The sequence below is a fragment of the Juglans regia genome, chromosome 8 (genome assembly GCF_001411555.2).
Source record: "Juglans regia cultivar Chandler chromosome 8, Walnut 2.0, whole genome shotgun sequence".
NCBI lineage: Eukaryota > Viridiplantae > Streptophyta > Magnoliopsida > Fagales > Juglandaceae > Juglans > Juglans regia.
In genome coordinates this window covers 9,368,932-9,513,110 of record NC_049908.1, presented here as the reverse complement: position 1 = coordinate 9,513,110, position 144,179 = coordinate 9,368,932, and the positions used below count along the sequence as shown (strand labels likewise).

The following is a 144,179-nucleotide window of genomic DNA, read 5'->3' as shown; positions in this document are numbered from 1 at the left end:
TGGTTGGTCAAAGAGTTCATCTGAAATCTGCCACAAACCAGAGAACCTTAGGATAGTAATGATAATTTAAAATGGATAAGTTTTGTGCATCATTTAGAAAAAAAGTACGACATATTAATAAAAAATAAATTTTTTATATGAATATTAATTTTATCAATTTTTTTAAAAAAAGAATATCCGGCATCTGCATGTATTTATAAACACTTATTTTGTCTTTATAATATAATAAAAGGAAGAGTGAGATTATGGATACGTATTATTTCCATATAAATAATAAAAAAAAGGTACATGATGCAAAAGAACGATACGATGGATATGAGAGAAACAAATATATAAAGAAAGAGAAATGATATTTATAGTGATAAAATCTGTAAATTTCATGTTTTTTTTTTAAAAAAGTGAATAAATCTAAAACCTATATAAAAAATTTATTTTTTTAATGATGTACTTTATTTTTTTCAAAGAGAATAATATGCAAGGATTGCATACTTCAACACCGTATCTAGTATTAATTATAATGAAATTGTAAATTCGGAATGAAAATTTCAAAATATAAATGGTAAATACATATGCATGCATGCATGCATGTACTTTGTGCAAGTTATGCATTTAAATGAAGTAGAAAGCGTGTGAAGGAGGATAATCCACGATGCAGTTGGTTGGCTTGGGAGCTAGGCAGCTAAACAGAGCTGTTCAATGCACATGGCGGACACGATTCAATATGACTACTAAATTCACATCATTCTCTTTGTCTCTGCCAAGATTTGAGTCGTCTACTTGGCCCAGAAGGCTTAGCCCGCGGGTTGGCTGGATGACAAAATGCTTTTAATTACCTGGTGATGGAGTGGACATGCAACTTTACAAAAAAATGAAGGGAAAATGATCCATTTTGGATGGAACAATTTGGTCAACTTGTTTTGTCTTCATTTGAGCATAATACTTATTTTCGATGCAAGCATAGATCAAATCAAAGATCCCAAAAAGAAGGTGCAGAAGATGCTTTGAATTTATCTCTAATTGAGGTATGATGAAAGCAGAGAAAGACATCCATTTTTAGCATTGGAGGAGGTTTTATGGGAAGCTCAAACCACTCAACCTCTTAACTTGGACTTTGCCGTCCAATCAACACTGCAATTAATCCCTCCATATTTAGAATCTTGATGATCTTATGGTGGAGATAATCTTCTCTTGACTCAATATGTATTGAATAATATTACATGAAGTCGTGGAATGTATAAACATGATGCAGTCACTTTAAAAAAGAATAAAATCTTTTATTAAAAAATTATTTTTTTTTATATAGATCTCATATTTATTTATTTTTTTTAAATAATTATACGATATTTGTATACTCACGATTATAATTATCACTTCTCTTGAGAATTTATCAAAACTTAAAATTTTAAGTGAAATAGAGATAAGCTAAGAATTCTACTGATTATGTTATATGTCTCAGTTCACATGTTGGGACTTAGATACAGTTTTCCTCCTCTCGAAACAGTAAGCCACAGTATCTAGTGGGTCCAAGGTAATTATGTGATACTGACGTGGGAAAAATTTGGAATTTTGATCCGTATTTCCTGGCCATGACAGTGAGATATTCATCTGAAATTCCCGTGTGACCCGCATTGCAGTCTGCACCAAAATGTTTACCTTACCTTTTCTCTCAACACCTTTTGCTTATTATATATTTGGACCTTCCCTCTCTTCTCTGTGCCCACACATTGATACCAGTAAGCACATCAAAAAGGTTATGATGCTGTAGTTGGTGATCAACCTACCAAGTGCTTTCTTGTGTATCAAGTTTAATAATTGATATCGCTTGCCTTTTATTTCTTTAAAAAGGCTTTGAATCATGCTCCTAGGCGTATCTGTTAAATCCTTAAATTCATTTACCCAAGCTCCCATGCGATTTAGGCCATCTGCTTGATTGCCGTTTTTTTGTGATTCTTCTTGAGTCAGATACCACTCAGTACTTGCTGCAAAGCTTGCTTTTGTTGTACCTCCTTTGTGTTTTTTAGTCCTTGATGCCATTCTATTCCTTAGAAGCCATTAGAGAGGGATCAAGAGCACAGTTTTAACTGAATCGTACAAAGATAGAACCATGGAAGAAACATTTGTGCCATTTCGAGGAATCAAGAATGACCTTAGAGGAAGATTAATGTGTTACAAACAAGATTGGACGGGTGGATTTAGAGCAGGCTTCAGGTGAAACTCACTTCTCTGTGAATGTTGTTCAGTTGCAAAGCTAACATCTTTGTGACTTATTGACCAAATTTTATTGCTCTCAGGATTCTGGCTCCCACCACATACATATTTTTCGCTTCAGCAATACCGGTCATTTCATTTGGTGAACAACTGGAGCGAAACACTGGTATTGGACATAAACTTCAAAAGTCCCTTTAGATCTATGTGATAGAATATTCTTTAAATTTAGTAGATACAAAACAATTCTCCAAAGTCTACACTTTCCTTTTGAACTTTTAGCCGTTCAAGCTTAATTAGCACTTTGATTTTTTATTAGACAACAGAACTGGGAAAAATGGAAGAGTTGAAAAGAAAATAATAGGTCGTGATATAATAAGTATTAAGGCCAAATGAAAGCCCTTTAGAAGTGTCATTCATGATATTCTCCACCTCGTACTTGCAGAGGGAGTTCTGACGGCAGTTCAAACCTTAGCTTCCACTGCCCTTTGCGGGATTTTACACTCTATCATTGGAGGTCAACCTTTGTTGATTTTAGGTGTTGCAGAACCCACTGTGATTATGTACACATTCTTGTTTAATTTTGCTAAAGAGAGACCGGACTTGGGTCGAAATCTGTTTCTGGCATGGACTGGATGGTGAGAAATTTCCTCTATTTTTTCAAGTAATCACAGTGACACACTGTTCACGTCCTTGACATGGACTTCGAGTATCACTTTGAATTCTATGTTTCAAGCTCTCGTTATATAATTGACAGAAATTGTCTGATCTTTTGATATTGTAGGATATGTGTCTGGACAGCATTCTTGCTGTTCTTATTGTCTATTTTAGGAGCTTGCTCCATTATCAATAGGTTCACCCGTGTGGCTGGAGAATTATTTGGTCTGCTAATAGCAATGCTTTTCATGCAGCAAGCTGTAAAAGTAAGAATTCTGTAATTCTATTTTTGTCTTTTCACTTCTTGTTCGGTTGTTTAGGGAATTCATAAAATGTTGGTACATACTAGTTCAACTAGTTTACAGTTAGATATAAGCAGTATTGGCTTCTGACAGGCCATAATCCTGAAAAGAATGGATTTATTTTGAGAACTTGATTTATTTTCTTTTGTTGATTTGATTTTCCAGGGACTGGTAGAAGAGTTTCGCATCCCAAAGAGAGAAAATTCAAACTTAACTGAGTTCATACCTTCATGGAGATTTGCAAATGGCATGTTTGCTTTGGTTCTATCATTTGGCCTTCTGATAACTGCATTAAGAAGCCGGAAGGCAAGGTCATGGCGGTATGGGGCTGGTAAGCATGATTCTTTCAACATAAGCTAAATAGAGGCTTCTGTGAGCATTAGACTTGATGAGTTTTGGTAAATGCAACAATATATTCTACATTTAAAAGATTTCTGAATTAATTTGAAAGGTTGGATTCGAAGCCTAATTGCCGACTATGGTGTACCGCTTATGGTGCTGGTCTGGACAGCTGTTTCTTACATACCAGCCAGCAGTGTTCCGAAAGGGATCCCACGGCGCCTCTTCAGCCCAAATCCATGGTCACCTGGTGCATATGATAATTGGACAGTCATTAAGGCATGCATGCCTCAAAATTTCCTGATTAAAACACAAGTTCTTGTATTTGTCTTGGACGTAGAACATTGAGTTGAAGTTTTACATTTAAAAACTGACAGGATATGCTGAATGTTCCTGTTGTCTACATAATTGGAGCTTTCATTCCTGCAACAATGATTGCGGTGCTTTATTATTTTGACCATAGCGTAGCATCTCAACTTGCTCAACAGAAGGAGTTCAATCTGAGAAAGCCATCTTCTTACCATTATGACTTACTTCTGTTGGGGTTTCTGGTATTCACTGTCTTCTTTCTGTCTTCTTCCTTCTATGCCATCCCCGTTCTTATATATTTCCATTCTTGATGGCAGACTTTATTGTGTGGTCTTATTGGAATTCCTCCAGCAAATGGAGTTATCCCACAATCTCCAATGCATACAAAGAGTTTGGCTACTCTCAAGCACCAGGTAGTCTAGCCATAAAGTTCATCTAGTATATTATGCTGTTGTTAAGAAAATAATATAAATAATTAAATTTACCTCTTTCTATTAGCTTAACTTTTTGGAATAAGTAATGATTTCATATGGTATTAGAGCCTATATACTTTACCCCTTTTAAGTTGGGTCTACTCATTGAGGGAGAGTGTACCTTACACGTGAGGAAGAGTGTTAAGAATATAATACAAATAATTAAATCTATCTCTTCCTATTAGCCTAACCTTTTGGGACAACTGATGATTTCAAAGCCGTAGATATTGGACTTTTTTTTTCTTTTTATTTTTTTATTTTTTGTGCTTATTTATACTTTTTGTTTAAAAATATTTGCTTGCCATGCAGTTGCTTCGCAATAGGCTGGTTGCTACAGCTCGCAGAAGTATTAGAAGAAATGCTAGCTTAGGACAGCTGTACGGACATATGCAAGAAACCTATCAACAAATGCAGACCCCTTTGATCTACCAGGAGGCCTCAATTCGGGTACGTAGGGTTGCTACACAGGTTGGTTCTTAAGTTTTATGATAGATTGCTCTTCTGCTTTCCTGCAAAGGCTGCAAAATCATATTTTTAGAAATGCTAAGGACGAAATCCAGGGAACAAATGATTACCAGGCTCATAAGCCACCAAGACTGGGAACAGTATCTAAAATATGACCAAGCATTCTCAGATAACAAAAAATGATTTCAAAGTAAGGAGACTCGTAGGCCAGAGGAATCCTGGGTACATGATTTAGTAATCTTCTAATGAAGCATGCACTGATAATTAGTACATGTGGACTAAGGAATTATTTTTGAGCAGGGACTAAAGGATTTAAAAGAATCAACTATTCAAGCAGCTACATGTATGGGACATATGGATGCCCCGGTTGATGAAACAGTGTTTGATATTGAGAAGGAAATCGATGATCTTCTGCCTGTTGAGGTGAAGGAACAGCGTCTCAGTAACTTTCTTCAATCTATAATTGTTGGAGGATGTGTTGCTGCCATGCCCTTCCTCAAAATGATTCCAACCTCAGTTCTATGGGGCTACTTTGCATTCATGGCAATTGAAAGTTTACCTGGGAATCAATTCTGGGAAAGAATCTTACTGCTCTTCACGGCACCTAGCAGAAGATACAAGTAGCAACTACAATCCTTTTCTTTAGAATATCAATGTTTCCCTTTCTTTTTAGGACTTAACATATTTTACTCATTTCCTGCAGAGTCCTAGAGGAATACCATGCAACTTTTGTGGAAACAGTGCCTTTTAAGACAATAGCAACATTCACCATTTTCCAAACAACCTATTTGCTTATATGTTTTGGACTTACATGGATTCCAATTGCCGGACTTATGTTTCCATTAATGATCATGCTTTTGGTTCCTGTAAGACAGTACTTTTTGCCCAAGTTTTTCAAAGGGGCTCATCTTCAAGACTTGGATGCTGCAGAGTATGAAGAGGCACCAGCTTTGTCATTTAACCTTGCAGCAGTAGGAGCTCACCTCAACCCCTCTGCACATTCATTCTTACTTTACATCTTTCATATATAAATGAGTTCTTATAACCCTCATGCATGCTTGAACTTTTCCACACATTCAACAGGAAGCAGAGATTGCTGCTGGAGCTTCCTTTACAGATGAAGGAGAGATTTTCGATGAAGTTATCACGAGAAGCCGGGGTGAGTTCAGGCATGTGAGTAGTCCTAAGATCACAAGCTCCACGGCAACCCCAGCAAATGACCCTAAAAGCCTTCAAAGCCCGCGCCCCACATACAGTCCTCGGCTCAGTGAGCTAAGAGGGGAGCTAAGTCCTCGTGCTAGTAGTAGAGGACCACAAAGTCCAAGGACTGGAGAAGTAAGATTGTCCAATCTAGGAAAGAGTCCTCCTGAAACAGCATCAAAATAGGGAGAAAAACAGACTAGTGTAAACTAGTAATCCTTTGTAAGTTTAGCTGCTTGTTCGTTTACATATTCCAGTCCTGATTTGTTTTTTTTTTTTTTTTTTTTTTTTGCCTGGAGCACTGTAAAGTCTGCCTTCTTTCTGCTCCTCTACTTCAAGAAGAGATATATATTAGTGCATGTTGTTGTATGACAGTGTATTTATTTTTTCCATTGCATCTTACTAAACAAATTAGCTGTTCATAAAACGGGTTTGCCATACCCATCCCCCTTTCTCTCTCTCACCCACACCCTCACACAAATTGGCATATGCCTTCCATTGTGCAACTGAGCTTGCTTAACATATAATTTAAATAATTAAATTTATCTCTTTAGTTAATTTAAACTTTTGGAATAAATAGTAATTTAACAGATGCATGACCGACGTGGGTCAAAAAAAACAACCGACGCAGGGTTTCTACTTTCCTTAACCACATGAAAGTTGGCAAATAAAACTGCAATGTGATAAAGATCTTTGCAATTGATCAACTTGTTTAATGGAGTGTTTTGTCTAAGATTCAACACCCTCCACATCACAGCCGCCCTAGTCCAACACAGAATCATGAAAAGGGGAAACTGCACTTGATGAATACACTGTAAGAAAACAATAAAAGGGATGCTTTTGGAACAGTTCTGAAAGAAAAGCAAAGGACATAAATTTTCCCAGAAAGAACTTATAAGTGAATTGAACTGGAGACGAGGGTCCTACGTACATCCTCAATTGCAGTGGTGTCGTTTTCATAGCATTGACTAGATGGTATTCATTCCCCATGCCTCTCCATTACTGAAGTTTGGTCCCTTTCTAATGATTTCAGGATCTCTGTGTTTTTGTCCGATTCAAGTGGAGAACCACAAAACAAAAAAGCTCAATATGTTTTGTTTGTGTCCAAAAAGAAAGTAGCTTGACGACATCCATGAGAAGAAACCAGAATTTCATGATTTGATTGAAGATGGGACATAGAAGTTGACCGCCAACCAGCTATGATTTTCATGTGATCAGTAAATGGTGAACCACCCTTAAATCTGATATCAAAGGAAGTCCCAAGAGCAACATCAGCCGCAGATAGTGCATCCCAGAAATGGCATTTACCACGCCGTGACGTTGATATAAAGAGAAGATTGATTGACACCGATCTGCATGGATGATGTTGACAGATCTACAATCTATGTATGCCGATGGTTATCCGATGGTTAATGCTGCACATACAGAATTTCCTCTACGTTTGTGCCCACAAAATTCTGCATGAAATTTAACAATGAAAAAGGACGAAAATACCAAAATGGAAGAACCGTTTTCTTTCTCTTGAATATCTTCATACACCAAGCGATCATCATCAGTATATACCGCGCCAAAGTGAAAGACTAAGATCATCCAATTTCTTAATTCTGTTCTTCAGTTCTGCAGTGTTTCTTCATTCTTGAGAGGACAAGGACTGGGCCGGAGACATTACTGAATTGTTTCTCAATTGCACCATCCTTTTATTTATTTATTTTCCTTTTTCGTTCCTCTGCTTGGCGCATAAAAATTATTGATTACGCACGTTCCGGATGTTTCTGACCAAAAGTGGAAAGAAAAAGGAAATGCTCTGATCTTCTTCAAGCTTCTTCATCAATGGCTGGCACTCTTTTTGCTTTCATTCCTCCGTGATTGACCTTCTGATCTTCATCATGGGCTCTTCATGTTGATCAATGTACAAACTGCATGCTTACTGCTACAGAAACTATTCTAAAAGAATTCGTTGAGTTGCCAACGGAAAACAGGTTAACTGGGAACTGTAATCTTTTATCTATATATATCTACGTATAATTTTTTCCTTTCTTTCTATTGAATTATGCCATCCAATATCTTTACAAAAACATCCGTACAATATTACATTAATTTAAAATAATCTGAAAGCTCATTTCAATAAATATTAACAAATCGAAGAATGTCATCATGCTCGGGAAACTCTACGATAATATAAATAAAAATAAAATTAACCATTATTTTTGCAAATCGCAAGAATGCACGACTCGTTAATATAATTTTGAGTAATATACAAGTCGTCTCAAATAGACAAGCCTAACCTTTTGTAAAAAATAAGTCTTATTAATAAAGAATAATTTTTTTCACATTTTTTTAAGATAAGATCTATTTTTTTATAAAAACTTGTATAAAAATTATCTATTTGAGATTTATACCGATCATTACTCATAATGTTTATGTGGTAAAAGTTTTCTGATCGTTCTTAATTACATTAATTTTAATGGTTTTATATTTTAACCATTTACATTTTATGTAACATGAATTATTTAATGAAAAATGATATTATAGTTATAGAATGTGTAACTCTGGTACATTTTTTAAAATAAGTGGATAAATCTGGAACACACATAAAAAAAATTATTTTTTAATTATAAATTTCAATTTTTTTCAAAATGAGTATGTGAATTTTGCATACATTATAATTGTATCTAATATTATTCTTATTTATTGTTAATTATTTATTACAAAAATGATTTTTTTTACAAAATAAATCAATTTTCGTAGCAAATTATTATTCTAATGGTAAATACTCCTTTTTTTTTCTAAGTAACACGATACATCAATAAACGTGATTAACAATAAAAAAAAAATAACGATGAGAAATAATATTTTCTTTTACAAAAACATGACCCTACGTATGTTATAGAATTAGAATTTAACCAATTAATCAACGCCGCGTCGTTATGCTTCAATGTCCAAAAGCCCAATGGCTCCTAAATCCTAATGTTAGGCATGCCGCATGGCGCCAGCCTGACGTAGGGAGTGATCCGAACTGATTCTGAAGGGTAATTTTACCAAAACGCCCTTGTATTTTTTTTTTTTTGAAAGAATCATTCCATAATAGGAAAAACAAAGTACAGAGGGCTCCAGTTTAATACAAAACATTAAGAAGAAATCTAAAAACTATAAGCTACATGCTATGGCCATGAAAGGGAGGGTCTTTGCCGCTGTGGAATTCTAGAATACTTGGAGGATCCAGATGAGAGGTAAGCTTCCGTATGCTTGATTGGAGGCTAACCATTGCGCAAGGTTATGTGCACATAGATTTTATGATCGATGTATTTTTTTCTCACCATTCTTGAAAATTACGAATTAAAAATTGGATGTCTCTTGTGATAGAAAGCATTGTCCAATCTGTTGCTACTTTTTCTTTTGTAATTTTTTGGATTACCATATTGGAATCTCCTTCAATGATGACATTTTTAATGTTTCTTTGTTCTGCCATTAGTGTTGTTGTAGCTTCAGCCACATTTGGGTTTATGTTGTGTTTGTGGTCGGTCTGAGCAAAGATCGGCACACTATTTTCATTTCCGCATATGGCAGCAATAGTGCTACTATTTTTTCTAGCTGCCACATCAAAAGATAGAGAAAAAAAAAACTATCTGGTGGAGGTTGCCCTTTTTTTTCTTGTTCATAGATTTTTTCATTTCATGAATTCCTACATTCTTTGAAAATGTTGAGGACATTTGACACAAAGCAGTGTGGAGTTGGACATGGAGAGTTGTGGATGACTTGATTCCTAAGAAACCAGATGTTGTCCATTGCAAGAGTAGCAAAAAGTTGAAAGGAGTGGACCTCTTCCTCTGGTATGCGAAGACTAGTGTATGGATTAAGAATGATGGATATCCAATTATGGATGAGTTGACTTGCAAAGTTCATGATAGTTAATGGCCAACTAGAATTCCTCCACAAAACCTTTAAACATATGTAGTTTAAATGAGGAAGGTTTTCTTCTTTTGCATTACAAAGAGGATAGAGAACGTGATCTTCTTCTAAAGGTATAACTCTTTTGAGCAGGCCTCTAGTGGAGAGTATGTTATGAGCTACTTTCCAAAGGAAAAATTTAAGCCTGTCTTGCATTTTGAGTTTCCAAAGAGATTTTCAATTATTTTCATTGAGTTTCCAAAGAGATTTTCAATTATTTTCATTGTAGATCAGAGGAGTGGAATAATGAATACTACTCAGAGCTGCATAAGCTAATTTAACAGAAAAGGAACCCGAGGAGTGCTAAATCCACTTGATCTTATCATTTTCCGTGCAGAAATTATAAGTAGAAAGATGAATTTTTTGGATAGCTTCATCAGAATTAGTGGTGAAGAGTGCTTGAAGGAGAAGGGTGTTCCATCTTCTAGGCTCTTCAAGAGTAAGCTCGGCCACCTTCAGATTATGATCTTGGTTCTAAACATTAGGACTAGATTGAGGCTTTAGCAAGTGAAGGCCAGGAATCCAAGGATCTATCAAAACTCTAGTAGAAGCACTATTATTAATCTAGAAGCAAAAGCTCTCTTTTAAAAAATCTCTTTGCTTCAGAAGACCTTTCAAAAATAGGGAGTCAATAGGTTTGCTACAAACTTCGAGGAAAGAAGAGTTTTTTAAGTATTTGTTTTTTTATAAAAATTTTCTAGAGACTTGGTGTGTCATTGAGGAGATACCAAGCAAATTTTGAGATAAGAGCTTTGTTGAATAGATAAGTTTTTCTAAGGCCTAGACCTCCTAAGAATTTTGGTGTACAAATTGTTTTCCATGATGTGGGAGTGAATTTCTGAAGATTATTATTCTCAATATCCCACTAGAATCTACAAAAGGATGTATCCAAAAGCTTAGTGGTTTTCACATGTATTTGGAAAGTGGTCATGATGTAAGAGGGGATATAACTAGTTACTGCTCTAATGAGGGTCGTTTTCCCTGCCTAGGAAAGAACTTTTTCTTTCCACCCTTGAAGTCTATTATTGACTTTGTCCAAAACTTTTTGAAACAAGTTTTTCTTCAAGTCACCTATATACAAAGGTAAACCAAGGTACCTAAGTTTTGTGGGTGCAACTTTAAAGTTTGGAAAGCTTCTGATGTCATTTCTTCTGCTGATTGGAGTGTTTCTACTGAGGTGGATGGAGGATTTTTCAAGATTGATTTTCTACCCAGACCAAGAGGTGTATGTATCCAGGCAATTTGCGAAAGCTCAAGCATTACTAGAAGAGGTTGTCTCGAAGAGGATACGATCATCAGTAAAGAGGAGGTGAGAAAGGGAGGGACCACTTCTAGAGAATTTTATACCTTTAATCTCATTATTTAGCTCAGCTTTAGTGATTAGCCTAGAAAGAACTTCACTAGCCAAAATGAACAAGAATGGAGAAATGGAATCACCTTGTCTGATTCCTCTAAAAGGGTGAAAAAAACCATGAGGGGGAGCCATTGATGATTATGGAATTTGTGATAGAAGTAATACATTCCTTAATCTAGTTAATCCAACTTTTTTTGAAACCAAAAGTTTTGAATATGGCTAGGAGGAAAGGTCATTCCACATAATCAAAAACTTTCTCCATATCAATCTTGATGGCCATTTGACCCTTTTGCCCTCTTTTTTTCTCAAACAGTGAAAGGCTTCTTGAGCCAAGATTGTAATTTCTTGAATAAGTCTGTCTAGGACAAAAGTAGTTTGGAATGGAGAGATGATTTTTGGGAGAATGTTCTTCAATCCAAGAGTTTTGCTATGATCTTGTAGCAGACATTGGAGAGACTTATGGGCCTAAATTGGTTTACAACGTTAGAGTTTTTAGATTTTGGAATCAATGCAATGTTTGTATGGTTCCATTCTTTGAGAAGTTTTCCTTGAGTAAAAATCTTCTTGATGTCAGCTAAGATATCCTACTTGATAATGTCTCAGTAGTGTTTATAGAAGAGGCCAATAAAAACATCAGGGCCAGGAGCTTTTGTGGATGAAGTCTGGTTTAAAGTGTTCAGAATTGCTTCATCAGAGGAAATTTTACAGAGGAAGTCATTTTTAGTATTTGAAATCTTGGTTGGGAAAAGAGATTCAAGATCCTCGGGGATATCCGAATTGGAAGAGGTGAAAACAATTTTGAAATGATCTTCAAAATTTTGCTTAATAGAAACTAGATCAGAGGTCCATTGCCTAGGACCAATTTGAAGATAAACAATACAATTTTTCCTTCTTCTAAGGGATGTAGAAGCATGAAAAAATTTTGTATTAAGATCCGCGGTTGTCTGCCAAGTAACTCTCAATTTTTGTTCTTCCCTTCTTAGCTGCTCATCAAGATTCTTTTTCAAACACTCCTCCAACAAGGAGGTGTTTTGATTGGGAGGTTGAGATTGAATATCAATGAGAGTACTATTGAGCTGTTTTATGGTCGACTGGTTATGCCCAAAAAAATTACATTCCACTTTTTTAAAGTCACTTTTGTTGCTTTCAATGTTTTTGTAAAAATGAAGGCAAGGGTAACAAAAAAGGTGGAGTTCCATGTAGATTTCACAACTTCCATACTAGACAGATCCCTAGTCCAAAATTGCTCGAATTTGAAAGATTTAGGAGAATTGTGCACATTTGTAGTGTCAAGCATCAAAGGTGTGTGATCAAAGATTGTTCTAGTAAGGATTTTCAAAGAGGCATTGGGGAACAGATTATTCCACTGAAGGTTAATGACCCCTTTATACAGTCTTTCTCTAATACTAAAAGAACCATGTCTTCTATTAGACCAAGTGAATTTAGTTCCCGAGTACCCTAGATCTATCAAGCCATTCTTATCCATGTAGAGTTGCAAGCCTGAAGGGGTGGATGAACTAGGAAAAGGTCTACCCCCAAATTTTTCAGATTGGTTTCGGACTATATTAAAATCTCCTATAGCTAACATTGGACCTGGATATGCAGCAGTGAGTGACTCAAGGAGGCACCAGACTTCTTTCTTTTTTGTGGGTTGAGCAAGGCAGTATGCCAGATTTAGCAACCAAAGAGTGTGTTGGGGGTCAGAGTAGACTAACAGAGATATAACTTTACTAGAGACATGGACAAGGTCTATGTCCAGACCAAGATGCCACAAAAACAAGAGTCCTCCCCACCTACCAGAAGGGGAAAAATGTACAAGCTGAGAAAAACCTAGTCTATGCACAGCCGCATCAGTATTTACATGCATAATAAAAGTCTCAGGGAGGAAAATCGCATCTGGATTGTGATTCTTGATGCAGGCCTTTAAGAATCTAATTGCACGAGACCGGCCTATGCCTCGGCAATTCCAAGCCATCAGCTTCATAGATCTGATGGTGGTAGTTTGGACCCTACCACATCGGTCATTGGATTAAGGGGAAATAAAGTCATTGCTTGAGAGTGAATCTCATTACCTGACTCAGTTGGATTCAGGCACTTGTAAGGAGAGAATTTGCTCTTTCTTGTGCTTTTCCTAGTACTCTCATTTGTCTTTCCGAAGGTCTTTGCTAATTGGTCCAAAGGTGACTCCTCATCGATAACAAATTGCTGCTTCTTACCTTTAAAGATTTCCATGAGACCACTGTTTGGATCTTCATCTCTTACAACAGGGGCTATAATGATAGTTGAGCTAAGTGAACACATTCTTGATATTTTTGTTGTGCTCTATTTCCAGATGTAGTCGATTTCCTCTTCTTTGTGTAGACATTTTCAAAAAGGGGGTATTCTGAGCATTCGTGACTGGGGTAGGGTTTTCATTCTGGTATGGCTTCTTGATTAAGATGGGTTGGGCTTATTGGGAGCTTTGTTGAGACTGAATCCAAATAGAAAGGGTTAAGGGCGATACAGGCCCTACCCAATGGGCTGACTAATAAAGAGACACTATGACTCTGCATTTCAAATGGGGTTTTCTAGATAGGATGTTCTACTTTGGGCCTTGAGAGCTTTGGAAATAGGCTATAATTTGTTTAAAGACAGAGGCCTTTGGGGACAATTCAAACTTTTCATCAATGCTTTGGCAGGTGATGGGAGGAATTAAATGAAATGTTTCCATTTGAGTGAATGGCTGCGAGGTATCTGGGTTAGGATGGGAATTAGAGTAGTCTGCCCTTGACAAGTGTGTCATATTGATTGGTTGGCCAGAGGAGAAGGATAGGTTGATTGGATTGTGTGGGTCAATTGCTTTTTGAATGGGAGGCAGCAAATGTTGATTTGTTGTCTCAAGATTTTGACTCCCATTTAATTCCTCTGTTGTGTACGGCTTGAGCCTTGGATCTTCTCCATGAGTAATCGAGATCTGCATGCACCCTCCATATTTTTGCATGGTTGGTTTTTTCGAAGAAGATGAATATGTATGTATTGAACAGTAGAGTTGCTACTTCCCACTGAGGTTTTCACTGAATTGGAGTTGAAGGAAAGGCTTTTTAATTCCTCATTAGCTTCATAGATGATCTTCCCATTTCCTTTGATATTTAGTGAGACAGGGGTCCTCTAATTCGTCTAACGGTCACTGATTCTGTCCACAGCAAAAGTCATGTCTCGACGTGTTCGTCCACGCCAAAATCCTCATACCCCCGCTCAAGCACATTTCCACAATCCTCGGGCACAAGAGCTTTACACTCAAAACTTCTCTCACCGTTCGCTTATTGTTGAGCGTAAAGTCTCCCTTGGTGAGCTTATTGAGACTTCTATTCCTCGTATTTTTTAGTCTCGCCAATGGCAAGCCTTGACCACTGGTCATCCCACTCCTTCTGAGGAGATGGTTAGGGAGTTTTACTCCAATATTTATGTCATTTCTGATGATGGCTCTTTCGATGTTAGTCTCTGGAATATCGTCTTCCAGGTGACTCCGAGCATGTTAGCAAACTTGCTAAATGCCCCGCGTGTGTCAAATCATGTGTATCCCTATACATGGACATCTCCTCCCACTCCGCCAGTCATTGCTCAATGTCTGTATGATACGCCTACTAGTTGGGATGGTAAGTCACCACTTCTAACTGTGAGATTTTCACCTAAATATCTCATTCTAAGTAGGATTGTCCTTACAAATCTTTATCCTACTGGTCATCAGAGTGATGTGGGTCTTGACCGCGCCAATCTTTTGTATGCACTAATCAACAATGTCTCCATGGATCTGGGGAGTCATCTGTGCCAGATTTTGCTTGAGGCTTTTAATTCTCCTAAAACACGAACTGGTTTGCATTTTGCCTACATCATCACTCTATTAGCCATCTCCCAGTCAGTTGCGTTTCTTCCTCATGAGCCTAGAATTTCTCTTAAGGCTCCTATTGGTCATAGGACCATGCAACTGAGTCGTGCTCACATTGTCCCTCACCCTTTGAATGTTGAGCATCCTCTACCACCCTCATCTCAGCCATCCAGCTCTCAGCCATCCAACTCTCAGCCTCATAGCTCGGCACCATCTACATCGGCACCTGGTTTGACCGAGCCCAGCCTTCAGCAGGTCCTTGAGTACCTTGCTCACCTTGAAACCCGGTTTGATAGCCTTGAGGCTAAAGTTGAGAGCCTGCAGCAGCTTGTGACTCAACGCTTCAACAATATAGATGAGCGCCTTGATGATGATGGTGGCAGTCAGAGTGATGCTGATACTTGAGACCCTTGGCTTGTCGTGACAAAAAGGGGGAGTATATATTCAGGGGGAGTGGTATAGATGTAGGGGGAGTAGCAAGAAAGTTGTAGGGGCAGTTTTTGTTTTGTTAGTAACACATTGTTTTATGGGGGAGCAGCTTTTGTTTTTATATCACATGTTACTCGTGCTGCTATTATTTGTCTTATTGAACTCAATGTATGATTAATTTCTTAATGAAAAGTCTTTTATGAAATCTGTGCTACATACATTATTTATGCTTATGAGATTATTTCTTGCATATTTTTGTTGGTACGTCTAACCGTTTGCTAAGTGTTTGCAGAAATATCTCAACATGTTCAAAACTATACCTGAATCATGGGAATCATGTTTGGGGTGTGTCAGGATTAAGTCCTATGTATAGGTTAAAGGTTTTGTCACAGAAATGCCAAAGGGGGAGATTGTTAAGGGAAATTTTAGTTGATTGGCACATTCTTGTGAAAACCTGTGTAAAATTGAGTTGTAACAAGTGTTGAAGCAGTGTAACATGAAAAAGATTGAAGTGTGCTCAACACGGCTCGACTGGCGCTCGACTGGCGCTCGAGCGGAACCTTTTAGAGAGGTTCGCTCGATTTGCGCATGATTCAGCGCTCGAGCGGAACCCATCCAAAGAGCTTCACTCAATGTGTGCTTGACGTGGCGCTCGAGCATAACTCTTCCAGAGAGGTTCGCTTGATGTGCGCTCGACTTAGCGCTCGAGCTAAACCCATCCAAAGAAGTTCGCTCGATGTGCGCTCGACGTAGCGCTTGAGCATAACTCTTCTAGAGAGGTTCACTCGTTGTGCGCTCGACTCAGCGCTCGAGCTAAACTCTTCCAGAGACGTGTGCTCGATTTGCGCTCGACACCTCACTCGAGCCAATGTTCAAGACAACTTAAAATTCAGGATTTTGAGCGCCGTGATTTGTTGGGACTATATATAGAACATCTTATTTCTGTTCTATGGTGTGGAGAAACAGAGCAAAAACCATAAGTGTTTCAAGAGCCATAGAGAGAAATCTTTCCTCACCTTGTGAATCTCTCTTGGACAAACACATCTCCAACACACCACACTCAAGATCAAATCTTATTCAAAGTCCATTGATGTGGACGTGTTGATTGGCCAAAAGGTTTCATGAGCTGCTATTGCTGGAGAGATCGAGAGGTTCTTGTGGGATGCTATAGAAAGGTCAGAGTTCCAACACTACATGCGTGTAGAGATCGAGTGGGTCATTCGTGATGTTGCAAGCCAAGTTTAGAAACTACAAAGGTTTTGTGAGTGTCTCTATATTGGTTGTAACAAACTTTTTCTATGGTGGATTTTAGGTGGGGCCTTATATCCGGAGTGGTTTTAGAATTTGAAGACGTTCGTCATTTGAGTTTCCACTTCGTGACCAAATCTCTGTGTTGATTATTTGTATGATTTGTTTCATCTTTTGATTGCTTACTTGTCAATATATTTTATTAAACCAGAAAAATTGAACTGCACCTATTCACCCCCCTCTAGGTGTTGTATTGGTTAAAACCACTGCTTTTTCAAGATGGATTGAGAGTATTTTTGTAGGGGATGGTTCGAAAATCTTTTATTGTTCTAAAATCATTAGGGTAGTTTACTACCCTATTACTACCCATTTACTACTTATTTAAAGTTTTTTTTATTTTTTTTATCATTTTTTAAAGTATTTTTTTAACATCCTTAGTCATTAAGAGTAAATTTTAAAAAAATATATAATTTTACTAATAGTCACTTCCTTAATCATTAAGTAAAATAAAAAATTTCAAAAAAAATAAAAACAAAAAGAGTAGTAAATAGATAGTAAGAAGGTAATAATCCTATCATCCAGTTACATAGGATGTAATCTTATAGTCAATCACTCTTCGTATCGTGATTATTTTGTTTTGTAATCGGGCTTTTTTTTTTAACGCATCTTGTTGTTGACTAATAAAAAGCTTAATATGGGATAATATAAGAGGAACGAGGACCACTAAAATCACACGTGGATTTTATATGATGTTTACGGGCATACTTACATTAACACTATGAACCTATAACCTGCCTAATGGGCAGACTGGTTATTTATGTGAGATTTTATAAATATATTTAAATATAAACTATACATAACACTATTACAACTATTCAAAATTAATAATTATAATAATTGGTCAATATATAAACACATAAAAAGTGGATAAAAATATATATATATATATTTAAAATGAAGCATGCGTATATTTTATTTTAAGCTTTGAGTGAATAAGCAAATATGTGATAGAAGTTGTTACTATACACAACCACTTTATAACAATTTAATATTTATCTACTTCTATTATAAAAACGTTTATCTGTATATAAGCAATTATTTGTGTTCGATGCCTATATTACATTTTTATCCTTGAACTTTATGATGGGTTAGGTTGTATTTGGGATGAAACATTCGCATCCTTATGATGAGCGTTTGCTTTGCTTTGCCAAATGATATCTCTATGAGTGCGGACTTAAAACTATGTGATTATCACTACCCATTACAAGAAAAATGAATATTTGTAACGAATTATTTGCGATGAAAATGACTATTTACCACCAAAACAGACTTATTTTTCGCAGGAAATAATTATTTTCGCAGAAAATAACTGGCCACAAATAAATAATTTTCTTGTAGTGACAATAATGGCATGGGCGGAGTGCCCACCATGTTGATTGTGAGCACTTGTTACTCGCCCAATGCGAGATGTTGGTGCTCCCAAAAATGGGTTGCAACATGTGATCATAACCAAGCAATAGTATGTAAGATGGAGAAGACCTGCCAGTGAACAAAAATAACTTGGTTTGCAGTGCAGCAGAGTTAAATGTGATGACAAATTGACAAACCTTAGAATAATGCCGAAGAAGAGAAAATTGAGATTACATTGGCGATAGACGCATAGACCCCATAGATAACATATGTGAGTTTGGGTTTGTATTCGATCAAGAATAAAGTTGTAAGTTTTTCATATTATGGAATGGAATTATAAATTTTGCATGAATTATGTAAAGTTGTAAGTTTTGACATGAATTATAATACCATCTAAATTTGTTGTCTATTTTCACAATCCTGAATAAGCACGAGACCAATAATTCCTACAATATCAAATTATTATTAGTTATTATAAAAAAAATTTAAACTTAAAAAAAAGAATTGTAATATATTAAATTGAAAATACAAAATCAATACCTTTGTCTCAGTAGTCCATTCAATTCCTTTAATTTTAGTTATTTTTTTCTATTATGGAATGGAAGTTTTAAATTAGATACCACTTGTTGTTGTAGTTTTAAGGTTTTGACTTCTATTCGCGAGACATTCTGCAATTTAATTCATTCAAAATAAGTTAATAGATTAACTTATTGTTGCATTTGTTGATGGATAGATTAAACTCATTTGAAAAGAATTTATATAATCTCAAGTACATATACAATACTAATATTAATTTATTATGAAGATTTTTGGTTTCATGAATATAAATGTTACATCTAAATGTTTTTATTATTGTTAAGGTAACTACCACTACTGACAGTTTAGGATTATTGCTATAAAAATCATCATTAATTTGCATTGTGATAGACTTCCATAAATTTTTTGGTATAAATTTGTTCCTAAAATTTATCATACGTGAATTAGGCATTTTTATATGTAATGTTATTAAATTGTAAATTTATCTATTATGATACAACGTGAAATAAATTATACTCTTAGTGATTGAATTGTCCATAGCATAACGGGATAGCCCTTTGAATCCCTCTTCTCTATGGCTCCAACAGATTCTAATCTTCTAATTACTTCTGATAATAAACCCAAGACATAACATGTTTAAATTTAGATAAAAGTTAAACTTAAATTTTATATATGAGATGATACGGTTTTATTACATAGAAAATAAAGTACCAGTCAAGTATGTAGTGTCATAGCAACGTGTCGCTATAATTTCACAAGTACGTGTAATTTTGATTTTAGAACTTTGTTACTCATCATCTTCACACTCCACATACCACACATTTTTTTTTATTTTTTTTTAGTTTTTTAAAATTCCTTTTAGTTTTATTCTTATTAAACTAATCAAATTCTTCTACTAATCATTACTACAAATTTGATAACAGGAAGAGGTAAAAAAAAAAGGGGGTGGTAGATGAATAGAATTTTTCCTGATTTTATGCCATAATATTTTTGAGAGATGCGGAGGATGCCATTTCCTCAAAATTCAGAATATCCAAAAAGCACAAGCCTATCAACAGTTTTGAACCACGAATATGGTACCATAAAGAGAGAACGATAAGGCATAAAAATATTTAAAGATACGAACACATTGGGGGCATCCAGCTCAAAGTCAAACTCTTGTAAAAATCTGGGACTAAACATAAATCAAAACCAGGCATTTGTCAAATTTAACGATGGTCTACTAATGACACGAAGGTCCAGGCTATGATCTTCAACTTTAAGTTCAGCAATTACAAATAACCCAAACAAAGTTTTGATAAACGAGAAAGCCAACCAGCTCTACATGGCAAGGGAGCAGCTACCAAGATCCCTCTGCACCCACGGTTGGGTTCTCGAATGCAGCAAATCCCCAGAATGTCTTCAATGCATATGGCTGAGAGATAGTTACACCTTCTTCTGTGATCTTCGCAATCTGCAATTCCAATTCAGGTCTATTAGTAATAATTAAAAGAATGCTATCAAGTTAAATTACAATGTGAAAATCTTTTTTTTTTCTCTTGTAATATTTTTTTTATTGGTAAGAAAGTTAAACAAATATAGCAGATCTAGAAGCCATAACCACATTCATATCAAGTGCACGTGCCATTCGAGCTAAAGTTCATTGGCCAAAATTTGGTAATGATACACCTGCAATTCTTTTACAACTATTTTACAACCATTTTCAATCAACCATTGCAGCCGTGCAACTTCATTAAAAATGAATTTCAATTTAACATGATTACCCTCCATTTAATATAGAATTGTAAAATAGTGTAAGTTAATCATTTTCCTACCAGAAAACGTGTGAAAAAAAGATAGTTGGTAGATAGTGTCCATAATCAATTCCATTGAACACTTGGCCATAAGATGCCAGATTAGATTGGCTGTCTTTCCCTAATAAGAACCTAAAGAAACACCATTAACCTTGAGCACCAAAACCACTCTAGATGGAGAGTAGAAATGCGCAACGGTGTAGAAAGATATAAAATACCAAATATGGGAACTGAAGCATCCAATTTGTACATATTGTCAGCCATCCTTGTACAATGCATAGATAGATGATGGGACTGAAGCATCCCATCCGACTCGTACATGACCATGGCTTTGTCTGGTATTTCCCTTTCCTCCATATTACCCACTTCAGAAGCCCCACCCTCTCTTAGATCCTTTCCAGGGTTCAATACATCTCCTATTTTCAAAGAAGACGCATTCTGGGGTGATACCATGGTGTTCTCCATTCGGAGCTCCCGGGCGACATTTTCTGGTACAAAAACAGATATGGCGTCATAAGTTTTTGTCACCAGCACCAGTTTGTTGGCCAAGACACTCACCACCAGCTTGCCTTCTTCCGTCAGTGATTTTTGGGTAGTTCCCGGCCAGAGTAACATTGGCTCCAATGACTTATTGGCAGCACCAGAAGAAGACCCAACTTCGAAGCTCGAGTGGCCCGCAGTTTTAACCTGCCAGTTCTGGGTCAGATGGCCCTCAGAGCTATGGGCTTGTATCTTCCCTTTCTCAGCCCACGAGCTTTGGGTCCAACTGAAGCCCACAATCGAGCCCGTGGACCATTTCTTGCCAGCAGCTTCCTTCACTTTTTTTGCCTAACTCAAGCCCAGGCCCATATCTTGGCCCATTTCCTGGCTTACCCAACATATTAAACCGCTGACCTTCTCTCTCAGGTCTATCAATTCTTCTTTAAAGTTGAATCCTCATTGATATTAAAAATACAAGAAGGATTTTGGTAGAATGACAATCTTAGAGGCAGTTTTAACAAGAAGGAAAAAAAAGGTACATTCAAATTCTTGCTTAGCATTTTAATAAGGATGGATATTTTTTTTAAGAAAACGCATACAAAATAAGATTTAGAGAATACAAACATCAAGAGTAGTTGCAGAATTTGGTCCAACAATTAGATCAAAAATTAAATGTTTTCCACTAATATAATTGTAAAGCTATTACTTATTTTTCTGAGGGTCTTAAAAATTATGAGTTATTGGAATCTTGGACACAAAATCCATATACTCACTAGGTGAAAAGGAAATCATGACAAATGATGTAAGGAAACAACAAACCTGAAGCTTGTTGACAGCAGACCGGTCACGATATAGCAGTACACGCATACATTTCTCCAGTAACTTGACACCATCTTCAAAACTCAAGTTCTCGTGCCACTCATCACGAAGAATAGGCCGGGCAAGATGATTCCCAAACCCAGTTGCTACATGATTATCCTCAAAATTTACACCTATCATGCTAACCTGAACCAAAAATTACAGTAATAATTGCAGAGAAATATTCGTAGATGCAGATAGTTAGCAACAGAGCATCAAACAAAATGGCAAATTAGGATTACCATGCCAAGGTACTTCTGCCCATTTTTCACTCCACCAAGAATAAGTGAGTTCCACAGTGGATTAAACTTGTTCCTCCTATTATACATCATACGGGTTAAATAGCTGTGCACCTCTTTAGGCCCCAGAGAATTACCATCATCCCACATGTTGTCATACAGACTGCAAACACCACGCACAAAATTCACAATCCCTTAGCCAGGAGAAAGAAATACAAACCCCCTCCAAGGGGACCCATAAACCAAGTTCCTTGCCCCATGACATCAACATAAAAACAAAAACAAATGTAAATTAGGCGCAAAGTTCCAGCTCCTCCATCTCTCCCAAAACAACCAGCACTTACATAAGCTCATCGAGAGAACGTAAAATCTCCTGAAAATCACTTATTTCCCCACTTGCACCAAGAATAGAATGTTTTCCTGTAGGCTTCAATCGCTCCACACTCTTGTATCGCAGGGTAGATCCATAGGAGCCTGCCAATTAATCCACCAAGAAACAAATGTATTCTTTTTATTTTATATAAGTAAGATAAGATTTTATTAATAACTAACAAGGGTTAAACCCTGGTACACATAAAGTATAGAAGATATCCCCAAGAAAAAAATATATTCATAAATAAGTTTTCCATCACATATTAACAAAAAAGAGTAGTAGTAAGCCTTGATATATAGGTGGTAAGTGACATACCAAAACAATTCCTTCCAAAGTGGTTCCAAAAAGGGATTCAACTTAGTTGTGGAGCTAAAAAGACGATAATAAGAGACTTCATGGAAGCATGCAATTTTTTTTTTTTTTATAGGTAAAGGGAGCATGTAGCGTGTTAATATGGTTTTGTATACTTTATAATAATGAATCGGTATTCATAATCATGCCCTTCTGGATACCTTACTCTAATCCAAAAAAAAACCAGTATTAGCATAACTGAATAATGAATATCATCTTAAATATCTCGAGCGCAGTTTTACAGTTCCAAGAGGGAGACAAGTAACTGGACTCAGTAAAGTTTTTCAGAAATCTAAAGACGTATCTACACACGCACACGCACGCATATATATATAGCTACATATATGCACCAGAGAACGAGTGCGGGCACATACACATACACATACATACACATAATCATATGCATATGCATAAACATATACACATGTTAGAAATAACCCATATTGTCAGTTAACAAGCCATTGTTTTAACAGCAGCAAACTCGATGGTTCATGATGAAGAAAACATTAATTTTAACGAAATTAAATTAAAATTCTAATTAAGGACGATGAGTTTAGCAACCTCCCATATCAGCCGCCATAAGAATTCCATCTTTGTATTTGATAGCAACAACGGACGAGCCAGTAACATATGGGTACCTAAACCAATCCAAAAATAATTAAATAAATAACTCGGTCTGCATTGTAATATTTGCACGTAGATTTACACTTTAACCTAGTATTCAAAGCACTCAAGACTTCTAGAGACTGCCAAAACCCAAACAATCCTAACCTTAAATCCATATGAACCAATAGATACATGTATGGAACAGAGAGAGGGCATACAGAGTTCTTTCCGAAGCGGATTCAGAGCCCACTAGGTTATGCTGCTTGGCTTGGTTTGAATCCATCGTCAGCTGCGTAAATAACAAATAAGGGCACTCAGTGAGAGAGATCTGACTTCTGAGCCAAGTTTGAGATTTTTCGGGTCGGAAAATGGGGGAGACGGACGGAGAGAGACGAGAGTAAGATAGTGAGAGAGACGTGAATAACAAGTCACCATTCTTGTTCGGCAAGTTGGATTGTTTGCTTGGTCGTGGGCAACTCATAGGTTGGGTTGGTTCCTCGTGGACCATTGAAGCCCACATTCCCGGCACTATAGTTTGTATGTTTAACAAGGACAAGAATTACACTTTCAACGTCAAATATTCAAAATGTCATCATTCTTAATTAACTATAAAAATCACAAAGACTCTTATATATAAATGAGAAATGTTATAAAGAAATTTTATATCGTATACTTTCACCTAATTAATATGTGATTTATTACTTTTATTATTCAGTCTTGTTGCTTAAATAGAAGTGTGTGGTGGAAACATTCCAAATAGAATTTATCTATGTAAATAGTTTTTAGAATAATTTTATTTGAAAATCTTTAAACCACATGGATGGATATTTATAACCATAATGTTTAATTTATCATTTTAGTAAATCACATTTTAGCAACAAAAATACTCAGATGGAAACCTATAAATGATTTAGATGCATATCAAGAAAAATTATAAATAAAAAAGCAATATTTTTCGGGTTTGATGTGGATTAGGAAATTTCATAAACAATTTTATTTTCAAGTTGATACGTAGATCACAACATCTACATCAATTAAATAGTAAAATATAATTTATAAAATTTAAAATTTATCTTTTAAATCAAATTATAACACTTTACCAAACATCGACTTGAAAATAAAATTTTGAGTAATGATATAATCATAAGTTGTATAAACATCAAACACTCCTTTTAAAAATGAGTTAGATCTATTATTAAAAGTTTACGTATTTTTTATATTCATCTCATATTTACTATATTTTTCAAAAGAAATAGATGCCGCTTACTCACATATTGCAAATATCATTTCCTTAAAAAAATTTCACAAATAATGTGAGATCTCAATTTTTGCTTGTGTTTTAAATCCTTATTTCTTTTTTTTTAGTTAAATAGTGTTATTTTATTTGTGTTATTTTAATTATACTCTTAGTATTTTATTTTTAAAGTGTGTTATTTTATTGTTATTTATTTTGGTATGTTGGGTTTTTGTTATTATTATTTTTATATGTGTTATTATTTTGGTGTAGCTTTATTTGTATCTTATTTTATTTATTTGTTGGCTTTTTTTATTGGTTAGTCTTGCTGGGCCGTGTGTGGTGTGTGTGTGTGTTTTAATATTAAACCCAGCCCAAGTGAAACACAACCCAGGTTTGAGGTCCCAGCCCGTGTGTGTGTTGAGAGTGTAGCCCAGCCGTGCGACCCAGCGAGCCCGTGCGCCCGAAGCCCAGCCTAAAGAGCCCGGCCCGTGCGCTTTGAACCCAACCCCTCCCACAAACCTAAACGGCGTCGTTTTGCGGAGTAGGGTTTCATCACTTTCGCCCCTTGCGCCGCACGCCCCTTTCCTCTCCTTCATTTTCTTCTTCTTTCTTCTTTCTTCTTTCTTCTTCTTTCGGCAACACGCAGCAGCTTGCCGTGGGCCACCTCCACCTTCCCACGGCAGCTCCGTGTCGCTCGGTGGCAGCCCGAGTGCCAGCTGTCTGACTCCTACCCCATGCGGCCACCACCTCCTTCTGCAAGCTCCTCGGTGGCATTGTGCATGGCTTCCGTGCAAGATCGTCTCCACTGCCACGCACGGCTAGCGGCTGTTACTTGCTTCTCCCACCATGCGACACGCGTACCTTGCGAACCTCCTTCCGTGGGCTATTTATAGGCCACGGCTCCTTCAAGCTAAATGCTTCCGAGATCACCATCTTCTCTTTCTCTCTTAGCCTTTCTGCATTTTTGGTGTTTGGTAAATTTTTCTGTGTTTGGGTTTGTGAGACTGTGAGCTTTTGTGTTTCGGCCGAGCTAATTGTTGTCTCAAAAATCTTGGATTCTTGCTCGGGTTCATAGTAGATTATTGGGTTGTAAATGGTGAGTTTTGGGTGTTAGATCCGAGTGTTGGGAAGTTGTTGGCGTGCTTGGTGATTGTTCTAAATTGTGGAATTTTGTTGGATAATTGCCGTGAATCAAAACCCAAGTTTTGAGGCACTATTTTACTGTGTACCACCATTGTGCCGCCATATTGAGCAACGACTTTTCGAGCGATCTTTCATATTTATTCTCATTTCATTGTGTGTATGTAATTTTTCAATTTTATAAATAAGCTGTTGTAATTATATTTTGTAAACTGTTATCTTTGTTGTAAATATTGATTGTGTTGAAATTGTTGGAAATTGGGCCTTGGGTCGGATTGGAGGACGGGATTACTCGTGTAACTGTGAAACTGTATTTCGGCGTTATTTGATAATTTGTAAATGAATTATTTAAATGCGTATTCCAATAAACTATTGAAAATCATATTTATCGTTTTATTAAATTGTGCGGTGATGTCACGATGTCTATTGGAAATTGATACGGTTGCGTGGGTGCGTGTGTTTCACGACCCCAAGTCGAGATGAGGCAGTATCTCGGTGGAGCTCATTTGGTCACTCGGGAGTGTAACAGACTGAAGTGACATCTCCTGAGTTGTCGCAGGGCGACGACGGGAACGGACGAGACGATAACTCTCTCGTACCGATTCCGTGACCTTTGGCTGGCAAGATTAGAGAATGCTTGGCCATGTACGCGCTAAGCGTGGAACTGGACATCGCTTGTTACGAAGTCTCATGCACGGACGTTACCCGTGATGTGATGAAGAGAGCTATGTAGTGTGGACGGTCCATAGGGAAGACTGTGGCGCACATGCTTAATAAAATACTGGTTATGATTGGACCAAAATGGAATTTTGGCGTGAGTGGTTTAAAAATGGTATTTTGGAAAAAAGAACATGTACTGTTATTTTATGTGAATTACGTCCGTATGGGGACGCATGATTTTTATATATCTCTTGGATGTTATTTTGATCAATTACTTGCTGAGATGTCATAATCTCATCGTGGTGTTTTACCATACAGTTCCGTTTTATGTTGTCGTAGAGTCTGACGCAGAGCCCGAGTTTGAACCTGAGGGGCCGACTCCGCCAGAAGTATAAGTTGATGATTTGTTGTTCAGCGTTTTGAGATTTGTTTTCCTTCTGATATTTCATGTCTTTAATTTATCTGTCGGATGATTTTATAATTCTTGTAAAGTTATTTTTACTGTTTTGAACAAATTCTGGTACTTAATAAAGAAAGACATTTTATTTCTCCACTGTGAATATTTTTTGTACACTTAATGCATGTTGTACACACTCTGAGCACTGGTCGATGGGGTGCGTGATCTGTGTGATCATCATCCTGATGTCACGAAATCCACTAAAATAAAACGCAGGGGTCGAGGGCGCCACAAATAATTTGTTGCCTACAAGTTAACACCTTCTTTGGCAATCATCTTTAACAACATTAATCCATCGGTCTGCTTAACTAAGAAATTCAAGAATCAGTGTTTCAAATATCATACTGTACTGGTTGGTATGGTCAAAATATACCATACCGACTACTGGTCTAGTACAAGTATTGTATATGTTTCATACCGACTCAAATATCGGTCAATATCAGCCTATATTTTAGCATGTAACGGCTTATATTTCGACTCGTACCATCTGATATTTTGGCATTTATTTTTTCAAACTACAAACTACCCACAATTTAAATATTATTTATAATTTATATATACGTATTTATATATAATTTATTCATATATATACATGGCCGGCTCAAGGGGTAGGCAACTAAGGCCACCGCCTAAGGCCCCCCACCTTGAAAAGGCCCCTAAAAGGGGAAAAAAATAAATTATTGTGACTCTAAAAAAAAATTATAAAAAAAATATTGATTAGCATAAAAGATGAAAATTTTTTGCCTAAAATAAAATCAATCTTAAATGGTAAAATTTGGTAAAAAATAAAAAATAAAACCAGTAAATATAGAAGTTTTACTAAAAAAAATCTTATTCAAAATATATAAAAATTTCAGACATTAGTAAAATTGAAATAGAAATAGCGAACTGATGATATATTACTCTTGAATATTTTATAAAATATGATGTTTATTTTGATATTGATGGCCATATTTGTTTTCATAATGAAGTATTAAAAAATATATATATATACAAATAATGGATAATACTTTATTTACAGAAAAATTAGATTTTCTTTCAAATTGTTATAGTATTTATAGATATTTATTTTGCATTTCAGAAAATTTTAATAAAATTTTATTATTTAATATTTAAATATTTTTATCATTTTTAAATTAAAATATCATGTAATTAATGGTCGCCTCAAGCCACAAAATACATTGAGCCGTCTCTGTATATATATATATATATATAAACTAATATTTTGTAATATAATATTTATATATAATTTATTTATATATTGATTATCTAAACTTAACCGTACGGTATCCAAACCCTAATTTTAATTACACAAACACGATTATAATCTACAAACTCCCAACACTTTTTTTTTTTTTTTTCCTTTCCGTTCTTCGGTTTTTTCTGAATACATATAAAAGGGCCATGCTAAAGTACTTAAAGGGCGAGTCTGAGGTCTAGACCGCCATCTTCTTCTCCTTCTTTCATGTCCTTGTCTCTGTTGCATTGACGAGGATAGACCAGAGGCGCCAGAGGATGATCAGGCTTTCTGAACTCAACCTCCTTATCAAAATCCTCTCGCTCGAACTTTGGAACCCAGTAATTACAACCGGATTGCTCTTCACCGTCGATCCTCTTCATTCTCTTGTTCTTGTTCTCCTCGATCTCCCACCGCATCGATTCCTTCCTTTTGTGATAATTACGTGCCTCTCTAAAGCTTCGAATCAGCTCAAAAAACTTCTCCATTTTCACGTCGTCTTCTTCTTCCTGCTTATTGTCCCCAATCCTCAAGCTCTTGCCGTCTTCCATGGACGATCTTTATTTTTTCTTTTAAACCAAACAGAGCAAAAGCACGAAAAGTCAGCTTCAGCAATTGAAACGAGGCTTGTTCGATTTGCCTTTCCCAGTTCTTCAACGGGTTATAAATAACAGAGGCGCTGGGAAATAGAAAGACAAACGTACCCATCTGGTCTCGGGTGGGTGTGAGGAGGGATGATGGGGCATAAAGGTAAATAGGAGATGAGGACGACGTGGGGAATGACGTCATCATGAATACGTACTTGGGAGCATAGGGAGATTACGTAAAACAGGGAAAGAGAATAATATTACCGAGGGAAGGAGCGAATAATAAGGCTGTTGTGGGATGTGGGTGACGTACAAAGGGTGACGTGGGGTTACGGTTTCTTGCTGGTCCCAACGCGCTGCTCAATTCGTCACGATTTTGACCACTACCGTGATGCTTTCTAGACTTTTGTCACCGGCCCCTCCTAGGACGACTTATTGCACGCCACATAAATAAAAAATAAATGTTTTCGAATCTGCTGACTTTGGGGTATTTATTTTATAATAAAAATAATATTTATTTTTTATAGAATTTGATTTATTTTATAAATTTATGTTAATTAAAAATTTATTTTTATTACTAAAATTTTTTAAAAATTATAATCTATATAAGTTGACCCATGTAAGATTTCTATAAGCTCTTTGAAAATAATAAAATTTATTTGAAAAGTTTATTTTTTAGAGATTTTATTTTTTTTAATCAAACTAAGAATCCATATGTGTTTTAATATTTTAATTAAACACCATAAAATTAAATTTTACACCGTATCCCAACCGGACATGTCTTTAAAAAATAAGATTAAGGCTAAAAAATACAACGTAAAAGATGAATGGGTGGAACTCAAATTTCTGGTCATTGATGGGAATGGGCGAATGGCAGAGAGAGAGAGAGAGAGAGAGAGAGAGAGAGAGGTGGGATGAAATGAGACTTGTTTGGATAACGTCATGCTGACAACACGGATCTTATTGGATTCACGCGAATTGAGATTTCTTGATTTAAGTAGTTTCTATAACTTAAAAAGATCACAAATGTTTTGGGTACTCAATTCGGATTCAAAAAGTGTCCGTGAATTCCTATTTCTTTTAATTAATGATTAAAAACATATTTTTTAATAATATTGTGAATTTTTTATTTTTTAAAAAATATTTATAATGATTAAAAAAATACATAAAATAAATAAAAAAATAAAACATCACGTTTGGGATACAATTTCAAGCTACTTCTTTAGTAACCGTAGCATTGCTCCAAAGAGATATAAATACAATTGGTTGATTAGTTTGTAATCAAACATGTGTATGGGTTAGTCAAGCATGGATTAATGAATACTTCTATTCTAAAACTTTTGTACCATTGACTATCTACGTATAATTTGATTTAAAAAATAAATTTTAAAATTTAAGGAATTAAAATTATATAGATATAATTTATAGATTAGGCTCTAGTACTGAGCTCCAACTCCGATCAAGAGCGAATTCTAATCTAATCGAAACTTCGAAGTCAGAATCGAAACTCTAGTCGAAGTCGTCTTATTCAAGCTAAAACCCTTTGTGACTTGATCCATTCAATATTCGACGCAAAAAATCCAACATGCATCTCAACTAAAAATCAATCCAAGCTCGATTTCAGAAGTCAGAGTTTAGAAGTTGAAGCTGACTTCAGCTCCAACTCCGACTCCAACTCTGACTCTAACTATTTTTTTTTTCAAAAGAACCCCGACTCCGATTCCAAATTCCAAACTATTTAACTCTGTCGAAGTCGAAGCTGGAACAAACGTCAGCTAAAGTCAGAGCTGGCAGAAGTTTTGCACAGCCCTAGTCAAACATCTATACTGGGTTGGTCAAGCATGGACTAAAGAATAATTCTATTCTAAAAGCTTTACACCATACACCATCCGTATCACATAATTTGTTCAGAAGATAAATTTTAAAATTTGAATTTCACAAATCAGGTTATGCCACATGTATGATGTGTGGTGTAGAGGTTTTAGAATAGTAATATTTCCGACTAAAATAACATTTTGCTACATTGATCCAACAGATTTGTTTGCTATGCTAGTTTCAGCTATGAATGCTCTTAGGCTTTGTTTGACGAGTAAAGTAGTCTCATTACTACTCACTATTATTAACAAATTATTCATTAATTTATTATTATTATTTATTGTATTTTCTCTACTATTTACATATCATTTGAGATCATCTCAGAATCTAAACATAGCCTTAATAGACCCTACTTTTAAGATGTGCGAGTACACATACTCTTTTTTGAAAAAATAGGGTCTGTTATGATAAAAATATTTTTTTTTATACAGATTTTAAATTTATCTAGTTTCTTTGAATAAAATGCATAAAATTTGTATACAGTGGGATTGCAAATATCGTTTCTCTTTAATCCAAATAAGTTTTACCTTATTTTATTCGAATTAACGGGAAAAAGTAGTAAAATTTGTTCCCATATATTTAATTTGGTTCATTATTCTATTGAATGATTTTAATATTTTTCATATAATGTACGAGGAAATGAGTGAGAACCATATATCTCTTTTAAAAATGATAGCTTGATTGAATTTGAAGATGATGGGACTTCTAACTACTGTCCCCCACCACTTGGACTAGGGTACGTAAGAAGGCCATTATTTATGCTGCATCAACGGCCACAACATATGAGGAGTACTAGAAAATCAAGCAGGATATATGTTCATGGATTGAGTGGAAAGGAACAACACAGCGCATTATTGAAAGCATAATTATTTATATAATTTTAGAGTACGTAAATCATATATATATATATATGAATAAATATAGATAGAAGTTACTATTAGAAGCATCCATTTTATAAATATGAAATGACATCATGTAGACCACACATCTCTTCAAGTGAGTATTGAGAACAATCAACTAGAAGCAACTACGCAATAAGTATAAAGTGTGTACTGCTATAGTGACTTATATCTAACATTACTATATATATTTTTTAAATTTAAAAAAAATATAATACCACATAAAAAAAATATTTAATATTACTGATCAGATTGAAACAAATACTTTAATGAATTAGTGATAATTAAGGTGCAAAAAGGGAATTAACATGTGGGGGCAAAGGCATGCATTAATGGTACTCATCACTTGAAAGAGCAACAGAAAGAGAACAGTCTTTGCCCGGCCAGCTTGTGTTTGAAGTTTGAAGTTTGAAGTTTGAAGTTTGAACCACAAATCGAGTTTGATTTTGTCCTGTATGTGCATGTGTAAGTAATATCACCAGTACTACTGTGATAGTCCTTACCCGAGCGTGTATGTATCACTACTCTTTTAAAAATAATTCGATTTTTAAGGTTAAGGACCAAAGGTGTTATCTTTTTCTCCTTTCCACATGTGAAACCAATGGTTGATGCAACGTGATGAGTCTAAAGGAAACGTAGCTACTAGCCTTTCACCTTGAAATGACAAGATTGGTATAATTTAAAGAAAAAGTTGATCTCATTTGCGCAAAAAAGAACTGAAAATTAATTGACGTGATATGTGCGTACGTGCATGCTGCGTGGTGGCCTGGAATACTAGCCATGAGTGATCGATGAGTTCATTTATTTCAAATTTTTTAAGGTCTCTAATTTCAAGAATTGCCGTCACTTTTAATTTCTAACGTTTTGTTAAAGAATTGAAAATTTTTCTAACTATTTTCAAACTATAATAAACCTTATCCAGAGCTGTCAAACTGTTTATAATATTAGTAAAACGAGTCTACATAATAGAAATAAATTCATCATTATTCATTTTAAATATTTTATATTCATGAGTAACAATATAAATTTTTGATTCCTTGACTTGATTTGCAAAGTTCCTTCATAAGTTCCTTCCAAATTATCCAAAAAAATTTTACCGTCTTGCAAGTCATTATTCTATTAAACTTATTCCAATCGAAAGCATTATATAGGAAATTTATAACCGTTGAATTCAATGTTAGAATTCCCTTGTTTTCAAGATCAAAATCTTCTTCTTCTTTTTTGACCTTTACTCTATCAAGAATTTTTGTTGGGATATAAAGTCCATTTACAACGCATTTTCAAATTTCTCGACCTTGAGGTTGAAAGAATATTTTCATTCTACTTTTCTAAAATGTGTAATTGTCTCCATAAAATAGTGGAGGCCGACTACTAGATTGACCTTTATCAAAGGTAGCTGTAATATTAATCATGAGATCTTAACTCAAAAGATAGTGAATCTTATAAAAGAGTCATTACTCTGATACCAATATTGTTACCTAGATTACTAACAAAAGAGGGAGTGAATTGTCATATTTAAAAATTGATAATTATAAACTAAATACATAATATAAAATATGAATAAAATATGAAACAGTCCTAAATATAAAAAGCAAGGGTAAGAAAGAAGCAAACTTATTATTTTAATAAGATTCAGCCTCATTACCTACGTCCTCACCTCAAGCTACACCTTGAGTATTTCCAAATTCACTATTCAACCTCTTTTAGGTGGATATAGAAATATATTACACATTTGAGTAGTACCGTTATAAAGATTCTGTGCAAAATACCCTCTATACTTACGATCACCTTACACATTATGATTCAACTATTCCTTATGTAGAATACCTTCTACATGCTAGGATCAAGAGGGGGAGTGAATTGGGTTGTATTTACCTATTAGAATCAAGCGCTTACCAATAGGCCAAAAGCAACTGTTGTTAACAGAGGCGCAACTTTATTTCGTTATACATTTTGGCAATGGAAAGCCCCACATTTATATGTGCTGCGGGCGGGCATGAGGAGCTTCATGCACACAAGGTGCACCGGCTGGTTGGGCTATCAAGCACCGATAAACTCCCATGCATAAGCCTAGCGAGTTCCTAAGGGAGATCGCTGAATCCCATAGTCCAACAAAGTGGTATATATATACACCCTGGATTATTAGGTAATTTGATCATACTATAATTTTTGGAAATTGCTATGTACTTGCCTCCTAGTTTTGTCCTCTAGGTTTGACCGTTTGTATATTTTAATCTTTTTTAATAATTAAGAAAGTGACTATTAAATTTATGTATTTTTTTAAATATTTTAAAAATATTTAAAAGTAAAAAAATACAATTGTACTAGGGGCACCTCACGCTCAGTGTATATGCTAGCAGCACAGTAGCATGATCCATAATTTTCTCAAAATAAAAATAAAATAAATTGGTCGACTTCGTTAGTTTTGTATCCAATTACTTCCCATCATCTTCAACTCCTATAAGAGAAATTTTATTTATAGTCCCTACTTAAGGATAGTATGTGCAAACCTTTTATTAAATGAGAAAAATATCATTTTAAGAGGGATAGTTTTGTATTAATTTTAAAAAATTTTTAAAAAAAATTGTCTAAACTTACATTATAATTTTCAAAAAGAGACTGTACCTAGTATTACTCCTCCTATAATATTGGTCAATTTACCTAAAGGTAATTAATTACATGCAAGCAATGAAGGCCGTTCTTCGTAGTAAATTAAGATGCTACTAATATTCCAACTCATCTCAACTCATCATTACAATTTTTTCAAATTCCAACACAAAATATAATAAACAATTCAACTTTTTCAAATTTCAAAATAATAATAATAATAATAAATAATATTCTAACAATATTTTATTATCTTAACTCAACTTAACTCAACTCAACTCAACTCACTTCAACATCCAAACGCAACCAAAGTCTTCATGAAGGGACCACATGAGCCAATTAGCTTACTTGGTCACGTGAAACGTCGCCTAGGATTATTGCTTTCTTAATTTCCACCACCAATTAACCCAATCGTGTTTCGACCCCAAATGAAATCTTGGGACCCTCTCGGAGTATCGAACATCACTTTAATTTAAATACATCACAAGTGCTTGCTTGCTTGCTTCTCATGTGAATCATAATCATGCGAACTGCCTCGTTTGTTTTACAGATGAAAAGTGATGATGGATTAAGATTAAAGTTAAAAATTGAATAAAATATCGTTAGAACATATTTTTTTAATATTAATTTATTTTGAAATTTGAAAAAAATGAATTGTTTATTTTATTTTGTATGAAAATTTAAGAAAATTGTAATGATTAAATGGAATGAAATGAAGTGAGTTAAGAGGAATTGTGAAAACAAACGAGGCTGAAACTATCATGAACATTGTCACTGCAAAAGGCTAATTTCCCTGCGTAAATTGAGTTTCGGCTTATATCTAGTAGTACTGAGATCAGTAAAAAAATTAATAGACAAGATTCATTATTTATTAGACTTAGGCCTCAAACTTCGATTTAACTGAAATTTGTTTTGTTCAATCTAATTTTAACTGAGTCTAATATAAAAACACTCAAATCTTAAATCACTAAACCCATCTCAACTCAAAACCTATTTACACGTAGAACCCATAACTATTTTCAACTTAATACCTCTTTACACTAAGACTCATAACTTTTTTTAACTTTTCATAAATACATATAAACTCATCTTAACATTCAAACACATCTAAATTCATCTTAGGTGAGCTCCACAAAACTCACTCTATATTCTCAACTCACTACTATTTATAAAGAATTCAACTCATCTCATCTCAACATCCAAACAGTGTCTTAATTCATTTCTTCCCTTCATTTACTTAACGTGATCACATATTTAGCGAAAAAAATAATAATAATTGGATGCAAGTCAAACAGTTAGCATAAAATGAGCATAATTAACTATTAAAACTTCAGATATTACACTGTTTTTTTGCATTTATCATGATTTCTAGCTGCTAAGAACTCAGTTCCTAATTAAAGTGATAGCTAGAATGGCACAGCTAGCTTGCTACTTAGCTTTAAATTTCCCTGGATCTCAAGATCTTCCATGATTATACATAGATCTAGCTAATTAACAACTTCACTAACATATATAAACAGAAGCTAGGGTTTTATCTGATCTTCTTTGCATGAGTACTTGTGGGAAGTACACACTAAAGTGAGAGCTTTAGGTCTAGTAAACCTTCTTCTTCTTCTTTTTCTTTTTCCTGATCAGTCTCTTGAATTTGAGAAGAACCCAGAACTGTTTTGAACTGAGCTCCGGCCACCTTTTCCATGAAGTCTTCGGGTTCGAAGGACGGCTTCCAAACTTCAGTGACGATCTTGATCTTCTTCTCTTCCTCAATGACTTTATTCATCTTAGATCTCTTGTTGTCTATCGATCCCTTTATTACATCTGGGCCATTCGATCTCACATGCTGATCACGAGCCTCTCGGATATTCCTGATGAGCGCAAAAAACTTTTCCATTTTTTGTTCGTCATCTTCCTCAACGTCGTCATCATGATGAAGGCAGTTTTTTCTCTTTTTGCTTGCATCCTCCATGTGATACTTGTGCAAGAAGAAGACAAAGAAGAGAGAAATATACCCGAGACTCGAGAGAGAATGAAGTTTCTAGGTTGCTTCAGGGCTACTTCTCGTGGAAACGCTCAATTTATATAGAGGAATGCTATACAACCTCTCATCCTCTATACATTATATTTTTTTTAAATTTTAAAATTTTTTAATAATTTTTTTTAAATTTTTTTTGAATTTATTTTTTTAAATTAATTTAATTTTTCTATTCATTATTTATATATTAAATATTTGATAAAAAAATTAAAAAAAATATAATATGTAAAAATTATGTAAATAGAAAAAATGATGGGAAGAAAGACAAGGGAAAAATCCATCAGGTCTGAACTGGGGTGGAAATTCATGGACAGATTTATCAGGTCTTCACTCTTCTTCCACCGGCCATCTGCTGTAGTTCCCATATTTCCTTTCGTTAAGTGATCTAATTTTTCTATCTAGGCTGACACTGCATTTCTCTTACCGTTCTTTCGTTATTCCTGTACAGTATATCTCATTGTTGTTCATCGGAATATTGGTGGTCATATCTGTTCGGGCGTTAGGAGACAGAATGGACACACTTTAGTATTTTAATCATAACTTTCTGCTCAAACTTCAGATTGATACTATTCTTGATGTGTTGGAAAGCTATCTTAAAGGATACAAAGTTGTCTCGAATAAGGATTTTCAAACTCAAAATCCTGACGAGTTGGCCAACTCGTAGGATAAAACACTTTATTTCACCGATTATATTCCATGAGCCCTACGAGTGAAATCGGTCGGAAAATATTTTTTCCCACAAATTTCATTGTTTTTTCAAAATTATGTAAATAGAAAAAAGTTGTGTAAATTTTTTGATTTATATATAATAGGTTTATGGTCGTTGGTCAATGGGTGGAATCATTTATTGTATGTATAGCTATCATGTGAACCACTTAAGTACTACGTCTGAGAGTACGTGAATTTATTGAATTACCCTCGTAGGTCTACAGCGAAATTACCTATATATAATTGTAAAACTATTACTTATTTTTCTGAGGGTCTTAAAAATTACGAGTAATTGGAAACTTGGACACGAAATCCATATACTCACTAGGTGAAAAGGAAATCATGATAAATGATGCAAGGAAACAACAAACCTGAAGCTTGTTGACAGCAGACCGATCACGATATAGCAGTACACGCATACATTTCTCCAGTAACTTGACACCATCTTCAAAACTCAAGTTCTCGTGCCACTCATCACGAAGAATAGGCCGGGCAAGATGATTCCCAAACCCAGTTGCTACATGATTATCCTCAAAATTTACACCTATCATGCTAACCTGAACCAAAAATTACAGTAATAATTGCAGAGAAATATTCGTAGATGCAGATAGTTAGCAACAGAGCATCAAACAAAATGGCAAATTAGGATTACCATGCCCATTTTTCACTCCAGCAAGAATAAGTGAGTTCCACAGTGGATTAAACTTGAATAGCTGTGCACCTCTTTAGGCCCCAGAGAATTACCATCATCCCACATGTTGTCATACAGGCTGCAAACACCACGCACAAAATTCACAACCCCTTAGCCAGGAGAAAGAAATACAAACCCCCTCCAAGGGGACCCATAAACCAAGTTCCTTGCCCCATGACATCAACATAAAAACAAAAACAAATGTAAATTAGGCGCAAAGTTCCAGCTCCTCCATCTCTCCCAAAACAACCAGCACTTACATAAGCTCATCCAGAGAACGTAAAATCTCCTGAAAATCACTTATTTCCCCACTTGCACCAAGAATAGAATGTTTTCCTGTAGGCTTCAATCGCTCCACACTCTTGTATCGCAGGGTAGATCCATAGGAGCCTGCCAATTAATCCACCAAGAAACAAATGTATTCTTTTTATTTTATATAAGTAAGATAAGATTTATTAATAACTAACGAGGGTTAAACCCTGGTACACATAAAGTATACAAGATATCCCCAAGAAAAAAATATATTCATAAATAAGTTTTCCATCACATATTAACAAAAAAGAGTAGTAGTAAGCCTTGATATATAGGTGGTAAGTGACATACCAAAACAATTCCTTCCAAAGTGGTTCCAAATAGGGATTCAACTTAGTTGTGGAGCTAAAAAGATGATAATAAGAGACTTCATGGAAGCATGCAATTTTTATTTTTTTTTTTATAGGTAAAGGGAGCATGTAGCGTGTTAATATGGTTTTGTATACTTTATAATAATGAATCGGTATTCATAATCATGCCCTTCTGGATACCTTACTCTAATCCAAAAAAAAACCAGTATTAGCATAACTGAATAATGAATATCATCTTAAATATCTCGAGCGCAGTTTTACAGTTCCAAGAGGGAGACAAGTAACTGGACTCAGTAAAGTTTTTCAGAAATCTAAAGACGTATCTACACACGCACACGCACGCATATATATATAGCTACATATATGCACCAGAGAACGAGTGCGGGCACATACACATACACATACATATACATACACATAATCATATGCATATGCATAAACATATACACATGTTAGAAATAACCCATATTGTCAGTTAACAAGCCATTGTTTTAACAGCAGCAAACTCGATGGTTCATGATGAAGAAAACATTAATTTTAACGAAATTAAATTAAAATTCTAATTAAGGACGATGAGTTTAGCAACCTCCCATATCAGCCGCCATAAGAATTCCATCTTTGTATTTGATAGCAACAACGGACGAGCCAGTAACATATGGGTACCTAAACCAATCCAAAAATAATTAAATAAATAACTCGGTCTGCATTGTAATATTTGCACGTAGATTTACACTTTAACCTAGTATTCAAAGCACTCAAGACTTCTAGAGACTGCCAAAACCCAAACAATCCTAACCTTAAATCCATATGAACCAATAGATACATGTATGGAACAGAGAGAGGGCATACAGAGTTCTTTCCGAAGCGGATTCAGAGCCCACTAGGTTATGCTGCTTGGCTTGGTTTGAATCCATCGTCAGCTGCGTAAATAACAAATAAGGGCATTCAGTGAGAGAGATCTGACTTCTGAGCCAAGTTTGAGATTTTTCGGGTCGGAAAATGGGGGAGACGGACGGAGAGAGACGAGAGACGAGAATAACAAGTCACCATTCTTGTTCGGCAAGTTGTATTGCTTGCTTGGTCGTTGTATTGCTTGCTTGGTCGTGGGCAACTCTTGGGTTGGGTCGGTTCCTCGTGGACCATTGAGGCCCACATTCCCGGCAATATAGTTTTGTATGTTTAACAAGGACAAGAATTACACTTTTAACGTCAAATATTCAAGATGTCATCATTCTTAACTAACTATAAAAATCACAAAGACTCTTATATATAAATGAGAAATGTTATAAAGAAATTTTATATCATATACTTTCATCTGATCAATATGTGATTTATCATTTTTATTATTCTATCTTATTGCTTAAATAGAAGTGTGTGGTGGAAACAATCCAAATAGAATTTATCTATATAAATAGTTTTTAGAATAATTTTATTTGAAAATCTTTAAACCACGTGGATGGATATTTATAACCATAAGGTTTAATTTATCATTTTAGTAAATCACATTTTAGCGACAAAAATACTCAGATGGGAACCTATAAATGATTTAGATTCATATCAAGAAAAATTATAAATAAAAAGGCAATATTTTTCGGGTTTGTCGTGGATTAGGAAATTTCATAAACTATTCTATTTTCAAGTTGACATGTAGATCACAACATCTACATGAATTAAATAGTAAAATATAATTTATAAAATTTAAAATTTAAATTTTATCTTTTAAATCAAATTATAACAATTTACCAAATATGGACTTGAAAATAAAATTTTGAGTAATGATATAATCATAAGTTGTATAAACATCAAACACTCATTTTAAAAATGAGTTAGATCTATTATTAAAAGTCTATATATTTTTTATATGCATCTCATATTTACTATATTTTTTTCAAAATAAATAGATGACGCTTACTCACATATTGCAAATATCATTTCCTTAAAAAAATTTCACAAATAATTTGTTGCCTACAAGTTAACGCCTTATTTGGCAATCATCTTTAACAACATTAATCCATCGGTCTACTTAACTAAGAAATTCAAGAATCAGTGTTTCAAATACCATACTGTACTGGTTGGTATGGTCGAAATATGTCGTACCGGCCATTGGTCTAGTACAAGTATTGTATATGTTTCGTACCGACTCAAATACCAGTCAATATCAACCTATATTTCAGCATGTAACGACTTGTATTTCGACTTATACCATCCGATATTTTGACCTTTATTTTTATTTTTTTCAAACTACAAACTACCCACAATTTAGACGTTATTTATAATTTTTATATATTATAATTTATTCATATATATAAACTAATATTTTGTAATGTAATATTTATATATAATTTATTTATATATTGATTATCTCGAAACGATTGACAGATACCAATTTCAAAATATTTCATTTAAATGACTTAACCGTACGGTATCCAAACCCTAATTTTAATTACACAAACACGATTGTAATCAACAAACTCCCAACACTTTTTTTTTTTTTTTCCTTTCCGTTCTTCGGTTTTTTCTGAATACATATAAAAGGGCCATGCTACAGTACTTAAAGGGCGAGTCTGAGGTCTAGACCGCCATCTTCTTCTCCTTCTTTCATGTCCTTGTCTTTGTTGCATTGACGAGGATAGACCAGAGGCGCCAGAGGATGATCAGGCTTTCTGAACTCAACCTCCTTATCAAAATCCTCTCGCTCGAACTTTGGAACCCAGTAATTACAACCGGATTGCTCTTCACCGTCGATCCTCTTCATTCTCTTGTTCTTGTTCTCCTCGATCTCCCACCGCATCGATTCCTTCCTTTTGTGATAATTACGTGCCTCTCTAAAGCTTCGAATCAGCTCAAAAAACTTCTCCATTTTCACGTCGTCTTCTTCTTCCTGCTTATTGTCCCCAATCCTCAAGCTCTTGCCGTCTTCCATGGACGATCTTTATTTTTTCTTTTAAACCAAACAGAGCAAAAGCACGAAAAGTCAGCTTCAGCAATTGAAACGAGGCTTGTTCGATTTGCCTTTCCCAGTTCTTCAACGGGTTATAAATAACAGAGGCGCTGGGAAATAGAAAGACAAACGTACCCATCTGGTCTCGGGTGGGTGTGAGGAGGGATGATGGGGCATAAAGGTAAATAGGAGATGAGGACGACGTGGGGAATGACGTCATCATGAATACGTACTTGGGAGCATAGGGAGATTACGTAAAACAGGGAAAGAGAATAATATTACCGAGGGAAGGAGCGAATAATAAGGCTGTTGTGGGATGTGGGTGACGTACAAAGGGTGACGTGGGGTTACGGTTTCTTGCTGGTCCCAACGCGCTGCTCAATTCGTCACGATTTTGACCACTACCGTGATGCTTTCTAGACTTTTGTCACCGGCCCCTCCTAGGACGACTTATTGCACGCCACATAAATAAAAAATAAATGTTTTCGAATCTGCTGACTTTGGGGTATTTATTTTATAATAAAAATAATATTTATTTTTTATAGAATTTGATTTATTTTATAAATTTATGTTAATTAAAAATTTATTTTTATTACTAAAATTTTTTAAAAATTATAATCTATATAAGTTGACCCATGTAAGATTTCTATAAGCTCTTTGAAAATAATAAAATTTATTTGAAAAGTTTATTTTTTAGAGATTTTATTTTTTTTAATCAAACTAAGAATCCATATGTGTTTTAATATTTTAATTAAACACCATAAAATTAAATTTTACACCGTATCCCAACCGGACATGTCTTAAAAAAATAAGATTAAGGCTAAAAAATACAACGTAAAAGATGAATGGGTGGAACTCAAATTTCTGGTCATTGATGGGAATGGGCGAATGGCAGAGAGAGAGAGAGAGAGAGAGAGAGAGAGAGAGGTGGGATGAAATGAGACTTGTTTGGATAACGTCATGCTGACAACACGGATCTTATTGGATTCACGCGAATTGAGATTTCTTGATTTAAGTAGTTTCTATAACTTAAAAAGATCACAAATGTTTTGGGTCCTCAATTCGGATTCAGAAAGTGTCCGTGAATTCCTATTTTTTTTAATTAATGATTAAAAACATATTTTTTAATAATATTGTGAATTTTTTATTTTTTAAAAAATATTTATAATAATTAAAAAAATACATAAAATAAATAAAAAAAATAAAACATCACGTTTGGGATACAATTTCAAGCTACTTCTTTAGTAACCGTAGCATTGCTCCAAAGAGATATAAATACAATTGGTAGATTAGTTTGTAATCAAACATGTGTATGGGTTAGTCAAGCATGGATTAATGAATACTTCTATTCTAAAACTTTTGTACCACTGACTATCTACGTATAATTTGATTTAAAAAATAAATTTTAAAATTTAAGGAATTAAAATTATATAGATATAATTTATAGATTAGGCTCTAGTACTGAGTTCCAACTCCGATCAAGAGCGAATTCTAATCTAATCGAAACTTCGAAGTCAGAATCGAAACTCTAGTCGAAGTCGTCTTATTCAAGCTAAAACCCTTTGTGACTTGATCCATTCAATCTTCGATGCAAAAAATCCAACATGCATCTCAACTGAAAATCGATCCAAGCTCGATTTCAGAAGTCGGAGTTTAGAAGTTGAAGCTGACTTCGGCTCCAACTCCGACTCCAACTCTGACTCTAACTATTTTTTTTTTCAAAAGAACCCCAACTCCGATTCCAAATTCCAAACTATTTAACTCTGTCGAAGTCGAAGCTGGAACAAACGTCAGCTAAAGTCAGAGCTGGCAGAAGTTTTGCACAGCCCTAGTCAAACATCTATACTGGGTTGGTCAAGCATGGACTAAAGAATAATTCTATTCTAAAAGCTTTACACCATACACCATCCGTATCACATAATTTGTTCAGAAGATAAATTTTAAAATTTGAATTTCACAAATCAGGTTATGCCACATGTATGATGTGTGGTGTAGAGGTTTTAGAATAGTAATATTTCCGACTAAAATAACATTTTGCTACATTGATCCAACAGATTTGTTTGCTATGCTAGTTTCAGCTATGAATGCTCTTAGGCTTTGTTTGACGAGTGAAGTAGTCTCATTACTACTCACTATTATTAACAAATTATTCATTAATTTATTATTATTATTTATTATATTTTCTCTACTATTTACATATCATTTGAGATCATCTCAGAATCTAAACATAGCCTTAATAGACCCTACTTTTAAGATGTGCGAGTACACATACTCTTTTTTGAAAAAATAGGGTCTGTTATGATAAAAATATTTTTTTTTTATACAGATTTCAAATTTATCTAGTTTCTTTGAATAAAATGCATAAAATTTGTATACAGTGGGATTGCAAATATCGTTTCTCTTTAATCCAAATAAGTTTTACCTTATTTTATTCGAATTAACGGGAAAAAGTAGTAAAATTTGTTCCCATATATTTAATTTGGTTCATTATTCTATTGAATGATTTTAATATTTTTCATATAATGTACGAGGAAATGAGTGAGAACCATATATCTCTTTTAAAAATGATAGCTTGATTGAATTTGAAGATGATGGGACTTCTAACTACTGTCCCCCACCACTTAGACTAGGGTACGTAAAAAGGCCATTATTTATGCTGCATCAACGGCCACAACATATGAGGAGTACTAGAAAATCAAGCAGGATATATGTTCATGGATTGAGTGGAAAGAAACAACACAGCGCATTATTGAAAGCAGAATTATTTATACAATTTTAGAGTACGTAAATCATATATATATATATATATATGAATAAATATAGATATAAGTTATTATTAGAAGTATCCATTTTGCATATATGATATGACATCATGTAGATCACACACAGTGGTGGAACAAGAAATTTGTTTCAGGGGGGCCAAGCAAAGCTAAACCTATAATAAAATATTTTTTGTTGTATTTCTATACAATTTTTTTTGAAGTATAGAATAATTTGATAGTAGGATCTAAAATAAAAATAAAATACGCTTAATTTAACCTATGTATTAAAAAAGTATATGATATGTCAATAACAATATATCATTGAAATAACATAAAGACAGTCGTACAAATATATCAAACAAAAGAAATACAAAATGTCTAAAATTGTAACTTGCGTTCTTTTAAAGAAACAAAATCATCAAGTATTGAATCTAAATCAAAATTCTTAGCTATTTCTCTTTCAATATAGACAACTAAATTATTTGCTAGAAACTCATCTTCAATTTTGTTGCGAAGTCTTGTTTTAACAATCTTCATAGCTGAAAATGCTCGTTCACTGGTCGCTGTAGATACTGGAAGAGTCAAAACAAGACGAATCAATCTATCAATAAGATGGTATGTTTTTGATTTCTCTGTCTCTACCAATCTTCGACATAAATCTGCAATGGATGACAGACTCTGAAACTTCGGATTAGTAAGCACATCAACTTCAAAATGCTTCAATTGAAACCTTAAATTAATTTTCTCGTTCTCAGAAAAATCAAGAGGATAATACTTTTCTGCAAGACAACAGATATCATCAATATTAAAGGATCTATATGCATTCTTTGGATCCAAAGCTGAGCTAAGGGCTAAAAGCTTTGTTGCTCCTTCACCAAACCTACTGTCAAGCTCTTGCATTTGAAAATCTATAGTAGCATTAAATATTTCAAAATGATAATGATGTTCTATCGTAATGTGATCTCGTTGATGACGACCACGGCCTTGTACATAACGAGAGCTCAATTCTGGAATGTCAATATCAAATTTCTTGGAGAAAGAGACAGCATTCTCAAGTAGATTTTCCCAACCTTCATTTCTCAATTTTTGAATGAGTCCTTTTGTAGTAGAAACCATATTCATGGCATTCAAAATGTCTTGAGATTTTTGCTGCAAAACTTGAGTAAGAACATCAGTAATACCCCTGATTTCCTTCATTAAATGTAAAATAAATATAAATTGGAATGATGTAATCATTTTATAAGCAGCATTTGCATCCCCGCGTTGAGAGTAAGTGGATCCTTCTTTTATTATGTTTTCAAGCACCGAGCAAGTGGCTCCAAACATTTGTAGTAGACTGCAAATAGAATAAAAATGAGAACCCCAACGAGAATCACATGCTCGTTTGACAGTGCCAATTTGGTTAGCTCCTTTTCCACTTTCAAGTTCATCAATAGCTATTATATGTGCAATTTGTGTTGCCTGAGCAGCTTGCAGGTCATCATGACGTTTACATGAAACGACCACCACATTAATAATGAAATTCAAATTTGAGAAAAACTCATGAACAAAAACTACCTCTCTAGATGCAGCAACTAATGCTAACTGTAATCGGTGAGCAAAACAATGTATATAGTACGCACTTGGGCAATCTTTAAGAAATAATGATTGCAATCCTTTCCATTCACCACACATATTACTAGCACCATCATACCCTTGCCCACGAATATTTTGAATATCAAGACAATGATGAGAAAGAACAACAGATATTTCATTCTTTAGAGTCAATGCCGATGTATCTTTAACATGTACAAGATCAAAAAATCGTTCTTGTATAAAACCATCATCATCAACAAATCTCAAGATTATAGCCATTTGCTCCCTCTTAGACTCATCTCGTGCCTCATCAACAATAATACAAAATTTAGAATTTCCAACATCTTCACGAATTTTATTTCTCACTTTCTTTGCAAGAACTTCCAAAATCTCTTTTTGAATTTTGGGTGAAGTATACTTTGAAGATTTAGGAGCATTTTCTAAAACAAGTTTTCCAACCTTGTCATTATACGAAGCCAAGAGTTTAAGCATCTCAAGAAAATTACCTCGATTTTTTGAATCAGGAGTCTCATCATGACCTCTAAAGGCACATCCTTGAAATGCAAGCCATCGAACAATATCAGTAGATGCTTTTACTCGGAGTCGATTGTTGAGAATTTGCTCGGAGCTTTGTGTATTCATTACTTTATCAATATGTTGTGATTGTTTTAATAAATCCTCACCAGCTTTCACAGCATTATTATGACAAGAGCAAGGATCCTCCCCAATATGATTAAAAAATGCACAATGTTTTCCATCATTAATCTTCTTCCAATTTCTAAATCCAATGGCAGTAAATACATCCCATCCAGAACGTTGAGATGCTTTCATTGTAAAAAGATAACAAGGTAAACAATATGCAGCATCTTTTGATGGAGAATACTCTAGCCAAGATGCAAATTGTACAAACCAAGAAGCTTGAAAGCGGCGAGGATGCTTTTTAGAACCAGAAAATGGATATTTAGAGAGATGTATCTGATATGGACCCATTTTCAAGTAAGCTCTTCTTATTTCATCACGTTGATTGACTGGATAGTCCCACATAGGAGGACGTAATCCTGGATATCGTTGTAGAGAAAATATATCAATCTCTTTAGAATAAAGAGTTGACGATGTAAAATGAATATCTTCAGACTCCACAATTGGAGAGTTAAGATCAGGATTTTCCTCAAGTTCAATCCTTGGAATTTTAGAAGAATTTTCTGGAGTATCAACTTCTTTTCTTTTGAAGAATGAGTCGATAGTTCTTAATTTAGACATAATTCATGAACCTAAATTTAAAATCAAATTGAAACATATAAAATAAAGTTAGATATATAAATAAATTCAATTACTCGTGAAACATGAATTTAAAATTAATCTTTAAGCACAAAATAAATAATCATTCAATAGACACAATTAATTATATATAAGCCAAATTAAGTAGTAATCAATCTATTTCAAAAAGAAAAAAAAAAATTAAACAAAAATATAACTGCATGATGCATAAATACATGAAAAAAGAGGAAAAGTAAAAAAAAAAAAATTTAAAAACACTGCATCAAATTTAATACATTCAATATAATTATATATATATGAATGAACAGAAAAATCGAAAAAAGACAAAAAAAAATTGGAAAAAAACAAACCGTATAGCAGACGATGCACTGACGAGTCGACGCACTGGCAAAAAACTTTAAATTGCTTCAAAGTTCAAAGTGCATCCCTTGCTGCTTGCAGTTGCAACTTGCAAAGTGTGAACACGTACGTGATGTACCCGTAACTCCTAAGCCTCAAGAGTTCAAAACTAGCCTTTGGTTAATTGGCTGTTTGGCAGATATGTAGACAAGATAAAGGTTGAAACTTGAGAAGAGAACTGCAGTCTGCAGTGTAGAGCGGCAGTGAAGGGACGCTTCGTATTCTTTTTAATTTTTAGTGAGAGTAGAAACGTGTGATTAGGTTATTAGATCATTTTATTTTATGTGAGATATATTTTATTTATTTTATTTTTAAATTAGATTAATTTTTTTAAAATCAAATTTATAAGTAATTAATTTATAAAATTAAAATAATTTTATAGAAGTGGTCAAGATAAATTTTTAGAGGGGCCAACATAAAATAAAATTAAAATAATCTTATTAAACTATAAAAAATTAATATATATTAATTTTTATTTCAAACATTTGGGAGGGCCGTGGCCCCTGCCCCTTAATAAGTCCGTCACTGATCACACATCTCTTCAAGTGAGTGTTGAGAATAATCAACTAGAAGCAGCCACGCAGTTAGTATAAAGTGTGCACTATTATAATGATTTATCTCTAATATTACTATATATATATTTTTTTTTTAAAAAAAAGAAAAATATAATATCACATAAAAAAAATATTTAATATTACTGATCAGATTGAAATGAATACTTTAATGAAGTGATAATTAAGGTGCAAAAAGGGAATTAAAATGTGGGGGCAAAGGCATTAATGGTACTCATCACTTGAAAGAGCAGCAGAAAGAGAACAGTCTTTGCCCAGCCAGCTTGTGTTTTAAGTTTGAAGTTTGAACCACAAATCGAGTTTGATTTTGTCACGTGTAATATCACCAATACTACTCTTTTAAAAATAATTCGATTTTTAAGGTTAAGGACCAAAGGTGTTATCTTTTTCTCCTTTCCACATGTGAAACCAATGGTTGATGCAACGTGATGAGTCTAAAGGAAACGTAGCTACTAGCCTTTCACCTTGAAATGACAAGATTGGTATAATTTAAAGAAAAAGTTGATCTCATTTGCGCAAAAAAGAACTGAAAATTAATTGACGTGATATGTGCGTACGTGCATGCTGCGTAGTGGCCTGGAATACTAGCCATGAGTGATCGATGGGCGATGGGTTGTGCGCGCTTCTTGTTTTTTCATAAAATGCATTGTTTTATTAATTTATTAAGTTTTGTGCAGAGGTAATTTAAAAGATCATGTATAATTTTGAGGATTATTATTTTTTCTCTTCACTTGTTAATTTTGAATTAGTGGTACTACTGCATCAAACTGTGAAAGAATTTTAGTATTTAACGCGAGTACTTGGGCTTATATATATTCAATGGGTTTTATGAAGTCCTCTTCTCATGAAGTCAATGTGTACTCATGGGTGGTAAGTGATCAGATGAGCTTATTTATTTCAAATTTTTTAAGGTCTCTAATATTTTAAGAATCGCCGTCACTTTTGATTCCTAACGTTTTAGTTGAGAGTTTAAAATTTTTCTAACTATCTCCAAACTAGAATAAACGTTGCCAAGAGTTGCCAAACTGTTTATAATATTAGTAAAACGAGTGTACATAATAGAAATAAATTCATCATTATTCATTTTAAACATTTCATATTCATGAGTAAGAATATAAATTTTTGATTCCTTGACTTGATTTGCGAAGTTCCTCCATAAGTTACTTCCAAGTTATCCAAAAAAATTTTTACCGTCTTGCAAGTCATTATTCTATTAAACTTATTCCAATCGAAAGCATTATATAAAACATTTATAACCGTTGAATTCAACGTTAGAATTCCCTTGTTTTCACGATCAAAATCTTCTTCTTCTTTTTTGACTTTTACTCCATCAACAATTTCTGTTGGGATATAAGGTCCATTTACAATGCATTTTCAAATTTCTCGACCTTGAGGTTGAAAGAATATTTTCATTCTACTTTTCTAGAATGTGTAATTGTCTCTACAAAATAATGGAGGCCGACTACTAGATTGTTCTTTACCAAAGGAAGCTGTAATATTAGCCATAAGATCTTAACTCAAAAGATAGTGAATCTTATAAAAGAGTCATTACTCTGATACCAATATTGTTACCCAGATGACTAACACAAGAGGGAGTGAATTGTGTGATATTTAAAAATTGATAATTATAAACTAAATACATAATATAAAATATGAACAAAATACGAAACAGTAGTAAATATAAAAAGTAAGGGTAAGAAAGAAGCAAACTTATTATTTTAACAAGATTCAGCCTCATTACCTATGTCCTCACCTCAAGCTACACCTTGAGGATTTTCAAATTCACTATTCAACCTCTTTTAGGTGGATATAGAAATATATTACACATTTGAGTAGTACCGTTACAAAGATTCTGTGCAAAATACCCTCTATACTTACAATCACCTTATACATTATGATTCAACTATTCCTTATGTAGAATACCTTCTACATGCTAAGATCAAGAGGGGGAGTGAATTGGGTTGTATTTACCTATTAGGATCAAACGCTTACCAATAGGCCAAAAGCAATTGTTGTTAACAGAGTCTCAACTTTATTTCGTTATACATTTTGGCAATGCAAAGCCCCACATTTATACGTGCTGCGGGCGAGCATGAGGAGCTTCATGCACACAAAGTGCACCAGCGGGTTGGGCTATCAAGCACCGACAGACTCTCATGCATAAGCCTAGCGAGTTCCTATGAGAGATCGCTGGATCTCATAGTCCAACAAAGTGGTATATATATACACCCTGAATTATTAGGTAATTTGATACTACAGTTTTTGGAAATTGCTATGTACTTGCCTCCTAGTTTTGTCCTCTGGGTTTGACCGTTTGTATATTTTAATTTTATTTAATAATTAAAGGAAAAAAATACAAATGTACTAGGGGCACCTCACGCTCAGTGTATATGCTAGCAGCATAGTAGCATGATCCATAATTTTCTCAAAATAAAAATAAAATAAATTGATCAACTTCGTTAGTTTTGTATCCAATTACTTCCCATCCTCTTCAACTCCTATAAGAGAAATTCTATTTACAATCTCTACTTAAAGATTGTATGTGCAAACCCTCTATTAAATAAGAAAAAATATCATTTTAAGAGTGATAGTTTTGTATTAATTTAAAAAAAATTTAAAAATAAAATTATCTAGACTTGCATTGTAGACTCTAAATGAGAACTGTACCTAGCATAGCTCCTCCTATAATATTGGTCAATTTACCGAAAGGTAATTAATTACATACAAGCAATGAAGGCCGTTCTTCGTAGTAAATTAAGATGTTACTAATTAAATCGAATAAAAGACAAAGTCTTCATGAAGGGACCACATGAGCCAATTAGCTTACTTGGTCACGTGAAATGTCGCCTAGGATGATTGCTTTCTTAATTTCCACCTCCAATTAACCCAATCGTGTTTCGACCCCAAATGAAATCTTGGGACCCTCTCGGAGTATCGAACATCACTTTAATTTAAATACATCACAAGTGCTTGCTTGCTTGCTAGCTTCTCATGTGAATCATAATCATGCGAACTGCCTCGTTTGTTTTACATATGAAAGTGATGATGGATTGAGATTAAAGTTAAAAGTTGAATAAAATATCGTTAGAAGATATTTTTTTAATATTATTTTGTTTTGAAATTTGAAAAAAATGAATTGTTTATTTTATTTTGTGTAAAAATTTAAGAAAGTTATAATGATTAAATGAGATGAAATGAAATGAGTTGAGAGGAATTGTGAAAACAAATAAGACTGAAACTATCATAAATATTGTCATCGCGAAAGGCTAATTTCCCTGTGTAAATTGAGTTTCGGCTTATATCCAGTAGTATTGAGATCTATAAAAAAAAAATGAATAGACAAGATTCATTATTTATTAGACTTAGGCCTCGTTTGGAACTTGGATTTAATTGAAATTAACTTAATTCAGTCTACTTTTAAACCGAATCTAATATAAAAACAATCAAATTTCAAATCACTAAACTCATCTCAACTCAAAATCTATTTACACATGAGACTCACAAACTTTTTCAACTCAACACATTTTTACTCGTGAGACTCACAACCTTTTTCAACTTTTCATAAATACATTTAAACTTATCTTAGCATTCAAACACATCTAAATTCATTTTAGGTGGATTCCACAAAATTCACTCTACATTCTCAACTCACTACTATTTATAAAAAAACTCAATTCATCTTAACTCCTCTCATCATCTAAACAGTGCCTTAATTCATTTCTTTCATTCATTTACTTAACGTGACATATTTAGCGGAAAAAAAAAAAAAATTGGATGTAAGTCAAACAGTTAGTACAAAATGAGCATAATTAACCATTAAAACTTCAGATATTGCACTGTTTTTTTGCATTTATCATGATTTCTAGCTGCTAAGAACTCAGTTCCTAATTAAAGTGATAGCTAGAATGGCACAGCTAGCTTGCTACTTAGCTTTTAATTTCCCTGGATCTCAAGATCTCCCATGATTATACATAGATCTAGCTAATTAACAACTTCACTAACATATATAAACAGAAGCTAGGGTTTTATCTGATCTTCTTTGCATGAGTACATGTGGGAAGTACACACTAAAGTGAGAGCTTTAGGTCTAGTAAACCTTCTTCTTCTTCTTTTTCTTTTTCCTGATCAGTCTCTTGAATTTGAGAAGAACCCAGAACTGTTTTGAACTGAGCTCCGGCCACCTTTTCCATGAAGTCTTCGGGTTCGAAGGACGGCTTCCAAACTTCAGTTACGATCTTGATCTTCTTCTCTTCCTCGATGACTTTATTCATCTTTGATCTCTTGTTGTCTATCGATCCTTTTATTACATCTGGGCCATTCGATCTCACACGCTGATCACGAGCCTCTCGGATATTCCTGATGAGCGCAAAAAACTTTTCCATTTTTTGTTCGTCATCTTCCTCAACGTCGTCATCATGATGAAGGCAGTTTTTTCTCTTTTTGCTTGCATCCTCCATGTGATACTTTGTGCAAGAAGAAGACAAAGAAGAGAGAAATATACCCGAGACTCGAGAGAGAACGCAGTTTCTAGGTTGCTTCAGCGCTACTTCTCGTGGAAACGCTCAATTTATATATATAATAGGTTTATGGTCATTGGTCAATGGGTCATAGGTGGAATCATTTATTGTATGTATAGCTATCATGTGAACCACTTAAGTACTACGTCTGAGAGTACGTGAATTTATTGAATTACCCTCGTAGGTCTAACACCTAAATTACCTATATATAAAAAAAAGTAAAATACTCTAACCATAAAAAAGCGAGAGATATTATTTATCATCTCCATAACATAAACTAACATATAATTTATTATTTTTATGATTTTATTTAAATACATATTTATACATTATTATATATTTAGATAGAATAATAAAAATAATAAAACACATATTGATATGTAATATTTGTTGGAGATGATAAGTAAAATTTTTTTAAAAAAATTTTATAAAAATAAATTTATAAATTGATATAATTTATATGATATATTAGTTTATAAAATTATTTTTATTATAAATTAAATCTAATAATCTCATAAAGCTTCTTCCATTTATGAATTTATTTGTATATAATTACTTTAGGTGGAGCATTGACTATATTTGACTGCATCTGGGTCAAAGAACATGGCAATTAATTGGTCATTTGGGTTCTGCAATAAAGGATGAAAAATTCTACTTATCTTTATACTATATATTAAACATAATTTTTTTATTTTTTATTTCTTATTAAATATATCATATATAGATGATGAATAGAATAAATTAATTATTTTAAGAAGAATAAAATTAAATAAATTAAATAAATAAAATATAATATATAATATATAGAGATTATAAATAACAAAACTCAATAATTTATATGCTTGGACCTACAATGTGACGCACACTCGGGACACCAGATGGAGTAATAATTTCTTTTTCTTTTTTCTTTTTAATCATCGCACTCTTCTCAATTTCAAGATTGAAATATAATAAATTTATAACTTTTTTAAAAAGTTATTTTTAAATCTAAATAAAGGTAGTAATCTCAGGTTATTTTTAATTAAATAACAGTTAAATTGATTGATTATAAAAAAAAAAAAGGTGGTAAAAAAGTTGTAAATACATAATTATATGTAGAAAATTAAGATTTTTCATTTAAATCTTAGACTTTATGTTGTAAATCTTAGAAAATTCTTAAGATTTTTCATTTTTCATGATTCGGAAAGATAGACACATTATATTAGACTTTATTACGTTTAAATGATCTTATTGTCTATTAAAATTTTGGTGATCATCCGAAGACGATAGATAATGGACGCAAAAGGTCTTAGAAATAGAAAATTAGGTTAAGGTCTCATTTTGAATTGGGATTGAATTGAGATCAATTTAGTTCAGTCTAATTTTAAGTTAGTCTAATATTCAAATACTTAACTCTCAAATCATAAACTCATCTCAACTTAAAATCTTTTTACACGTGAAACTCATAACTTTTTTTATCTCAACATCTCTTTATATGCGGGACTCACAATATTTTTTAATTTATCATAAATATATCTAAACTTAACTGGTTAATTTAGATTCAGAAATGAGATGAGGTAGTTTTAGATAAAAATTAAAAAAAATATTGGTAGAATATTATTTTTTAATATTATTATTATTTTGAGATTTAAAAAAGTTGAATTGTTTATTATGCTTTGTGTGAAAATTTGAAAAAAATTATAATAATGATATGATATGAGATGAAATGAAATATTTTTTAATCTAAACGGGATCTTAACATCCAAATATATCTAAACTTATCTTAAGTGAGTTTTACAAAATTGATTCTATTATTTTAATTCATTATTATTTATAAAAAATTTAATTTATCTCAACTCAATTTAACAATCAAACAAGGACTTAAGAAAAAAAAAAAAAAGTAGTTTATAAACATCATGTCTCTGTCTTTGAACCTTTTGGCGGAAGATCGAGAGAATGGTAGAGAGGATTCGATGCTCCTCCCAGCACTACAGATCAGAAGAGAGATCTGCAGAGAGGCGAGAGATCACAGTTCACTCTTGTTTTTTGGCAGATCAGAACAAGAAATTAAAGACTCTTTCGTTTCTTTTCTAAAGCCTAAAGAAATAAAAATAAGAAAGTTAAATGCATGCATCCGAGATTTCAGGCTTTATTAAATACTTTTAATTGATATTTATTTATTTTTTTTTTTTTTCCTCCACATTTTTGTCCCGAGTACTACACCTACAACATGATGATGTAGCAGACTAGACATGAGGACTACTGGATGCATGACAACTCAAGAAGTACTAACAATATTCAATTAATTAATGGGAAGAAGAATTAAAGAGCACTAAAAAGTTAAGGCTAGTACGTATCGATCTTTATAGAATTCGATTATTCGATGGTATATATGTTGTTTTTTAGGCCCGTAAATTAAAGGGTTTAACAGTACCATGATGATGTTATGTATAATGGAGACATCAATTGCTGGAGGACTGTGTTCGATCCATTACGGTGCATGTGGTTCGATTCTGTTTATTGGCATCCCACTCATGACTTGGATCACGTACAATATCTTTTGTTATTTCCACTACTTGAGGTGATTATTACGACACGAAGAAACAACGATTCCCAACTACAGATATATACATATACAGGAGCTAAAAATTGATAAGGACATTCCATCGAGGATATATATATATATGTATATATATATATTTTTTGACATGATTGAGCGAATGAGAACACCATCTCAACTAATTTCAGATGTGTAATGAGTTTTTTAAAATGTATCTCGAATAATTTAAACTAAAAATTTTTGACCAGTCTGATATCAAAATTGTTTACACCTAATTTACAATACAATTTATCTTTTGTGATAGAGGAAGCCGTACAAAAAATTACCAAAACGTCACTAAAGATATTTGGTGACGGTTTGAAACCATCACCACGACCGTCATCTAATGTGCGTCATATGAAACAATTGGTGACGGTTTACTGTTGAACCGTAACTAAAAATATTTTTAGTGACGGTTGGAGGTGTTCCGTTTGGTTGAACGTTTGAACGATCCTTTTTTTTTTTGTGACCGTTGAGATCTGTCATAGAAAATAACGTTTGGACATCTAATTGAGCGTTCGAACGGCAACCCGACCGATTAACTTTCGAATGAAGAAGTTGACGTTCGTTGATTATAGTTCGAACGTATCATATTTACGTTTGAATGTTTATGCGTCTGAACGTTAATTACAATAAACGTTGGAATTTCCATTCGAACGTTAACGGACCAATGTTCAAACGTAACGGATTTGACGTTCGGACTTTATTTCAAATGTAAACGAATGAGCGTTCAAATGCAAGTAGTACGTTTGGAGGTTTGTTTGAACGTTAATCGTTTAATCATTCGAATGTTTTGTTGAAGTAAAAGGTTTAAAAATGAACGGTAATTCCCGCCGTCCTTTCTAAAATCATTTTAAAAAAAGTCTCACCACAAGGACGGACATTACAACTGACTACAGGTCATCACAGTGACCTCAGGTATGATTGGGCTCTTATTCTTTATGCCCTGATCAATGATGTCTCCATTGATTTCGAGAGTCATCTGTGCCGAGTCATCATTGAGACATTCCGGTCCAACAAAGCCCATACTCGGCTATCATTTCCTTATCTCATCACCCGAATCGCCTTGGCTCACTATGTCTCATTTCTTCCTCATGAGCCTAGAATTTCACTCAAGGCTCTCATTAGTCGGAAGACCATTCACATCAACCATGCTCACCTTACCCCTCAACCTTTAGACATTGAGCATCCTTCGGCACCGGTACTGCATCTCAGTCGTCGAGCTCTCGGCCTTCAAGCTCTGCACCATCCACCCCGGCACCTCAGGGCGCAACCCCATCGAGCAAGCCCAGTCTACAGATGGTGTTGGAATATTTGATCTGCCTTGATGCTCATCTTGATGGCTTCAAACAGAATGTCACCCAACACTTCAACGACATTGAAGCGCTCCTCTGTAATGAGGATGATGGTAGCCAATCAGATGGTGGTAATTGAACTCCTTGCCTTTAGTGACAAAAATGAGGAGTATTATGTAGGGGAGAAATGTGTTGGCGGGAGCACATATGAGTTAGGGGGAGCACATATGTAGGGAGAGTGATGATATATAGGTAGGGAGCACAAGTGAAAGAATATTTGCTTTGTAAAACATAATTTTTTATCCACTATTATATTGCATACTTCATTAAAAATCAATGTCATATTTTCTTAATGAAGAATTTTTTATAAAAATTGTGCTTGTCTTGTATATACTTGCATTTTTACTTTTAACTTTGATAGCAGATATTGATTACATATATGAGAATATTTCATGCATTTTTATTTTGGTATGCTTACCTTTTTGTCAAGAATACGCCAACACACTTATTTTTACATTAACAATCTCTCCCCTTGGCATGAAAACCTTTGTAAAATTGTGTTGTAACAAGTGTTGAAGTGTGTAAAATAAAAAGGCTTGAGCAGAACATGTGCGTACTTGATGCTTATGGTTATTATTTATTTGATGTTTATTTAGACATGCGCTAATTAGTTACTGGTACTTTGGATGAGCATTCTATAATGGTTATTTCATTGAAAGTTTTATGCTTGCAGATGATTATAGTTAATTGTTTAGTCTCTAACATTTCACAATCATTTATGCACTGATGCCATTGAACTTTCACATACATTTCCTTATTAGTACAATGTATTTTCCATTTTGTTAACGCACCCTAAAGGTTGCTTATTCAAAATGGCCGATGATGACTTTTCGGACGAGGATGCCCCATGGCTAGAAGATGGGGACGATGATGCGATGTCTGATACATATATTTATGTTTATATATTTATATAAATATATAAAAATATTTATGTTTATATATATAAATATATATACATATATAAATATATATATTTGATGTGCAATAATTTAATATTAAAGTTAGAAAATATAACATTAAAGAAGACTGAGAATTGAAATTAAAAAACCATAGAAATATTAAATAATATTGTTCCTTATATATATTAAAATAAAATACAAAATATGATAGAATTTTGTAAATAACACTCAGACGATAGTGTTGTTTGCGAAATTCATACTTCGTATCTCCTCAATCAAAGGTATCAACCTTATCTTTGAGGATACCTACACAATGGGTTATCTCGGCGACAAACGCCTCTACAGCCTCAAGCGATCAATCGATCTTACAATCGATATGCGCAGTCAGCTGTGAAATCACCGCATCAACCCAAGCATGCCGCTCATCTCCCGCAAATGTACTTGTCGGCTGCTGACTACTACTCCCTATACCTGGCTCAGGCTGCGTTGGAGGAACTAGATCCTTTACAGGGGTGGCTGACGTCCCCTCGCCTGTCCAATGCTACGTCGATGTGTGGTCATGTCTAGGGGGCTCATCTAATCTTTCACCAGCTCCTCCAACTAGGTTGGCACTCTCCGAACAAGTAATAGCCGGCTGATCAGGACATCGTATGAGAGATTGTCCGTGGAGACGATACTCGCCTCGTAACGGATCCTCTCAAAGATGTGCAGTGGCAAATCTGTGGGATCTTCATGTGCCCTCGTATAAAAAATTGTGCCCGAAACCAACTACATGTGGTTTTATATGCGACATGATCCACATTTGTTGTAACAATAAGGTGCAACATGCGGAAAAAAATGTAACAAATGGTTTTGGTTGAAGGCGTTCTTCCTCTCGATCTGCGTGCGGTCTCTCTCGGTGAGGATGTAGAAATTCTCGTCTCAGTCATCATCCCAAGCCTCGAGGCCAGTATTCTCGGCCTTTAACCGGTCTGCATCTCTGGTTGATGCTGGCTCAAATGAGCAAGTAGATGATGCAGAAGTACCTACATCATCATCGGGTGTACCTTGTGCAGATGTAGAGGTGTGAACCATGCGTAGAGAGTCAGCCATAGTCGATGTCTCAACTCCTAGACGAATCTCGAGGTGCTAGGCGAGGACATCTGATGCAATCTTAATGGAAATACCCCGTACAATCACGGTATGAGAGGATGGGTCCTGAGGTATGTCACACATCCCCATATAGAACTCTTGAACCATTGAGGGGTATACCTTCCCCGTCAATGTGCAGATGTTTCTCCAGCCTCTATTGACGAAGACATCTCTGAGGTTCGTTTGCTCCCATTTGAGTTCGTCGAATTAATTGATCAGGACCTCTCGCTCTACCTTAACAGTACGAGCCCCGATACAAGTAGTGTCCTGAGTGGCTCATTCCCTCTCTCATTTCCTGGTATGTAAAAGATGAGTCATAGCTTAAAAATAGAAAATAAAATAAAAATATTTACATTGATGCATTTTTCGTGTTAATTTTAAGCTGCTCTACATTAACATTCGAACATTGTTACATAAATGATCGAACGTTCAGATAAAATGTTCGGACGAGTATCATTTACCTTCGCACGTAAAACACATACGTGCGAACGTATAACATACAAGTTCAAACGTAAATAATAAATAAATTTAAATGACGTACGTTGTTTATGTTATACGTTCGAACGTAAGGGTTTTACGTGCGAACGTAAAAGATACACGTCTGAATGTTGAAGCATAAATAAATTTTAAAAGTAGTACATTTGGACGTTATAATTAAACATTTGAACGTAAATGTTACAAAAAGTAAAGTCCGAATGTAAAAAAATATACGTTCAAACGTATAAGACATAACGGCTATGTAATTGAAACGTCATACGTTCAAACGGCTTGGTGAAACGTTCGAACGTTACAACACAGAATGGCTGAGCCGACTCAGCCATTATTGAAATCTCGAAAATCAAGTTATAAGGTTCTAAATGCCGAAATGCCACCAAAGAAATGAAGTATACACTTCAAGAAACTTTTCTGCAGTGACTATTTGGTCAATGACAACTCGTGGTAGTTGGAAAATGAAGTTGAAAATCTGGCCACACTTGGCCCGTTTTAAACAAAATCGAACCAAATCTCAAATAAAATACATGTTAGAGGTTAAATGATGGATGTCTACCTTTTACTGACGGTTGTGGCAGGGGTTGACGGTGGCGGCTATGGAGGAGTGGCAGCGTGCAAATGGGAATGAGTACAAAACGGTAAAAATGACATTTTGCCGTTCGGTTTTTGGCTTATATACACGAAACATTCATTCGAACGTTTGTCGATTAATTTTTCAAAATATTGACTATAATATATTATATTATTAATATATGTTATATATTATAATGTATACTATAACATATAGCATACTATATCTAATATTATATTATAATATATATAGTATATTATTGTATATATATATATAGTGTATTATATATATAATGTATTATATAGTATATTATATATATACTGTACTGTATATGTAGTATAATATATATATATAATATTATATTATATATTATAATATAATATATAATATATACTATATATAGGATTTATTATAAACTAATGAAAACAACATTAGAACCATAACATCTTATTACTAGCCCAAAATGATATACTTTATTATTAGAATTTAGTACATAAAATTCAAGTATTCAAATTCCTAAACATATTAATTGGAATCAAATTACTCTCCCTAATGAATGCCAATTAGAAAATATTACTCTATTTCGTAAGATAGAAAATAATTCTAAAGAAGATCTTGAATACATAGATCTAAAAAAGGACGGAACAATCCAAATTGCCTTTCAACCTTTTAGAAGATCTTTATCATATTATTCTTCTCCAGCACCTTCTAGTTATCATACACCCAGATGATCTGTTATAACATAAATTTCTCAAAATAAATCTCAAAATTTTGACAACAAATTCCAAAATCTAGACACACAGATACAGAGAATTATTCCTAGAAATATTATTGATACATCAGTATATTATAACAAATAATATCTTAAACAAGATTATATGAAAGAAGAAAATAGTCACAAAAAATTAATATTTTTCTCGACTTTTACAAAAATAGAAAGAGATTATATTTAAGAAAAATATTACGATTACTTAAAAGGAATACTTATTAATATACATTTCTTTACAAGGTTTGAAATTTATAAATCAAATCAATTATCAACTATAAATAGGACTACTAATCAATTGATTAAAGAAGAAAATAATCAAATTGTTTATGAAGAATATCCTTCTTTTGAAGCCATTAAATTCAATCAAAGAAATACCCAATCTAGTACATCTGATGGATTCTCAAGATATGTTCGATTTGGAATTAACAAATTATGACCATAGATGATGTGATTCCAGAAAATTATTAATTTCTCAGTTAATCAGCATGATAGATGGAAGTTGTCAGAAATATTATCTTTTCAGAAGAATAAGGACAAAGAACTTCGTCTATATATATAGATATATTATATATATACTATATATCTATACTATACTATATGCATAATACTATGTATATTCTATATCTATATATAATATAGTACTATATAACATATACTATATAGTACCATATATATATAGTGTATTATATATATATAAGTTATGTATATATATCACATACAATATAGCACCACCCACGTCGAACACTTATTGTTATATCATATATTATTGTCACAGGCCGGCCAACTGGCCAACTAAAAGGCTGGTGGGATTATTACATTTCAAATATCGCATTTCTTTCTCAAGATTACTCACCCTGGCATCCACCTCTCATAATCCTGAAAATGAACATTTTTTTCTAACATATTCACAAGTGATTGGAGATTATGCCCAAATATACACATAGAGTGTAAAAGAATTTAAAAGTAATAAAGAATATATCGAACAAGATTATATAAAAGAAGAAAATAGTCACAAAATGTTAGTATTTTTCTCAACTTTTCAAAAATAAAAAGAGATTATTGAAGAGAAATATTATGAGTATTTAGAAAAAATACATATATAACTATTATATTAATAAATACTAACTATTGAATAAAGTGCTAAAGTAACGTTCGAACGTAAATTTTTTGCATTCAAATGTTAATAATATATCCCCATCGATTTCCTCATATATGTGATGATCTCTCCACTTTCGAACGTGAGTGGAGATATATGAGAAGAAGTCGATTTAAATTCGAACGTACAACTATAATACGTTCGAACACAAGAAGAAAAATGAGGGAAAACTCCCGCTCGATTTCATCACCTCTGTGATGATCTTAAACTTTCGGACGTTAAAATTTTACATTCGAACGTTCGTCGATGAAATTTACTGCTAATTTATAAACGTTTGAACGTCAAATTTCCTAAATTTTGAACGTGAAAATAAAAATACAGAAAATTTTCCACTAGATTTCGGGCTCTATCATAACTCAATATGCTCGAACGTGAATAACCAACGTCCGAATGTTATCTGTAGAAAATTTACCTGAATTTTTTAACGTTCGAACGTACAACTAAAACGTTCGAACGTTACATCTAAAAATTTAGTTTTTGAAAGATTACACGCAGGGGAAGCAGCATACTCATTTCTGCTGCTTTTCCCGTGAGCGCTCATATACCCAGAGAGAGAGAGACGATGAGAGTAAGAACGTTGTGGGTTAGAGTGAGAGAGAGTTGAGTGAGAGAGGGTTGTGGGTTAGAGTGAGAGAGGGTCGTGGGTTAGAGTGAGAGAGAGTTGAGTGAGAGAGGGTTAATTAATATTTTGAAACTCTAGGTCCAATTATTTTGGTAAGGAAAAATTATTTTTCTTTTGTATTTTTTTGCAATTTAATGATATTTTTCTTGTATTATATATATATATATATATATATATATATGCTTATAATAAGCTAGTGTTGTATGTTTTTGAAGAAATAGTTGTTTTGGTAAGTTGGAATTTTTTGATTTGTAAAAAGATATTGTGAGTGCTTGGTATATTTCTAAACTTTACCAATATGTTTATACATTTTGTTGTGATTTTAGAAAATATGTTTATACATGTTGTGATTTTATGCTTACTCTTAAAATATTATGATTATTTTTTGTGAGTTAATATGTGTAGAAATATTGTTGTGGGAATATTGTGTATATAGTATGATATGGATTTGAAATATTGTGATTATTATTTGTCAATTTTTATTGAATATGTTTATATGGTCAGAAATATTTTGTGTTTAGTTTGTGAATTTATGTAAAGTTTTTGAAATAATATTTTTTGGTGTTTTTTGAATTTATGAGTGCTAGGTATATTTATAAAGTTTAACAATATGTTTATACATATTGTTGTTATTTTATGCATGCTTACTCATGAAAGATTGTAATTATTATTTGTGAATTTTGTGAATAGTTTGTGAGTTTATGGTGTTCATTGATGAATTAATATATAGAAATATTGTTGTGAAAATATTGTAAATATGTTGTGATATGGATTTCAAATATTGTGGTTATTGTTTGTCAATTTTTATTGAATATGTTTATATGGTTAGAAATATATTGTGTTTAGTTTGTGGATTTATGTGAATTTTTTGATATAATATTTTTTGGTATTCTTAGAATTTGTTCTTTAACAAGAAAATTATAACTTCATGAACTTAATTTAAGTAAAGATTAAAAACATTTAATATACATTTAATATGAGAATTATTATTTAATATTTAATAAGTATATGTAATATATTTATACTAATTTTGTTAGAATATGATTATTATTCAAATTATAAGTATAGTATAAAACTTAATTTTTTTTAAAAAAAAAGGGAAAAAAAATATAACTTAACTATATATAAAGTATAATATATATATATAATAACTATAATTAATAATTACTTATTAAATACTTTTACCATTGTGAGGTTCCAAACCATTATATATATATATATATATAAAGAAAGTAAAATACTCTTTAAGAAAAAAGTCTTCAACTTACCAAATAAGTAGAGAGTTAGAATAAATAAATATACTTATTTAAAATAAACTAGAGAGTGAATAAATAATGATGAAATAAATGCTTATATAGAAATTATATACTTATTGTCTATATAAATAAATCATTCACTCAATTAAGTATAACAATTAAAATTAAAATTTAGGAATGATAATAATTAAAATTATATAATAACCTTTAATTATTTACATAACAACAATTGTAATAACAATTATATAATAACAATTAAAATTACATAGGTATCAATTAACAATGTTATAAGATATATAATTACAATTAAAATTATAATTTAGGAATAATAATAGTAAGTGATTGACTAAATTTTAGTCTAATTGCTTAACTGTCATAGTCTCTCTAACCTTGAGAGTTGTCAAGGTCGGAGAGTCTATAACAGTTAAATAATTAGACTAAAATTTAATCGTCATTTCTTCAAGATCATTCTCACTCGTTATCTACTCATGATAGGAAACTTGTAAACATATTCTTCCATCTCTCTCTAGTTTTACAATATAATATACAATATGTCAATATTGTTTGTAGTATTTTTTATAGATATGGTGTAACATTGCATAAATAACTTTAGACCCGTTTGGGAATTAGTGTACATGTATATGTCCACTAATTCCTAATTGTCCAATGTGGACAATTTGATATTATATTATCTGTATTGTCCAATGTGGACCCGTTTAATATGAAGTTTCGATATCTTCCTCAACTGTTCTTCGGGTACACTGTTCATAGGGTTACAATCCCTCAGAATATGTATACATGGAAAACTATGAGGAGGTGCTACCGAAATTTCTACTAACATGGAAAATAATAGAGTGATGAGATTTGTACAAAATGGATAATATAATTTCGAATGAAATAAGGCAAACTACCTTATCAAAAAAGCAATGAGAATTGAAGCATGACATGTATGTAAGTTTTCTATGTACGTGTTATTAATAGATAGATTTTTTAGAAATGGACAAAAGTTGGATGTGTCTGGGCAATAGACTTGGAAAGGATTACGTACCCTATGTGCGTGGAGTAAGAACCTTCATTGATTTTGCACAGGCCTTTGCTGATAGTCATGGTTACATTAAGTGTTCATGTCAAGGGTGTAAAAATTTGTTTGCGATAGAGTTAGATGAAGTTGAAAGTCATATATTTGTGAACAGTATGGATCCGAGGTATACTCGATGGGTACTGCATGGTGAGCCGTATGAACAGTCAACAGATGTATTGGTCAATCACCCAAATTATTTACGGCACATGGATGATGATTATGAGCAGGATAAGATGAAAGAGATGTTGGGTGTCATTGGAGCTGAGATGTTTATGGATAAGGTTGACGACAATGCCTCAAGTGACCGAGGGACTGTTTATAAAAATTTTGTTTCAATGTGGGAAGATGCAAAGCACGAGCTTTATCCACGTTGTACAAAACATTCCAAAATGTCATTTATTATGCGGTTGTTTCACATTAAGTCATTATGTGAGATGTCGATGAAAGCAATAAACTTGGTATTGAACTTATATAATGAGGAGTTTCCCGAAGGATCTGCATTACCAAAGAACTTTTATAAAGTGAAACAACTGAGAAAATGATTAGGATTTGAGTACAAGTTCATACATGCGTGCAACAATAATTGTGTTTTGTTCTGGAAGGAGAACGAGGAGAAACAAGCATGTCCTATATGCGGAGAGTCGAGGTGGAAAGATAAGAAAAACGTGCCGGTAAAGGTGTTACAATATTTTCTCTTGAGACCTAGGTTGCAAAGACTATATATGTGTAAGAAAATAACTCACAATATGAGGTAGCATGAGGAGAAAAGAGTTAAGGATAACGCATATATGAGGCATCCAGCTGACTCATTTGTGTGACAATCTTTCGATAATCAATACCCAGAATTTGGGATGGAAGCTTGGAACGTGAGCCTGAGACTCACAACCGATAGATTCAACACTTTTGGGGATATGAGGGTTATAGCACTTGGCCCGTAGTGTTGATTCCGTACAATCTTCCACCATGGAGGTGCATGAAGGTGCAATACTTTTTGTTAACTTTACTTATCCCAGCTCGAGATCACTTGGGAATGACATTGACGTATTCATGCAGCTGTTGATTGAAGAGCTGAAAGAGTTATGAGAAATAGGCGTAAGAACTTATGATGCATCCATGTCGACATATTTTCAGATGCATGTTGTGGTAATAAGGATGATAAATGACTTTCAGGCATATGAGAATCTTTTTTGCTGGAGTACGAAATGGAAGTTAGCATGTTCAACGTGTGCTCATGGCAAGATGAAGTTAGATGATTGAGATGTTGGAATAGACTACGCAATCCCCTTTCCAGCAGATGAAGTTAGATGATTGGAGAAAATGTTGTGATCTTTTCGCATATCCAAATTATCAAGTATTTTACATTTATATTTTTTAATTATTTATATTCATTTTTGTTCTATATATTATATATATATTACAATTAACATTCTTAATTAATTTTGTAACACTTGAGTTCTACAAATGCACATAATAGATCCGCTCTGACTGTCCACCATCATGCCGGTTCAAGGTCATTCGACTGTCTTGCTGAAAAAATAGTAATTAAAAAATTATAGAATTCATTTATTTTTCTGGTATTCTTTTATTTAAGTACTAACATTATCTTTTTAAAATTGCTAATATCATTGTTAGAAACGTGATGATTCTGAAAACTTTTTTTCATTCATGTCTATGTTGCTGCTCACACTAATGAGTGTCGTGAGTGGATAGATCCTGTCACTGCAAATAATTATCTAAGTAGTGTTACTTTTGTTAAATAAATTATGTAACATGTGAATACTTTATTTTTTATTTCTATTTCTTTTAATACTTTACTTATTAACGATCATTACCTTTCAAATTGCAGGAAAAAATGATAGAGATACAGTCAGCTTTTGGAGAATCCCTTCCTAATGACATATACATATTCATGCAAGTGCTCGGGCCGCAGTCTAGTGTGGCAAAAGGTTTGGGACGATCTTTCAAGCATAGATGTTCATCCTCCTCAACCTCATAGACTTCACAAATTAATAATCTTACCAAAGATTTATAAGCTACATGACGTGAGAATGAATATATGAGGTCGAGACAGCAAGAGTTAGAGTCTCTCTTAGAACGATAGTCTCATTTAGAGATGCGTTTACAGGACCAACACAGAGACCAGGATGAAAGAATATGCAATGAAGTCCAAGAGCAAGTGTAGCGGGAGATGATGGTGTAAATGAAGGGTGTTATGTTATTGCAACATAATCGCGGTAGGCGAGAAAAAAAGAAGAAATAAATTTTATCAGGGTATATCTAATTTTGAAATTTTATAAGACAGTGTTAGTTATTATTTGATGGTATGTAATATGATACAATTGTTATGTTTTTAAATTTCATGAAATTTGTATTTCTGATCTGTACGTTCGAATATAAATAAAAAACATTCGTATATTGGTTCATATTTAAACCAACGTTCGAACGTGAAAATACAAAATTATATAATAACATTTGAACGTAGGTCTCAACGTTCGAATGATTAAACGATTAATATTCGAACGTATCACTTGCATTTGAACGCTCATTCATTTACATTCGAAATAACATCCGAAGGTTAAACCCGTTACGTTTGAACATTGGTCCGTTAACGATCGAACGAAAATTTGAACATTTATTGTAATTAACGTTCGGACGCATAAACGTTCGAACGTAAATATGATACGTCTGAACTATAATCAACGAACGTCAACTTCTGTCATTTGAACGTCAATCAGTCGGGTTGCCATTCGAATGTTCAATTGGACGTCTGAAAGTTACCTTCTATGATAGATCTCAACCGTTACAAAAAAGGAGAACGTTCGAACGTTCGAACGTTCAACCAAACGGAACACCTGCAACCGTCACTAAAAATATTTTTAGAAATGGTTCAACCGTAAATCGTCACTAATTGTTTTCTGTGATGCACATTAGGTGACAGTCGTAGTGACGGTTTCAAACCGTCACCAATTATTTTCTGTGATGCACATTAGGTGATAGTCGTAGTGACGGTTTCAAACCGTCACCAAATATCTTTAGTGACATTTTGGTAATTTCTTATGACGGTTTCCTCTGTCACAAAAGACAAATTGTGTTGTATTGTATACATATACAGAAGCTAAAAATTGATTAGGACATTCCATCCATAAAGAGGATATTTTTTTTTATTAGCATGATTGAGCATCTGAGAATCTGAGAACATCATCTCAATTAATCCCAATGCACACAAACTCTTAACAAGAAGTTTTATATAAGTGCTCGAATAATTCAAAGTGAAAATTCCTAACGCAAAATTGTTTGCTTCTAAGAAGATTTGAATCTTAGACCTTTAGAAAGAGCATACGACCAAGATTAAGCTATACATATTTACAAGTACTTGAGCCAACCCGTAGGACCGGAGTTATATATCCATAGAGAGAGGACATGATTATGATAATGTGCGACTACTGCAAATTAGCATAATGTAGAGCTAGTAATTGCTAGTCTAGATCAAGAGATGTGAGTTGTGCACGGGGAGTTGTTCTGCGCGCACAATTTGAACGTTGCGTGAAAATCTCGTAAAAACTCGGGCCTATGGATGTATCAATTCTCATAAATTCATTGGATTTCTGTGGGTATGTTCAAAGTATTGGTACAATATTTAAATTGATCTATGATGTGGGCCACAAGATTCTTATGCAGAAGCATTTCATGATTCATGATCTCATGTTGCCGGCCATTATGATTAAAAAAATAAAATAAAATCCTATTCACACAAAAAAATTGTATGTTCTATTAATCGTGAACGGTGCCTTTTACATTCGAATCCATTAATTCCTTTTGAGAATACCTAGCTAGCTCGATCGAAGCCGTATTTAATCAAACTATTTAATGATGTAAATAATTAAGGAGATTATATATATATATATATATATATATATATTCTATTCTACATCTCCTTAATTGCTGTCATGTAAATACAAATCCTGCATGATGCTCGACCTACATGATATAATTTAATATCAGATATATAGTACAGTATTAATACAATTTCTTTTATTTATTCTCTCTTTTCGGTTTTATCATTAATTAATTAAGCAATTAGCAGATTTCATAAATTTTCTCAGCTAAATTTTTCTCAGAAGTTGGAATTATTTCTTATATATCCAAGCATAACCTAAATCATCAGGATATAGCTAGATAGATAGATTCATGATAAAACTTCAACAACTGTAACTAATTGTCAGCTAAAATGAAAAGTCGATCGCTTATAACTTTGTGTATGGTGCGTAATGATTCTGCAAGGAAAATGGAATTCTAGCTGGATCAGAATAAAAATACTGTTTGACCTCCAGGAACGTGATCGATGGAGATCATATCGTGGTTTGATGACGAAGCTCCAGTACTTCCACAAATTTGGCTGTACATGCAACAGTTTTAGAGTGAAAGCCTTAGGTCTAACTCTAACCCTTCTTCATGATCGGTGTTTTCTTTCTGATGATCTGCTAATTCTTCCCTTTGCGCAGAACCCACAAACGAAGACATTGCCACATGAGCAGGAGGGACGACAACGACGACTTTGTTGTGCAGAGCTGTCTGATCTTCCATGAAGTCTTCAGGTTGGAACGAGGGCTTCCATGCTGCAAATTTCTTCTTATCTTCCTCGATTTTCTTCTGCTTTCTGAGCATCTTATTCCCTGCGATCCCGTTCAATGCCTTGGATCCATTCATCATCAAACTTTCACGAGCCTCGCAAAGATTTTTTATAAGAGCATAGAACTTCTCCATTTTTTGTTCATCATCTTCCTCCTGATGATCACCTACATCATGGCAGATCTTTCTCTTCTTGCTTGCGGTACCCAGCTCCATGAGTGACGATAGGCTAGCTGCTTGCTTAAGGTGATTATCCGCAGGCAAAAGCTAGCTAAAAGCTGATTAACTCGGAAAGGGACTCAGAGTACTACTACGTACCTCGGGATGAACTTTCTTGGGTGCTTCTAAGCTCCTTCTCGGAGAGCCACTCAAACTAGCTACTATATAATAAGGTCAAGGTCTGTACGTATTTTTCTGTGATTAATATTGCAGTCACGATGTGATGCACAACCAGACACATTAGATGAGGAAAGTTTCGTTTTTTTTTAATAATTTTTATACGAGTGTAAGAGGGCTAGCTGATTCCTCTCTCTTTCTCCATTGATGTAGACGAACACGTTACGACACAAGTACGAATTAAGGGGAATTTCCTCGCATTTTTCTCGTGATTTTTTTTCCAAATGTGGTGTAATTAATGTGTTTGCACGTGAAAACATGATAAAGTTGTCCCTTTTTTCCTGATTTTTGACCTGCAATGTAGACTACAGTTTTTGTAGTAGTACTGTATATTAATGAATTTAATTAGGTCTCACCAAACTACTTAGTGAAGCCCAAAGCTATGACTAGTCTCTCGATCGACGCCCTCGTGCGTGCATTTTTAATGAAAAGAAGCTCCGGGGGGTTCAAATTTTTCATTAATTTCATGCATGCATGGTGCCTGGTGGCACAGGGGCAGGACAACACCGCGCGCGGACATATATGCAGGCTGCGCATCGATCGATCTGGCCTATATATTAATGCATGCTACTTTTCTTGATCTTCAATTACTTGGGATTAATGCTCCACGGCCAAATTAGCTGCTAGCTAGCTAGCTCTCATGATGTGCATGCAGTACCTAATTAAATAAACAAGTTGTAAAAATTAAATAACTAAAAAAATAGACTTGTACGTACGGATGTTCAAATTGCTTGAAAACACAGAGAAATAAAGAATAATTGGGTTGCATTCGTGTGCTAATAATTAATCAATTGAATATTTTAAAGAAATTTATATTATTAATATATAAGTATTATCAAACCCAACTCATTAATTTGACTAGGACTTAAAATGTGGACAATAATTAACATGATAATTAATTAATTAATTAATCTAAGCCTCCTAATTAATTAATGTCCAGCGATCGACCTTCTTTTCCATTGATTTGAAATTACAGGAAAATTATTAGGAACTAGCAAGAAAATTATGATGATCAAGACCAAGATATAGAACATTAATATAATTATATGAAAACCAGAATTTCTCAATTAAAGCTTATATTAATTTGGTTATAATTAGCTGTGAAATACATTAATATTTATCAGGTGGGTAGAATATATAATGGGCTTAATTTGAAATTAGTCTGGAGCTAGGCACGCATTAGTTAGAATTTTAAAGGCATCGTACCCTATTTTTACGCATCATATAAAAATAAAATTTTGTGAAAGATCAGAAAGAAATTAGTATCATAATTAACAGTATCTTCTGATCTTTGTATTGAATTTTCATCGATCGTTAATTTCCTTTTGTTTTATTGAGTTTTGAAAGTACTCCGTTTTCGCCTTTAATTTTATGGAAAAATTTGTAATTTCAACTTAATTTCCTTGAAGTTTCCTACGTCTGCTTGTTCAATCACTATCATTGGAATGTTTATTTCTAGTACTGAAATTTTGTGTGTCATCGGCAAATCGTGTTTTCATATTGCATTTGTGTCCCGTCATGTCAAGCTATAAATATTTAATTATATAGGTTAGCTCGAATTCAACCTATTAAGTTAAACATGTCAAACTTTTAAATTCTAGGTTTGGAGAGTGAGATGCAAATTTTTGACCTGTTTAATAATTAATTAGAAATATGTTAACACGACACAATTCATTTAAACCCGTTTGTTTCATGTAAATTGGTTAAACTAAAATGCATAACTAATTTGACTTGATTAACATAATTTCACATAAAAGTTAAAATCTATATTTATTAATAACCACAATATCTTAAAATATATATATATATATATCTGCATTTTTCATATTTTAATATATAATAAAACCAATATTACAAACCGTACAATAACAAATATGAGCATAGGTCTAAAACTGCAATCCTAACAATAAAAACATATGCATATTGAAAAATATTAATATTACAACTTAACAATAATAAAATTTTAATTTTGAAATAAATTATAAACGAATTGATTTTATGTTAAGCAGGTTGACCCGTTATTGATTCATTTATAAGTCGTCTTAACGGGTCAAATCATTTTAACCCGAACCTGTTAACATCAAATCTAAATTCGCTAATTTTGTATCATGTTAGTGTTGAGTCCATGAGTTGTATCACTTATTGATATCCTTAAAATCTGCCTATAATCTAATATAGAATACAGAGCATTTCAATTTCTTATATATGAAATTAATATTTTAGAAATAGAATTTCTAAATGATCATGTTTTGCAATAAATAGATTTGAAAGTAGAGAGCATTATATTCATTAATAATAAGGTTGATATTTTCATAAAAAATGCTATTTAGCATTTTCACATCACACGCTGTTATGAAATTTTGAAAAAGGTAAAAACTATTTTGATTCTCAATTTGACCGTTTGCTAAAAAATAATAATTATTTTTTTTACGATTAAAAAAGTTATTTTAAATATATTGATATATTTTTTATTTTTTAAAAATATTTAAAAATATGAAAAAATGTGAATAAAAAATAAAAATAAAAAAAAAATTATTAAAACAACTATCAAAGCAATAGGCGGCGGAATAGCACGACTTTTGAAAAATAAAAAGTCAGTACCTTTGTTTCCAGGCATGTCCATACGAATAGATTGAAAGAAAAACTTTCTCCCCCTTCACATTGTATTGATGTGACACTACCTAGCTATAGACCATGAGGGTATAGCCCAAAAAATTCTACACAGAAGGCCACTTATGTGTGGTTTATTTTTATAAATGAAATAAAGATAAAATAAATTAAGATAGAAGTTAAAAATTAAATAAAATATTATTAAAATATATTTTTATGATATTATTTTTTTAAAATTTGAAAAAATTGAGTTATTTATTTTATATAAAATTTAATAAAATTATAATGATTAGATTAAATTAGATGAGATGAAATAGAATGAGAATGATTAAATAAGTCTTTTATTTTTTATTTTTATTTTTTTCATACATTTTTAATACCCTTTAATATTTTAAAAAAAATCACAAGATCATTAAAAAATGCTTTTTTTTTTACAAAAAATCTATCGATACAAGCGAAGCTCATCTTGACTTAAACCTTCTATCGAAAATTATCCTTGGGTTCGAGTTTGTGTCCTAAATAAGGTAAAACGAATACCATACCCACCAATGTTTTGAATACCGTACCGGATGACGTACCGGTCAAGACACTGGAACGAAATATTTCGGTACCGGTACCGTTTCGTGTACCGTTTCGAGATAGTCGATATATGAATAAATTATATATATAAATATATATAACAATTATATTCTAAAATAATAGTTTATATATGAATAAATTATATATAAATACATACATACATATAAATTATAAATAGTCTAATCTAAATTGGGGGTCAAAAAATAAACTTGTAGTTTAAAAAAATGAAAAAAAAGAAAAAAAAAACACAGGCCGAAATATAGGCCGGTACAGGCCGAAATTTAGGCCAAAACGGCCGGTACCGGCCGGTACGGTATATATCTAGTACCTGTACTGGCCGGACGACCGAAACGAAAAATTTCGACCGTACCGGCCGGTACGGTACGAAATTAAAAACATTGATACCCACTCCCAGCTCTCTAAGATGAAGCTTTTCCCTCTCTCAGTAGACTATAATCTCCCTACCTTTCCAGGCAAAACCTTCCATCTAACCCGTAACCCCCACCCTCAATCTACCATTCTCACCACAATAGCTCACCTTGACCATTAAACCCCACCTACCTTTCCAAGACACCCAAACCCACTAACCCAAAGATTCTACTTTTGTTACCCCCACCTCATCCCCTCATATTCTCACGACAACTTTCCAGAAGTAGATAACTATTAAAGGCATTAAAACAGACATCGAGCAACTCATCTCCCAAACGGAATCATTGTCATGGGATGACCTCATACTTGAATCAAAACTAGATGAAGCCAAAAAAATCTCTGACCTCACTCTAGTGGGAAAACTGATCTCAACGAAGGCCCTAAATAAACACACTTTTCACGCTACCATCAAGGCAGTATGGAGCTTCATATTAAGGAAGATACTCAATCCCAGAATTTATGCTAAGCTTGATCACAGGAATTGCCTTCAATTCCATTCCAGACTTTATGCTAGTACTTGATTACAGGAATCGGTTTTATTCTTTTGTAATTAAATAGTTTCCATTCTTGCTGATTCGGTTTTTATTCCTTTGTAATTAAATAGTTTCCATTCTTGCTGTAAATACCATTTCAGCTACAGATCATGTACTGTATTTATATACGGGTGTGAATAAAGATCATGTAGAGGTTTTTCAAAATATTAGCTATGCTATTCATTATATGGTATCAGACGACCCAAAACTCTAACGAGACTCGTATCCTTTATCTCCCACATGGCTGCTCTTCCTGCAACCAACACCACTTCTTCTATCCTTACCATCAACGCTGCAACCTCCATAAATGAGAAACTTACTCCATCCACTTTTCCTCAATGGAGAGCACAATTTGAAGCCTTGCTAATTGGCTATGACCTCATCGATTTTGTTACTGGAGCCCGTCCATGTCCACCCATCGATGCCACGAATTCCGACCAATCCAGAGCTGCGAACTCCCACTGGGTTCGTCAAGACAAATTAATTCTTCATGCCATACTTGCTTCCACCACCACCACCATAACCCCTCTTCTTGCTGCGTGCAAAACATCTCATCAGGCCTGGACGTCTCTTAATCGTCTCTATGCGGGAAAATCTCGAACACGTGCCATGCAACTCAAGGAGGATCTCACCTTGAGTACTCGTGGAAATCGTTCGGTCACCGAATTTCTTCATGGCGTCAAAATAATTGCAGATGAACTTGCAATTATTGATCATCCTGTCTCGGATGATGACTTGACTCTATACATCCTAAATGGATTGGGTCCTGAGTTCCGCGAAATTGCTGCTCCGATTCGCGCCCGTGAAACTTCTCTAAAGTTTGAAGAAATTCATGACCTGCTGGTAGGACATGAAAGCTACATTCGTCGGTTGGAACTTCAATCCACCGCTCCTTTGGTTGCTACGGCGCACTCCACTCATAGGCAAGAAAATACCTCCAGAATGCCTAAGCCCTCCAATCGTTCTTACAACAACAAAGGCCGTGTCAACAACAACACCAAAAGTGGGTCTTCCAATTCGGGCTTCCGTAAATATAAGCCCAAGTGTCAGTGGTGTAATCAAATGGGCCATACGGCCCGAAACTGTTCCAAGATGAACTCTGTTGAACCTACAGCAAACTGTACTTCTACCTCGCAAGAAAAAAATAAAAAATGGCTAGTTGATTCTGCGGCATCTCACAACATGACCACAAATCTTTCAAATCTGTCCATTCACCCGGAATATGATGGTACCGATGAAGTGGTAATTGGTGATGGTTCAGGTTTGCCTGTATCTCATGTTGGTTCATTAAGTTTCTCTTTGCCAAATCGTGTATTTCATTTAAATGATACACTTTGTGTTCCCACCATTAAAAAAAATCTTATTTCTGTTCATCATTTCACAAAGCAAAGCAATATTTTTCTCGAGTTTCATCCCTCTTATTTTTTGGTGAAGGATCGGATCACGGGGGCGACATTACTCAAAGGTGAATGTGAAGATGGCGTGTACCCATTTCCAGAGAAACTAGCTATGCCTTCTAAAAATGCGGTTGCATATGTTCATGAACGAACTTCTCTTGATGGATGGCACAAAAGACTTGGTCATCCCTCATAAAAAATTGTTCACCAATTGATTAATGCTTTTTCATTACCCACAAATAAAAATGGGCATTCATCTCTTTGTTCTTCTTGTGCTCAAAATAAAGCTCATCGTCAATCTTTTAATTCTCATGGTCTCACTAGCACTGCTCCCATGGAATTAATTTATACTGATGTTTGGTGTCCATCTCATGAAATTGGTATTGATGGTTCGAAATATTACATCATTTTTGTTGACCATTTTACCAAATACATGTGGCTCTATCCTATGTCCCATAAATCAAGTGTTCAATACATCTTTCCACAATTTCGAAATATTGTGGAAAATAGATTTAACACGAAAATAAAGAGCATTTATTCGGATAATGGAGGTGAATACATTGGGTTAAAATCTTATCTGTCTGTTCATGGCATTAGTCATTATACTACTGCTCCTCACACTCCTCAACAAAATGGCATGTCTGAAAGACGACATCGTCATCTTGTTGAAACTGGACTTACACTTCTCACTGATGCTCACATGCCTCTCTCATATTGGCCATATGCTTTTCAAACTGCAGTGTACCACATAAATAGAATGCCTACTCTTGCGTTGCAAAATCAATCTCCATTTGAAATATTGTTTAAGCAAAAGCCCAACTACATAAAGCTTAAGCAATTTGGTTGTCTATGTTATCCTTTAACTAGGCCTTACAATACCCATAAACTCCAACCGAAGGCCCAACCGTGTCTCTTTCTGGGCTACTCGCTCTCTCAAAATGCATACATATGCATTGAGCCCAAAACCCGAAGGTTTTATCACTCTCGGCATGTGCTCTTTGATGAGGGAACTTTCCCTTTCGCCACTTCCAACCCTAAAACTCCAGATTCATCTTCTCCAATTTCGGGTGCTTCTCAATCTTCGGATGCTTCAAATTCCTTGCCGCAAATTCGCATGATTCCTGTTCCAGCTCATGATTCTCTCACTGACAGTACCACCTCTCATGCCGTAGATACCGTTTCTCCAGCCGTGGGAATCGTCCCTTCACAATCACCTGCGAATGAGTCTTCTCCTGCGACGACTTCACCACAGGTAAGTGTTCCTTCCCCTTCCTTTTTGGTTTCGCAAACCATTCCAAATTTAGAAATGCATGAATCTGATATACCTTCAAACCCTGATGTGCGTACTCACACAATGACCACCAGATCCATGAATCAAATATATAAGCCCAAAAAGCTGTTCTTGGTCACTAAGCACCCAATTCCTCCTTCTATAGAACCCACGAGTGTCACTGAGGCACTCTCTGATTCACGCTGGCGTGAAGCCATGTCATCTGAACTGACTGCTCTCTTGAAACATGATACATGGCAACTGGTTCCACCACCAAAACACTGCAATCTTATTGGTTGTAAGTGGGTGTTTAGGATTAAGAGACATGCTGATGGCTCTATTGATCGGTTTAAAGCAAGACTTGTTGCAAAAGGGTTTAACCAGAGACCTGGTCTTGATTACAAGGAAACATTCAGCCCTGTAGTTAAACCAGTCACCATACGTACTGTTTTAACACTTGCTGTAATGAATGGTTGGTCCTTGCGGCAGTTAGACGTAAACAATGCATTTCTTCATGGGCATCTCACGGAACATGTGTATATGAAACAGCCACCTGGGTTTCTGGATCCTGAAAACCCAACTCATGTGTGCTGTCTTCGAAAGGCAATATATGGTTTGAAACAAGCACCTCGTGCTTGGTACTTTGCTCTCAAACAAGCATTGCTCGAGTTTGGATTTGTCAATGCAAAATCTGATTCATCACTCTTTGTTCTTTCTAAAGCCTCTATACTTGTTTACTGCCTGGTGTATGTTGATAATTTGATTATCACCGGAAATAACTCCACCATTGTAGCACATGTTCATACAAATGATCAACTTGCAGATTTACTTACCAAACCCCTCTCACGTCAACGTACAGATTATCTCAGAAACAAGATCGGCCTCACTGATGGGAGCCCGTTCTTGCGGGGGCGTATTAAGGAAGATACTCAATCCCAGAATTTATGCTAAGCTTGATCACAGGAATTGCCTTCAATTCCATTCCAGACTTTATGCTAGTACTTGATTACAGGAATCGGTTTTATTCTTTTGTAATTAAATAGTTTCCATTCTTGCTGATTCGGTTTTTATTCCTTTGTAATTAAATAGTTTCTATTCTTGTTGTAAATACCATTTCAGCTACAGATCATGTACTGTATTTATATACGGGTGTGAATAAAGATCATGTAGAGGTTTTTCAAAATATTAGCTGTGCTATTCATTATACTTCATCTCGGGCCTAACCATCGAAGATATCGGTCTCAATACCTTCTATTCACCTTTCCAAACTCACAAGATAGAGAAAGGGTCTTCAGCCAAAAACCATGGAACTTCCAAGGCTTTCACATGGTAGTCAAAGAGTAGCACCCAGGCAAAAGTCTGAAAGAAATCGACCTCAAGTTCTCAGCTTTTTGGATCCAAATTCATGGTCTGCCATTGGAGATAATGACCCTAAAAAATTTTGTCAAGATAGGTAAAGCACTTGGCAATCTGTTAGATGTAGATGAAAACTCCCTACCTACTGTCTCAACGAAGCAATTCCTACGAATTAGGGTGGAAGTCGACATCACAAAGCCACTAATTGATGGTATCATTTACCCACGTCTCCAAGGACTCCCAGCAAAGATCTCCTTCAAATATGAACGTCTGTCAAGCTTTTGTTACATTTGTGAAAGAATTGGCCATGTCCAACAATTCTGTCCACTTTATTTTGGAAAATCTTGCGTGCCCCAATACAGCCCAGAGCTTCGTGCGGAAGGCCAAGAGTCTCGTAGGACTCCCAAAATTGATGAAGTTGCTCTACATCCTGAAAATCAGGAAAAAATGCTCCTGGATAGGCCATCACCGTTGCCGCCTATTCGCATTAGAGAATCTCCGTTTCATCATTCAATCTCCCCTCAGGTCAACTTGAATACTCACAACAAAGGTAAAGAGAAGCTTTTCCAACAATCACCAGAAGAGGAAGATCCCACTAAGCTAGAATATCCTCAATTGGCCATCTATGCTGGGAACAGTGCTGGGTCTGTTGCACTCTCTTCTTCTTCCCCATGCATGCAAACAACATGGAGCATGGTACCGAATTTCCTCTCCCCACCAACCCAAACACGTGTCACTCATCCCAATCACCAGACAACACATTCAATGGCTGACTTAATCAGCCGTGATCCCCAAGATGCATCTGAACTTCTGACACCAACCTTCCAAAATGACCTCATAAATCCCAACACTTTCGGCCAAACAAGCCCCCAAAGAAACTTCTTTGTCAACCACGTGGCACCTGTTAAATCCCATTTATTTCATCCCTTATCACTGCCTCTGCAGCCACCTCTCCCCGCTGAAAACACCCCTCACTACAAACCAACGAACGAATCGTGTCCATACACAATGTCCCCACTGCTCGGCCCACTTGTGCCTCAGCCCACCAGGAAATACCTACCTATCCAGTCCCCCGAATCATCCATTTTCAAAAAAATAATAGCCCAATTCAACTCAAACCAAGGTCAGATCAATTACCAAGCAAACAACACACAAATTTCCCTTCTCGTTAGCCCCTCTGGAAAAAACTGCCTCTCTTTTACCCCTCAAGCCCAAAGCCCAACGTTCCAACCTCACCCTATGATCCATCAAACAAACTCAATACTTGACCCAGAAACCCATACCCACCAAAACATTCCTCTCCCTCATTTACAATTCGTAAACTGCCCCCTCTCCCAAAACATCTACCCCAGCGACCCAATAATTCCAGTCCCCAGAAAGAGAAAATCTTCATCATGTGAAAGCTTTGAGACAAACCCTCCTGAGAAAAAATGTCTTCTGTCTTCAGTTGTACCAGTGGAATCAGACGAAGTAAAAAATCTCCAAGGAACAGAAGAAGATCTGGACCAGACCAAAGATACATCCCAGATGCTAACTCAGAAAATGCCAACCTCAAACCTGATGGCGACGACAGCCCCAAGCAAAGGAAACCAATCACGCGGAAGAAAGAAGAAGGGTAGATTCTCTCCTTACATGGGGAAGAACACAGGACCGACGGGTAACCCCTCTCAGTCCCAAGTGATGAATCTCTTTCCCCTAAATCCAATGACCATAGTGGCAGGGGCAATACTGCCACCAAGTGATCCATGAGATTCTGTCGTGGAATTGTCGAGGCATTGCTCGGCCTCGTGCAATCATAAACCTAAGAGCAAATATCAGGATTCACAGTCTTGATTCTATCTTCCTTTCAGAAACTTTATTGTCTTCTAGTAATGTTTCTCGCATTGTAAATAGCTTAGGATTTTTCCATTTTGTTCATATCCCCCCATCTGGGAAATGGGGAGGCCTTCTATACTTGTGGTGTTCTGGTATGGAAGTTGAAATTATCTTTTCTGATGCTAATATAATTTCCTGTTTAGTTTACTCCGACCTTCCTCATTGTCCTTGGCTTTTAAATTTGGTTTATTGTCCTGCTAAACACTCGGAGAAACATTATTTTTGGGACAACTTGAACAAAATTTCAGACTCATTCTCAGGGCCAATGTTGGCTATTGGGGACTTTAATTCCATTATTAATCAGAATGAGAAATTTGGTGGTAAACCCTTTGCCTGTTCATCAACCTCAAACGGCCTCAAAAACTTTTTGGATAGAAACAGTCTCGTTGATCTCAAATCCTCAAGTCCTAAATACACTTGGTCAAACAATAGGCATGGGGCTTTTAACAATCGGGAGAAATTGGATCGTGCTGTCACAAACCTAGATTGGAACACTTTTTTTCCAGATGCATCTGTTTTGAACCTAACACGTGTTACATTTGATCACTCACCAATTGTTCTCAACACTTCCAATCTCGGAAATAAGAAAAAATCATTCAAATTTGAGGAATTCTTGACCAGGGATCTCTCTTGTTTTGATACCATCAAACATGCCTGGAACATCCACATTCTTGGAACCCCAAGTTTCATTTTGATTAAAAAACTCAATTTAACAAAATGTGCACTAAGACTTTGGAACAAAACTTCCTTTGGCCATATCCAAACTAAAATCAAAATACTTTCAGATTCCGTCAATCAAATCCAGTCAAAAGATCCTTCACCCGACACCATCTTATTAGAAGAAGCTTTAAAAGAAAATCTTAATGAACAACTTCGCCGTGAAGAATCTCTTTGGCGTCAAAAATCCCGAGTCGCTTGGCTCACTTCTTCGGACCTAAACACCAAATTCTTTCACACCTCAACCTCAATTCGAAGAAGGAATAACGCCATTGACACTCTCAAAAAACCAAATGGTGTGTGGATTACGAACCCCAACGAGATCTCCACCTTGTTTCTTGATCATTTCACTAATATCTTCAAATCCACCAATCCCGAACCTCCTCTGGACCTTGACGGACTTTTCTCTCATAAAATCACATCACAAGAAAATGAAGATCTCTGCCAAATCCCAACAGGGGAGGAAATCCTCAATATCATCAATCAAACTCCTCCCACAAAAGCGCCTGGTCTAGATGGTTTCACTAGACTGTTTTACAAATCCTACTGGGAATTGATCAAAACAGACTTTATTGCAGCCATCCAAAATTTCTTTCAATAGGAAAAGCTTTTAAAGGAAATGAATCATACAAACATAGCCCTTGTCCCCAAAATTGATCGTCCAAATATTGTCCATCATTTTCGCCCAATCAGTCTCGCAAACATCATCTACAAAATCATTGCAAAAATCCTGGCCAATAGACTCAGAAAACTCTTGCTGAACATCATATCCCCCAATCAAACTGCTTTTGTTCTAGAAAGACTCATCCAAGAGAACACCATCCTTGCCCAAGAAATTTTCCATCGTTTAAAAAAGAAAAGAGGAAAGCAAGGACTCATAGCCGCAAAGATTGATATGGAAAAAGCTTTTGACTACTTAGAATGGTCTTTTATTCTTAACATCTTCAAAAGCTTGGGATTCAGTTATACTTGGATAAACTTAATAAAAAAATGCCTCTCAACTGTCTCCTACTCCATCCTTCTCAATGGATCCCCTACTGGCATGATCCACCCTTCCCGTGGAATCCGTCAAGGTGATCCCCTACTGGCATGATCCACCCCTCCCGTGAAATCCGTCAAGGTGATCCCCTTTCCCCTTTCCTCTTTATCCTTGCAAGCAAAGTTCTTTCAAGACTTATTCATAGGGAGGAATCTTTAAACAACTTAGAGGGCATAAATATAACTAGAGGAGGTCCAAAAATTTCCCACCTCCTATTTGTGGATGATCTCATTTTCTTTGGAAAAACATCTCTATCCACTGCCTCAGCTTTTGCTCGATGCATAGCCACTTATACTCAATGGTCTGGGTAGAAAATCAATCAAAGCAAATCCACAATCCATTTCAGCAATAACACTCTCCCTGTCACCAAAAGAGAGATAAAAGACCTCCTCAACTTCAAAACTTGCCCAACAAAACTCAGATACCTTGGTTTGCCTCTCTTCATTGGTCACTCCAAAAAGGAAATTTTCAAAGAGGCTTTAGGTAAAATTGAATCAAAACTCCAGACATGGAAATCAAAACTCCTCTCTCAAGCTAGTAGGACTATCTTAATCAGAACGGTGGCATCTTCCATTCCCACTTATTTCATGACCACTTGTGAAATGCCAAAAGCTGTCTCCTAAAAAATTGATACACTTTTCAGAAATTTCTGGTGGAACAACGACAAACCAGGAAAAATGGTTTCTTTACAAAATCTTGGGATTCTTTGTGCTTACCAAAGTCTTTAGGTGGTCTAGGTCTTAAGCAATGCTCCCTTTTCAATACAGCTTTAATCTCAAAATTTGCTTGGTCCATCATAAATGACTCCAACAGCCTTTGTAAACATTACTTAACTGGAAAATACCTTAAAAACTCCAGCTTCTTTGATGTCCAAATGAGACCAACTGACTCTTGGTTCTGGAAATGCCTCCTCAAACAAAGAGATTTTCTTAAAATCAATTTATGTTACCAAATAAACAATGGAATTTCAACAATAGTCTGGGAAGACCCGTGGGTCCCAACCCTTCCTTCTCACATCCCTCAACTGAATCCAAATATAAACTGGACTGAGCCAAACTTGAGAGTTGTTGAACTCACACTTGAAGAACCAAGGAGATGGAATACCCTCCTCCTTCAAACTATTTTCTCATCCGATTCGGCTAAAGAAATTTCCAAAATCCCGTTGTCCAACCATAACTTTGCCACAATTGAGGACAAAATCAAATGGAAACATCATTATTCTGGTATCTTCTTGGTAAAATCTGCTTATGCAGCCATGCTCCTTCCTAATGATAATTTTGTTCCCAACACTCATTGGAAGAAATTATAGAAACTCCAAATCCAGGATAGATTAAAGCTTCTCCTTTGGAAGGTATCACAAAATATCGTACCCACTAGAGCACTCTTGAAAATAATTGCTAACCTGGATGAGGACCAAACTCTTTGCCCTCTGTGTCACTCTGAAGAAGAAACCATCTCTCATCTCACTCTCAGCTGTTGCTGTACTAGAACTCTTTGGAGACAATCCAATTGGCCTATAGACACCACAAAATTCACCTCACACCCAATCTCAGAATGGATTAGTGTCATCTTATCTCCCACTACATCCTTGAATATACCTGAGGAGGAGTCTCAATCATTCCAAATTTTTGCAGCACTGGCCATTGATAACATCTGGTTTCTCCATAATAAAGTCATCCATGAGTCTGTTAATCCCTCTCACACTTGGTTAATCACAAAAGTTTCAAAATCACTCTTAGATCACAAAACAGCTTGGGAAGAAAAAAATTTGGACCTGTCTGTGGGAAGGCAAAACAAGCTTGCAGGCTACTACATCATTCAGTTTGAAATAGCAGTCAAATTTGAAGGCACAACCACGGCAACCACTTGCTGCTCAGACCAAGGCGACCTCCTCTTTGCAATTACAAGTTTGATTTCTAGCAAGAATCCGAATATTGGGGAGGCCACAGCTGCACTGATAAAAATCAAAGAAGCAAAATCTCGTGCATTCAAGAAAATTCACATTGAAGGAGACTCGCTACAGACAATCCATGCAATTCTTGGAGAAAATCAACCAACAGATTGGGAAATGGAAGCAGTCACCAATGACATCAAATTCACTCTTACAGATTTTGCAGCTTGATCAACAAAAAAAATTCATCGATCCAAAAATCGATGCGCGCATAACTTAGCGCAATGGGCAGCATCCAACCATCTTTATGGAAGCTTACCCATCTCCATTATCCCACCCTGCATTTTACAATTCCATAATGGTAAAGACCCCCCCGTGTAATTAAGCTTGTATTTTATCAGACAATATGTATATGTTTCTTTATTAATGTTATCTACCTTGTTGAGAAAAAAAAAAAAAAAAAAAGAGAATACCATACCCACTCTTTATTATAAAAATAACATTATTATGCAATAAATTTTTTAATGAATTTTTCTATATACTATACCATCAATTATTGAATCTATTATTTTAAGAAAAATTATATATATTGTGCTATCAGTTTATTTTTAGAAATATTTTAGTTACAAAAAAATCTTACACAAGTAAATTCACAAATTGATGTTGTTTGATGTGATATATTAAATTGTAAAATTACTTTTAGAGAAAAATAAATCTAGCGTATCATATAAAGTTATATCAGTTTGTAAATTTATTTTTGTGAGATTGTTTTGTGAGTTTGTGATTGTAGCACTTTTCTTTTATTTTTATTTTATTATGATAATATTAAAAATATTAAAAAATAATATTTTAAGAATAAGTGTAGAACAGAACTGAGGGTACTAACGTCAATTGAGTGTAAAGACGTTTGAGTCTTTGACTTTCTGCCACCGCAAACGTAAACGACATACGTCACTAACGGTCCATCTACAGCCCCTCGCCCTTCCACTCAAAAAGGTCCACATGCCAGCGCACATTCGCGGAAGGTACGCGAAGGGCGTTTACGTCATTGCGGGAAAAATATTTCAAACTTCCGCGTGTCCGTCAAGCGAAGCTCACATTCGTGTACTTTCGACTCTCTGAGTGGTCCCCATGTATCGTACGGACCATAAGCTCACACCTGTCCACCCTCTCGACAACTTAACCGGTAGTCACCGGTCAATCAGTTTTCCTCCACGCTCCTCTTATAATGACCAGTGCCGACCGTTGCCCCCCTCTGAAAAGCTTCTGGTCATTGCTACGACATACAACATCCGCAGCGCGAGAAAATTCTCAAGAAAGACCGAGAAAATATCAAAGATATCTTCCTTTTGTTTGTTCTGGAATGATATTGGAAAATGGTTGCTGAAGCAGAGATTGTGTGCCAACAGAGCGTGACTGTGTTGGACGTTCAGTATATCTCAGCCTCTCAAACGGTGAGATTTTCTAATCAGCTTAATTAGTTTGGTGTTTTGTTTCTTTGGTCTTATAATAGGCAATTTGCTAATGGGCTTGTGCTACTCTTACACATGAAGTTCAAGATTTATTTTTTTTTAATTTCAGGACTTATATAGTTTTATATATTAATATTTCCCTTGCATTCTCACCTCAATTAGCTCTGGATTTGGTGTCTCATCCTTGGTATACATGGGATTCGGCTGGTGGGTTTGTGTTACTTTTCAATATGAAAGCTAAGGTTCTGATGTTTAGGATTTTAGGACTTATTTTGAGTTGGATCAAGTGCTTAGATATTAAATTTAGCTGAACGTTATTGAGGATTGTGTGAAAAATATGACTTTATTGTAAGATTGATATTGTCAGTAAATTCCTAGTGATGAGATTAGCACACCCCCTATGCCACTAAATATGAGTAATGAGATTTTCCAATAAATTGAAGCTATAAAATTGATGCGTCAACAAGAAGATTTCATATGCACTATAGGTGCACAAAAATGTGTGATTATTTGTGTCAACATGGGTGTTGGTATTATTCGTACTGGTAAGATTTGGGGCTGGGGGCCGCAATTTGTAATATTTAGTCTTCAGGGGAAAAATTTGACGCTCGTTTATTTCCTACTGATAGGATATTAAAGGCACGGACAAAGTTCTAGATGCAACTCTTGTATCTTCCACCCTGCCATTTATGCCCACTACCCGTTCTGGTAGCTTTGCTGACATTGGTCCTCGAAGATACATGGAAGATGAGCATATCCGTATAGATGATCTATCCTCGCACTTGGGATCAGTTTTTAAGTTTCCCAAACAAAGTGCCTTTTATGGGGTAATGAGCTCTCAAGCCTTGGCTGCTGTGAAATTAATTCTGATGATTATGTTGCTTTGCAACTTGCTGAAACGGCTGATGATGTATATGCTACACAGGTATTTGATGGTCATGGAGGACCTGCAGCAGCAGCTTATATAAGAAAGAATGTTATTAGACTCTTTTTTGAAGATGTCGACTTCCCCCAAACATCCGAAGTTGATGAAGTTTTCTTAGAGGAGGTTGAGAACTCACTTCGGAAAGCATTTCTTCTTGCTGACCTGGCCTTGGCAGATGACTGTGGTGTGAGTAGTTCCTCAGGGACAACCGCTCTTACTGCTTTGATATTTGGAAGGTATATTAATATACATGCTTTAGGATTTTTCTCTTATCAAAAAGATTTTTCTTCTTTCCTTGGAAAAACATTGTTTTAATTACATCATATTAGTTTCACAGCATCATTTTATGCCATTTTACTGCCTTGTTTAAAAGATGCTGAGTTAGGAATATACGTATTCATTTGCACAAGTATCTTGTTTTAGGCTCCTTGGAACACCAAACAGTTGCTCGATTCCTGATTTCCTCAACTCAACTTTTGCTGTATTGGTTAGATGAGCTAATGTTATCTTTAAACTATTTCTTACTTATGTTGAAGGCGAGTTAGCTCAAGAAGAAGTTGCAAATTGCTTTATATATGCTTTGGTTTAACCAGTCTGCTTAGAGTTGTTTTGTCATTACTTTATCTTCTTCTGACTTATCTCTTTTCTCTTCCAGGATTCTCTTGGTTGCCAATGCTGGTGACTGCAGAGCAGTTCTCTGCCGGAAAGGAGTGGCAATTGATATGTCTAAAGATCACAGACCCATTTATCCATCAGAAAGGAGGCGAGTTGAGGAGTTGGGTGGTTACATTGAGGACGGGTATCTCAATGGTGTTTTATCAGTTAGTCGAGCCTTGGGGGACTGGGATCTGAAGTTCCCTCATGGTTCTTCTTCCCCTCTCATTGCGGATCCAGAGTTCCAGCAGATGGTCCTAACTGAGGATGATGAATTCCTCATCATAGGGTGTGATGGAATTTGGGATGTGATGTCAAGCCAGCAGGCAATTAGCCTTGTTCGTCGTGGGCTAAGGCGGCATGATGACCCAGAACAGTGTGCAAGGGACCTTGTCATGGAAGCCTTGCGTCTCAACACATTTGACAATCTCACTGTGATTGTTGTATGCTTCTCTTCTTTTGATCACTGGGAGCCATCACCACCTCGGCAACCGAAGTTGAGGTGCTGTAGCCTCTCTGCAGAGGCCATTTGTGGCTTGAGGAGCTTGTTGGATGGCAGTGCCAGCAGTTGAGGGTATATACATTTCTCGACTAAACTTAAGACTGTTTTTGGCTGCTTCAGTTAGATGGGAGAAAAAGCAGCTAGCAGTTCTGTTGGTGCTGATTATTTAGCTACATGTTGTTGACTCCCGGCTTATGTACATAACCAGCTTATGTTGATGGTGATGTAGAGATGTTCTGTATTGATACATTCTGTGTCCAGAGTGCCCTGCCTTCTGAGATTATCCATTTTTCATTTGTGGTGTGTACCTTTTGTATATTCTTACTAAAAGGTCTTTATTTCTTCCTTGCTTATCTGATTCAGGCGACTACCCAAGTAATATATTTGCCATCCATGATGTTTTAGAATGCCTATATACCGAGGGAAGCTAGCTTTTGAGGGTCATAGTAAATGGCCCTCAGACTTCAGAAGAGAGCACCAGTATGTGATTCGTGGTCATTTGATGAACAACATTGAAATGACATTTTTTTTTCTCCAAGATTCTTGCTATACATCCTAGATCCATTAAACCGGATTTATAATCAAATCATGCAAGTAAAAGGGGTCGACCTAGTAGTAATTATCACATACTGTTGGAGTATAGCATCCAAGATAGAAAATATGGAATTAAAATCAAAGTATGAAAAGGGCAAATTAGAGAATGAACAATGACAGTTATTTCTGTTATTAGTCATTGACAGTTATTTCTGTTAACAAGTATTTTCTGTTATTCACTTCTAATATCTGTATAAATACATGTAAAGAACTATGATCCAAACTTACTTTTATTCTCTCAATCAATTCAGAAGCTTAATGCAATATTCAATAGTCTTCATTTTCTTTCTCTGTTTCTCTGTTTCTCTAGTCTTTTGTCAAGTTCTCAACATGGTATCAGATTAAAACTTCCGCAAATCTTTCTTTTCTGGAACTTGATTTTTCTGTTTTCTGCACTACAGTATTTTCTCAAAATCTTGTAGTGACTCTTGATACGATCTCCAACTTCTCTCAAGATTTGTTTTTCAAGATCTGCAAATCTGTGTATTCTTTATTATTCTTGAAATGGCCTTTGAAAATTTTACGAATTCTGTGATCATTAATCCATCAGATGACTCTTCCAGTCCTTACTATCTTCATCCCAGTGATAATCCAGGTGCTCTTCTAGTTTCTGAGATATTCAATGGAGACAATTATGTTGCTTGGAGTAGATCGATTGTTATAGCATTGACAGTCAAGAATAAAGTTGCATTTGTTGATGGTTCTATCAACCCACCTTCTACCACACAGATCATTGCACACACAGCCTGGTTGCGTGCAAACAATTTAGTGCTTTCTTGGTTGATCAATTCTATTTCCAAGGAAATTAGAAACAGTCTGTTGTATGTTGCTTCAGCCTTGGATCTTTGGAATGAATTAAAGACTCGGTATTTGAGAAGTGATGGACCAAGAGTATTTCATCTTGAAAAGTCTTTAAGTTGCATTAATCAAGGTTCTTCCTCAATCACAGAATATTTCAGTGCTTTCAAAACACTTTGGGATGAGCATGTGAGTTATCGTCCATTTCCTACCTGCACATGTGGAAAAATGTCATCTTGTACATGTGACCTTTTTACTTTCTTGATGCAAAGACAACAATCTGATTATGTTTTGAAGTTTCTTGTTGGCTTGAATGATTCGTATGCTTCTGTCAGAAGTCAATTACTTCTTGTTGTTCCCTTACCAACTATGGCCAAAGTGTTTTCTCTATTAATTCAAGAAGAGTCTCAAAGACAACTTAGCAATTCAGTTTCTAATGAAACTCATGCACTGATGGTAAAACAGTTGAACCCAGCAACTTCTTCATATCGATTCTCAAAAGAAAGATCCAAGAAAGCTTCACTTCATTGCACACATTGTGGATACAATGGACATACCATTGAAAAATGCTTTCAGCTTCATGGTTATCCCCCTGGGTGGACTGGACCAAAAGGGAAACGAAATTACTCTGCTCATAATGCCATTTCAGCTGAGGTTTGCAATCAAACCAACAATGAGGAACCAAAGTTTTCTTTAACTGCTGAAGAAATTAATAAACTCATAGCTCTTGCCAACAATTCTCAGTCTTCTACAACTATTCAGCCTTCAACTTGCAATCTTGTTACATCCTCAAATTTCTCTGGTAATGTCTCTAAATGTCCTACTTCCTTGACTCAAAAATCCAATTACCATTGGATTCTAGACACTGGTGCAACAGATCATATGATCTGTTCACCACTTTTATATTGCTTTCCTCCCAAAGATATCAATACTTCAATAAATCTACCTAATGGCCAAACAGTTCCAGCCACTCATATTGGCACAATTTGCCTTTCCGATCAAATTTTCTTATCAAATGTACTATGTGTACCTTCATTTTCTGTTAATCTCTTATCTGTCTCAAAACTCACTAAATGTTCTAACCTTTGCTTATCTTTTGTTCATTCTCACTGCCTTTTACAGGACCAATCCATGAAGAAGATGATTGGGATTGCATTTGAAAAACAAGAGCTCTACATTTTACAACAAGATAATCCTAAGGCTTCTTCCTGCAACTCTCCTAAGTCTAACTCAGCCTCTTTTGCTTCTGTTGTATCACAAAATCCTCCAGACATCTGGCATTACAGATTAGGTCATGCATCCCACTCTAGATTACTTCTTCTCAAGAAGTTAGATCCTTCAATTTCTATCAACTGTCAAAGTGTTTGTGATGTATGTCCATTAGCAAAACAAAGAAAGCTTCCCTTTGCTGTATCTCATACCAGTTCTAATAAAATTTTCGATTTGATACATTGTGATATATGGGGTCCATTTGCAACAGTTTCTTACTCAGGTTATAAATTCTTTTTAACAATTGTTGATGATTTTACAAGATGTACTTGGGTTTATATGCTTAAAACCAAGTCTGAAGTTTCTTTTACACTCAAGAATTTCTGCAATATGATAAAAACTCAGTTTAACACAACTGTTAAAACAGTAAGGTCTGATAATGGACCAGAATTTTTCATCAATGATTTTTATCATGAAAATGGAATTTTACACCAAAGAAGTTGTGTAGAAACTCCACAACAAAATGGAGTAGTTGAAAGGAAGCATCAACATTTAATTAGTACAGCTAGAGCTTTAATGTTTCAAGCTAATATTCCCTTATCTTTTTGGACTGATTGTGTGTTAGTTGCTGCCCATATAATAAATAGAATTCCTACCCCACTTCTCAATAATAAAACACCTTATGAAATGTTGTTTAACAAAATACCAAAATTTTCTCATTTAAAGGTTTTTGGCTGCCTTTGTTTTGCATCTACATTGCAACATCACAGACACAAATTCGATCCAAGAGCTACAAAGTGTGTCTTCCTTGGATATCCATCTGATATCAAAGGCTACAAAGTCATGGATCTCAATAGCAATAAAATTTTCATTTCAAGGAATGTCATATTCCATGAAAATGTTTTCCCATTCAAAGCAGTCCCCACAAATTCTCATACTCATTCTTTTTTGTTTCCTGCATCAGAGAATTCATATAGTACAGATTACTCTCCAAAAATTCCAGTTGTCAGTTCTAATCAGAGTGAATTACAAAATCTATCCATGAATGACTCTATGCCAAACCTTGATCCAAATATTTCCATACCTCATGATCAGTCTAATAACAGCCCAAACAGAAGAAAATCCTCTCGAGTTAGACAGAAACCAAGCTTTTTGCAGGATTACTATTGCAGCAATGTTTCTTCAAATGCAACTCCTCTCACTTCTTCTAATGATGGTTCTAAAGGTAATTCATATCCTATCTCATCCTTCTTATCTTCTAGTAGACTATCTAATTCCCATAGAGCTTTTCTTGCTTCAATTTCAAATTGTTCAGATCCTAAATCCTATAAACAAGCTGCACAATTTCCTGAATGGCAAAAGGCTATGAAAAATGAACTTGAGGCTTTGGAGTTAAACAAAACTTGGAACCTTGTTACTCTACCTAAAAATAAACAAACTATTGGCTGTAAATGGGTATTTAGAGTCAAATATAAAGCTGATGGAAGCATAGAAAGGCATAAGGCCAGATTAGTGGCAAAGGGCTATAATCAACAAGAGGGTTTGGATTTCTTTGATACCTTCTCTCCTGTGGCAAAAGTGACTTCCATTAGACTATTACTTGCTGTGGCTGCAATTAAAAACTGGCATCTTCATCAATTGGATGTAAACAATGCATTCTTGCATGGTGATTTACAAGAAGAAGTTTACATGGAGCTGCCCCCTGGAATGCCTAATACAGAAAATAAGGTTTGTAGACTTTTGAAAAGCCTTTATGGTCTCAAGCAGGCATCTCGAAAATGGTTTGAGAAACTGTCCACTGCCCTCATTAGCTATGGTTTTACTCAAGGGAATTCTGATTGTTCTCTTTTTATAAAGAAATCCACAACATCTTTTATGGCATTACTGGTATATGTTGATGATGTGTTGCTGGCCAGTGATAGCCTACAGGAAATTCAACTCTTAAAAGAGTTTCTACATGATCAATTTACTATAAAAGATTTGGGGCCACTAAAATATTTTCTTGGCTTGGAAATAGCAAGATCCAAAGCAGGTATTTTCCTCTGCCAAAGGAAATATACATTGGATATTCTTCAAGACACGGGAACAATTGATGCAAAGCCTACTGCCTTTCCAATGGAAACCAATTTGAAGTTGACAGCCACTGATTCTATTTTATATGAAGATCCATCTGCCTACAGAAGACTTATTGGGAGACTATTATACTTAACACTTACAAGACCAGACCTTGCATATTCAGTTCAAGTCCTAAGCCAATTCCTTGCTAAGCCTGCTGTGAGTCATCATCAAGCAGCAGTTAGAGTATTAAGATACTTGAAAGCCACTCCAGGTCAGGGATTGTTCTTCTCGGCATCCTCAGAATTGCAACTCAAGGCATTCTCAGATAGTGATTGGGCAGGGTGCATTGATACAAGAAGAAGTGTCACAGGGTTTGCAGTATTTTTGGGAAACTCATTGATCTCATGGAAATCCAAAAAGCAAGTAACTATCAGTCGATCTTCTGCTGAAGCAGAATATCGAGCCCTTGTAGCCACAACATGTGAAGTCCAATGGTTGGCTTATGCACTACAGGACTTACAAATTCACCATTCTCAGCCAACATTGATGTATACTGATAGCAAGTCTGCAATGTCCATAGCCTCCAATCCAGTACAGCATGAAAGAACTAAACACATCCAAATTGATTGTCATCTAGTTCGTGAAAAGCTACAGCAAAACCTCATCAAGTTATTCTACATTCCATCTCGGCTACAGTTGGCAGACATCCTTACAAAACCACTTGGTTCTTTACCTTTTCATCATACTCTCCGCAAGATGAACATCCTCAATATTCATGTTCATCTTGAGGGGGGGTGTTGGAGTATAGCATCCAAGATAGAAAATATGGAATTAAAATCAAAGTATGAAAAGGGCAAATTAGAGAATGAACAATGACAATTATTTCTGTTATTAGTCATTGACAGTTATTTCTGTTAACAAGTATTTTCTGTTATTCACTTCTAATATCTGTATAAATACATGTAAAGAACTATGATCCAAACTTACTTTTATTCTCTCAATCAATTCAGAAGCTTAATGCAATATTCAATAGTCTTCATTTTCTTTCTCTGTTTCTCTAGTCTTTTGTCAAGTTCTCAACACATACCTATCAATGGGCTGTCTACAACCTCAAGGAAGCAAAGCATTTCCGTCTGCACCGCACATTGATGGTGGGCAAATGTCCATTCATTGGCACCAGATACACATACATGTTGATCCCATCCATCTCACATATCTAGAGGACTGGACGTGCACGTAAACCACTAGGTAGTAACCCATTATACAAACAGTCGTCTTGTATTGTCGTCCATAGGCGGTAATCCTTAGCATTTTTCATTCTTGAATTACCAAGTATAACAATTCAAAATGAGAAATAAACAATTATTATATTTTCTAGTTTATTTTATTAAGTGAAAGATAAAAACTAAGCCTGATGCAACTGCAAGATCTTAAGCAAACAGAATTCTCTGTTTGGGGGGTAGCAAGTGACATCAGGAATTAGTTCTCTCTCAGTTCACTGCTTTTGTCCGAGAGTAATGTTACTCTTCATCCTATCTTTTATCATCTTTAATCACGTCGATTAGGTGATATATATTACATAAACTTAAATAGAAAGCTTCTTAAAATGTGACATCTCAGCTTTGCTACGATGGCAAAATTCACCACAGTTCTCTCAACATGATGCAATGAAAGAAAACTTTTGAGATCTATAACAATGTATGGTAATTGTATTTGTATCTTTTAAGTGCATCTTTTTTGGGGATCAAATGTCAAGTCCAGCGTTGATTGCAAAACTGGACTTCATAATAACTCAACTAATTTTTAACTAACGTTTTCCTTTGGGTCCTCTGTCCTCAACAGCCTAGCCCGACCCCGACAGAGGATCTGAACCAAGAACTCCTGTACAGATCTCGAGTTTGTGGGTCAGAGAGAAAACCTTTCTCCGATTGAGTTTTCCATATTGGTAAACATGAACACGGAAAGTGGACAGGCAGGCTAGGTCGGTGAAACAAAAAAGCCATGTTCTTGCAACTACCTTGATCAACACAACAAACTGTAAGGGTCCAGAGGTTGAGCAATGTTGGGGGAGATTGTGTGCAGAAGTAGTTAAAGTTGTTGAAGGCTTGTGAGAATAATCACATGCAGTTCGTAGCATAAAGTTAGAAAGTTAGTTTTGTTAGTTCAAAAGTTGGTGATAATACGACAGGTCGTGAGTGTATTCTTGTTTAATAGAGTTTGATTGCACGGTGTCGTTGAGTTGAATGTAAAATGTGTAGGAAGCTGAAAACGGTGTCGTTCTAATAATGGTTAGCTATAAAAACATATTGGAATGAAGTGAAAGGGAATAAGAAGAATTAACAGAATTTCCCTCGCAATCTTTCTATTCAATTCTCTCTCTTTTCTCTCTCTCTCTCTCTACTTCTTGGACTTTCTCTCTCTAGTTCTTGGTAATTCGTATTCGGTGAGTGGGCCCATTACAATTGGTATCAGAGCCACCCCACATCTAAAGCCATGTTGCGACGGTTGCAATCGTGCGGCACCGGAGGTGATGCCGGCATGGCAGTGTTCGCCCGGAGCTAGGGCCAACCAGTCAGACCATTGGCTTGGTTTATCACCTGAAAAACACCTTAAAAATTTCTCAAGCAGTTTGGACTGATATCTCAATAGATTTTGTGGAAGGATTGCCATTGTCTAGAGGTTACTCAGTTATTATGGTGATTGTTGATAGGCTTTCGAAATATGCTCATTTTTTGCCTTTAAAACATCCCTTCACAGTAGTTAAAGTTGCCTCAGTTTTCTTGGACCATGTTTTTAAATTACATGGCATGCCAAAATCCATTGTATCAGATCGTGGTTCCACTTTCCTCAGTTCCTTTTTGAAGGAGTTCTTCAAGTTACAAGGTGTAAATCTGGCTTATTCTTCAGCATACCATCCTCAAAGTGATGGCCAAACCGAGGCTGTAAACAAATGTTTAGAGCAATTTTTAAGGTGTTTTTCAGGTGATAAACCAAGCCAGTGGTCTGACTGGTTGGCTTTAGTTGAGTGGTGGTACAATACCAGTTTCCACACCTCTACTAAGATCACTCCCTATGAGACAGTTTATGGTGTTCCACCTACCCCACTCAGAGGCTATGTTCCTGGTCTTTCATCTAATCAAGCTGTGGAAGAATTGTTGAAGTCTCGAGAACAGATTTTAGACATTTTGAAGACTAATATGTTGTTGGCACAAGAAATAATGAAATTTCAGTATGATAAACAGCATACTGAGAGAACTTTTACAGTGGGAGATTGGGTTTATTTAAGGCTTCAGCTTTATAGACAGAAGTCTTTGGCAGTAAGGAGAAACATGAAACTGTCACCTAAGTTTTTTGGTCCTTTCCAAATATTGGAAAGGATTGGACAGGTGGCTTATCGTCTTGAATTACCTCCACAGTCACAATTACATCCTGTTTTCCATGTCTCTTGTTTAAAGCAAAAGATTGGACATCATATTTCTCCTTTGACAACATTACCTCCAGTGGATATTCAAGGTGAACTTGCACCTGAGCCTCGGATTATTCTACAGCGTCGTAGCAGAAAAGTGAACAACAGAGCAATGGTCGAAGTTTTAGTTCAATAGGAAGGCACTGATGCTGATCAAGCTACCTGGGAACCTTATTGGCAATTAAGGAAAAGTTTCCCTCACCTTGTGGGCAAGGTGCTTTGAAGGGGAGGGGTGTATAAGGGTCCAGAGGTTGAGCAATGTTGGGGGAGATTGTGTGCAGAAGTAGTTAAAGTTGTTGAAGGCTCGTGAGAATAATCACATGCAGTTCGTAGCATAAAGTTAGAAAGTTAGTTTTGTTAGTTCAAAAGTTGGTGATAATACGACAGGTCGTGAGTGTATTCTTGTTTAATAGAGTTTGATTGCACGGTGTCGTTGAGTTGAATGTAAAATGTGTAGGAAGCTGAAAACGGTGTCGTTCTAATAATGGTTAGCTATAAAAACAGATTGGAATGAAGTGAAAGGGAATAAGAAGAATTAACAGAATTTCCCTCGCAATCTTTCTATTCAATTCTCTCTCTTTTCTCTCTCTCTCTCTACTTCTTGGACTTTCTCTCTCTAGTTCTTGGTAATTCGTATTCGGTGAGTGGGCCCATTACACAAACGAATTAACCTTTTCTATGGGATTAAACGAGCCCTCGTTCTGCAGAATCCTGTAAATATAAGAATGTGCACCAAATATTAAACAAGCCCTCGTCTGAGGTGTAGTACTTGTCATCAGTAGTCATTATTCTTGCTGGTTAAATAACTTTTGATTGGCACCAAAGTGTCCGGGAACAACCTCTTCACTAATCCCGTGGGTATATGGGCCCTCGGCAAAGAGTTATCCGCAAGTGTATATTGGGTAATTCAAGGGAAAAATCCCTCAATCTGATGGCCTCTATAGATTGTTTGCATCCAAGAGAATTTGAATCTTAGACCGAGGAGGTGCATACCCCAAACCTTTTACCACTTGAGCCAACCCCTAGACGTTAAGGTTAAAATAATAACTTCACGATGTCAGAGTGGCATCATTCTTAAATGGAGAGATCGTTAGGTAATACCAACAAATCAATAACAATGTACATCACCAAAATTGATCCGAGTTGACCCTAAAATTATTCACCAAAGAAACTCCATAATCCCAGAGGAACAAAGTAATTTTTAATATATGTATGATGTCTAAAATACATGGTACCAATTATTTCTTTACAGTTTAAGCATTATAATTGGTTGTGGCCAATCCATGTCGAAAGAATCAGTGACAACTATCGCACATAAGGTTTACCTGCCATTTGTACTATCAGCTAGTTAAAGTCTGCTTGGTAGCTTTTCACAAACGTTGCAAATCGTTCCAAACCACTTCGTAGTAAGCGTTTAAGTAAAGGTCGCAGTGCCTGAACAAATTCAATATCAGAAATAGAAAAATGATGGATGACATCTCTACTTCTTTAAAGTGAAGAAAAATCTAACGCAAAATCCTTTTTTCCTTTAAAAATGGAGAAAAAAATAAAAAGAAAAAGGGAACTTTGAGGCATATGCCTGAAAAATATTTCATACTCAGATCCCTTTCCTTTATCATTCCAAACAACAGACAGATCTTCTTATGATAATTTGTTGTTGTTCCCTAAGTAATTTGAGGTGCTCCAGCTTGGAGCGATGCATAACATCCAAAAACAGAGTCAAAAAGCTTACCGACGCCACTGGAACTAAAATTTGAGGAACTTCATATGACACTGTCAGCTGGAAAGAACAAATACAAATAAATGCAACGACATAAGTAAACCTTGAACCAAGAGAGGTGGAAAATAATTGAAGAGACACTCTCTACTTCCGCTATTATGAAAGCATGTCAATAATTAACTTTTTAATCACATTCCGTCATATGCTATTTCCTCTAGCACATTGAAACAGTGGTCAAGAAGGAATATCCTTCTTACTACGACAATCAAATTTAACGTACTGTCTCCTTACTGCGGCATCAATTTGATTGCATGTATATCATTCACAAGTTCATCAAATTGTGGCAAATTAAAATTGTTAAGAGGGGCAAGGAGCATTGATAAGACCATAAAAACAATGGTGGAAACTATAAATCAAATGTTGTAGGAACAGCAGCCTTACTTCTACAATGCATGATGAAGGCCCTTTTGGATAAAATCGAACAGCACCTCTGCCATGAGAATAATCAGTCTATCAAGATTCTGATATTATCTTAAACATAAATATAGTATATATATTGTGTATGACCTGAAACTATACCCAATAAATTCATTTTTTTATGTTCTTATCCATGAACAAAAGGGGACTTAGACATAGCAAGTAAAGCAGTAGCGAATACTTGTGAAAGGAACAGGCAGTAGTATGTTCTAATTTCCAGTGCATGCTCACAAGAAACAACAAAACTGAATAGGTCAAACGGCAGAAAGAGGTTTTCGTGATGGTTCCAAGGACTCAGAAGTTGCAAATTTCAACTCTTGGTTTCATTGTGCTTCACAGAATAAGCAAACCACCATTTTTCACCCAAGCAAAATGTAGACAAATTGCAGCAATTTGACACCTGGGCAGAAGTGTCAACTTTTCAAACAATCCATACTTCTTGAATAATTGATATCCAAGCAACTAAACACGTGCAAATACTAAGGGTGCTATTACTATAGGAAAACATAGAGGGTCTAACTCAAAATGTCAATAATTTAATTAATGGACTGCTTCACTTAAATATTTGAAAAATCAAACTAAACCTGGTCATTTAGGAAATGGTAAGCACTATAAGGCAAAGAGAAAATGTCAATGTGTTGAGGCCTCACAACCTGCAAGATTCCACTATACTCTTTTTCATTGTTTAATTTCCAGATTCTGTATTGTCTCTCTCTCTCTCTCTCTCTCTCTCTCCCCTTTTTTATGCCATCATGTGCTTCACCTAATACCCTTGGAAGACATGCACCACTAATATTGAAACCAACAGATAAAATACCTGATACTGTATCACTGTTTCTTCTAATTACCTGTTAGGAAGACCTTCCAGAGATCTCCAATGGATTTTCTGATTTGGGATAGGCTGCAAAAAAATGTATAATAGCATGACTCAAAGGCAAACATACAAAAAGCATAATTATATATTAGCAGAAATATCAGGAGGGAACAAAAACGAATTTCAGGAAAAAGTTCAACATAAACATTCTTACCTGCATATTTCGGGCAAGCCAAGTGAATTCAAAATCACGATCAAATGCTTCATACTTCAGTGACCATCGAGATAGGTCTGGCTTGTCTTCCAATATCTGTTAGGAGAAACTAAACATCAGCTAGCTACAAGGGACTCAATACTATCATTACAGTGATGCACTCTTTTTGAGGTGTTAATTTGACTGGTTTGCAAACTCATTAATAACTCAACTCTGCCATAACATTCCCTGCAGTTATGGATACTATGGAAATTAGAACCATTTCTATCTTCTCAGATTTGGCAGACTTAATAATTTATTGACTGTTTGCCATATTAAGCTGAGCTTTAAAACCGAGTTAAGTGTCGAGTAGTATCAGAGTCAGATATACAAGAAACTAAACATACCCTATAAGCTTTACAAAGGAAACTTTGCTTTTGTCCAAGCAAGTAAAAAAACCTGATAAGGACAATACTTTGGAAACTCAGCCATCACAATCAAAGTCGATTTAAAGAGTTATTTTATGATATCTAGTGGCACCTTTACAGATGAAATGAATGGCATCCAACGGGGAATGGCTTCACGGTCAGAGTAACAGTTATAGGCAACTGAAATAGGCACATCAAGTTCCATCTTAACCCTGCATTTTGTCAAATTTTGTAGTTAATAGTAGTAACTAGTAAGCTGGTGTCTTAGGTCAAGTTGCCAGCCGAGGCACATCTGGAAAAACGGTATGTAGGGACTTGTATTATATCAAATAAAAAAAGTCGACACAGTAGAGCATCTTGGCATCAATTATCAGGTAAAAAATTCACATTAAGAAAGAAGCTATGCAGAGTTACAAGATAACCTCATTTTGTGTAAAAAAGATAGATCCAATGTGTAGAATCAACTAAGAGCCACCACATTCTCGCTGATACCTCTTAAAACTACAAACAAGTAATGCGGATCTTCAATAAGATGGAAATTAGGCACACTGTTTAAAGAAATTAAAATGTCATGGGTGTCGACCCATCGCACTAAACCTCACACATAACAATCCAATCACTGCATCAAATAATTCGTCACAAAAATCATTGGGAGCCGTTAGAAAACTTGAAGTTTTATGAACCTAGGCAATAACATTACAAAATCCGATATGAAACAAACAAAATGAAGACAAATTCTTCAGGAAGATTGAGTTTTTACGTGCAATCCTGCCATTCCATGACAGGAGAAAGGGGCTTGGAGCCAGTGAAAACCGAGCTTCGCTTGGAGGACCCATTTGGGATTCTGAAGAAGCGAGACTGCGGTCTCAAAGAATGGTAGCTTCTCCAAGTGGCTATGCTGGCTATGGAGCTGAACAGGATACCGTTTCCGGGTCTTGTTCTTGTCATCAATTTTCTAACACACAAAGAGTTTGGGCTTGAAATCGCATGGGATATTGCGATTGCAGACATGGTACACTGATTTTGGGGAAAAGCCAGGAGAGAAGGATAAACGAGGCGGTGACTGATTGACTGCCAATGGCAACAAATCCACGGTAGAAGCGAGCTTGTGTATCTGACACAGATTTCTCAGCTGTGAAACACTGCTGCCTTGATGCTATCCTACACAAGCTGTTACAACATAGATATGACAGACCAACGAAGTCCTTCCAACGGTGAACCCACGTGTGGGCATGCCTGTTGCAATTCTGATAGCCAAAGAGAGGCATTGTCCTTGCCCCTCTTTTGGGCTATCCAAATTTCACTGAAGTTCAGAGAACCTCATTGAAAACGATCATATTGCTAATAATAAAATTTCTATATATTTTCAATATCTTTAAAATGTGGAGATATAAATTAAGATGGTATTAATAACGCACTCCATTTTTTGACCCAATGTGGTTGGAAGACATGTTTGGATGTTGATGGGGTCGATAATATGGTCCAATCCACTTGGATGATGCGCATGAATTCATTTAAGGATATATCGCACGTAGGGAAACTTTGGAGATGTTTGGCAAACAAAATCTACTCAAGCCATGTTTGGATACAGAGATGGTTTTTTTAATTTCATCTTATCATTACAACTTTTTTAAATTCTCACACAAAATATAACAAACAAAATATATAATTATGCGAACCGATTCAGTTCGATTTGGTCTGATCCTATAAAACATAAAACTAAGACCGAATCGGTTATAATTGGTTTTTAAAATGGAGGAACGGGTCCAGGACCGAACCGGTCCAAAACCAAACTGAATTGGTCCAATTTTCTGGTTCACCGATTATTTTTACAGCCACATATATAGTGTCCTACCCGTAGTAGAACGAAGGCATTATCAATCAAAGGGTTATTAACTTATCAAAGATATTTATTAGTTTAAGGGTATTTCATTTTTGAAATTGTTCTACTACTAATATTTGAATGCTAAAAATAAATTATTGTTAAACAACATAATATTGATTATTTTAACTAAAATATTCATTAGGGTCGGGTAGCATGCCTCTACAACCCGGCCCGCCTAATCCGCCTATCCCACTATAGGACGAGCATGCAACCTGCCCGCCATGGGTCACGCCCACGACCGTGGATCTATGTTTCTGTACACAAATCTAAAGCTCTACAGAAAAATATGAAATTTCTTATTGGTTTTGTTATATTCTTTTACTATATTTGAAGTTTTGTGAAGAATCTATTGTTGGACTGTGTGGCAAGACGGTGGTGGCGTCAATCTACCCGGTAAGTGAAAATAAACGGTCAGATATATGTGTGGAGACGGAGTGTGGGAAGGGTGGCTACCCACCCAATTAGGAAGAATAGCACCCCTAAAAATCACACCCTTTAAATTTTATATTGTCTCTATTTATCTTAAACCAAACAATTACTTGCTAGCCATTGATATCAAGTACAAACCTTACAACATGCCTAATGCAGCGTGCCAACATGGAACTAAGGGTTGAAAGCAAAATAACAGATCTAGTTGTAACCAATTAAGGTGTCATTTGGATATTGAGTTAAGATGAGATGAGTTGAGATAAAAGTTAAAAGTTGAATAAAATATTATTATAATATTATTTTTTAATATTATTATTGTTTTGAAATTTAAAAAAATTGAATTGTTTTTTATATTTTATGTGAAAATTTGAAAAAGTTGTAATTAGGGATGAGCAAAAACTACGCCCACTCCAACTTTGTCCAAATTCTGACAAGACTTCGACTTTGACAAAGTCAGAGTTTTCAAAAATCGGAGATCGGAGTCGGAGTCTGGAGCCTGTGTTGGCTCCGTACTCCGACATAAAAATAAAAAAAAAACTCTGAAGCGATTTTCTATTACTTCTCTGTCTGTATTTTTAGTATATTTTCTGTCAATCTGCCATTCTGCCTTTCTTGAGACTTGCGTCTCTCTGTCAGTTCATCTGTCTTGTCCCTTTCTGTCTACTTTACTTTTTACTTTTTTTGAGTTTTTCCTTCTTTTCTTTTTAATTTCTGTTCTAGGGCCCCGTGAGTGGACTAATGACATGATGTTAGCTTTTTAACTTTTTTGAGTTTTTACTTTTCAAATCACTATCAGGACTTTCTTGCTTTTTTGAGTTTTTTTTATTTTTTTATTTTAAGTTTTGGTTCAAAGTTTCAAACCGTTAGTGTTGGTACCAATCCCCACCCTTCATTTGTTTATATCTATTTTTTGATCTCTCATATCCGAGCTCCTCTTCGTCTTCAACATCAATTCCTTACTCTCTCTAATTTCTTTTTATGTTTTTGTGAAGCCATCTTGCAAAGAGAGAAATACATGTGGTTTAGACTCTTATGAGTATAGTCTCTATAGCCAGCAAACCCATCAGCCAAGAGATGGTTCGATAGGCAACAATGGCAACTCAAGTTCTCGCAGAAGGTGGCTCCATTGGCTTTAGCAGTGTTGACACCTCCGCCGTTCAACGATGGCAGTCACTGAGGCCCCCCTCTCTCTCTCTATGTCGCTTTGACACTCCAACAACTTCGATCGAAGTCAGAGTCCACTCTTAATACAAAATTCGGAGTCGGAGCCCAACTTCGACTCTGACAAAAGTTGGAGTTGGGTTTTCCAACATCGCCGAAGTTGGAGCCCAGCCCTACTTGTTATGATTAGATGAGTTAAGATCACTCTTGTATTCAAGCCGGACTAAGAATGTTACAATATTTTAAGAAACACTCATATATATATATATATATATATATATATGTATATATATGTTGAAGACCAAGTCCAAGATACTGCGGTTAGAGACCAAGTCAAGGAGGTTATGATGGAAGAGGAGCATACTTGATCTTGGGAATTATCACAAACTTGAAATCTGAAAGTTACCGTAGTTGTAGTTTATTCAAATGTAAACTTGAAATTTAAATTCTTGCTATTTTGGTCAACAGCACTTGTATAAATCATGTGTAATCCTCACAGAAACATAGTAGAGAAATATACGACTTCTTTTCATATTTCAGTCTTCTGAACATTTTACATGGTACCTGAGAGCTAGCAAGACTAACGCCCCACCTTCTAAAATGTCTATCTCCTCCAACTCCAACCCAAATCAGTCCCAACTTCCAACCTTTACAACTATGCCCCACATGGTCACAGTCAAACTCCACCGTGAGAATTATCTTCTTTGGAAAGCCCAAATGGTTCCATACTTCAAAGGTTAGGATGTATTCGGCTACATTGATGGTTCTATTCCAAAACCATCTCTGACCCTCGAAAGTTCTTCCTCCACCAGTGATATCTCCCCCTCACCAATTCCTGCCTATCTACAATGGATAAAGCAGGATAATCTCATTCTGGGCACTCTAATGGCATCTCTTACTTAGAGTGTCATTGCTTAGGTTATCAACTATAACACGTCTTGAGACGTGTGGCTGTCCCTTGAACAAAGTTTCTCCTCCCAATCGAAGGCACGCATTGTTCATATTCGGACTCAGCTAGCCACTACCACCAAAGGCGCTTCCTCTGTCATTGATTATTTTCTTCATGTCAAAGAGCTCTCAGATGAGCATGCAATTGCTGGGCAACCCCTCTCTGAAGATGTCATCATCTCTTACATCCTCGCCGGTTTGGGAAACGATTATGAGTCGCTGGTTTCCACTCTTACGGCACGGCTAGATCCTCTTAAACTTGAAGAGGTCTATTCTCTTCTATTGACAAGTGAGTCTAGACTTAACCATCACAATCAAGTCACACCCATTATCAATGCTACTGCTATTGTTGTGACCAAATAATCTACAAAATTGCGGACGAGGCCATAATGGAGGGTATAAAGGCCGGGGGCATGGTGATTGTCAAGATATTTTGTTAAAATATCTGTTTAAAGTAAGACAATTGAGGTTGATTGGTCATACAAATATGATTAAATGTTACCCTTTTTTAAAATGGACCTTGTCTCATGGGCTATGAAGTTTAAGAATTATTTTTCTCAACACTTGCTTATTCTTTGTCATGGGCTAATGATAAACTGTGTAGGTGTTGAAGGCCCAAGAGCCCGAGCTCCTCTTAGCCTTTGAGTCCCGAGTCCATCGAAGCATTAAGTCTCTCAGCCACTCAAACCCTTTACATTTCTTTTGCTAAGAAGCCGAGTTCTTCCAGAGGGTAGAATGAAGATAAAGATAAGGCGACGGTTAGAGGAGAAAGAGGGACAAATGATGAAGGAAAGTGAGGATAAAAGGGGTCGAGGCTCAAGGATGCCGGGAGGATTATTTTGCTGTTCTTGTAATGTTTTCTATTTTACTTTTGCTTTTTATTACAAGTGTTGCTCTGTTTGGGTTTCTGTAAAGCTTTGGAATCATCTTTTATAGGATGATTCTAGGCTAATCTCTGCAACTAGGGTTGCAGGGAATGGGGTTTTCTTCCTCCTTTTGAGTATTGATGGTTGCTATGATTTTTAGCAAGACCCTGTCTCTGTATTTTCATTCTCGATTCACTGTGTGCTTCTGAAGGATCTCTTGTTCTTGACCTATTGTAGACTCATGGCATATCAGGACCTTGCAATAATCAAAGATCTCTCAGCCCTAGGGTCTTAGAATGAAAATGATGATTAATATAGTGAGAGATTTATTTTTATTAGTGCTATAATCTGAGATTGCATGTTTTTTCTGAGTTTATGTGTAAATATCATGACTGGTTTGACACAAGCATATGCACCCCCTGGCCAACATCTCGATTGTTGAGGAAACCCTAATCCTATGTTCTTAGTATTTACTCTCCTGCCATTACTTTTTCGATTCCCCAAAAGTTCTAAACTATTTTATCTAAGTTGATTGTTTCTGTTCATCAACTCATTTTTCCAAGAAATTAAAGAGTGCAAAAGCTATTTTCATTTTAACTTGAATTCATGTTTTATTTCCTTTAGAGTAATTACAGTCCCTCATCCTTAATGTCTGAATACAAACTCATCCTACATATTGTACAAATTCCAAGTACATAATTCATCACATTCTCACACTAAATAACCTTAATCCCATCCAACTATGAATGTCCATATGCTTCCATCTTTTACTATTCTTTTTCATTTGAACATTTTTGCTTGATTGATTGTGTCGACAAAATTGTCCCTATGGAGATAACTTTTGAAGCTCCATGTGCTATTAAACCTGCTTTTATACTTGAAAGCAATATTTGGTGAGTACCATATGGTAACCGTGGTAGTAACAATAACTACATTGGTCGTAGACAATTTAGCCGCACCTCTCTTGTTTGCCAAGTATGTGAAAAACCTGAACATTCTGCTAAAAAATATTTTCACAGATTTGATATTTCCTATCAGGATAATTCTAATAATTCTAATGCAACCCAGCAACCACAAGCCATGGTCACATCAAACCAACACAACTTGGAGTCTAATTGGCATCTGGACACAGGAGCCACGCCTCACTTAACAAATGATGTCAACAATCTCAATATTTGTAATGAAGATTATGATGAACCTGACCAAATTCAAGTGGGAAATGGAGCAAGTTTGTCCATCACAAAAACTGTTTCTACCTTATTTTCTTCTCCTTTCAAACCGTTTGTTCTCAATAATGTTTTGCTAGTTCTTGAAATTCAAAAAAATCTTATTTCTGTTCAACAATTATGTTTTGATAATCATGTTTATTTTGAGTTTCACGATCTTTATTTTGCCATCAAAGACTACTCGGAGAACATCCTACATCAAGGCAATCTTAAGGATGGTATGTATTTCTTCTCACCAGCTCCACGTCAAAGTCACCCTTGGGCCCTCTCCATTGTTTGTTTATTTATTTCTTGTTGGCACTGCAGATTAGGCCACGCGTCCATATGTGTAGTCCAAAATGTCCTATCTAATTTTTCTGTTCCAGTTGATAAAAATAAAATGCAATCTGCGTGTCTGGATTACCAAATGGCCAAAAGCCATGCTTTGCCATTTAAGTCTTCTTCTCATGTGTCAAATAAACCTCTTGATTTAATTTTTACGGATGTAGGGGGACCAGCTTCTATTCTTTCTAATTCTGGTGCAAGATATTATGTTAGTTTTCCTGATGATTGCACAAAATTTTTATGGTTTTTTCCTTTTAAAATAAAATTCGATGTTGAAAAAATATTTTTGAATTTCAAACTTATGTTGAGCACTTATTTGAAACAAAAATTAAAGCCATTCAATCCGATTGGGGTGGTGAATATAGGCGACTCAACCAATTTTTCAGAGATTATGGAATTCAACATCGTCTCGCCTGTCCCTACACCCATCAACAAATGGGTTCCATTGAGCGCAGGCATAAACAGGTAGTTGAAATGAGACTTGCTCTTCACTTACATTCCAATTTATCTAAATGTTTTTGGGAAAACGCATTTCAAACTGGTACCTATATTATAAATCGACTACCAACTCAAATCTTAAAAAATAAATCCTCATAAGAAATCGTTTTTAATAGAAAGCCAGATTATTCATTTATGCGCACTTTTGGTTGTGCATGTTGGCCCTACTTACGACTATACAATATACACAAAATTTATTTCCGATCTAAAACGTGCATTTTTATTGGCTATAGCCTTTGTCATCACGGATACAACTGCATCGATTTATCGACTGGAAAATCTTTTATCTCGCGACATGTCGTCTTTAAAAAAAATCTATTTCCTTATCTTAAAAGCCAACTTCCACAAAAATCCACCAACTCCACTGACCTTGTTCTCCTCCCATATCTCGGTCAAATGCCTTCCACTTCACCTATTTGTGATGTAGGTACCCATGCCAATCCATTCTCTATATCTCACTTAATGCAAGTCAGCGACAACATACATCTTCATGGCAAAACGAAGAGAATGCGTCTCCTGTAAGGGATATTGAATCACATCTTGAGTTGTCTCATTTGGTGCAGCCACGTTCCTCTCCACCAGTCCAACACATGCAGGTCCTGCAAGCCCCAAGGCACTCTATAGTTACTCGCTCAAGAAATAATATAGTCAAGCCAAGTATACCATTTCCAGGAATTATTTGATATCCACTTCTGAAAGCACTTGTTGCTTTTGTTACCATAGAATATTTTGAGCCAACATGTTATACAGAGACTTCCAAATATCAACAATGGCGAGAGGCGATGAACAAAGAGTTTGATGCCTTGCTCCAAAATGGTACATGGACTCTAGTACCTTCAAAACCTAACATTAATGTTGTAGGTAGCAAATGGGTATTCAAGATTAAAAGGAATGCAAATGGTCAAATAGCATGCAACAAAGAAATGTTGGTAGCTAAATGATATCATCAGCAACATGGTGTGGATTTCAATGAGACTTTCAACCCTGTGGTCAAACCGGCAACAATTCATACTGTTTTTTCACTAGCTATGACTCACAAATGGCCCATTCGCTAAATTGATGTGCAAAATGCATTCCTACATGGAACATTACAAGAAGAAGTCTATATGGTTCAGCCTCTCGGATTTCAACATCCTCAATATCTGAATCACCTATGTCGTCTCAAGAAGTCTTTATATGGCTTACCTCATGCCTTGCTTTCTCGACTTACAAAAAAACTCAAGGCCCTCGGGTTTCACGATAGCAAGGCATATACATCTCTCTATATTTATCACACCTCCTCTATGATTCTATATATTCTAATATATGTTGACGACATCATTATAATAGGACCATGTTCGGTTGCTATTGATCAGTTAATTAACGCACTAAAATCAGATTTTGCAATGAAAGATCTAGGGTCTCTTAGTTACTTTTTGGGTGCTGAAGATGTGCCTTATGATGGTTGTTTATTCCTCACATAACGTCACTATATTGTTGATCTCCTCAAACGAAGTTTTATGGATAAAGTCAAACTTTGCTCCACTCCAATGGCTGCTACCATTTCTCTCACAACAAATGATGGAGAATCCTTTCAAGACCCTCAGTTATATCGTAGTATTGTTGGAGGGTTACAATATCTTTCATTCACTAGACCGGATCTAGCATTTGTTGTACACAAGGTTAGCAAATTTATGCACAACTCATGTGTTCCACATTGGCAGTTGGTTAAACGTATTTTACGTTATCTTAAATTTTCCGTCTTGGATGGATTATATATTGACAAAAGTCCAGAATTTTCACTTCACGGATTTTCGGATGTTGATTGGGGGGGGAGATCGTGATGATCGCAAATCTATCGGCTCCTATTGTGTATTTTTGGGCCAAAACTTAGGGTTCGTTTGTTTTCAGGAAACATCTCGTATCATTTAATCATTACAACTTTCTCAACTTCCAATACAAAATAAAATAAACAATTCAACTTTTTCAAATCTCAAAATAAAAATAATATTAAAAAATATATTTTAACAATACTTTATTCAACATTTTAATTTTAATCTCAATTCATCTCATCTCATCTCTAAAGACAAACGAGCCCCAAGTCTCTTGGAGCTGTAAGCAGCAACAAACAGTTGCTAGAAGTAGTACAGAGGCTGAGTATAAGTCACTAGCAAATGCAGCAGCTGAGATTCAATGGTTGAAAACACTACTGACTGAGTTATGCATTCCTATATCTTCAACACCAGTGTTATGGTGCAACAACATAGGTGCAGTCTATTTGTCTTCTAATCCAGTGTTACATGCACGCACAAAATATATAGAAATCGATTTACATTTTGTACTAGATCAGGTGGTGAATAAATGTCTACAAGTTAAATCTATTTCAAGTCGAAATCAACTTGCGGATTTATTTCCCAAACTGTTGAGTGTTACACGGTTTCAGCTTTTGAAGTCCAATCTTAAGGTACAAAATCTTCCCTTATGATTGTGGGGCATGTTGAAGACTAAGTCCAAGATACTGCTATTAGAGACCAAGTCAAGGAGGTTACGATTGAAGATGAGCATACTTGATCTTGGGAATTATCACAAACTTGAAATTTAAAAGTTACTGTAGTTGTAGTTTATTCAAATGTAAACTTGAAATTTAAATTCTTGCTATTCTGTTACAACAGCTCTTATATAAATCATGTGTAATTCTCACGAAAATAGAGTAGAGAAATATACGACTTTTTTTCACATTTCAGACTTTTGAACATTTTACAATGTATGTATGTATGTATGTATGTATAGATTTGGCTGAAAAGTATAAACCCTTGCTCCAATTATAGAATATGACTTTTTAAAATATCCAAGAGCGGTTGACTTGAATGAATGCTTTATGAGGCATCACTAAGTTTATTTCCTCATCATTATATATATATGGTAAAGGTAATATAAACAGCAGATCCAAGAGAACAAGGACATATTGCTAATGTCTAAGCCAAGGTAAGACTTTCTAATTTCCTTGACCACCCTTAACTAGATATGCCTTCGAATCCATACATTCACCTGTAATTATGAACTTCCAATATTTTTCTTGCTTATGCACGATTTCAATATTTTGCCAGCATAAAGACATATTTTCCAAGAAAAATTATCACGCTTTATATACTTGATGATCTTTAGATTGCAGGGCAAGGTGGTTCTCATCACTGGTGTAGCAAGGGAATTGGCGAGGAGGCAATCAGATTATTCGCTGAGAATGGAGCTTTTGTTGTTGCTGCCGATGTTCAAGACGAATTGGGTAATCAAGTTGTAGCATCAATACGTCTAGAGAAAGTGAGCTATCGCCATTGCGATGTAAGTGACGAGAAGCAAGTGGAGGAAACAGTGAATTATACCTTGAAAAAATATGGCAGCCTAGATGTCTTGTTCAGCAATGCAGGAATCCTAGTTCCTTTAACTGGCATCCTAGAGCTCGACATCAATGGCAGCTTTGAAGATACCATGGCCACAAATGTTCGTGGAATGGCTGCAACAATGAAGCACGCAGCCCGAGCCATGGTGGACAGAAAGACACGCAGATCCATCATCTGCACCACAAGCGTGGTTGCCTCGCTCGGGGGAGTCGGTCCACTTGCATACACTGCATCCAAACATGCCCTCGTTGGTCTAGTCCGTGCAGCTTACGGCGTGCTTGGGGCCCACAGGATTAGAGTAAACTGCATTTCCCCATTTGGGATTGCCACTCCTCTCGCATGCAGAGCTTTCAATCTACAACCTGATCAGGTAGAAGCTTACAGTTATGCAGTAGCCAATTTGAAGGGAATTGTGTTGAAGGCTAAGCTTGTTGCTGAGGTTACTTTGTTTCTCGCTTCTGATGAATCTGCTTACATTAGTGGCCACAACTTGACTGTGGATGGAGGATTCATGGTGGTTAATCAACAGTTTTCTGCTATGTAGAAGATGAATGACCACATTTTAATCTCTATCTAAGGAACCAGACATTATAATATTCTATGTAGGATTGGCTTTTTAGTTTTTGGTCTTCAATTCCTTGTAAAATTGAAATGGTTTTGATTTTTGAACTCCAACCAAATTGTGTAATGTTATATACAATTATGGAGTGTGCAAATGTCATGCAGTCGCTTTGAAAAAGAGTGGAGTTTACTATTAAAAAATTAATTTTTTTCTTATGGATCCCATATTTATTCACTTTTTTCAAAATGATTGCACATCGCTTACACACTCACAACTGTAAATATCATTTCTCTTGTTACAAGCACTTCCCATGTGTGTTTTCCTCGTAATTTGTATGCATTAATGTTACATTTCATGTGTTTATTTTCCCATGGGCATGGAGAAATCTAAAAAATATTTCCTATCAATAATTTTTGAGTGTTTTTCAATCTCTGCTAACATGGATGCTTGTCACCATGATCATCAACCTAGAACTTAGAAAAGAAACATATTTTAAAATTAATGGTGTAAATTGCAAGAATACATGTTCATGCAAATCACTCTTAATTATAAGTCAGACATGTATTTTAATCTATTAACAATGTGTTTCTGATTCACAAGTGCTTTGGATTAAAGAATAGTAGGAATACATGATGGTTTTGTTCAATTTTTTATAGCACCAAAGCTTTAACTTTCCCATTTTAAGGCTAGGGCTGATCAGTAGTACTCAATGATTTTATATTAATATGTGATATGTATTACCAAGTAATTTTACCATCGTCATCAATCATATAACCACTTTAGTGAAAGTCTATTAAAAGATCATATTAGATTATTACAAGTCTTTATTATATTTCACTTGTCAAGCAATCATATAACCATACACCATAAAATCAGGTTAAGAATGTGATGATTGAAATGATGATGAATAACATTTTCATTCTTATATCCTTTACAGAAGAAAACTCGAGAGTCTATAATTTTTTGTTATACAGATGAGATGAGATGAAAGTTGAAAATTGAATAAAATATTGTTAGAATATAATTTTTTAATATAATTTTTTGTTTTGAGATTTGAAAATCCTTTATTGTATTTTGTGTAGGACTTTTAAAAAATTATAACAATTAGATGAGAAGAGATAGTTTGTATAAACGAGACCTAAAGAATTTAATTAAAATGATGAAGAATAACATTAATGCCTTGTAGAAAAAACTTGAGGGAATGAAGAATTTGAAAAAAAAAAATCTATTCATCATCAATTTTCTCATCATCCTCTCATTATCTCATGATATGGCATTAGATGATAGGTTCACAAATGAAATAGAATAAATAATTTTCAATCATTTAATGACACATCATAGGATGATTGGAGGATGATAGAAATTGGGATGATGAATAACATTACTCGAAAATAGAAAGTTTTCTTGAATTGTGGGTTGCTACTAGGGGTGACAATATGTGACATAATTCGTGAATCCAACACGAACACGACACGATAGAAGCGGGTTAGGGTTTATCCTTAACGGGTTCGGGTCAAAACAGGTTGACCCGTTAAGACACAATTGCTTAACGGGTAGCTAACGGGTTAACCCGTTATGACCCGTTAAGAAAGTTAAAATTACAATTATATCCTTATACCTAAAAATAAAATTATTGAGATTCTAATTTTGATATTTTTATTATTTAGATTGTAATTTTGGACTTGTATTTAGTTTTATATTTTTTTATAGATATTGTGATTTTAATGTTTATATAAAATTATGTTAAACTTAACTAGATCAAACAAATTAATTTTGGGTCTGTTCAACCCATTTATATAAACGGGTCAAAACGGATTGATACGACACGACTTGTTATGTTAATGAGTCATGTTAGGGTTTGAAATTTTGACACGATAAGTTTAACGAATCAGGTTAAGATTGACCCATATAGTATAATATACATGTCTTGACACGACACGAATACGACTGGTTAACACGATTAGACATCCCTAGTTGCTAGGATAGTATTTAGGCTTGTCATTGTCAATATTGAGCCCAAAACACAAAGTGCCGCACATGTGATTTTGTTGGGCCAATGTCTACTGTAAACAAGTGTGGTTAGCAGTTGGGGACCTATTAAGGGGCAGGGGGCCATGGCCCCCGCAAAGGTTGAAAAAAAAAATAACATATATTATTTTTTTTTGTTTTAATAGGAGTATATTAATATCATATTGTGTTGGCCCTCTCTCTAAAAAATTATCTTGGTCCATTCTACAAAATTATTTTGATCTTATAGAATATATTGACTCAGAAATATAATAAAAATTTTTTTATTATAGTTTTAGCTTTGCTCGTCCCCTACAACAAATTTCTGGTTCCGCTACTGGTGGTTAGGCTGTAAATATCTTCTTCATCACATTGAATATGATAAATTTGTTTCTAATTCAATCCAAAATCTTAAATTAGATTAGGGTTTTTGGCTGAATCTCTAATCCTAAATTAGGTAATTAGGAGTTCAATTCTTGTAGGCTTGAATTTATTTTCTTTCATTTTTTTAATTCAAGTTCTTTTATTTGTTAGACATTGCATTATCATTTTCATCCATATTTTTTTATGTTTTTTTTTTCAGTTTTTTTATAGTTATTAACGTATTGCATCTTGGACTCTTAGGCCTTGTTTAGTTACATAGATGAGTTGAAATGAAAGTTGAAGGTTGAAGGTTGAATAAAATATTGTTATAATATTATTATTTTTTTTAGATTTGAATAAGTTGATTTTTTTTCTTTTTTATTTGAGAATTTGAGAAAGTTGTAATGATTAGATGAGATGAGATGGTTTATGAAAATGTGTCTTTGAATGGACCATCTGTAATAGATTTGTTATTTTTCAATTACTCAAACTATTTGTAAGTTTTAATTTATAAACTTTATTTAGGGATTAAATTTATTTCTTGATTATTTATATTTTTAGATTTGAAAAAGTATATTTATTTTGTTGGATATGGGCTGAAAGTCATTTTTGGGCTCAATGGGCAATGACCCATGGGTGACCTGACAGTCGAGTGGGGCCGCTCGACCACTAAGGGGACTGGAAAATGGACACAAAAGGAAGCTCTCTATCAAGGAGTAAGAGCATTCTCATCCATTTTCTTATAATGTTTCCTAAAATTTGATTAAAAATCACACTTCTTATAATTTTTTCTTAAATTTTACTAATTTTAAAAAAACTCCATACATTTCATTCTCTATCATTTCTCTATTCTATTAAACTAATATTTTTATATTTTTTTATTAGTTTTTTCTCTCACTTCTATTTCTATTCTTAATTACTAACTCTTTTGTATTTTTTTCTCTCGTTTTCAATATCACATTCTCCTAATTTTGTAAATACTGGTACGATTTTTTTTCCCCAGGTATAATAGTAGTTTTCAAACTATTACGATATTACAAATAATAATTTTTTTTGAATATGCGCATTTTCCAATGTGAAGGCATTTTTTAAAATGGTTTTGTTCGTATATATAATGGTAATATTTGATTTGTCTTTGTCTAATGGTAACATTTTTCGTCATTTTATATAACGGTAATATTTTGTTTCCTTTCTCTAACTGTAATACATCTTCTCCGTGTTACAACAATAACATTTTTTGTCATTTTTCCAACGATAACATTATTTGTCCTATATGTAATGATAATATTTTTGAATTTTTCCTAATGGATATGGAATGTAACGGTAACTTTTTTTTCTATATAAATAGGATTTTAGCTCCATTCATATTCTCAGGAACCTAAGTCTGATTTCATCTTAAGAGAAATTTTTCATTTCAGCCTTATCTTCTACTCCCTTAATTAAATGGTTTGTTCATTTTTTCGTAAATTGCTACTTAACTTATTCTCTAAAATGAGATGGGTGTGTTCGATTTGTGTCAGAGAGAAGGATAGAGTTCAAACATAGAGGAAACTAAAACAAGAAGTGCATTTGTGCAAGAGAGAAGGATAGAGATTACATGAAATCCAACCGATGAAGAGAGGCCTCTGATGATGGTAGCAAACGGTGCGAGAGAGGACCGATACGAACTAGGGCAATCGAGACTCGAGAGAGATTTTCACGTGGGACCAACACCAAGAAAGGAACGGATGGGTCGATTGAGGATATTTGAGGAACCACTGTAGCAACCCTAAATCAAATCCCTAATTTAAGAATCTAGATGGGAGGAAGTTTTTCTAAATTTTTTCTTCAAAATATAGAGATAACTGGCATTTAAAAAAGGAGAATGCTGAGGCAAGGTGGGCAGTTGCCCAGGTTAGTTTTATCGTCATACAACTTTGTTTTTCTTTTTTATTTTTATTGTACAAGTCTACCCACTCTCATTATATATATATATATATATATATAGACACACACACACACACAATTACACATTATTGTATTAAAATAATTGTAGAATCGTGGACTTAGTTTTTGGTGGGTCCTTGTCATTTTCCTTCCCACTCACCAGTCAATGCAGCCATACTTCAACACACCTTTCACATAATTTATATAAAGTATAATTTATTATTTTTTTAAAATTTTCTTATAAATTAAAATTTTCCATGTCCATTTAGGCAATATAACTTTCAAAGAAAGAACTTTCGAATCTATTATCACAATTGGTCGTATAAAATTGAGTCATTAATCATGCAATTGTGTATACTCTAACAATTTATCCTAAACAAAACCAGACAGAAAATATTGTCTTTCCTCCTGAATTTTTCCAGCCCTTATTTAGGATTAGAATTTTTCCCTATATTTATGGGAATTCTGTCACCGACCAAAGCGCCAGCGTTATCTATATCCTATTCTCTATCTTAACTAATAAACATTTTTTTTTTATAAACGTGAGTTCAAGATCCTAAACCAGACAGTCAAAGCTAACAGTCTTGTATATCGAACCATCTACTCAAGCTTCTCCGATTGAACAGGCTCTGGAAACTTTATCCACAGATTCACTGCCATAATACTATTCCATCTCAAGTCTTCATATCTGATGTTTTGGAAATCCTTTATCTTCGCATCTGAAGGCCTAAAATCTCCAAAATATTAGTAAGACTACACTAGCAATCGGTGGATTGGTGTTCATATATGGCATTGGTAGTATACTGGTATGATTTTGTTTGTTTTGGGATTGTTGGGATTGCCTTCTGTGGTTCCTTATGGGTGATATGGAGGAAGGAAGGCGGCTCAAGATGCGATGAAAACACAGTTTATGAGAGCCTTCTGGTGGCTAGACCTGAAAGTGGTGATGTCTATGTGAGTGCACTCCCAAAGGGTCATGTCAGCACCTCCCAGCTATGGACCAGTTGCTGGCGAGGGGTGCACCCCAGCTGTCTCTTAGTTACTCGTTTTATATCCTTTCTGGTCATGGCAGGGGTTCTTACTTGTGATGTTTTGGACTGGAATGCTGAATCTGTCTTTATGTTCTACACCGAGTAAGATCTTCCCTTTGCTTACATTTCAATCGTGCATATTTTATTCGTGTGTTCGTTAGAATTGGTATTGCAGTTCCTTAGAATTGTGTTAAATTGTATAACAGTCCCTTTGGTTTGCGTAATTTGGATAATTTAGTATCTAAATCTACCATAAACGTACTTAAAACACATGGAATAAACATCTTGGGAAGTGCACAGTCTAGTCAAATGTTATTCAGAAAGAACAGCCCATCCTTAAACATATGAGGGAGTGAGCATAGAGTTCTGAACCCTTTGATGAACAGCTAATAGGGTACTAGACTCTTATAGTTGTCATGTGCAATGGAAATTTCTCATATTACCATAACTTACAGAAATTAGAATTGCAATTACTATTAATCGTATACTCTTTTAGGCACATCAAGGATATAACTTCCATGCTATTACAATGTGGAAAGATTGTGACCTTAGGCAAACATGTGTATGCAAAACCTATTAGGGGCAGGCTCTATGCATCGATTGGACGAGGGGATCCCAGACAACTGAATTTTGGAAGGGACATCTAAGTGTAGCCTGCGTGAGAAAATGTCACAAGAAAGAAGTTAAGCAAGGTTAAAACCCACTCACAGAGAAAAATAATGGGAGAGGAAAATAAAGGGTACAGAGGGAACATAATGACACCATGGCCAAAGGCACTGAAGTTGTACATGTTTTTGAATAATAGGTCTGATGATAATTAAGTGCCCATTTGTAAAGGTTTAATTATCAGAAGAGTAAAAAGCAAAGGCGGTGTAAAGTCATATTAGTGAAGTTAAAGCTTGAGAAACCTTAATCCTCTTTTTCTTTACATTTTTTGGCACGAATATCATGCCATAGTGTCTTTACATTAAAGCTTCCACCTTCTATTTCTACGTACTGAGACTGGATCCTCAGTTTTGAAATTTCACCTGCATTTTGCGGTGGACAAACACTATAAAATAAAGAAAAGAAAAGTTTATCAGACTCTAGTGTTTATCCTACCTTTGTTTCACTTATGGATATTGGAGGTGGGAGAATCTAAGTGAGTTGTGTTTTATTGACATGGAAAGGTGCCTAACCTCCTATGTTTTGGTATAATTTTTGTGCAGGTGGACATTTGCATTAGTTCTGGTCTATTTTGCAGTACGTACATCACCATATCCGTATTACTTTTTCCATAGTCTTTAGTGCAAGAACTTCTATTGGTTCCTACTTGCTTCTAAATGCTCTAGGTAATTATAGGTTGGAAATATCCAAGATATAGATGGAACATAGACCGATAGGCATTTATATGTTTTTTTTTTTTTTTCCTCTCTAAAATCAATCAAACTTGAATTCATTTCAAGGCAGCTCCTGCTTTACAAATACCTTCAAATTCTGTGTAGCTTGGTACCATTGTATCTGGATATGGATGCTGGCTATCCTCACAAACACCTCTGTCTGAAAATGGGACAAGGGATGAGTTTCTGAGAAGGGATTTTGAAGAGAGTGGAACCACAAACTCCATTTCTTACAGGGAAAAAGCGATTGAGGGTACCATCAAGCTGCAAAGCCACTATGCTGAAGAGGAATTTCAGAGAAGAGCAGGATTCTGGGGATATTTAATGCAAGTTGCATATCAGGTTAATCCAAAACTATTGGTTAAACTGCTATAGCATGTTGATTAATGAATATCTGTTAGGCTTTAAATTCTGGTTGGAGCTAATAACTTACCTGCAACAGACTTGTGGAGGTGCTGTTTTACTTACAGACATTGTGTTTTGGTGTCTCATCGTCCCATTTTTATCAATTGCACATGTTCGCTTAAACGTGGTAAGAATCCACCCCCAAACTCTTTTGTATGTGACATTCCTCCTCCAAAAGTGAGGGAAATGAATAAATTTGGGGTAGCGTCCTCTTCATGGAAAAAAAAAACTCACTTCCAGAAACCTTTCTATTTCTCTCTCTAGCAACCTAGTCGATAGGTGAATATTCATCCTCACTGGTTTCCTCCTATTTTTTTGCAGTTGATGGGTTGCATGCATGCTTTGAATGCTTTTTTCCTTCTTCTGGATACCTCACTCAATAGCCTTGTAAGTATCATACCATTAAGAAGTGAAAAAGCCTATTGATCTATGTGACCTGTGCTTACTCTTGTGCATGGTCATTGGTTTCCTCCATTATACACTGGCTTCACAGGTTTAATAATGCCACATTGCATTCTTGTCTTTTCCAGCCATTTCCTTGGTTCCGGATTGCATATTTTATCATCTGGAGCTGTGTCTATGTTGTTTTCCAGTGGGTTATTCACGCCTGTGGTTTTACATGGTATGAACGATTTTGTCAGCCTATGTCCTTTCCTATGAAATTGTTTTTTTTTTTTTCCTTTTGATAAGTAAAAATCCTATGACATTGTTAAAGGAAGGATAGTTGATATTTTGGTGCAAGCACTTTTGACTTACTTTTGAGTCTTTCCCAGGTGGCCATATCCCTTCATCGAGCTGGATACACCCTGGGCTCCTTTATGGTATATACAATATTTCCACCATTTTCTTCCATTTCACCTTGAATTCCAGAGTATCTAATCAATGTGTTAATTTTATACAGGTACTTTTCCTTCGCTGTGCTCCACGTCCCCTGCTATGGGATATATGCACTGATCATAAAAGCGAAAAACTCGATTCTTCCCAGATTGTTTCCCCATTCTTTTATTAGGTCACGTTAGTTTCTAGTTGTTATAGTACGAGTTTGTGGAAAACTTCTTCCCGAGGGCTTGTGCACTCTCGAGATTAGTCATGACATTGTTCCCGGACACCCAATGCCAATCTAAAAAAGAAAATCTGAGTACTAGTACTGTTGGAAGTGGCAATAATCTTGCTAGATATGATCTTGTCCTTTTTAAGTGTGGATCTTCCTCTTCCTCTTCTGTTTAGTATGAGCATATGATTGTCCATATTTTATGAGAAACTTGGGTATCCTACTACAACTGCTTCAATCAACTAGATATGATTTTAGATGGAAAATCTGGAGAGAGGCTTATGTCAACCAGCACACAACTTGTGTAATCAACAAGCCCTGAAATCATAAATTGTGTTTCTATCTGCTACAAAAGTTCGATACGAGCAAACTAAAGAAGCCATAAAATCTATTATACCAGAGGTAGTCCTTTGAGATGACTAACTGTATGACCATGACCAGTCTGTCAAAGCTTATTAGAAAGAAGAAATGAGATAATAATATCATAGTGATTCTGTGAAGAATTCCTCAGTGTTTATCTCATTGATACGCATGTCTTTATGTAGACATATAAAAGGTACAAGTGGTCTCAATACAGAATAAAAGTTAAAGGAAAAAAGGAATAAAAGTTTGTTATATTTGCTGTACAAAATGCCAAAATAACAGAGAGGAGGTGGCACTAGAACATTCCAGAGTATTATGCAGCTACTGCATCATCTGTGTTGGTTTTCGATTCTCTACATTTCTGTAGTGATTCTTTTTTTAGACTAAGGTTGATACGCCCCCTCAAGCGCAATGGGGTGTCAATCACGTTGAGGCTCGACCTTAAGGAAGAAAATCTATCAGCAACCAATGGTTTGGTGAAAACATCAACTATTTGATCTTTGCTACTGCAGAAAGAGACTTGTAGAGTCTTGGCAGCAACTCTGTCACGAACGAAGTGAAAATCGATGTCCATGTGTTTAGTGCGAGAGTGGTAAACATGATTGGAGGTGAGATATGTGGTGCCCATGTTATCACACCATAAAACTGGTGGCTGAAAAAGAGTGAAGCCGAGCTCTTTGATTAAAGTTTGAAGCCAAATAAGTTCTGCAGTAGTGTTGGCTAATGATTTATCGGCCTCAGTACTGGATCTGGCGACTGTATGTTGTTTCTGAGAGCTCCAAGAGATAAGATGATTACCCAAATAAATGCAAAAGCCTCATGTAGATCGTTTGTCATTGAGACAGCCAGCCCAATCGGCGTCGGAATAGGCATGAAGAACATAACTAGATTGCTTGGTAAAGAACAAACCATGATTGATTGAAAATTTTAAATACCTCAAAATTCCTTTGACAGCAGACCAATGAGTTACTTTAGGGTCATGCATAAACTGGCAGACCTTATTTATAGAAAAAGAAATATCAGGTCTGGCTAAGGATAGGTACTGCAGACTCTTAACAACACTTCGAAACAGTGTGGGATTATCAAATGATGGTGAATCAAATTTGAAAAGTGTAACAAAAGCAGACATGAGAGAAGATATGGGGTTGGCTTCCAGCGTATTAGTTTTCCCAAGGATATCAGAGATGTATTTTCTTTGTGAAAGTAACATACCACTAGGAAGCTAATCGAGCTCAAGGTCAAGAAAGTAAGAGAGACGACCCAAGTTCTTAACCGGAAAATTTTGACCAAGGTTTTTCAGAAAAATATCAATAGCATCAGATGAGGAGGATGTAATAACCATGTCAACAACGTAAACAAGTGTAAAAATACAGAATTTTTCTTTTTGTAAAACAAAGAGAGATGGGTCTCCTTGAGAGGCACTAAAACCATAGTTAAGAAGCAAGGTGCTCGTTTGAGAAAACCAGGCACGTGGTGCTTGTTTCAAACCGTAAATAGCTTTGTGAAGTTGACAAACATGGTTAGGACACTTAGAATCAACAAAGCCAGGTGGCTGTTGCATAAACACAATTTCATTGAGTCTCCTATGGAGAAAAGCATTTTGAATATCTATCTGCCTTAAGGACCAGTTTTGTGAAATAGCAAGAGAGAGTACTAACCGAATAGTGGTGGATTTCACAACGGGACTGAAGGTCTTCGTGTAGTCAACATCGGGCTGTTGGTGGAAGCCTTTCACAACAAGCCTAGCTTTTCTTCGCTCAATTGATCCATCCAAGTGTAACTTGGTCTTGAAGACCCACCTGCAAACAACAAGATTAGACACATCTGTTGGGGGAACAAGGGTCCATGTACGGGTGTGTACCAGAGCTTCATATTCCTTGGTCATGGTATCACGCCATTCCAAGAATTTTGAAGCGAGGGCAAAGCTACTGGGTTAATCTGGGATGGATTGGGTTGAGAGAAAACAATTTCGTGTGGGATAAGAAATGGTTCCGTCAATGAGCATACGAGGATGGGAGGAGTTAGTTTGGGACCTTGTGATGATCGAGGATCGAGAAGGGTGTAAACAGATTGGAGAAGAGGTTTTCGTGGGTATTGGGGAAGACGACGAAGTGGAAATAGTTGGGTGCATCATTGGTTCAGAGTGGGAAAGTGGAGTTGGATTGATTGGATTAGAGGGAGGGTTAGGTGGGCCAGGTGAGTTTGGACTGAGTGTATTGTTATGGACCGAATTTGTGTATTGTGAGGAATTGAGAGGTGGTGAATTAACGATTGGGTTTGAAGTCGGTGGTGGGCCAGATGGAGGGACTAAGGATAGGTAGGTGAACATCATGTGTGTTGGATGGAGGGATGGGTGCATAGTAGTTTTTGTAGGGAAAAAAGTGTTCATTGAAAATGACATCCCGAGAGATGTAGAGGCGATTGGTACTTAGATCAAGACATTTATAGCCCTTGTGAGAAGGACTATATCCAAGAAAAAGGCATGGAGTGGATTTAAAATTTAATTTGTGATGGTTGTAGGGCCTTAAATTGAGCCAACATTGACAACTAGAAATTTTGAGAAAAGAGTAATCTAGTGATTTTTTATGAACCATGAAATAGGGAGATTGGTGTTGAAGGATCGGAGTTGGGAGTAAATTGATTAGGTAAGTGGTTGTTGTAAAAGCATCATCCCGAAAGGAGAGTGGAAGAGAGCTTTGGGCTAAGAGAGTGAGCCCAGTTTCTACAATATGCCAATGTTTTCATTCAATAAGCTCATTTTGTTGATGGGTGTGTGGATAAGAAAATCTATGCAGAATTTCAAGATTTTTACAAATTGTTGTAAGAGGACGAAATTCTCCTCCAGCATCAGTTTAGAGAGAAATTATTTTAGTATTAAAGAAACGTTCAGCAAAGTAAATGAAACTTGTAAAAACTTGTAGAACATATAATTTCAATTTAATAGGACATATTTAGGAGAAACTAGTAAAATGGTCAACAATTAACAAATAATACTTGAAACCATTCCCAGACAAAACAGGAGCTGAGCCCCAAACATCGGCCCATAGTAATTCTAAAGGCTTACGAGTGACTCTGGAGCTTGAAGAAAAGGGTTGTTGTCGTGCCTTTGCAAGTGGACACTCTGGACAGTTGAAGTAGGAGATGTTGGGGAAATATGGCAAGTAGTTGGCACGCAGTATTTTGGAAACTAAGACAAGAGAAGGATGGCCAAGGTGTTTGTGCCATTAATCAATCGTTGTTCTTTCACCAAGAGAAGCCGAATGAGAAGAAGAAAACAGAGGGGGAGGAAACTGATAAAGTCCATCATGAACTGGTCCGCTGATGAGGAGCTTCCTGGTCGATGAATCCTTAACAGAAAAATGGTTTGGATGAAATTAAAAAAAAAACAAGCATTGTCAGTACAAAACTTGGAGACAGATACAAGATTCTTTGTAATGGTAGGAACATGAAGTAAATTGTGAAGTTGAAAAGATGATGAGTTAGAGAGAAAAGAAGCATCACCGATATTGTTGATTGGCAAGCCATTGCCATTGCCCACTCGAATTTTTTCATTGTCAGAATACGGTTCAGATGAGAGATTTAGTTGAGAGATGTCATGGGTTATGTGATGGGTGGCTACCGAATCTAGGTACCAGGTTGGGTCGATGGTAAAAGAGGGTGCTGTGTAGTTTGCAGAGAATGAGTGTGGTGAGTCTTGCTGTTCCCCCTATATGTGCATTTACCTTGCTGATCACGGGAAGTTGCAGAACTTAAGTTCACAGATGGTTCAAAAGGAGCGGAAGAGCTAGTTGTGCATGAGACATGAGACATACGAACGACTCTCATGAATAAAAAGAAGATGATAAAGCTCAAGGGTAGTGATGGGGTCACTTCTAGTGGTTATGGAAGTCACAAAAGGCTCATAAGAAGGACCAAGTCCATTTAAAAGGTAGGTCATGAGTTCTTTGTCAAGCAGAGGACTCCCAGTTGCTGTGAGAGTATCTACAAGCATTCTAACTTTTCTAAAAAAATATGGTATGGATTGTTCTCCTTTGGACAGATTGGTAAGTTGAAAACGGATTTGAAACTCTTTGGCTTGAGAATGGGAGTTGAAAATTGATTGAAGAGAAGACCATAAATCCCTAGAGGTTTCGGCCGAAATGACATGTGCAACGACAGACTCTGTGAGTGAAGAGAATAAAATAATTAAAATCATTTGATCTGTTTTCTTCCAAGTAAGATAGGCTGGATTGTTTCTTGGTATAGAACCAGACTTTGGAGGAAGATATTTCGGCAGATTGATTTGAGTTCCATCAACGAAATGAAAAAGATCTTGACCCCTTAAATAGGCAGCAGTTTGGACTTTCCAAATTAAATAGTTATCAACATTCAACTTAGTGGAAACAACATGAGAAAAGGAAGAAGAAAAAGAGGAAGGAGGAGGGGTGGGATTCAAATCCATGGTGGGAAGAATAGAGGATCAAGAGACTGCTAGTCAGCAGCTCTGATACCATATTAGAAAGAATAAATGAGAGAATAATATCATAGTGATTCTGTGAAGAATTCCTCAGTGTTTATCTTATTGATATGCATGTCTTTATATAGACATATAAAAGGTACAAGTGGTCCCAATACAGAGTAAAAGTTGAAGGAAAAAATGAATAAAAGTTTGTTATATTTGCTATACAAAATGCCAAAATAATAGAGAAGAGGTGGCACTAGAACATTCCAGAGTATTATGCAACTGCTGCATCATCTGCGTTAGTTTTTGATTCTCTGCATTTTTGTAGTGATTCTTTTTTGAGACTAAGGTTGATAAAGCTAGAGATTCATATATGGATGGATCAAAACTATCGAGGCTACTCTGAACAAAACTGCTCACCCAATTCAAACCCTTTTCACACAGTCTTAAAGAACGCAAGGAGATGAATTACCTACTTTTGAGAAAAGGAAATTTTACTAATCTCCTTCATTTACGACGGAGAAATACTATGGTTACATCTCTTTTAGAACACCTTACTGATGAGTAAAAATCTCAAAACCAAGGTGTAAAAAAGAACCAAAAAGACAACCTAAGTAGAACACAAACTTAAGCAATTATAGTGTGTTGTCCTTTAGTTCAAAACCATCAACATATCATTGATAGTTATCAAGAAAGGATGCTAATATTGGAAAATGCACTGCTTAGGCAAACATAAATTACCTTTTCCATTCAAACCAAACTTCAAATACAGAAAATGCTTCAAAAAATTGAGCTAAAGAAGATAAATGGAATAGGAGAGAGAAAGCAGGGAGTGGCAGATTTTGGAAGCTTGGACGTAAAAACATTATTCAAGTTAATTGGAGTAGAAGAAGGCATGCTTTATCACTTTTAAGGGTCCGTTTAGAACATAACTGTTATCAGGTTTTTTAAGATATTTTTTTTAAATATCATTTAAATATAAAATATTTTTTTAAAATTTTTAAATAAAATATAAAATCTTATATAACTTTACCAAATTTTCAAACAAAAATTAAATTAAAAAAATTATATTCAAACAATATTTTAAATTTATAATATTTTTATTTAATTTTTTTTTTCTTTTATTTTTTAAAATCTATTAAAACATCTTAACTCAAACTATCTCATTATTATTCACAGATTATTTTACTATATTTAAAATTTGTTAATATCTTTCACGGCTTATGTCCTATTACATGGAAGTAGAAACATTGGGCAATAATTTTTGTTTTTGGCTTGAGTCTGTGGTTCATTTTTCATTTTAAAAGAAAACATTTTACTCGCTTAAAGACTACTAATTTTAAATAATTATTAGTAATTTGATTAAAGATGTCATTTTCCACTAAATCTTTTTTTTAATAAAAAAAATATTGATTTAACTAGATATATAATTTTCTATTAAATACGTTTAACTTAATTGAATATATTGTCTACTTTTCATTCAATAAGAACGCAATTGGAGGAATGATATAGTTTTATATAAATAATTTCAGGTAATAAAAAATAAATGAGAAAAGACTTATGCTTTCAAAATTGGGTAATAATACACCTATAATTTTTTTCCTACTCTTTTTCAATTCATTTCACTTTAACCAATGCAAGTACGTTATTTCATTAAAAAATGAGTTTTAATTTTACAAAACTATCATTATTTCATAGATACGTAAAAAAAAAAAAAATTGAAAAAAGTCGGCTAATCATTTTCCTTAAAAAATTATATAGAAAATATATAGATAGATTTTCTCAAAAAAAAAAAAAAAAAATAGAGAGAAAGATAAATTATTTCATTAACCCAACACATAAAAGGTTAATTATGATATATTGATGGACTTATTGCTACAGATGAATGAGGAGAATCTCATCCCATTGTTTTATTACTTGCCTTTTAGGCTTAGTTTGGGTACTATAATAATTTATTATTATTTATTATTTTCACTATTATTTACTGTTATTTAATATTCTTATCATTATGTTTTTATTGCATTTTCATTTTCATTTATAGAATATTTCAGAATACCTCGTTACCTAAACGTAACCTTAAACTTCAATATTAAATATAAAAAAAAAAAAAAAAAAAAAATTCTACTTGTCATTTTTGTCATTTTAATATATTCATCTAAGGTGAAATAGTTAAAATAATAATAATAATTTTGGGTTTAGCATAGCAAATATATATATTTTTTGGTTTTAAGAGAGAGATTTATATGTTCTAAATTATTTTTATGAAATAACTAGACATATTTTATATTTGGATTCAAAAGAAAAATTCACAATTATTTTCAAGAGCATTTTAGAACTATAATGTTTACCGGATTTTAAGCCCCACTTTAATTAGTTAGGTTAATTGTATTTTAGTTTGGAATCTATTAAAACCCTCATTTATTTTCCAATTCTATATATCTATGAATTTTGCTTTAAAAATTTAATCTTTCTATAATTTTTTTTTTTTTTAACTTAAGGTGTTGTAGTAGATTTTCTAAGGTTTTATTTGGATTGAGAAACAGTTTTATCTCATTTTATTATTATAATTTTTTCAAATTATCATATAAAATATAATAAATAATTTAATTTTTTTAAAATTTAAAATAATAAATATTTAATTTAATTTTTATTTAAAATAATTTTATCTCATCTAAGGTATAGCATAAGGAAGCTAGATTTTAAATTATCTAATTAATAATAATGAATAAAATCATTAATACTCTTTGGATCGCTCTTCTGATCCAAATCGTACTCGCTTAATCGGTAAAATCCAGGAGGTCAAATCCTCGGCGGCGTAAAAGTCCTCGTTTTCACCCTTCCGCTTTATTTTCTGAGAACCCTAGATCAGATCTTCTTCTTCTGCTCATCTGCTATCTCTCGCTAGCTTCGATTGGAGGTTTTCTTTTCATCTCTTAATTTCAATTAAACAATCAAGCGGGGAGAGGAAGACATGGACGATAGCTGTGCGGTGTGCGCCGAATCTCTCGAATGGGTGGCCTACGGGCCCTGTGGGCATCGGGAGGTCTGCTCCACCTGCGTCGCTCGGCTCCGCTTCATCTGCGAGGATCTCACTTGTTGCATCTGCAAGACCCATTCCGATGTTGTTTTCGTCACCAAGGTCTCAACTTCCGTCTTTTCTTTCTTTCTCTATATTCTGATCTCACAACTAGTGCCGTCATTCGAAGTTTTCTTATGATTGTTACTCGTTTTGTTTCCTTTTCTGCGAAATTACCCATTTTGCAATTGATTTGTATCTTAATTCAGATATGGGTATATGTTTATATGTGAAATTGATTGAAATTAGGGGTGGAATTGATTTGGATGTATGCTGAAACTAGAAGGAAATGCAATATGCGAAGGTTGAACTCTTCGGCTTTTTGGGACGATTTTTTTCTTATCTGACTGTCAAATATACAATGTGGGCATTATAATAGGTTTCTTCTTTTTTGAATACGTTAACTTTTCATGCCAAGGCAGTCCAGTAATCTGCATTGACGCATCATGTTTTTGTGTGTGTTAACCTTTATTCCCTTTTCAATCTCATACATTTGAAGTTGATAATGAGTTCTGTGTACTTTTTATTTTTCGCTTAATGTTGAACTTAAGCATGTATTTTGTACAATTCTACATGTTCTTTGATGCTATTCAAGTGATTTGATTTTTATTATTATCAAATCAAGAGGTTTGATTTTCATAATCACCAAGATATTTAGCTTACCTCATCTCCATGTAATTTCCTTATAAATAAATAAATATGCTTTGTATTCAATCACATTTGAGAATAATCAAGATATACCCCTCAAAGTTTCCCTCTCTCCACATTCTCCTCTTCTCTCTTTTCCATTTGAATTTCCTTTGTATTTTTAATTTCTCTCTCTTCTCCATTTCTGCTTTTTTTATATTTTATAATTTCTATTATGGTATCAGAGCCCTCGGCTAATGACAGGCTCGATTCTATGCAATATTTCTCTTTATTCAATCCTTCTAATGCTTTACCTCTCATGGAAACTTTATCATCTTTCAACCATATTTTGTCTCAAATTAGAGTATCTTTATTAGCTGAGTCTTTTTTATTGGGTTCTTTGTTAACCCAATTATTCTTTTTTAGTCTGTTGTGAGCATGGTTTGAAGCCCCAAACCCATTTTTGGCCTTTTGTTTTTGGTCCTATAGTTGACCAATTCCATATTTAGCACATTGTTGGTTCAATATTTTGTCCTGTTGTCATCCCTTTGTTGGATTTGGCCTATTTTCAACCCATTGCCGGCCACAGATCCAGATTTAAGCAACGTTTGGGTAATGTGGTGAACTCAGATGATCTATGAATAATAGTGAAAAGTAGGTGAAAATAATCATAAAATATTGAATAGTAGTGGAGTGATCTAATCCACTACCCAAACACAACCTTAATGTTTTAGTTGTCAGTCACTTCATCACCACTGCCACTTTCATCATCTCATTGGCATTCAATCAATAAATATGAGTAGGGGTGTAATCGGTTTGGTTCAATATGGTTTTGGACTTACTGATGAACCAAATTGATTCAATTCAGTTTTGGAATTGTCACAATCGGGACTGACCGTTCACCAAGGGAAACGGTACTTTTAGTTTTCTTGGTTCTTTTGGTTTGGTTCGGTTTTACAATGATGATTTGGTTTTGGACTTTTTGTTGGGCTGGGTGGTTTTTTGATCCAAATGAATATTTTTTTTAGTCCAAATATAAATTTTAGAGCCCAAAATACCATGTATATAACCAAGTAAATGCTAAAAACAAGTAGCCAAAATACTAATTTGCATGAATATATTATCTAATTAAAAGTGCTATATAATATACTAATATGTGCTAGTTACTACATATGATAATTTCTTATTCTATTCAGTTGTCTTATATTATCTTACTACATGGGTAACAGCCGGGCTTGGCAACGCGAGCCTGTTACCCTTGTGGGGGCTTCAAAGTGATGGGACGCTGGCATATTCCATCCAGGTCGGGCTCCCCGATGGCTTATACTGGCCCGCCCGCCCCAAGTCAAGAGATGAGGCATGTGATTTGGGCAAAGGCCCTCAGGTCACGTGATTCCTAGAGGTTGGGGGGCAAAGCATCAGGCTGGTTTCACAGAGCAGCGACAACCCCCACTCCTGACGGTGGAGGGATAACGGGTCAGTGCCTCTGTGACCCAATAAAGACCCGGTGGATTTGACCTAGCTGGACCATCACTTTTTCAAGATCAACTTATCAAAAAAATAAAAATGTTGTCATTTGATAAATATTATTTAATATGTACTAAGTCAGTACAATACATATATATGTTATACCATATTGTATATGTAAGGATAAATAATATGTTAATAACTTAATGTTAATATTCATATATAAGAGTAAGTTTATGTCAAGGAATCATAAATAATAAGATTAAAATATCATGCTATAATTATAATTTTATAATATGTATAATGTATATAGCATAAATATATATAATATAAAAAATTTAAAAAATATATATGTATAATTTGGTTCGGTTCGGTCCGATTCGGTTTACAAAACATGAAAACCCTAGAGTGAACCGGTTTACAGGAAATTTCGGTCTAGTAAACTAAAACTGACCAAACTGGTCAGGTTCGCTTCAGTTCGGTCGGTTTTCGGTTTAATCTTTCACCCCTAGATATGAAGGCTACACTTAGATTTCAAACTCAAAATCTCAAAGTTCTACATCTTGAGTTTGATGTGGGGTGTTAGGGATAATAATATCAAACCAAGAATTTTATTGGATTATTATTTTAATCAAGCGGTTTGATTTTCAATATTATCAAATCAAGAGGTTTGATTTTTATAATGATCAAGATATTTACCTTATCTCATCTCCACATAATTTCCATATAAATAGGAACATATGCTTTGTATTCGATCACAATTGAGAATAATTTTTTTTTTTATATAAGTAAAAATATTGTATATATCAAAAGGAGAAACCAAGTACACTGAATGTATACAAGAAAACACATTGCCCAAAATGACCCAACAAGCCCCTAATGACCCAAAAAGCCCATAAAAAAAATCAACCCAAAGTACATCAGACCCAACCCCAATCCTTGTTTCCCGTAGAACTAAAACTCTACCCCAACACCTTGATTCCCGTCTTCACAATACCCTCCTTTTAGACTTCCCTCTAGTTAAACTACCACCCTTAGCGTCGTAGTTGATTGTCGAAAAGAGACGCTGTAACTCCCTGCTTTTCTTGAAGTTTGATTTGGTTTCAAGTGTGCGGCTTGCCTTGATCGCAGTAATTAGTTCGTTAAATTGGTCTTCACATCCTCCAAGTGAAATTCTCACGAACTGCTGAATCTCGTTAACTTTAGGCAGAATCCAATCCGCTATTGGAGGAAGAGAGACCAGGGGAGCCATAATATCCCCATCAACCTGCACTCCCGACTCTAGACATTCCTTTACACAAGGCACCAACGCCAAACCCATTGGTTCTCCAGTAACTCCATTGGTTCTCTCCAATGGTATCGGGGTCCCCATTGGGGATTTTGGGGTGACAACAAGTCCCTTCACCTCTGGGATGATAGTGGATCCTACATCTCCTTCAGACCTCGGTAGTACACCTTCTTTCCTTCAACTCTAACGAGGGAGCCATAGTTTCTTCAGGGACCAATTTGAGAATAATCAAGATTTAGCCCTCAAAGTTTCCCTCTCTCATTCTCTCCTCCTCTTTTCCATTTGACTTTCCTTTCTATTTTTAATCTCTCTTCTCCATCTCTAGTTTTTCATATTTTATAATTTCTACGAGGGTCATAGTTTTGGGGATTCTGAAAGCTTTATAGGTTTAAATGTTTCCTAGCTTGTAAATTTCTAATACTTGCACCATTGAAATATTTGGGGTTGGGGAGGTTTTTTAATTCGGTTTTAATTTTTGATTTGACATTGACTTTTAATAATTATTAGAACTGTTTACATATTCTTGTAGAGATAAGAATGAGCATTGGTGCTCTTCATCATTTCTGATATTTATTATTCTCCTGTTTATATGATTGTTCTGATTATTTAAATCCATTGCTTCTGCTGTTATACCAGGCCTTAGGAGATTATACAAGGATGATTAATGACTTTTCAGTTTTACCATCCCAAGTAAGAGAGGGGAAAGTGGGATCATACTGGTACCACGAGGATACACAAGCATTTTTTGATGACATGGACCACTACAAGATGATCAAGGCAATGTGCAGGCTTTCATGTAGTGTATGTGATAAGATGGAGGGGCAACCAAATGATGGCTCAAGGCGCCGGGCGAATTTTAGGAACATTGAGCAGTTGAAGGGTCACTTATTCCATCAACACAAGTTGCTTATGTGCAGTCTTTGTTTGGAAGGAAGGAAGGTGAAATGCATGTACTTGATTTCTTGTTTTATTCTGGCTGACCAAAGCCCACTTCACTTAAGGTTTCCATGAGGACCTCACTAGCTTCATTTGCATGAGACAGATATTTATTTGTGAGCAAAAGCTCTATACTAGAGCTCAATTGAAGCAGCATATAAGCACAGGGGACTCTGAGGTGGATGGAAGTGAGAGTGAAAGAGGTGGTTTTACAGGGCATCCTATGTGTGAATTTTGCAGAAGCCCATTCTATGGGGAAAATGAACTGTACTCACACATGTCTACAGAACATTACACCTGTCATATATGCCAAAGGTAAAAATAAATAATAAAAAAACGTGCTTTATAGAATGAAACCCTCTGTACAATGGCAACTGGCAGAGCTCATAATTTTCACTCTATTTAATGCAGGCAGCATCCAGGACACTATGAGTATTATAAGAATTATGATGACCTAGAGGCGAGATGCTTGTACTTTCTTTCATTACTTTTAGTAATAAATCTGTGAAGATATGGTTCATTATTGTCTTAGCAGAGAAAATATATCTAACAGCTGGCTGTTTTCTGCAACAGATCCACTTCCGTCAAGAGCATTTCTTGTGTGAAGACGAGGCCTGTCTTGCCAAGAAGTTTATTGTCTTTCCATCCGAAGAAGCCTTGAAGGTGATGCCTTATAGCATATGAATGTAGTGTGCATGCATGCGTGTGTGTTGTCCTTTATTTTGAATTCTTAATTTTAATGCTCATGGATTAGCTATATTACTGTAGGTTATTCCAGTATCTTGGAGCTATGTCAATATATTGACTACACTTTTTTGTGTTTCAGAGACATAATGCTCTTGAGCATGGAGGACGAATGTCACGTTCGAAACGTAATGCTGCTCTACAGGCATGTAACAATTGTTAGATCTTCACTTGATCTAATTGCATCTTTCTGATAGTGGATTATGAGATCATGTCTCACTGCGTTTTGTGTTGGTGGATTATAAAGTTTATTAACGCTTCTTGTTCTCTGGCTATTTTCTTTATTAATTCTTTCTTTCCCTACAGATACCAACTAGCTTTCGATATCGACGAAATAATGAACAAGATCGCCGTCGTGGAAGAGGACGTGCGCTTCAATTCGATTCTTCTGAAAGTCAGCTTTCTATGGCCATTGAAGCAAGTTTGGAGACTGCTAATGCAGATCGTACATCTCACGATCCATCATCATCATCCAGTTTGCAAGTTGCTCCAGATCCTGTAGATGCAAGTGATATTGATGCAATCGTTCACCCATTTGAATCATTAGCTACAACAGATTCTGAATCATCTGTGAGATACCTTCAAGCCTTGGGAAGCTCAAGGAATGCTTCTTTGGAAGAATCTTCCTTTCCTCCCCTCCCCAAGGCACCCAAAAGCAGGCGGCAAAAACCAAAACCAGGCTCAGAAGATTTTCCTAGTAACTCTATGGCAGCACATCTTCGCCGCCAAAGAAATGTGAGTGTTCTTAATTCAGCTCAGGCATGGCCAGCTGCAAGTCGCAGGTCTCTGCCCCTTGCAAGTGCTTCAACCCAATCTAGACCTACAACAAATACAGCACCTATACCATCAGGTAGTTCTGGGCAGTCTAATACGGCCACTAGCAACGGGCTAGCAACATCTAGTTATGCAAGTTTGGCTCAAGCTCGGCCAACTCATACACTTCTATCAGTTGGCTCAAGGGACTCGGGTAACACTGATAGGATCAGCCACTCTGCATCAGCCCCAGATCTTGTGGAGCATGGGTCTGTAGAACCTTCAATTTCGGATTTCCCTCCAGTTTCTGCAGCACAAAGGCCCAAGTTGTCCATGAGTAGCCAGGCTTCGTTAAATGTGGAGAATGTTCAGACTGCAAACCGGTCTTTGGTAGAAAAGATCCGTGCTACCCTTGAATTTGATGAAGACAAATACACATACTTTAAAGACATATCTGGACAGTATCGCCAGGGTACAATTGACACAGGAAGTTATCTGGATTATGTGCGGCAGTTTGGCCTGTCACATCTTGTTCTGGAGTTGGCCCGTCTCTGTCCTGATACACGGAAACAGAAAGAGCTTGTTGACACCTATAATGCTAGTTTGCAAAGCAATGTTCCACAAGCTAATGGTTGGGGAACCGGCAATGCCCACCTAAAAGACAGCAAAGGGTCTAAGAAAGGTAAAGGGAAGTCCGTGGCTGTTGAAGACAGTAATTCAAAGGATAGATTAGCAAATAGCATTTTGGGCACTGTAAAGCAATTGCAATCGACGTTCAAGCCCTCAGAAGAAGAGGCAGAGGTGTTATCTAAGGATGGTTACCGTGCTTCCAAAGGCAAATCAAAGGTTTCAATGGATGACCAGCGTGTGGAGCTAAATACTGGTAGTCAACCCTTAATGAAGGCGCTGGGTCAGAATAATTCCCAATCAGCTGGTAGTATATCTGATCAGAATGTAGGGGACGGTGGTGGAGGGAGTAAGCAACGAAAGAAAACCCCAAAGTTCCTCAGAGCTCGATTGGGCGATGGATTCGTGGCACTTTTGGATCCCAAAAATAAAGATACTGACTCAAATTCAGAAGCAATGAATGAAAGTTCAGATGCCACTGGTGGGTTGCCTGTGCGTGGTGTTTGGCGAAATGGAGGCGGCCATAAGCTCTTCCCTTAGTAGTCTCCAAGGGATCCAAAAATTACAGATTCCGGTTGTTTTATCAAAGAAAGTTGGAAGAATCAAGGTTATCAAAATCATATTTGATTAATCTTGGCAAAAGATGGAGGATTCCATATCTTGCCTTGATTATCATGTTTTTGAAGTTGAATTTTGGATTGTCGAGTTCGGCCATTTAGGCTATAAAAGATTTTGTGGCATGGTAATTTTGAAGGCAGAGACTATGCTTTCCGAATGGGTTTCCAATTTCCCCCTTTAGGTATATCTTGCTCCTCTCAAGTTATGTTCATATACGATAATTTCTTGAATATAATATATATATATAGTGCAAAGGTCGAAGTTTGCAAGACCTCTTGACAATTTCTGTTTTGAGTTTACAGGACGTTCCACGTGTGACGTTTTTTTTTTTTTTTTTTTTAATTAAATCGAACAAATTTGGCGGCGCATGTTGGGTATCTGGATTTGTCAGGCAAATGAATCGCTTCGTGGGGTGTGTTTTGAGTAGGGGGAAAGTTGGTTAGTCCGAACCGACTCAGGACCCAAACCGGTTGATCTTGATCCCTGAAATAGAGGATCGAGACTTTTCTGTCCGGTACCGATCCAGGGGTTTTTCACTCCAGATTGGATCAGACTGATCAAATTTAAAAAATATATTTATATATATATATATATATATTTTTAAGAGAATAAATTCATTTTTTTTTAATTAAATCGAACGAATTTGGCCCATGTTGAGTGTTTGGATCTGTCAAGTAAATGAATTGCTTCGTGGGGTGTGTTTTGAGTAGGGGAAAGTTAGTCGGTCTGAACCGACCCAGGACCAAGACCAGTTAGTCTCGGTCCCTGAAGTAGAGGATCGAGACTTTTCTGTCCGATCTCGATCTAGGGATTTTTCACTCCTGATCGAATTAGACAAACCGAATTTAAAAAATATATTTATATATTTTTTTAGGAGAATAAATTATTATTTTTTAATTAAATCGAACGAATTTGGTGCATGTTGGGTGTCTGGATCTGTTAGGTAAATGAATCGCTTCATGGGGTGTGTTTTGAGTAGGGGGAAAGTCGGTCGGTCCGAATCGACCCAAGACCCAGACCGGTCGATCTCGGTCCTTGAAATAGAGGATAGAGACTTTTCTGTTCAGTCCCGATCCAGGGATTTTTCACTCTAGATCGGATCAGACCGACCAAATTTAAAAAATATATTTATATATTTTAGGAGAATAAATTTACTTTATTCATGATGTTTGCAACAAAGAACGGATACAAGAAGGGACTTCCTCCAAAATATTGCTCTCCTCATAGAGTTTTAATGTATCCTTTGCAAGACAATGTGCAATACAATTAAACTTTCTAGACACAAGAAACAGGCCAATGCTGAAAACTATTGCAGCATCAATCAAATATCAGACACAATCAAACCAACTGGACTCCAATGGTCTTGCTGCCCCTTTGATATCATTGACCACCTTTTGTGCATCACCCTCTAATATAACTCTTTGCAAACCCAACTGTTTAACAAGAATGACAGCTTTTAGTGCAGCAAAAGCCTCAGCTAGACATGCATCAGGAAACAAGTCACGTTGGGATCTAAGAGAGCCTATAACTTTTCCATTCCAATCTCGGACAACAACCCCTATTCCAACTCTACAATTAACCTTGTCTAACTAGTGCATCCCAATTGGCTTTATATATATATTATTTATATAATAATTATATAATTAATTATGTAATTTTCATCTAATCTATCACCATTAAAAATATAAAATTTTAAATATATTATTAACAAAATAATATTCTATCAATTAACTAATGTATAATATCAATTAACTAATTATATAGTAATTATATAAGTTAAGAATGTAATTTCATTTAATTTATTATCATTAATCATATAAAATAATTTTTTATTTAGTTACATGATTCACATTAATAATTTAGATCATTAATAATTTACTTAATTTTAATTTAATATTTTATATAAAATATTTTATAAATTTATTTATAAAAAATAATAATAATAATAATTGAACCAAACCGAACAGACCGGTCTGAGGGGGATTAGACCGATTTACACCCCAAGTTTTGAGAACTAACTAAATTACATATGTGCTTCCCATCGACTGCAAGATGGCTAATTGGTTTCAAAATGAGGAGCCAAAATTACATTGCATTTTTCGTCCATCTATATCAGTTTTCTAAACTCATTTTTCTTCGATTTTGAGAAGATGTCAATAACCTTTTCTTGCTTAAAAGGAAAAAACAAAAATTGAGACTTTTGCTAAACTAATTAGGAATCCTTAAGATGTAATTAAAATTTTGAGCGTATGGTTATGGACATGGAAGTCGTGGATTTTGAGAAGACATAATCAATAAGCTTTTTGAGACCGAATGAAAAAGAAGAAACAAAACAAAAACACAGAGAGACAGAAGATCATGAACAGAAAACGCCATCAAAGAAGGTCTACTCTTCCTTGCGCGTGGCCACCGCCTGCTCCAGAGAACGACGGAAAGAGATTCAGACATTAATGAGTTAAGTTCTAATGGAAAGCAAACTATCAACAAAGCGGGGATAGCTCAGTTGGGAGAGCGTCAGACTGAAGATCTGAAGGTCGCGTGTTCGATCCACGCTCACCGCATCTTCCCTATTTTTCATACTCGCATCTTTTCTAAACGACACCGTTAGTCGGTTGCCAAAGCAGTGAATGCTCTGAAATTCTCAGGAGCTCTCTTCCTATCTCCTCTTCTTCTTCCAACGCAGCGTTGATGAGCCACGAGTCGTTGGTTCGGTGTTTTGTGCCGAAGAGCCATTCCGACTAAATGGCGTTTAGGGAGCGAGCGGTCGATATCTCGAAGAAATATCATGCCAGCCCTCTGTTTCGTCCACCTCCCCTCCCATGTCTCTCCTTGCTTCCCTAATTACCTCTTCGCGGGTTGAGGTTGGCAAGTCCTGAACCACCATTCATTGGGTGCAGGGAAGGGTTTCTTGTAGGCTTGCTTGCTTTCCAACTAGCAGCTTTGTTTGGTAGAAGGCGTGTGCGATACTGTTTAGTTTAGTGAAGTTTGGACCTATTGCAATTGGAGAACGATGCAAATCGTTGGTTCTATTTAAAAAAAAAAAATAGTAAATATGAAATTTATATAAAAAAAAAAAAAAAGCAAAAATTACCCAACAATACCATACTCGCTTGGAAATGTTGGTAAATTAAGACCGCATGCTTGTCTAGTTGTCAGAATGTCGGAGCCAGAAGCAATCGATGCTAGTGCCTGTGGCAGGTAAAAGTGAAGCATCTCACTCTGATCTTACATTTATTGGCGCCCTTTACGGGGATTTCCAATTATGATTCTGATAAATCAAGTTACTTCTTGTTTTTCACGTCTTATCATCCATAAACCATGATCGGGATGATGTTGCTGAAAGAGGGATGCAAATCCCTGACTTTACTGGAATCTCTGAAATGGGCAGGGGAGAGAATGAAGTATTTCTTTTCTTTTTCCCATTTTATTTTCTGGTGTAGATGAGAAGAGCTGATGATCACTTTCCAGCATCCCCTGGTTGGAGACTTTGAGCAAGAGCCATTACTCGTCACTGACATCTTGGTCACCCAAATGTCACCTAGATTGACCAGCTTGTGTAGTATCTGCAGCTAAGAAAGACAGTTTTCTGCTGCTTTGAGAAACATTTTTCTTTGGTTACCAAACAAAGTGAACATTAATTTGCGCAGATAGGAGGCAGCGAGGCCTCGCTTTCTAAGGAAATGCATTCTCCTCCTACTAAAATCTTGTATGAATTATTGATATCGTGTTTGGTGGGTCTCGATAATAATAGTTGATGTTGTAAAAATTACACAATAGGTTAGAGGGAGAGAAAGATTCATTCTTGACCCATTGAGTTGACTGAACATTGAGGGGTGTTGTTTGAAGCTCCAAATAGCGTTCTGGTGCTGCTGTACGGTGGCGGTGCGTACGTCTATGGCGGTAAATGAAAAATAAGTACAGAAAAAGTAAAAATAAATGGACACTAAGATTTACGTAGTTCGGTAACAGACCTACGTCCACGAGAGTTTGAGGAGGGGAGTCTCCACTATAATATATTTATTTACAGTCACTCATGGTCCTTTATATCTCACTGTACAAAAGAAAGTTAAAGTTCTTTCTATTAGAGATGTTGTATTCCTATCATTTGGTGAAGAAGAAGATCTGATTGAAAAAGTGTGACTCGGTGTCAGAGGTCCACTTGTCATTTGGCCGAATGCTTTTTATATATATCCCTTTGTTGTGTGTTTGACCCTTTACTACAAATGCCAGCCTGTCAGGAAGTGGCTGATCTCTCTTGTATGTATCAACTTTCCTTCTCTTCCTACTTTCTCTCTGTCCTGTTTTAAAACCCTTTGTCACCTTCATGCTCCATGTCCCTTCGTGTCCCCCACTCTTACCGTTTTATCTTGTTTGTCTTCTTGTGCTAGTGGTGGGCTAGGCCCAACTATGGATTATAATATTTTATTCATCCACATGAGTTTTTCAGTTTTAAGATGTTAGATTGACTTGTGCATACAGAAGAAAGAAAAAATAACCCCAAAAGGGAGAAGAATATGGCTATCAAAACGCCATTCTTTGAGGGGTTTTCTTTAGAAATGAAAACATGCATGAATTGCATTAAGGATTAATTGGTCAAGAAGCTATTTAGTGGAAATAAGATGTTTGAATATGCCAACCCGAAATAGGAGTGAATTATTTGCAGAAAAATGTTTTTTTTTTTTTTTGTTTATGTCCTCAACTGACTCTATGATTTGTGTGATATATCATATGATAAGAATAATGGTAGATAATGTATAAGATCTTACATTATTTAAGAAAAATAAGTTATTATTGTTTATAAGGTTTCAATGATACTCTAATTATATCATTGATTAATTTTTTTAAAGTATAAATCATATAATTTGGACCTTCTATTAAGACATTACAATTAGAGATTTGGATTTAGAATATTTGGCTTACAATTTCTTCCATTATGTCACAATCGAACGTGCTAGCTCGTCATCAATCCCACGTTGTCTTTTTTTCTTTTCTTAATTTTTTTTTAATGTTGTCGTTGATTTCTTGTTATTCTCCATGATGTTCCAAAATCCAAACGAAACCCAAATAAAAGTAGCGAAAATTTTGAGGTTAATGTGCTTGGTTGGTGAACCATCTCTGCCGCCGGTAACACTTCCGACCAAAGTAAATAATTATGAAAGCAGATCAGCATCCCCCACAAATCCATATCATATGGCTGCAGATGGGCTTAGCAGTAGCAGCATCTGCAGCAGCAGTAATTAATTAATAAAAAAAATGTCTTCATTTAGTGACATAAAAAAACAGAGACATCCATCCATCCATCCATCCATCAATCATGCATTAAAATGATCGTCGACACGACGACATCAGGCTTTTGCTTTGTGGCCAAAATCATCGGCTCTCCGCACGCTGGGGGCCATAGTTTTCAGAGACTCCAAGATCTAATCATCTCCATAAATAAAGAAAAGGAAATGGACACGTTAAAAGGAAGAAATGAATGAAAGTTTGAAACCCAGATCCAATCACCTATAATCCATAGTCAATTCTCCGACCAACTCTCAAGCATCATAGTCACCAAAACCATAGAGAGAGAGAAACCTCACCAACCCTATTTAGAGAGAGAGAGAGAGACGTTTGAAGTCTTGAAGATGTTCATGAAGTGGCAAGCGATCCAACCAACAAACCGCGTGGTAGCTGGTGCTAAAGATGCTTGTTCTCGTCCCATGATGCTGACACATGCTGTTTTTTAATTTTAGAAAGGGTAAAGCAACTACTCTATATAAATAAGTATAAAATTTAATTTTAATAATGTGTCATTATTACATTAATTAATAAGACTGAGATACGTATCTCATAAGGAAAATTTATAAGAAGAGAAGTAAGAGAGAATTACGTACTGTATTTTTCATCCAACGGATAATAACCTTCGATCGGGAGCCTATTTTGGTAACTTGTGCTTGATACTTTGAAAATTCTAATTGTTTCTTCGTTCTCATGGCGTCTCTGGTTGGTGACCAAACCCCACATGAACTACTCAAAGTTGAACCTCAAAACAAACAACTTTGTACATAATAATTATCTTGACTCGGACCCATCTTTTCAAAGGTTCTTGCTAACATATCAAACAGCCTCTTCAGTTCTTGAAAGAAAAATGCTTGTTGCAAGTACCTGATACAAACGGCGTACAAATGTGGCTGATGTGGAGATACTTGATGATGAGAGAGAGATCGAATTGATGAGAAAGGAAGAATTTATTTTAAATCTGACGTGATATGGACGGCTGCATGCCAGTTGTATCTAACGACTGTATATAGAAAAACTGTTCTGTAAAATAATAACAATTGTTGAAATTAAGTTCTAAGCCGGAATTAGAGCCAATGATTTTTTGTTTTTTGTTTCTTGTTTTCTGTTTACGGAATGATTTTCTGTTTTCTGTTGAAATTAATTGCTTACAATACTGTTCAAGACTTGAAATTCATAAGAGAATTTTATAAAGAATTATCAGAACTGTTACATATATAAAGAGATCACTTAAAAATAAATTAAAAAATTGACATGATTTTATTTGATACTTTAGATCTACTTTACATTAAAAATAATTTTATAATCTGACATATTGCATTAAGTCACGTCAGTTTGTAAATTTATTTTTGTGTAATTTCTTTATGATTAAAATATTTTTCATGAATTATTGACACTCTTTGAGCATCCACAAAAGATTGTTTATAGGAAATCACATACTACATTCATAAATAAATTATATAAAAATAAATTCATAAATTGATATAGTTTCATCATGTAATTTATTAGATTTACATTATAATAAAAGTAACTTTACAATCTAACATATTATATCAAATTATATCAATTTATAAATTTATTTTTATATTTTTTTTTTGTAGTTAAAGTATTATTTTGGTTTTAAATGCATGTACTCGTACCAAAAATGCCACCGATTTTCTTCCAATCCTTCGTATCGTGTTAAAGAAACACTACAATCACAAATAAATTTTATAAAAATAAAATTATAAATTAATGTGATTTTTTGTGATTCGTAAGATTTATTTTACAATAAAATTAATTTTATACGATTTATGTTGCGTTTGGATGTTGAGTTGACTTGACTTGAGTTGAACTCTTTATAAATAGTAGTGAGTTGAGATGGTAGAAAGAGTTTTATGGGGTCTAGCTAAAATGAATTTAAATGTATTTAAATGTTAAGATGAGTCTATATGTATTTATATATGTATTTATGAGAAGTTAAAAAAGATTACAGATCTCACATATAAAGAATTGTTGAAATAAAAAATATCGGATCATATATTTTGAAAAAAATTTTAAATTGAGATGAATTAAATAATTTAAAAATTAAGTATTTAGATATTAAATTTAATTTAAAATTAAACCGAATTAAGTTTTACTCAAAATAATTTAACAACAGTATTGTGTTGAGTCAAAATGGTGGGCGTTGAATAATAATCAGCCCTATCTTGTTGAGTTGGGCCAAAAAGGTGGGCGTTGAAAAAAACCTGACAATATCATCAAACTTTTCTCAATTGTGTCATTAAAAACATGATTTATATGGTGTAAAAAAATAAAATTAAAAAAAGCAATGATTGAAAACGTGACATAAATAAAATAATTCTAATTCTATTTTTTTAAAATAAATAAATAAACTAGTTGTTTGAGAATCTGTGGTAATGTGAATATAGTGATTAGTGATTGTCATTGCCTTTCTTTTTCTAATGCTTTAGAGTATTGGTCTATATATATATATATACAAAGTCATAATTGTATAATATGACTTTAAAATCCTCCACATTAACTTATACATATCAAAATATTTAGCTACCTATGAACAGTATTTATCTAAATTTAGATAACTACTATTCACCCTATAAATTATATTTTAATCATTATTTCTCTCTCCTCTCACTCTCTCTCACAATCCTTTCATTTTCTCTTTCCTTTAACAACACAATAAATATTCACTTACACATTCATTTTATTATTATAATATATTATATATATATTTTTCATTTTATTATATTTTTAATATAATATATAAAAAAATATATTTTTTATTAATGCATTTGTATTATTAATATCAAATGTATGTAGTAGATGCTAATTGTAAAATATATATAAAAAAAATTGATTTTAGCAAAAAATTAATAATATTTTATTATTATTTTGTCTCAAATATGTATAAGTTAATGTGAGAATTTTACTTGAATGATAAAGTGAATATACAAAAAATATGATTTTACATATGTATATATATAGACCAATACTAATACTCTTATCACCACTTCTAGCTTTTCATTATTAATTAACATATTTTTTTCTTCTTTTTTAGATGCTATATTATATTAATGTATACTTATCATTACAACTGTAGTGTCGGCGGCACAGTAATGAATGGACCGAAACAGGAAGAAAAGAAAACAAAATTACTATTGAGCTGATTTGATTATATAAAAATTAAATTATCTTCTTTCATCTCATATAATTATTATAATTTTTTTAAAATTTTTAAATAAAATATAATAAATAACTTAATTTTTTAAAATTTTAAAATAAAAATTATATTAAAAAATTATATTATAACAATATTTTATTTAACTTTTAACAAAACATTTCATTTTATCTTATCTAAACTGCTATCTAAACTGCGTAACAAAACGAGGCAAAATGGAATTAGGATGTCAAATGTGTAAGGACAAAGTTGCTTATTAACCCATTTCATATATATACTATTTATGTGGAGGGGAAATATTAAAAAATATATTAAAAAAATATGACTTTTAAAAATTATATAAATAATCTGGAACTCAGATAAAAAAAATTAATATTTTTTATTGTGAATCTCACTTTTTTTTTGGAATTAGTGTGTGAAATTTACACATTCTAAAATTATATCTAATATTACTCTTATGTAAAGTATAATTTCATATACTATTTATAAAATAATATTAACTTTTTTATAGATATATTTTATAGTAAATTTTAAAGCAACTGTTGCATTTAGACATAGATTTGAAAGTAATAAGACTTACATATCTTTAATTAGGAGAATTTCTCTTCAAACTCGTCTAGAATGAGCGTCTTGACAAAATATAAAAGGAGAAATTTGTCCAATAATCACAAAAGAAAATTTTATATATTGTACTATCATCTTATTTTCATCTCAATAAGTAAGATGTGACACATATATCATCATTGAATGATTATTTATTGGATGCATCTTTATCATCCAATGATAATGAATGTGTCACATCTTATTTAGGGTTATTTTTTCCTCGTATTGATTTTCAGAAAAAAAAAAAAAAAAAAAAAGGACATTGGTAAATTGGTAATATTGGGTATATGTGACTACTGTAATCTATTGAATACTGATGAACATTTAATAAAGAATAAGAGTAAATTAGGGTTTCACTTTATTCGGACTCTAAAAATGTTCTTCTTGATCACATGAGTTAATTATTATGTCCATGTTTCCAACTAGAAACCATTTCTTCATCTTCAATTCTCGATCACTTATTTTAGCCTTAAAGCCTACACAACAATGGCTGAATGAAGTCAAATCTGTTTGAATCTCGATGTCACGTTGGGTTGCACCAAACCAATTAAGTCACATCCAACAAGAAAAAATTGAAAAGAAACTGATTTTGATAAGCATTGAGAATTATAATTAAAACCATCTTAATATTCATGTGTTCGATCATAATAAAAACAAATAATTTTGGACCGGATGAGATGATGAAATCAACTGTGTCTATATTCGACTATATAAAAAGGTTTGATAAGATAAATATAGCTTTTAAGTAATGATTGAAAACGTGACATAAATAAAATAATTCTAATTCGATTTTTTTAAAATAAATAAAGCAGAGAGTCGAGACACCCTCCTTCTTCTTTCCTTCTTTACAGTAATCAAGTCACATTTGCCTTACGTCACTTTCACATTTCTCGCTTTATCTATTTATTATCTTATATCTTGATTTTATCTTTTTTCTATCTTATTTTTTGATTTTATTTTTTCCTTATCTTATCTCTTTTTTATTCTCGATAATTGGCTTCCAATGGACTTAACCCAATTCATTTCATATCCAACATAATTGATAGATGATTTAATGTTTTTAAGGAAAAACACAAAACAACAGTAAGTATTATAGGATTTGTTTCATGTGGATGTCTCTCTTGTACTCTAAAATACCCTAGAGGTATTTAATACATTAAAATTAGTATAGTTGTCATCTAGCATCGACTTTCTTTCCCAATTTTATTGTTGGGTTTTTATTGATCACTAGAGTAGGAGATAAATAGATATTTCAAATAGGAATAATGCTACTATGTCTCTTCAATTTGTTTCCTTATTTTGACGGCTCATGCATTTAATTTTTTTTAAAATGTTATATTTTAATGGTTAAAGAAGTGACTATTAGTGTAGTGATATATTTTTAAAAAAATGTTTAGACATGTTTAAAAATAAGTTTGAAATAAAAAAATAAAAAAAATGTAATTTGCACTAGGGGCACACCAAGTGAGCAAATTGAAGAGGCATAGTAGCACTACTGTTTCAAATAGCCCTCGTAATATTTATTGAACAGTAAATTGTATCCTGGGATATTCACATATATTGTAATATCTCTGAGGCCTTATTTGTATATACATGTATTCTTAGGTATTCTCATATATTTCATTCTCAAACATTACTTAAATACAAAATATTTTTCAATTTCAATTTTTCAATTTCTTTATTTAATCATTACCTAATCATTATAATTTTCTCGAACTTGTAAATAAAATACAAAAATAATACAATTTTTTTCAAATTTTAAAATAAAAATAATATTAAAATAATATTTTAACTCTTTCTCCACCATTTTCCAAATCTCAATGAAATATCTTAATTCAAACAATTTCAATACTATTTATAAACTATTTAATTATTATTCATAGATATTCTGAAATATTTTAAGTATCCGTATGAACCAAATGTTGAGTTCTTTTTTCCTTTTACATTTTAGCTCAAGATAGTTTAGTCTTAAATTAAATCCACATCTTTCCCGGTATAATAAATGGAGTCGCATTTGGGACTCCGATGGAGGATAGAGAGAAAAATAAGGTCTCGTTTGAATTCATAAAGTCTTTCATCTCATCTCATCATTACAATATTTTTAAATTTTTATACAAAATATAATAAACAATTCAACTTTTTCAAATCATAAAATAATAATGATATTAAAAACTAATATTCTAACAATATTTTTTTCTAATTTCATTTAAAATCATCTCATCTCATCTCTAAATTCAAACCAATCTTAAATTTAAGGAAAATATTAGTTTGTCTCATATTTTTGTTCTCTGAATTTGATCATTCGTGCATTTTAAATTTTTTTAATAATTAACAAAATGATTATTATTATCTTTTTGTTTTTTTAAAATATTTAAATATGTTAAAAATGTATAGAGAAAAAGAAAAAGAAAAATATAAATACATTAATTAAGATCACGCCTAACTATACATGCTGGATGATGGTTGAGGAGCAGGAGCCAAATTTAATGGATTTTAATTTTTATAGCCAAATTTATTGATCTAGCTTGGAAAAAAGGGAAGTGGATTTAAAGGGACAAAAAGTC

At 34.8% G+C, this 144,179-nt stretch overlaps 12 protein-coding genes, 2 non-coding genes and 1 pseudogene across 17 annotated transcripts; 7 read left to right on the top strand and 8 right to left on the bottom strand.

Moving 5' to 3' along the window:
* The first annotated feature begins 1,729 nt into the window (after window positions 1–1,729).
* On the top strand, window positions 1,730–6,319 carry LOC108993723 (boron transporter 1-like). The gene is made up of 12 exons (XM_018968732.2): window positions 1,730–2,208; window positions 2,292–2,374; window positions 2,651–2,843; window positions 2,990–3,128; window positions 3,330–3,495; window positions 3,616–3,782; window positions 3,881–4,054; window positions 4,130–4,225; window positions 4,595–4,732; window positions 5,051–5,370; window positions 5,454–5,721; window positions 5,834–6,319. Exons 1-12 carry the CDS (start codon window positions 2,105–2,107, stop codon window positions 6,134–6,136), a joined length of 2,151 nt encoding a protein of 716 aa, XP_018824277.2. The 5' UTR covers window positions 1,730–2,104; the 3' UTR covers window positions 6,137–6,319.
* A 13,496-nt stretch (window positions 6,320–19,815) lies between these two features.
* LOC108993702 (proteasome subunit beta type-4-like) lies at window positions 19,816–39,224 on the bottom strand. 2 transcript variants are annotated; one of them, XM_018968694.2, is made up of 7 exons: window positions 39,041–39,224; window positions 38,778–38,854; window positions 37,829–37,958; window positions 37,599–37,647; window positions 22,115–22,225; window positions 21,834–22,019; window positions 19,816–20,194 (listed from the first exon to the last, which is right to left on the bottom strand). In XM_018968694.2, the coding sequence occupies exons 1-7, from the start codon at window positions 39,103–39,105 to the stop codon at window positions 20,081–20,083; spliced, it is 732 nt and encodes a 243-aa protein (XP_018824239.1). In that variant the 5' UTR covers window positions 39,106–39,224; the 3' UTR covers window positions 19,816–20,080. The 2 variants fall into 2 exon arrangements, with proteins under 2 accessions (XP_018824239.1, XP_035548800.1); XM_035692907.1 differs by lacking the exons at window positions 37,599–37,647; window positions 37,829–37,958; window positions 38,778–38,854; window positions 39,041–39,224 and adding exons at window positions 22,456–22,585; window positions 23,397–23,473; window positions 23,660–23,916 and having other exon boundaries at window positions 22,115–22,274.
* On the bottom strand, window positions 28,299–28,813 carry LOC108993705. The gene has a single exon (XM_018968697.2). The coding sequence runs from the start codon at window positions 28,721–28,723 to the stop codon at window positions 28,352–28,354; it is 372 nt and encodes a 123-aa protein (XP_018824242.1). The 5' UTR covers window positions 28,724–28,813; the 3' UTR covers window positions 28,299–28,351.
* LOC108993703 lies at window positions 35,468–37,551 on the bottom strand. 2 transcript variants are annotated; one of them, XM_018968695.2, is made up of 2 exons: window positions 37,249–37,551; window positions 35,468–36,109 (listed from the first exon to the last, which is right to left on the bottom strand). In XM_018968695.2, the coding sequence occupies exons 1-2, from the start codon at window positions 37,426–37,428 to the stop codon at window positions 35,714–35,716; spliced, it is 576 nt and encodes a 191-aa protein (XP_018824240.2). In that variant the 5' UTR covers window positions 37,429–37,551; the 3' UTR covers window positions 35,468–35,713. The 2 variants fall into 2 exon arrangements, 1 of the variants encoding a protein (XP_018824240.2); XR_004802187.1 differs by lacking the exon at window positions 35,468–36,109 and adding an exon at window positions 36,402–36,657 and having other exon boundaries at window positions 37,249–37,307.
* Window positions 39,225–40,569: 1,345 nt separating the features above from the next.
* Window positions 40,570–41,204, bottom strand: LOC108993704. Its single transcript, XM_018968696.2, has one exon. The coding sequence runs from the start codon at window positions 41,112–41,114 to the stop codon at window positions 40,743–40,745; it is 372 nt and encodes a 123-aa protein (XP_018824241.1). The 5' UTR covers window positions 41,115–41,204; the 3' UTR covers window positions 40,570–40,742.
* Window positions 41,205–44,284: 3,080 nt separating this feature from the next.
* On the bottom strand, window positions 44,285–46,729 carry LOC118349178 (zinc finger MYM-type protein 1-like; the record flags this gene model as incomplete). Its single annotated transcript, XM_035692752.1, has 1 exon — window positions 44,285–46,729. A coding segment is annotated over exon 1 (2,445 nt), but the record flags the coding sequence as incomplete, so codon positions are not given.
* A 4,784-nt stretch (window positions 46,730–51,513) lies between these two features.
* Window positions 51,514–52,253, bottom strand: LOC118349296. The gene has a single exon (XM_035693458.1). It carries the CDS (start codon window positions 52,173–52,175, stop codon window positions 51,786–51,788), a length of 390 nt encoding a protein of 129 aa, XP_035549351.1. The 5' UTR covers window positions 52,176–52,253; the 3' UTR covers window positions 51,514–51,785.
* Window positions 52,254–68,259: 16,006 nt separating this feature from the next.
* On the bottom strand, window positions 68,260–69,211 carry LOC109000445 (protein NIM1-INTERACTING 3-like). Its single transcript, XM_018977308.2, has one exon. The coding sequence runs from the start codon at window positions 68,988–68,990 to the stop codon at window positions 68,559–68,561; it is 432 nt and encodes a 143-aa protein (XP_018832853.1). The 5' UTR covers window positions 68,991–69,211; the 3' UTR covers window positions 68,260–68,558.
* Window positions 69,212–84,071: 14,860 nt separating this feature from the next.
* Window positions 84,072–86,770, top strand: LOC109000470 (probable protein phosphatase 2C 49). The gene is made up of 4 exons (XM_018977339.2): window positions 84,072–84,320; window positions 84,968–85,165; window positions 85,264–85,499; window positions 85,919–86,770. The coding sequence occupies exons 1-4, from the start codon at window positions 84,243–84,245 to the stop codon at window positions 86,487–86,489; spliced, it is 1,083 nt and encodes a 360-aa protein (XP_018832884.1). The 5' UTR covers window positions 84,072–84,242; the 3' UTR covers window positions 86,490–86,770.
* A 2,938-nt stretch (window positions 86,771–89,708) lies between these two features.
* Window positions 89,709–99,315, bottom strand: LOC109000471. 2 transcript variants are annotated; one of them, XM_035693333.1, is made up of 8 exons: window positions 98,937–99,315; window positions 98,289–98,388; window positions 97,770–97,865; window positions 97,590–97,642; window positions 96,706–96,754; window positions 96,277–96,324; window positions 95,870–95,978; window positions 89,709–89,975 (listed from the first exon to the last, which is right to left on the bottom strand). In XM_035693333.1, the coding sequence occupies exons 1-7, from the start codon at window positions 99,185–99,187 to the stop codon at window positions 95,889–95,891; spliced, it is 687 nt and encodes a 228-aa protein (XP_035549226.1). In that variant the 5' UTR covers window positions 99,188–99,315; the 3' UTR covers window positions 89,709–89,975; window positions 95,870–95,888. The 2 variants fall into 2 exon arrangements, with proteins under 2 accessions (XP_035549226.1, XP_018832886.1); XM_018977341.2 differs by lacking the exon at window positions 89,709–89,975 and having other exon boundaries at window positions 95,723–95,978; window positions 98,937–99,313.
* Window positions 99,316–102,755: 3,440 nt separating this feature from the next.
* On the top strand, window positions 102,756–102,894 carry LOC118349369. The gene has a single exon (XR_004802339.1). It is a non-coding gene; the product is annotated as a small nucleolar RNA Z247 (small nucleolar RNA).
* A 5,569-nt stretch (window positions 102,895–108,463) lies between these two features.
* Window positions 108,464–109,434, top strand: LOC109000447 (annotated as a pseudogene).
* Window positions 109,435–114,319: 4,885 nt separating this feature from the next.
* Window positions 114,320–117,824, top strand: LOC109000472. Its single transcript, XM_018977342.2, has 8 exons — window positions 114,320–114,881; window positions 115,988–116,021; window positions 116,264–116,500; window positions 116,601–116,690; window positions 116,885–116,950; window positions 117,094–117,185; window positions 117,337–117,384; window positions 117,465–117,824. The coding sequence occupies exons 1-8, from the start codon at window positions 114,535–114,537 to the stop codon at window positions 117,580–117,582; spliced, it is 1,032 nt and encodes a 343-aa protein (XP_018832887.2). The 5' UTR covers window positions 114,320–114,534; the 3' UTR covers window positions 117,583–117,824.
* Window positions 117,825–125,175: 7,351 nt separating this feature from the next.
* On the top strand, window positions 125,176–132,726 carry LOC109000473. Its single transcript, XM_018977343.2, has 7 exons — window positions 125,176–125,557; window positions 129,513–129,815; window positions 129,919–130,127; window positions 130,224–130,272; window positions 130,386–130,475; window positions 130,639–130,701; window positions 130,863–132,726. Exons 1-7 carry the CDS (start codon window positions 125,390–125,392, stop codon window positions 132,474–132,476), a joined length of 2,496 nt encoding a protein of 831 aa, XP_018832888.1. The 5' UTR covers window positions 125,176–125,389; the 3' UTR covers window positions 132,477–132,726.
* Window positions 132,727–135,042: 2,316 nt separating this feature from the next.
* TRNAF-GAA lies at window positions 135,043–135,115 on the top strand. The gene has a single exon. It is a non-coding gene; the product is annotated as a tRNA-Phe (tRNA).
* Window positions 135,116–144,179: the final 9,064 nt, after the last annotated feature.

Excerpts from the sequence above, each read along its gene's own strand:
- LOC108993723 (XM_018968732.2), top strand. The coding sequence starts at position 2,105 with ATGGAAGAAACATTTGTGCCATTTCGAGGAATCAAGAATGACCTTAGA. Across the intron at positions 5,371-5,453 it reads GCACCTAGCAGAAGATACAA|AGTCCTAGAGGAATACCATG; the intron begins GTAGCAACTACA and ends CATTTCCTGCAG. Across the intron at positions 5,722-5,833 it reads TGTCATTTAACCTTGCAGCA|GAAGCAGAGATTGCTGCTGG; the intron begins GTAGGAGCTCAC and ends CACATTCAACAG.
- LOC108993705 (XM_018968697.2), bottom strand. The coding sequence starts at position 28,723 with ATGGAAGACGGCAAGAGCTTGAGGATTGGGGACAATAAGCAGGAAGAA.
- LOC108993703 (XM_018968695.2), bottom strand. The coding sequence starts at position 37,428 with ATGATAGGTGTAAATTTTGAGGATAATCATGTAGCAACTGGGTTTGGG. Across the intron at positions 36,110-37,248 it reads CTGCTGTCAACAAGCTTCAG|TATCACATGGAGGATGCAAG; the intron begins GTTTGTTGTTTC and ends TTCTTGCACAAG.
- LOC108993702 (XM_018968694.2), bottom strand. The coding sequence starts at position 39,105 with ATGGATTCAAACCAAGCCAAGCAGCATAACCTAGTGGGCTCTGAATCC. Across the intron at positions 37,648-37,828 it reads CGTTCTCTGGATGAGCTTAT|CCTGTATGACAACATGTGGG; the intron begins GTAAGTGCTGGT and ends TGGTGTTTGCAG. Across the intron at positions 22,226-37,598 it reads ATTCTCTGGGGCCTAAAGAG|GTGCACAGCTATTTAACCCG; the intron begins GTGCACAGCTAT and ends GGGCCTAAAGAG.
- LOC108993704 (XM_018968696.2), bottom strand. The coding sequence starts at position 41,114 with ATGGAAGACGGCAAGAGCTTGAGGATTGGGGACAATAAGCAGGAAGAA.
- LOC118349296 (XM_035693458.1), bottom strand. The coding sequence starts at position 52,175 with ATGGAGGATGCAAGCAAAAAGAGAAAAAACTGCCTTCATCATGATGAC.
- LOC109000445 (XM_018977308.2), bottom strand. The coding sequence starts at position 68,990 with ATGGAGCTGGGTACCGCAAGCAAGAAGAGAAAGATCTGCCATGATGTA.
- LOC109000470 (XM_018977339.2), top strand. The coding sequence starts at position 84,243 with ATGGTTGCTGAAGCAGAGATTGTGTGCCAACAGAGCGTGACTGTGTTG. Across the intron at positions 84,321-84,967 it reads ATATCTCAGCCTCTCAAACG|GATATTAAAGGCACGGACAA; the intron begins GTGAGATTTTCT and ends TCCTACTGATAG. Across the intron at positions 85,166-85,263 it reads AACAAAGTGCCTTTTATGGG|GTATTTGATGGTCATGGAGG; the intron begins GTAATGAGCTCT and ends TATGCTACACAG.
- LOC109000471 (XM_035693333.1), bottom strand. The coding sequence starts at position 99,187 with ATGTCTGCAATCGCAATATCCCATGCGATTTCAAGCCCAAACTCTTTG. Across the intron at positions 97,866-98,288 it reads CATTCATTTCATCTGTAAAG|ATATTGGAAGACAAGCCAGA; the intron begins GTGCCACTAGAT and ends TTCTCCTAACAG. Across the intron at positions 95,979-96,276 it reads TTTTAGTTCCAGTGGCGTCG|GCACTGCGACCTTTACTTAA; the intron begins GTAAGCTTTTTG and ends GAATTTGTTCAG.
- LOC109000472 (XM_018977342.2), top strand. The coding sequence starts at position 114,535 with ATGGCATTGGTAGTATACTGGTATGATTTTGTTTGTTTTGGGATTGTT. Across the intron at positions 116,501-116,600 it reads TAATGCAAGTTGCATATCAG|ACTTGTGGAGGTGCTGTTTT; the intron begins GTTAATCCAAAA and ends TACCTGCAACAG. Across the intron at positions 117,186-117,336 it reads CACGCCTGTGGTTTTACATG|GTGGCCATATCCCTTCATCG; the intron begins GTATGAACGATT and ends AGTCTTTCCCAG.
- LOC109000473 (XM_018977343.2), top strand. The coding sequence starts at position 125,390 with ATGGACGATAGCTGTGCGGTGTGCGCCGAATCTCTCGAATGGGTGGCC. Across the intron at positions 130,476-130,638 it reads CATCCGAAGAAGCCTTGAAG|AGACATAATGCTCTTGAGCA; the intron begins GTGATGCCTTAT and ends TTTGTGTTTCAG. Across the intron at positions 130,702-130,862 it reads AACGTAATGCTGCTCTACAG|ATACCAACTAGCTTTCGATA; the intron begins GCATGTAACAAT and ends CTTTCCCTACAG.